A 127,224-nucleotide genomic window follows, 5' to 3' on the forward strand; every position below is an offset into this window, starting at 1 on the left:
CACAGGCTTATCAGCACCCATTTCCAAGGGCTGGGGCCTCAGACCTGGGGTATCTTGAGGATGTGGTGTCGCCAGGCCAGGGTCTCATCTGAGGCTCGCCTGGGGCAGGTTCTGTGTCCAGGCTTCGTGCCCTGTCAGAGGGAGGGCCTGGGTACTGAGGGGCCATCCCCTAGGCCTTCCTCAGATCCCTGCCTTGAGGACCTCTCTGAGGGGTGGCTTCCTCGGCGTCCCAAGGTGATGGAGTCAGTACACCGGAAGGAGGGGCCTGGAAGTCTGTGGAGCTGCCAACAGGGGTGGCGGGGCTGCTGCTCTGCTCTGCTGGGCAGGAGCAAGTCAGGGCAGCAGCCTGGGGTGCAGGGGTCACAGGAGGCCTGAGGGGCTGTCTGCCATGGCACCCAGCATCCTGCACCGGGATTCACCAACTGCCACATTTACAGCTGGCCCTTGAACGGCACGATTTGCCCTGCGTGGGTCCCTTACATGCAGATTTTCTCCTGTCTCTGCCACCCAGAGATGGTGAGGCCAAGCCCCCTTCCCTCCTCCTCCGCAGCCTCTCAGGGTGAATACCAGGAGGACGAAGGCCTTTAGGAGAGTGAACGACGTTTTCTCTTCCTTGGGATTTCCTCACTAAGGCGTCTAGACTCCAGCCTGCTGTGTTGTGTGAACACAGTACCTGACACGGATCGCATAGAATGCGTGCTCATCACCTGGCCATGTTACACAGTACCTGACACGCAGAACACGTGCTCATCACCTGGTCATGTTACACAGTACCTGACACGCAGAACACGTGCTCATCACCTGGTCATGTTACACAGTACCTGACACGCAGAACGCGTGCTCATCACCTGGTCATGTTACACAGTACCTGACACGCAGAACACGTGCTCATCACCTGGTCATGTTACACAGTACCTGACACGCAGAACACGTGCTCATCACCTGGCCATGTTACACAGTACCTGACACGCAGAAACGTGCTCATCACCTGGCCATGTTACACAGTACCTGACACGCAGAACGCGTGCTCATCACCTGGCCATGTTACACAGTACCTGACACGCAGAACGCGTGCTCATCACCTGGTCATGTTACACAGTACCTGACACGCAGAACACGTGCTCATCACCTGGTCACGTTACACAGTGCCTGACACGGATCACGCAGAATGTACGCTCATCACCTGGCCATGTTACACAGTACCTGACATGCAGAACGTGTGCTCATCACCTGGTCATGTTACACAGTACCTGACATGCAGAACGCATGCTCATCACCTGGTCATGTTACACAGTACCTGACATGCAGAACGCGTGCTCATCACCTGGTCATGTTACACAGTACCTGACGCGCAGAATGTACGCTCATCACCTGGCCATGTTACACAGTACCTGACACACAGAATGCGTGCTCATCACCTGGCCATGTTACACAGTACCTGACACGCAGAACACATGCTCATCACCTGGCCATGTTACACAGTACCTGACACACAGAACACGTGCTCATCACCTGGCCATGTTACACAGTACCTGACACTCAGAACGCATGCTCATCACCTGGCCATGTTACACAGTACCTGACACGCAGAACACATGCTCATCACCTGGCCATGTTACACAGTACCTGACGTGCAGAATGCGTGCTCATCACCTGGCCATGTTACACAGTACCTGACACACAGAATGCGTGCTCATCACCTGGCCATGTTACACAGTACCTGACAGGCAGAACGCGTGCTCGTCACCTGGTCATGTTACACAGTACCTGACACGCAGAACGCGTGCTCGTCACCTGGTCATGTTACACAGTACCTGACACTCAGAACGCGTGCTCATCACCTGGCCATGTTACACAGTACCTGACACGCAGAACACATGCTCATCACCTGGCCATGTTACACAGTACCTGACGTGCAGAACGCGTGCTCATCACCTGGCCATGTTACACAGTACCTGACACGCAGAACATGTGCTCATCACCTGGCCATGTTACACAGTACCTGACACAGATTGCGCAGAATGTACGCTCATCACCTGGCCATGTTACACAGTACCTAACACGCAGAATGTGCTCATCACCTGGCCATGTTACATAGTACCTGACACGCAGAACGCGTGCTCATCACCTGGCCATGTTACACAGTACCTGACACGCAGAACGCATGCTCATCACCTGGTCATGTTACACAGTACCTGACATGCAGAACGTGTGCTCATCACCTGGTCATGTTACACAGTACCTGACGTGCAGAACGTGTGCTCATCACCTGGTCATGTTACACAGTACCTGACGCGCAGAATGTACGCTCATCACCTGGCCATGTTACACAGTACCTGACACGCAGAACGGGTGCTCATCACCTGGCCATGTTACACAGTACCTGACACGCAGAACGCGTGCTCATCACCTGGCCATGTTACACAGTACCTGACACGCAGAACGCGTGCTCATCACCTGGCCATGTTACACAGTACCTGACGTGCAGAACGCGTGCTCATCACCTGGCCATGTTACACAGTACCTGACACGCAGAACACGTGCTCATCACCTGGTCACATTACACAGTAGCTGACACGGATTGCGCAGAATGTACGCTCATCACCTGGCCATGTTACACAGTCCCTAACACGCAGAATGGGTGCTCATCACCTGGCCATGTTACACAGTACCTGACACGCAGAACTTGTGCTCATCACCTGGCCATGTTACACAGTACCTGACATGCAGAATGCGTGCTCATCACCTGGCCATGTTACACAGTACCTGACGTGCAGAATGCGTGCTCATCACCTGGTCATGTTACACAGTACCTGACACGCAGAACGCATGCTCATCACCTGGTCATGTTACACAGTACCTGTCATGGATTGCATAGAATGCATGCTCATCACCTGACCATGTTACACAGTACCTGACACGCAGAACGTGTGCTCATCACCTTGTCATGTTACACAGTACCTGACACGCAGAACGCGTGCTCATCACCTGGCCATGTTACACAGTACCTGACACGCAGAACGCGTGCTTATCACCTAGTCACATTACACAGTACCTGACATGGATCGCGCAGAATGTATGCTCATCACCTGGCCATGTTACACAGTACCTGACACGCAGAACGTGTGCTCATCACCTGGTCATGTTACACAGTACCTGACACGCAGAACGCGTGCTCATCACCTGGTCACATTACACAGTACCTGACATGGATCGCGCAGAATGTATGCTCATCACCTGGCCATGTTACACAGTACCTGACATGGATCGTGCAGAATGCAGGCTCATCACCTGGCCATGTTACACAGTACCTGACGTGCAGAACGCGTGCTCATCACCTGGCCATGTTACACAGTACCTGACACGCAGAACATGTGCTCATCACCTGGTCATATTACACAGTACCTGACACAGATTGCGCAGAATGTACACCCATCACCTGGCCATGTTACACAGTACCTAACACGCAGAATGTGTGCTCATCACCTGGCCATGTTACACAGTACCTGACATGCAGAATGCGTGCTCATCACCTGGCCATGTTACACAGTACCTGACACGCAGAACGCATGCTCATCACCTGGTCATGTTACACAGTACCTGTCATGGATTGCATAGAATGCATGCTCATCACCTGACCATGTTACACAGTACCTGACACGCAGAACGCGTGCTCATCACCTGGCCATGTTACACAGTACCTGACACGCAGAACGCGTGCTCATCACCTAGTCACATTACACAGTACCTGACATGGATCGCGCAGAATGTATGCTCATCACCTGGCCATGTTACACAGTACCTGACACGCAGTACGTGTGCTCATCACCTGGTCATGTTACACAGTACCTGACACGCAGAACGCGTGCTCATCACCTAGTCACATTACACAGTACCTGACATGGATCGCGCAGAATGTATGCTCATCACCTGGCCATGTTACACAGTACCTGACATGGATCATGCAGAATGCAGGCTCATCACCTGGTCATGTTACACAGTACCTGACACACAGAACGCGTGCTCATCACCTGGTCACATTACACAGTACCTGACACGGATCGTGCAGAATGTGTGCTCATCACCTGGTCATGTTCTCCTCAAGACTTCTGGCCAGCAAGAGGCTGTTAGCAGTGCAATTTCAGGAAGCCAGAACTTACGTGGGGATTTTCTTTTTTTTTTTTTTTTTAAATGGAGTCTCGCTCTGTCACCCAGGCTGGAGTGCAATTGTGTGATCTCAGCTCACTGCAGCCTCCGCCTCCTGGGTTCAAGGGATTCTCCTGCCTCAGCTTCCAACATAGCTGGGATTACAGGTGTGTGCCACCACGCCTGGCTAATTTTTGTATTTTTAGTAGAGACGGGGTTTCACCGCGTTAGCCAGGACAGTCTCGATCTCCTGACCTCGTGATCCACCCGCCTTTACCTCCCAAAGTGCTGGGATTGCAGGCGTGAGCCACTGCGCCCAGCCATGTTGGGATTTTCAGCTGCATGAGGGCCGGCGCCCTGAAGCCCATGCTGTTCCCGGGTGAGCTGCAGTCGTTTGATTTTCTTTTCTTCTCTCTCTAAAAACAAGATGCGTGTCTTTTTGCTTTTCAGCTTCTTAGAGAAGAAGTTGGAGGTACTGTACCGTACCGGAATCCGCATTCTCCTTCACATGTGGCGGGTGGGCTATGCCCGCAGCGTCTGCACTGCCGGGGTGCCCCGTCCTCCCTCCTGGGGTGCTCCTTCCAGCCACTCTGGTTTTCCCTGTCCAGCCTCCGATCAAGGCCGGCTCGTCCTCTGGACTGTCTGCTTCCATCAGTGAAGCACTGCCCTTGAACGGTGATGCTCCTGGGCCCACGGGCACTCCCACCCCGGTCCAGCCCCAGCACTTCCCACTTTCTGATTCTGTATCCCTGGCTGCACTGATGAGATCCCAGCACTCAGGAAAGAAAACTCTCCCTCCGTTCGTTTGTTTTTAGTATTGCTAAAGTCGCACGAGTCCTTCCTCCTTTCAAATTCAGTTTCAATGCAACGCTTTGAGTCTCTGAGGACTTCCCTGCTTTCTGGATGTCAGGGGTTTGAGGCACAAGTGAGCTGTGGTCTGCTTTCTGTGTGCGCAGAATCGGTGTGGGTGCGCCAGGGAGACAGACCGAAAAATGACAGTGGAAGAAACAGAAATAATCCAGGGCACAGATGAGAGTTTTAAATAAACTCTAATAAGTATCATTAGGAAGACCTGGAGAAAAAACACCATCTAGGGCAGTGGCTCACACCTGTAATCACAGCACTTTGGGAGATGGAGACCAGAGGATCGCTTGAGTCCAGGAGTTCAAGACCAGCCTGGGCAACACAGCAAGACCCTGTCTCTGCAAAACAATTTAAAAATTACCGGTGGCGGGCGCTGCTAGTCCCAGCCACTTGAGAGGCTGAGGTTGCACTGAGCTGAGATCATGCCACTACTCTGTCTCAAAAAAGGGAAGAAGGAAGGAAGGAAGGAAGGAGGGAGAGAGAGAAGAAAGAAAGGAAGAGAAAGAAAGAGGGAGGGAGGGAAAGAGGGAACGAAAGGGAAAGAGAAAGAAAGACCAGGTGTGATGGCTCACGCCTGTAATCCCAGCACTTTTTAGGAGGCCAAGGCCAGAGAATCATGAAATCAGGAGTTCAAGACCAGCCTGGCCAACATAACAAAACCCTGTCTCTACTAAAAATACAATAACAACAAAAAATTAGCTGGGCATGGTGGCGTGCATCTGTAATCCCAGCTACTGGGGAGACTGAGGCAGGAGAACCGCTTGAACCCGGGAGTCGGAGGTTGCAGTGAGCCGAGATCGTGCCAATGTAGTCCAGCCTGGGTGATGCGCAAGACCCTGTCAAAAGGAAAGAAGGAAGGAAGGGGAAAAGAAAGAAAATCATCTATGAAAAAGGAACAATAAAACAAAAAATAAACAAAATTGTGACCAGCAAAGTAATCTTTTTTTTTTTTAATAAAAATTGGAAAGATAAAGCCTGAGAAATCTAGTGAGGAAAAAAATAGGTCAGCTTGTCCTTGGCTGTAGGAAAATCTACGGCGGGCACTTGACACCCTTTTGGCCGATGAGACATTGTGATAAATTCCTACAGTGAGAGGCTCTCCTCTCCAGCAAGCAGGCAACGCTTTGCTGAAAGGATGCCCATTTTGCTCAGCACATCTTTTCCCTTGCACCCATTTCCTGCCTAGGATGCAGGATGTGATGGTGGAGTCACCGCAGCTGTCTTGAGATCATGAGTAAGGAAGCGACCCATTAAGGATGACAGAGCGAAAACAGAAAATGCTCCAGTGACCTCATGGTGCCCTCACACAAACCCTAGTGGTTTGTTTTGAGATGGAGTCTCACTCTGTTGCCAGGCTGGAATGCTGTGGTGTGATCTCGGCTCACTGCAACCTCCGACTCCCTAGTTCAAGTGGTTCTCCTGCCTCAGCCTCCCGAGCTGGGATTACAGGCACGTACCACCATGCCCAGCTAATTTTTATACTTTTAGTAGAGACGGGGTTTCACCATGTTGGCCAGGATGGTCTCAATCTCCTGACCTCGTGATCCACCTGCCTTGACCTTCCAAAGTGCTGGGATTACTGGAGTGAGCCACCGTGCCTGGCCCGAACCCTAAAGACACTGGAAGAAACAGAAATAATCCAGGGCACAGATGAGAGTTTTAAAGAAACTCTAATAAGTATCATTAGGAAGACCTGGAGAAAAAATCTAGGGCAGTGGCTCACACCTGTAATCACAGCACCATGATTTGCAACCAAGATGTCCACACCTGGCCAGACTTGCTTTTAAAAAACTAGAATAAAGACATTTTCAGGCAGGCAGATTCCAGAAAGTTCTCCACCCTCACATCTTTTCCAGTCAACTCTTTGAGGACATGCTTCACAAAACAAGCGTGCAAACCAAGGAGAGGAATTCCGGAGGTCCCACGGAGCAGCTCCCCTGTGGGTGAGGAGGGAAGGAGGCGGGGAGAGCTGTGGCCTGACAGCCAGGCTGTGTGGGTCCCTGTGTTAAGATAAAAATAAAGACCTGGGGCCGGGCGCGGTGGCTCAAGCCTGTAATCCCAGCACTTTGGGAGGCCGAGGCGGGTGGATCACGAGGTCAAGAGATCGAGACCATCCTGGTCAACATGGTGAAACCCCGTCTCTACTAATACAAAAAATTAGCTGGGCACGGTGGCACGTGCCTGTAATCCCAGCTACTCAGGAGGCTGAGGCAGGAGAATTGCCTGAACCCAGGAGGCGGAGGTTGCGGTGAGCCGAGATCGCGCCATTGCACTCCAGCCTGGGTATCAAGAGCGAAACTCCGTCTCAAAAATAAAAAATAAAAAAAAATAAAATAAAAAATAAAGACCTGGACATGGAGACATCTGGAGAGGAGCCCGGGCTGAGAGTGGGTGGGCCAGAGCCCACGTACCCCCCACCAAGGCCTGAACCCTGGAGGAACCGAGCGGAGGCCACTCGGTGTCGCGGTCCCCAGCACAATGACACCTGGGGCTGGGGCTGCCTGCAGCAGGAGCCTCCAGTGTGGCCGAAAGCAAACTAACTCCAAGTCTTCACAGCTCCTATCCTGCCCGTTTCTTTTCATAGAAGGATTGTTTTTCGGTTTGTTTTTTTGTTTTTTCTGAGACCAGAGTCTCGCTCTGTCACCCAGGCTGGAGTGCAGTGGCACGATCTCAGCTCACCGCAACCTCTGTCTCCTGGGTTGAAGCAATTCTCTTGCCTCAGCCTCCAGAGTAGCTGGGATTACAGGCGCCTGCCACCACACCCAGCTAATTTTTGTATTTTTAGTGGAGTCACGGTTTCACCATGTTGGCCAGGTCAATCTTGAACTCCTGACCTCGTGATCCGCCTGCCTTGGCCTCCCAAAGTGTTGGGATTACAGGTGTGAGCCACCGCACCCGGCAGGAAGGATTGTTTAACACGTAGCTCACACGTTAAAGAAAGACCTCAGGGTCCCTCAGTAACCCTTCCAAACAGTCTCACTTTCCTGCCTTCCCTCCCTCCTTCCTCTTTCCTCCCTCCCTGCCCTCCTCCTCCCTCTCTCCTTCCTCCCTCCCCTCCTCCCTCTCCTCCGTGCCTCCCTCCTCCCTCTCTCCTTCCTCCCTCCCCTCCTCCCTCCCCTCCTCCCTCTCCTCCGTGCCTCCCTCCTCCCTCTCTCCTTCCTCCCTCCCCTCCTCCCTCTCCTCCATGCCTCCCTCCTCCCTCTCCTCCGTGCCTCCCTCCTCCCTCTCTCCCTCCCTCCTCTCCTCCCTCTCCCTTCCGTCTTCTTTCTTGATTTCTTTTTCCTTCCCTCTCTTCTTTTTGGTTTTTTCTCTTTCATATTTTCTTTTTCTCCTTCCCTCCGTCTTGTTTCTCTTCCTTATTTCTTTTCTTCCTTCCTCTTCTTTCTCCCCTCCCTCTTCTTCCTTTCTTTCTTCTTTTCCTCTCTCTCTCTTTCTCTTTCCTTCATTCCCATAATTTAAAGAACATATTTACAGTCAACAGCACGCATTTAAGGTAGCCCTTTAATTAGATGAACGGTAAATCTCTTGGCCTGCGTGTTAACCCCAGGAGCCTGCAGAATGGCCGGTGGGGAGGCCTGGATTACATTTCACAGGGTTAGCACTGTTTACTTCTCAGGGAAGGAAGCTGGGGTCGTGTTTTACTCTGACGGAGCACTTATATTCTGCTTGATTTTTACAAATACATGACACTAGTGAATACCATCTAGTTTTGGTTTTCTGAAAGTCATTCTAACGGCAGGAGAGTGTGTGGACAAGGGGACTGATGGTGACAGTGATGAAGGAGGAACTCAGCAGCCAGACTTGGCCTTGGAGGTCGTTGACCAGCCTGCATGTGGCCAGAGCAGCTTCTGGGGGGCTGTGCAGGTGAGGAGGAGCTAGTGGGGAGCAGAATGAGAGGGGTGTGCAGTCCAGGGGCCACACGCGCACATTCCACAGGCCACGGGAGGGCTGGGAGACCCGTGAGGGCGGCCCTCACACGTGTGCATGGAACACACACGCATGTGACCAGTGACGGACGCTCACCTTGGGGTGACGCTTCACACGTGACTGTATCCCGTTGGGTCTTTCCGCGACGCAGAGGTGTGCGAGCCCACAGCCTGTGTGACCTGGCCAGGACCAGCCCACGGCCGCGGTCTCTCATCAGGAGGAAGCTCTGAAGTCAGTGTCCTGTCCAGGGAAGGCTGCCGCCGTGGCTGCTGGAGCAGGGGGGCGGGAGAGGCGTGGCGGGCGGCGATGGTCCAAATGCTGCTCAGCTGGAGGCCGGAGCTTAGGAAACTCTGCAGCAGTTAGAGCCCAGCTTATTAAGTGTAGGGGCCCATGGCACGGTCGTAGGTCCTCTTATTTTATTTATTTAATTTTTTTAGAGACAGGGCCTCATTCTGTCGCCCAGGCTGGAGTCCCGTGATGCAATCACAGCTCCCTGCAGCCTCAAACTCCTGGGCTCAAGCGACCCTCCCACTTGAGCTGACCAAGTAGCCACAGTAGACTCTGTCACCCTTCGCGTAGTCACTCCTGCTTAGGAAAAGACTCCCTCCTGCCCTTGACAGGGCATCTGGCCAGCAAGGACCAGATGTGCCACTGCACCTGGCTGACTTTATTTTCTGTTTGATGGGGGTTCACTGTGTTGTCCAGGCTGCTCTCAAACTCCTGGGTTCAAGCAATCCTCCTGCCTCAGCCTCCCAAGATGCTGGGATTACAGGCATGAGCCTCTGTGCCCAGCCCTGGGGGATTTCCTAAGCACTCGGCCACACATGAAATCCCTGTCTACTCAGAGTGGCAGGGACCCCCACACACCAGCGCAGCCCTGATGTCCCTGTAACTCTGAGCCAATGGCCCCAAGGTGGCAGAACAGGTGACACATCTGGAAGGAGGCCGAGGGGCCTGCAGGGGCCACCCTGGGCGAGGCAGCTGTGGGCATCCAGTCTCTCCTCGAGGGGCTGGGATGGGCAGGCTTCTCTGGAGTCCAGGTGCCAGGGTCACTAGGATGCGCTGGCATGCGGGCATGGGGGCTGGCATGGTTTGCTCGGGCATGGGTGGGGCATGGGACAAGCTGCAAGGTGTGCAGAGCACCCTTCACAGAGTCACTCCCTCTTAGGAAGTGACTCCCTCCTGCCCTGGAGGGGACATCAGGCCAGCAGGGCCCAGACGCTCACCTAATCCACAGAGACTGCCCCCGCAACATCAGGTAAGGGCGTGGCCAGGCACACTGCCAAGGACTCTGTGGCCATAGAAACAGCAGGGCTTCCCCATCTCAAGGGGGCCACGTAACAGGCCCCATCCTGCTGTCACTCAGGGTCAGGTTCAGCCCCCACTGCCGAGGCTCCGCCCACATCAAGGTCTCTTCGTTGCAAGACGCTGGTGTCCGTTGGGGTCACACTCCTTGTCCAAGTGGCTCTCCTTGGACCAGGTCGCTGACCCCTCTTCCTGTCCACGTTCTCTTGCTCTTAGATGTCACTTGGTTGTGGCATGTTTAATCTGTACCGTTATGCGTGACTTCATGCTTTGATGTGTGGTGACAGTAACCCCTGCCCGGTGCGGTGGCTGGAGTCTGGGTGTTGGCCCTGACTACCCAGCTAGCGGGAAGGACTGAGGAGCACGTTTCCCTGGGAGCTTCTTGCAGCTTGCGGCTTTTGTAATTACAATAGTATCAGTACAATTCTCCACTGTGAAAAGACAAACACGTGGGCCTGGTGATGCCTCGTGGAGGAGGGGGGTGGGAGGAGGAGGAGGAAGGAGGAGGAGGGAGGTGGGCAGAGTGGGCAGAGGCCAGGAAGGCAGGGAGGTGCTGTGTGGAGCCAGTGTGAGGAACCGGAGTTGCCAGAAGGATCTTGGGGCTGAAGAATGGTGACAGGGCCAGGCCGCAGGGACAGGAAACCCAGCGAGCTGCTGAGCTGAGCCTCCTAGGAGAACCGTGCAGTGGGAGGCCTGGCAGCCCACACCCGGGCGGGACCTGCAGCTCCTGCACTGGGAGTTGGGGGCTCCCCTGCTTCCGTCTACCCGGCCTCGGTTCATGCGGGAGCTGGAGGTGTGGCTCATCAGCAGCTGGCAATAGAGACCGGGCCCCTCCAGCTTCCGTCCCCTGGGAGCCTCCGGGGCAGTGCTAGGTCGGGCTGTGTGCCCCCGTCCATGGCGTGGTGGGCTTCCCCAGGTGGGTCCCTGTGCAGCTCAGCCAGGGCAGGCAGGCAGTGCCCACCACGCTGGCCACAGGGCCCTTCCCCAGGGAAGTGAGCGTGGAGCTGCAAGGTGTCACTGTGGCTCCTTTGTGGGCAGCTGGAGACCGCCTGGCATTTGGCTCCTGTACTTCTGAGGCTCGGGTCTCCACCTCCCACGTGGCCTTGTGTCCCTCTAGGGCATTCAGCTTGTGCCTGGCCAGCTGGGAGCAGAGCTTTTCCCACGGGGCCCACCTGAAGGCCCAGAGAGGCCTGGAGCTCCTGGAATCACACAGCAAGTGGGAAGGAGCAACGAGCTGTCCCCCGACCTGGCCCGCAGCACACACCCGGGAGGGGTGCCGGCTCTGAGTGGCGGAAATAATCACCAAATGTCTGCGGCCAGTGCCCCTTGAAGCCTCCATGCACTGGGGACGCCTGGGGACAGGAGCGAGATACTGGCCAGGGGCCCTATGTATCCCTGTGGACTGTTTCGAAGCCTGGCAGGTACGGGGGGTGTGGGAGGGTTGGCCCACAGGCCACTGCTTTGCAGGAAGAGGAGAGGGCATTGTAACCGAGGCATCTACTGTGTGGAAGCCTCCTGGCCCCGTCTGCCCTCACCCTGCCCCTGTTCATCTCTCCTGGGCCCAGGCTTTAGCCGTGGGTCCCTGGAACCACAGGCCCTGAGGACCACCCACTTTTGGGCCGTATCCTCCGGCAGGGAACACGCTTCTCACTTTGTGAACTCTTAGTCACACTGCAAAGCCCATCTCAGAGGTGCACTCACTGGGGACCTGGATGCTGACAGGTCCCTGGACCCTCTGTTCTGGGCTTGACCCACAGCTGCCTGCCCCAGTTCCCTCCCTACCATAGGCCCTTCCAGGGGAGGGTGGGCTCAAGCCCCTGCAGCCTGACAGAGACCGTGAGTGACCACTCTGGAGAAACTGACCGAGCGGATGGATGGCAGCAGGGAAGCTGAGGCCCAGAGAGGGGAGGTACCAGCTGCGGCTGCTGGGAAGACAGAGCTCAGGGGTCACAGGGGGTCAGAGTCTGGCTCCAGCCTCCCGGCAGGCCCTTCCTCCTCACCTGAGGCTGAAGACAAACAGCCCTTTGTGCTTTCCCAGGGCCACCTGGCAGCCCAGGCCCTGCTCCCGGGGTCCTGCAGGGGTGGCAGCTCGAAGCTGGGCGCCTCTGCCCAGTGAGACTCCCAGTGGGGCCTGGTGCCGACCAGCCACCCCGGGCACGCTCGGCGAGAGGAATGCTGCCCTATCAGATCTGGCCCTCTGCTGGAATGCAAGAAACAGGGCCGGGCCTCCCGAGCCGAGAGTGCCCGGGGTCTTGAAGCCCCTGTCCTGGGTGGCTCTCCCGACAGGCTGAGGGACCTGCAGGGCCAGCCCTCGCCCAGAGCCCCTCCTGGGAAGGGCACCTGAGACCAGAGCGAGCAGCGGCCCAGGAGTCCAGGTCTGGGGTGCCGCCCCACTCACGGCCCCAGCACGAACCTGGACTTGAGGCGGCAGGTGCACGGGGAGAGGCAGGGGTCCCCTCAGCCTGCGCCAACTCACTGCCCCAGGCCTGACTTTTGCATGTCTGTAGTTATGTCTGATGGGCTCATTTTCATTCTCATTTTTGTAAAGATGGGGTCTCACTGTGTTGCCCAGGCTGGTCTCAACCTCCTGGCCTCGAGATCCTCTTGCCTCAGCCTCCCAAAGTGCTGGGATTACAGGCGTGAGCCACCGCGCCCAGCCTGCATGGTCCGATTTCATAATGAACCCACCCTGGATATCTGCTCACCCTGGATGACATCCGATCAGGGCCCTCATCCTCCACCGTCCCCAGGTGACGTCTGATCACCCTGCCTGTCTGCAGCAAGGACCCTGGGAGGTGGGTTTAGCCAGACACGCCCCTCACCCCTGATGTCTCCTCTCAGTCATTCCCACCCACGGACCCCACGCTGCTCCGCGGCTTCTCTGCCCCCGCTCTGCTGTCTCCCATCTCCCCAAGGCCCCAAGGCAGGACCCACACCACGTGCCACGCCCTGGAGCAGTCTTCCTCACCGATGTTAACACGCGGAATTTTTCCTCACAGAGGGTGTGGCAGCAAGAGCAGTGGATGACCCCGTGTCCCCATGCTGCTGATGGGTCGCCGGTGGCAACGGGAATGTTACTGCCCCGGCTGACAGTATGATGGGCGAGGGGAAGGGTGGACGACTCCGGCTGCCATGCTGACCCCGAGTCGCCAACCAGCCCAGGGTCTAGGGGCTCCATCCTGCATCAGTCTCGCCTCAGCCCCAGCCCCTGTGCCCCATCCCCCACCAGAAGCCCCCAAGGCCTCTCACCCTCTAAGCCTGGGGGTGGGCGTGTCACGGAGGCTGTGCGCGTGCGCTCTCCAGTCTGTCTGCCATGTGTCTGTGAGCAGGAGTGTGTGTCCCCACCTGGCCTGTGACAGAGAAAAGGGGTCTATGCGTGTGCTCACAGCTGTGGACTCTGAGACAGTGGCGGAGGCCCGTGCATGGTGTGGTGAGCACCAGTGTCCTGGGCACACGCCTGCAGGCATCATGCATCTGGGCTCGTGTATGGACGCTCAGCTTCACAGGCGTGTGCATGAACACGTGTGTCGTGGGCACCCTGCGTCTGAGTCTACATGAAGAGCATGGGCACGTTCAGCACCACAGGTCCCAGGCGTGTGCCTGCAAGCACCAGGCGTCTGGGCTGGTGTGTGGACACCCTTCGTGGTTGCTTGCATGTGGCATGGGCACGGGCATGGATGCATGCATCACGGACACCCTGTGTCTGAGTCTGTGGGAAGGGCGTGGATGCGTTCGTGGCCACTGTGGGTCCCGGTGAGTGCCTGCAGGCATCACACGTCCTGGAATCGTGTTCCCACACCTGTCCTGGCTGTGCGTTCGTGGCTTGAGAGCCGTGGATGCCCTGTGCCTGGGCTGTGCACAGAGCCAAGCATGGACATCTGTGCTCGGGCACCCACCTGTCCCATGCCAGCACCCAAAGGCTGCGGCCACTCCACCTCTCTGGCTCCCCTCTCCTTCAGAATCACTGGATGCAGTCGGAGAGAGCCACCCCCAGGCTGTGCTTCCACAGTTCAGAAGAATGTCCAAGATGCCACAACAGATAAGTTCGTTCCCTTCCTGTGGGTTTTTATTCTTGCTGCCTCCGACTCAGGCCGTGAAGGTCTGAGAACGCAGTGATGGGTGGGGTGAGCTGCTGGTGGACGAGGGGCGGCCGGGACAGAACAGCCGGTCTCCATGCTGGAAGAGGGTCTGCGGGGACAGACATCTGGGGGCTCCCTACCTGCCACAGCCCCCGAGTGCTGCCTTGAAGACCTTGGGAAACCCCTGTTGTACCCCAAATTCTCTGGGAGAAAGCCGAATGGAAGAAGGGAATGGTTGGAGGGCTTCCTGCAGGAGGCTGTGCTGGCCAAGCGGAGGATCCCACTGGGTTTGTGAATGTCACACTCAGAAAGGGTCATCTGCCAGTGGGGGACTCGGGGCTCAGCACCCCCAACTCCTGCATTTTCCTTCTCCTCCTCCGCAAGCACTCCTCTTCCCCTAGCCACGTGGGCTGGAGACCCAGCAGGGCCACTGCCAGAACCTGCCACTGGCTTGTGGGTGATGGACAGCTCTAGCTGCAGCCAGCCCCGACCTAGGGGTGAGGGCAGGTCAGTGCTGGCCTCTTCTGTCCTCCCAGCATGGTGAGCACATCAAGCATGCCAGGCCCTGGCACAACCCACAGTCCACGCTGGGGAGTCTCTGGCCTGACCGCGGCCTTCCTGTGGTGTCAAACCACAGCCTGGAGAGTGACTGGGGGTTCCCAGGCCCTGCTAGCCTGTGGCCTTCCTCTTCCCAGCCACTCCCTGTCTTGGACATCACTCCCTGTCTTGGACGTCACTCCCTGTCTTGGATGTCACTCCCTCACTCTCCTGGGCCCTAAGATAGAAGAGCTTGAGTCTCTGTGGGCCAGACACAGAGGCCCAAGACCTCTGATGGCCGTCAGGTGGAAGAGCCCCCAGCTGTCTGGCCCCTCTGCCCTCCCCACACCCCAAGGAGTGGGAGCTGCGGTGTCACCGGTTCAGCTCCCTCGAAAGTGCTCACGGGACACCACCGGGAGGCCAGCCTTGGGTGGCTGCAGGGACGAGGTGGCTGGAGGGGGAGTAGGGGGCCTGGGCTGGAGGTGGTCAGCAGGGGTGACGGGGACACAGGCTTTGAGAACCAGAAGCAATATTCAGTCCCTGGCCTGAGGGCGGGGGAGCCTTGGGGTTAGAAGTTGTTTTTTCTGATCCTAAATATACTGTGTGCTACTGCAGACTTCAGAGAAGCGGGAAGAACAGAACAGCCAGGCACTTCAGCCCCGCCCACGCCCCACCCGCCCCGGTCCTCCTGCCCCTCCCTACGAATTCCCGGAATTCCTTCCCCATCTCCTTTCTGGGCTGGGTGGGATCCAGGGCTTTCTGCTCCCAGCGCCTCCTACGGCTGCTCACTCTCCAGCACAGCGCCATCTCAGCCCCGCTCCACACCGGGCCACAAGGCCACCTGGCTTGCCTCTCGGGTGGGACTGTTGTCTGACTACACAATCAGAACTGGCAGCCTAGGGGTTCCTATGGGGCCACCCGACACCCAGGGGCTTCCTGACTACCCGGCACTCGCTCCTAGAGCAGGTGGGGGGTGGCGGGGGGAGGAAGAGATGAGACAGAGAGAGAGGGAGGGAGGGAGGGAGGGAGGGAGGGAGAGACCCAGAGAGACCTAGAGGGACAGAGACAGAAATAAAGAGGCAGAGACAGAGAGAGTACATGGTTGGGAGCCGGGCCCCCTTCTGCCCAGACCTGGAGCCCCCCATCTCCCTGCCTGCACCAAAAGGCCCGCCCAGCCCTGGGGGCCTCTCCTCCCTGGTGGGAGGTGGGAGGCTGGAGCCAATGGGGGTGTTGCTGTGGCCACTTCTGCAAGCCCAGCGTCCTCATGGTCCAAACGCAGCCTCTGCCTGGGCCCCAGGCTGCACCCTCAGGCCCTGCTGGCCCCACCTTTACAGGGGCTCCTGGCCCTTCCTACTTGAAGTCAGGAGGTGCTCGGTGGGTGTTTGTCAGGCAGCGAGGGCTGGCTGCTGCATTCTCACTGCAGCTCACTTGGGGGCACGCCCAGCCTCCCCACTGCTGCAGCCCGAGTCATCACGGATTCAAGGGCTGTGCTCCCCTCGAGCGACGCCCCCATTGACAACGGACCCTAGAGCAGGTGCAGGCTCTGGAAGGCTGTCCTGCAGCCTGTCTGTGGGACATTGCAGCCCTTGCTGGGCGGCCCTGCCACAGGACCCCCCAGGCCGATCCACCATGCTGTGTGTCCTGAGTCCTCTGGGGCTCCGTCCTAACCCCATCCTGGCATCCGCCTTCTCTTCTGACCCTGCACACGCCAACACAGGCTACCCCCAGGGCTGAGGCCAGACGCAGCCTCCCGACTCCCTGCCTGCCCTGGGCCGCTGCGGCTGCAGCCGCCGAAATGTGTGTTATTTCACCTGCTGGATCCCGGCATTCCAGGCCGGGCTGAGGAAGGTCATAAAAACGTTGCGGTCACCTATACATTATTTTTATGCTGCTGCTTAACACGGCGTCTTTGACACGTGTGCGGGAGCCCTGTCGTAAATCAGGTGTGGAGTCCCCCTTGCGTCCATGCAGGGGTGGCGGGGCCTCTAGCACATGTGCTCGGCCCCCACGGCCGCCCTCCAGGGAGCCAAGCCCCAGGGCCGGTCTGGGTGCAGCTGCAGCTGGCCTTGCCCGGCCTCCCACGGAGCCTTCCCTGGGGCAAGGGGGAAGCTGGGCTGGGGAGTCCCAGGCCAATCTCATGCCAACTTGGCAGGCACACGTATGTGGGTGTGTGTGTGCTCACTCATGTGCACGGGTGTGTGTGTGCTTACTCATGTGAATGGGGTGTGTGTGCACTCACTCATGTGCATGAGTGTGTGTGCGCTCACTCGTGCAGGTGTGTGTGTGCTCACTCATGTGCATGGGTGTGTGTGCTCACTCATGTGCAGGTGTGTGTGCTCACTCATGTGCACAGGTGTGTGTGTGCTCACTCATGTGCACGGGTGTGTGTGTGCTCACTCATGTGCATGGGTGTGTGTGTGCTCACTCATGTGCAGGTGTGCATGCTCATGTGCATGGGTATGTGTATGCTCACTCATGGCAGGTGTGTGTGCTCATGTGCATGGACGTGTGTGTGCTCACTCGTGCATGGGTGTGTGTGCACTCACTCATGTGCGGGTGTGTGTGCTCACTCATGTGCATGTGTGTGTGTGCTCACTCGTACAGGTGTGTGTTCACTCATGTGCACAGGTGTGTGTGCTCACTCATGTGCAGGTGTGTGTGCTCACTCATGTGCATGGGTGTGTGTGTGCTCACTCATGTGCACGTGTGTGTGTGTTCTCATGTGCATGGGTGTGTGTGCTCACTCGTGCATGGGTGTATGCTCACTCATGTGCACAGGGATGTGTGTGTGCTCACTCATGTGCAGGTGTGTGTGTGCTCACTCATGTGCATGGGGGTGTGTGTGCTCACTCGTGCATGGGGTGTGTGTGTGCTCACTCGTGCATGGGTGTGTGTTCTCACTCACGTGCAGGTGTGTGTGCTCACTCATGTGCATGGGTGTGTGTGGTCACTCATGGCAGGTGTGTGTGCTCATGTGCATGGATGTGTGTGTGCTCACTCATGCACGGGTGTGTGTGCACTCAATCATTGCAGGTGTGTGTGCTCACTCATTTGCACGGGTATGTGTGTGCTCACTCATGTGCAGGTGTGTGTGCTGACTAATGTGCACAGGTGTGTGTGTGTGCTCTCATGTGCATGGGTGTGTGTATGCTCACTCGTGCACAGGGGTGTGTGCTCACTCATGTGCAGGTGTGTGTGCTCATGTGCACGGGTGTGTGTGTGCTCACTCATGTGCAGGTGTGTGTGCTCATGTGCATAGGTGTGTGTGTGCTCACTCATGTGCATGGGTGTGTGCTCACTCATGTGCAGGTGTGTGTGCTCATGTGCATAGGTGTGTGTGTGCTCACTCATGTGCATGGGTGTGTGCTCACTCATGTGCACAGGGGTGTGTGTGCTCACTCATGCAGGTGTGTGTGTGCTCACTCATGTGCACAGGGGTGTGTGTGCTCACTCATGTGCACGGGTGTGTATCTGCTCACTCATGTGCAGGTGTGTGTGCTCACTCATGTGCACGGGTGTGTGTGTGCTCACTCATGTGCACGGGGGTGTGTGCACTCACTCATGTGCAGGTGTGTGTGCTCAATCATGTGCAAGAGTGTGTGTGCTCATGTGCAGGTGTTTGCTCACTCATGTGCACGGGTGTGTGTGTGCTCACTCATGTGCATGGGGGTGTGTGTGCTCACTCGTGCACAGGGTGTGTGTGCTCACTCATGTGCATGGGGGTGTGTGTGCTCACTCGTGCACGGGGTGTGTGTGTGCTCACTCTTGTGCAGGTGTGTGTGCTCACTCGTGCATGGGGGTGTGTGTGCTCACTCATGTGCAGGTGTGTGTGTGCTCACTCATGTGCACAGGGGTGTGTGTGCTCACTCATGTGCACGGGTGTGTGTGTGCTCACTCATGTGCGTGGGTGTGTGTGCTCACTCATGTGCACGGGGGTGTGTGCACTCACTCATGTGCAGGTGTGTGTGCGCTCACTCATGTGCAGGTGTGTGTGTGCTCACTCATGTGCAATGGGGTGTGTGCTCACTCATGTTCACAGGTGTGTGTGCGTGCTCACTCATGTGCAGGTGTGTGTGCGCTCACTCATGTGCATGGGGGTGTGTGTGCTCACTCATGTACACGGGTGTGTGCGCACGCTCACTCTCATGCATGGGTGTGTGTGCTCACTCATGTGCACGGGTGTGTGTGCATGCTCACTCATGTGCATGGGTGTGTGTGCTCACTCATGTGCACGGGTGTGTGTGTGCTCACTCATGTCCGGGTGTGTGCTCACTCATGTGCACGGGTGTATCTGTGTGTGCATATGCACATTGCTTGAGCACAAGCTGGCCCTTCCGTCTCCTCCTGCTCAGCCTATGCAGCTTCATCCGCTGCCCAGAAGTGCCAGGATGACTTTTCCCCACCTGCCCAACCTGGGCCTGGCTCCTCCACCCCCTGGATAGGCAGGAAGTTGTATGTCATCTCCCCTAAACTCCAGGAGCACCTCTGGCTGATCCTGGGGCTGAGGAAGCCATATAGAGTCAGTGCTTTCACCAGCTCTCTGAACCTCAGTTTCCCCACCTGCACATAGGGTGGTCCCTGGGCTTGGATGGCCACAGACAAGGGGGCTGAGGGGAGCATGGTCCCCTCCTTGGGCACTCTTATCTCTGTTCAGGGATAGACAGGTGGCTCCTGGACCTGCGGCCTCCCACGGAGGGCCCATCAGGACAGCCACCACCTCCGGCCCTCCTAACCTGCCCCCCACCTGCAGAGGGACTGTGCAGGTAGCCCCTGCATCCCATTTCTTTGTCCTGAAGCCCCCCATCTTCTCTCTGCCCTGGAGGCCTGGAGCCTCCCCCTGGCTGTGGTGTGAGTAGATGAGCAGTCCCTCTGGTGCCCCAGTGGGCACATGGAAGCCCCACCCTGGCCCTGGGTGCCGCAGTTGCACTCTCGGGCCGTGCCCTCCTGCAGCCATCCGTGTCTGCGTGTGCATGTGTGTGACCCTGTGCCTCAGCGGGCCCTGGAGCAGCCTCCCAGCAACAGAGCAAGTCACACCCATGGGTGCCCAGGAAATCACCTGCCAACAGACTTTAAGGGTGTGTATTCTGGGTGCAGAACCATGCGCTCCGAACCTGAGTGAACTGGTTCCTGTTCGATCATTGTTTGCTGCCTCTGTGGTCATCATGGGTCAGGATTGGGGCCTGACTTGGGTGGGGCCTCTGCGAGGCGAATGGGCTCCAGCCCCCTGGAGTTGGGGCCCACTGTTGGCGGGGGCCTCGGTTTCTCTGCGTGGGGGATCTCTCTACAGTGCTGCTTGAGTGTCCTCACAACATGGCCGGTCCTGGAACTATGTCTGAAGCTGCGACGCCTCTGTGATGCAGCCTCAGAGGCCACCCACGCCCCTTCTGCCTTGCTCTGTGGGTCCTTCAGGCCACCCCTGACCCAAGGCAAGTTAGAGTTTTCTAGAAAAAGCTTTGTTTCTGCCAAGTCCTGCCCATGATGACTGGGGGCTTTCCTGGCTGATGACCTCCAGACCCAGCATTCCGGACACAGGAACAGACACTGGGAGGCCAGGGGCCCAGGGCAGGGTTCTGGAATCGTCCTGCCTTTAAGACAGTCCCCTGGGTACCTCAAAGGGTGGGACTGGCCCTTTCCTCTCTGAGGCACTCCCTCCAGGGGGCCGTAAAATCTCGGGGTGGTTCCCGCCAACCAATCTCCAGCTTCCCAGACGCTGTCCTGCTGTCCCGAGTGAAGACTGTTGGAAGCCTTTGGCGTGGCTGGAGATCTTTCTTCCCACACCCCATCACCGAGGCCAGGGCTGTGGCGGCCAACATCCTCTCAGCCTTCATTCTGGTTCCACAGCTCCCTCCAGAAGGGCCAGGAGGGGTCAGAGGTCCTCCGCTGCACAGGACAAGGGGGTTGCCTAGGTAGCAGGGACAGTCTCTGGGGGTGGTTTTTCTACATCTGAGGGGAGTGGCTGGAGTGTGGGGGGCAGACCAGGAGGGATGGAGGGAGGCAGTGTCCTGGGGGGCTCTGTCCAGCAGGTGACTGGCCCTGAATAAGTGTCTGCAGTCCAGGCCCTCCCAGGCTCCTGGGTGCATGGGAAGGGCAGGGGATGGGGTGGGGAGAGGGCACAGGGCCGGTGGCTGAGTGAGAAGAGGAGGTCCTGTTGGTGCCGTCGAAGGATGGGGTTCCTCCAGGAGATACCAGCCAGTGGTTGGTGGCAACACCTGATAATGCTGGCCCGACCAGGTGTGGGGCTGAAGAGCCCTCCCAGAACGCTCCGCCCGCTGCAGCCCAGCTCTCTGGGCCATGGGTACCAGGATGTGGGCACCTAGGCCATGGATGCCTGGCTTGTGGACACCTGAGCCTTAGATACCTGGGCTGTGGGTACCTGGGGCTTGGATTCCTGGACTGTGGACACTTGGGCCGTGGGTGCCTGAGCCCTGGACACCTGACCTCTGGGCACCCGAAGCCTGGGATGGCCGAGTGGGTGTCTGGACTCGGTGGGGGTGGCAGGTCTCTGAGGCTGTGCAGGGGAGGCCGGGCTGGGCCTACCTACAGGGCTTTGTTGAAGTTGCCTGTATGGTGGGCAGGTGGGTGCTGAGATCAGTTCTGCAGGGAAAACGAACACCAGGGAACAGCGGGGTTGTCACTTAGAGCAAGTGTCTGGGTGCTGCGAGTGCCTGTCCCAGCCGCCCACATTCCCGCAGCGCTGGGTGCCCCTCTGGAGGGGAGGCCTGGGTGCCCACACATTACCCAGCACTGTGAGCCGAGCCGTGGGGACACCCGGTCACGGAGGCCAGACCCTTCTCCTACCCAACTGGAGCAGGATTCAACCTTGAGCTGCTGCGGGTTCAGGCCCCGCCCTTTGCCTGAGCATAGTCCAGGGGCAAGGGTTACAGCCGAGAACTGGCAGCCGTGGCCCTAGGTCTCAGGATGCTGGACCCCGCCCTGCTCCTTTGGAGCTGTGGAGGGAGGCCTGGGGGTGGCCACCCACCCCCTCCCAGCCTGGACCCCACCACCTTGGGGACCCGGGGCTTCTCTGTGTATCTGCAAAGTGTCGGGGGTCTCCAAGGCCCAGCATGAGCTCATCGGGCTTGACGCCCCCTCTCCATGAGCAGGGAGGCTGGTGCCCCGGTGAGGGGAGCTCGCGGAGGGTCCCCGCCACAGCACGCACACGTGTTTTACAAGGACATCAGAGGTGGCATCTGCCCTCCTCTCTGATGCATTTTATTAAAAAGGAAGAGGAGGGAAAAAGAAAAATAAATGACTGGCTCCCACGAGGACCACACACAGTGGCGCGGGGCAGCCCAGGGACAGAACCCTGACCCCGTGGTCACTGCGGTCGGGGTGGGGTGAGCACGGAGGGTGCTGCCGCCCCTTCCCGGGGCTCGACCTCGGGTCCCGCCCGCCCTCACCGCCATCTGGGTGCGCAAGGCCCTCTCCACGCCACAGCTGCCCTCCCCCTCCTGGACGCCCCCAGAGGGACCCCTGGAGGCCCCAGGCTCAGGGCAGGAGGGACAGGACGCGGCCACGTAGGTGGGGGCCGAAGGGGCCCACAGCCCGGTCCCCACCGTGTACGATGAGGATGGGTGGGGGTCCCCCCGCCTCCCAGGTGACCCACGCCGCTCCCCTCCCCTGGCAAGGCCGTGGTGGGCGGGCCAGAAGCCAGGGAGCCCCTCTGTGGGGTGGGGGGACTTGGAATCTGGGAGAGGGAGGACGGGGGCGGAAGAGCCCGCCCAGGGCCCTCCCCGCAGGCCTGGCTTCAGGCTCCTTCTCCCACTCGGGGGTGGGGTCCCATGCTGCAGGGCCGGCCGAGGGGTTGGGCCCCAGGAAGGCTGGCTGGCGGCAGCCCGGCCCGGGAGGGCGTCCCCAGCGCTGCTTCTGAGGGAGACAATCGCTGTGGGCTGTGTCGGAAAAAATGTTCTCATTGTGAACATAAACAGGCGGCCTGGTCTCCGCCAGATGTTCCTGGAGAATGTTTAGGATCCTGGCAGCTATGAAATTCCCATCAAGCTTTTATTAATCAGCAGGCATTTGTTGTCAACCCCGCCTGATCCCCCTGGATGTCCTGGAGGGGCCGGTGCAACCCACACCCCTGCAGCCAGCAGAGAGGCTCAGGGGTGGTGGGTGGGAGGCAGGGGCTGCGCAGGGCTGCAGCTGCCCGGTCCTGGACAGGGTGGCTGGAGATCCCAGGGTGACCCCCAGGCTGCTCGTGCACTGAGCCGCCTCTCTCCGCCCACCCTGCCACCGGCCGGCCCAGCTGTTTCCAGGGGTTCTGGACAGCTCTGCGGTGATCTCTTTTATGGGGTGGGAGACTCATAAAGAGGCAAGAGCCCCACTTAGGAGCTGAGAAGCTTGGCTGGCTCTGCCGCTCAGGAGGGGAGCACGGGAGGCCTGGGGAAGGTCGCGGGGAGGCCTGCGGGGAGCGGTCCTAGGGAGGGAACTCCTGGGAAGGGGTCAGCGGAGAGGCATCTGGTGGGGGAGGCTGGGCAGGGGAGAGGAGGCCTGGGCATCCCAGGAGATCCAGGCAGCCCCTGCCTCTGTGACTGAGCTGGTGACTGAGCTGAGAGCCATGGGGGTCTCTGCAGATTGCTTATGGTTGGGCCTGAGCTCTTTCTGCAGCCACAGAGCCTCCCATAGGCCCCTCGACCTCAGGCCTGCCGCAGGGCCGCAAGGGAGTCCCAGCCAGGCTGCTGGACAAGGGGGCTGCAGGGAGGGACCCCAGCTGGCCGGAGCTGGCCGGCTTACAGATCATGCCGTGTTTCCGCCACCAGCTCTGGACAGGCTGGGGCCAGGGTAGAGCCTGAAAAAAGGGACCCTCTTTCCCCAGCTCAGTACTCGGTCCACCTCCCCAGTGGCTGGGCACACGTGCACCTCCCCGGTCTGCTCTTCCTGTAAGCAGACCCCGGGGTCCGGTCCTGCCCCAACTATCCTAGTCTGTGACAGTCTGGGTTGGGTGGCCGCTGGCCACCCCCAGCAGGTACGTTCCCGCCTTGTTGCCTAGGCTGGGCTGCGTCCTCAGCTGGCCTCAGGCCACCAGGGCTGACTCACGGCCTCTGGTTGAATGAACAGCGAACAGGAACCATGTGGGATCTGCTGCTGGGTTGGGTCCTGGCCGCAGTGTCAAAGCATGGCTTGTTACCGGGAAGGTCTGTTTTGGTCGTTAAGACTGAGGAGAGGCCAGTAGACCCGCCTGCGAGTCTGGTGGGTGAGAGGCTGCCTGCGTGATTAGCTGGGCGTCGGCAAGGTGGGTCTGTCTCGCAGCCCCTGCAGGGGCACGAGGGGTGTCCCGGCCACAGGGGCGGTGAGGGCCCTGCTGCCCTCTGTTTACCCATTTCCCTGGGCAGGGTGTTGGAGGAACCCCACAAGAGCCGAGGCAAGGGCCTGAAGCCTCGGCCTGTTCTCATATAAATAAAGAATTAAAAAAGAATTAGAGAGATAGTTACATAGTGATTCCTCTATATAATCATGAAATAATCACAGAGCTATTCACATGTAATCATAAATATACATATATACAATCATGTAATCTTTATTCTCACTAATAAGTCTCAGGTCAGGAAGTATGGAACTGAAGCGGCATTGGAAAAGAGCTGACCCTAAGGCAAGGTGCTCTGAGCCCTCTGTCCCGCTGCATCAGGGCTGCTGGAGGGCGCCTCGGCTGTGCGGCAGCGCCAGCGCTGTGAGAACGTCCGCTGTTCAGCCAGTGAGGGAAGGAAATGTCAAGACGGCCGAGACGTCCCCTTCCTTGGGAGAGTGAGGAGAAAACTCCGCTTCTCCAAGCTCTTGCAGTGGGCCTGGCGGCTGTCAGGGAGGCCCGCAGACACCGGGGACTTCACCGTCTCTATGTGAGGCTGTGCCTCAGCGGCCACGCGCCATGGCTGCTTTCGAGTTCTGCTTCTGCACCTTGTTCCTCTCTTTCTTCTAAGATAAGAATTAGTAACAGTAACAGAAATTTTAACGTCCTTGATATTCTTGACAAATATGAAAAAAGTGCTGACGCCTTAGGTCTTCTCCTCGCCTCAGCTTCTTGAAAATCTTGAGCCCCTGTCTCCAAGACACGTGGCTTGTCTGACCCTGTCACTGACCACCGTTACCTCACCTACCTACCTGCCCCCTGCTTTGTACTCAATGAAAGTCAGAGCGTCCGGGCACTCGGGGCCACTGCTGGACTCCACGCTTTGGGTAGCAGTGGACCCTGGGCCCAAACTCCCTTTTCTCTATCTCTGTGTCCTGTATCTTTATTTTCAGTTTCTCATCTCCACACCTGTAGAAAGTGACTCACAGGACCCTGTAGGGCTGGACCCTATACTGGGGTTTTGCTCCAGCCTCCAAAGGTCACAGGGAGGCCATCCTGGGTGCCTAGCACTTATTAAGCACCAACAGTATGCAGAACCCTGGCAGAGGAAGGGCAGGGTCCTGGAGCGAGGGTTGGAGCCTCAGCCTGGCCTGCATCCAGACCTCCCCACCACAGGCGCTCACCTGCAGAGGGCGTCTCACTCTGAGACCTCGTGGGACAGCTGGCCTGCGGTTGGCACACATGCATGTATGTGAGTCTGCAGTGGGTGGTGCAGACACAGCTCTGGGCCTGCCTTGCTCACAGCAGCTGCATCCCCCACCCGCCCTCAGCTGCACCTGGGCCTCCCACCTTCCAGGGTGCAAGGAGCAGGCAGAGCCCCACAGGAGCCTGGTGGGGGAGCAGAGAGGGCGGGGTGAGGAGTGGGGCTGATGGAGGAGGAGGGGGCCTTTGGGGGTTCCCAGGAAGGTGTGGGGGGTTGAAGAGAGGGACCTTGGGGGGTTCCCAAGGAATAGACAGAGGGAGGAGAGGAGCTTTCCAACAGGGTTGGGGAGGGTCCCATGATCCCAGGGACAAGGTGAGGAGAGGGGCTTTCAGGGGGTTCTCCAGGGAGGGGGCAATGCTAGGCAAAGAGGTCGATCACTGGGCATGGGAGTTGGGGGGCACCAGGGCCAGTGGGCCTGTGACTCACGGATCCCCCTCTCCTCCAAATGTCCTACCTGAGGCAAAGACGCCTTGAACATCCTTGTGGGTGGGGGTCCTGCACCCCCTCCTCCGGGCTTCCTCATGTGGTGTGGGCGGGGACTCTGAGACCTCCTATCTGTGCACACAGGAGTGATGGCAGGCACGGAGGCCTGCATAGCACTCACTCAGGAATGCTAACGTACTCCTGATTCCACTCGTGGACCCAGATGGGCGGCCCAGCCCAGGGCACAGACCGGGGGTGGAGGGGCGGTGCAGCCTGCTCCCGGGGTGCCCGCATCCCCCTGCCTGCCCCGCCTTTCCACACAGGCAGGCAGGAACAGGACCAGGACCGAGTTTGGTCAAGGCTCGGCTCAGGGGAGGGGCCGAGACTGATGCCCTCGGTGATCACCCAGGGCTATGGGGGCTCCAGGCTGTGGTGGGTCGGTCTCCCACACCCTCCTGTCCATCGGGCTCCAGGCGGACCCTGTGCACACATCTTCCAAGCCCCCCGGGGACCTGCCAGGCTCTAGTCACTTGCCCAGGTGACAGGGGCCTGGAGACGTGGGTCTGTTGCCATGGGTTCCAAGTGCCATCCATGTGCGGATGAGTTCACAATGCAGCACACTACAGTCCCATCTCATGGAGGAAACAGCCCTTGGCGAGGCTAAAGCAGCTTCGTGACAGCCCGGTGAGGGACACTAGGGACTCAGACTCAGCGGCCCTGCCTCTGGCCACACTTCCTCTAGACAAGATTTGCTCCCAGGAGGAGGGAGGACGGACACGTGTGGCTGCCATGTGAGCCCAGCCAGCTGGCTGGCACAGCCCTGAGTGTCTACAGAGACCTGGGGATGCCAAGTGGACCCCCATGTGCATGGGCAAGTGAGGCTAGGAGGGGCCGAGCAGTTAGCTGAGGCTACCGTGCACGTGCAGGTGGGCAGAGGCCCCTGGAGGCTGAGCAGGACCGGGTGGACATTCTACATGATGGGGGTCCATCCGGGCCAGAGCTGGGGTGGGCACACAGGGCCTGTGCAGCCGGTACTCAGAGGACCACGAACAGAGTCAGTGCAGCTGCCCAGCCCTAAGAACCAGAAACAGTGGCTTGGGCGGCCGAGGAAACCCTGGCTTGGGCCGCTGGGAAAGGGGTGGTCTCGCTTCACCATCAGGAGCCAGAGAGCCCTCCAGAGACCCCAGTGACCGCCTCTAAAGCCGAGGCCTGGACACCCATGCTCCCCAGCCAGTCAGTGTGCTTCGACCTCTGACCTCCATGTCGCTGCACCTGGCGGGTGAGCCCCATGCCCCTGGCGTCACCTCTCTGCTCAGGGCAAGAACCCCCAGCCTCGCCTCACCCCTCCACTCGGGGTGAGAACCCCAGCCTGGCCCTGCAGGCTCACGTGGAGAAGCAGCAGGCTGCAGTGAGTGCTCAGTGGTGGCAGAGGAGGGCGTCTCTGCAGGAGGCAGGTGGGGTGACCCAGGTACTGCAGGCTGACCTGCTGCAGCCACCTGCCCAGGCCCCCATGGCCTTGTGTTTGCGGTTCACCTCTGCATGTTGGGGGAGGGGGAGGGAGACACACGGGAGATGTCGGCAGCATGCAGCATTCACGAAACTCCACTAGAGAAAGGAATCGGCAGCCTCCCCTCACTGATTGCCAGACCCTCAGGCTTCAGACAGCTGAGTGTCCCTGCCTTCTCCCCTCTTCTACGACCACTCTCATCGCCCCTGGCCCCCGGCCCCCGGCCCCATTCTCCCTGGGACGGGGCAACCAGGCCACGAGAGGATGGGCTGGTGGAGAGGCTTCTACCTGCGGTGCCAGTGCCCCTCTAGGTGCCAAGCCATGGCATGACTGTTTTTCGCAGTGTGCATGGTTTTATGATTTATGATTTTATACGATGTGGTTTTGCATGTTTTCTATATTGATTCACAGTGTACATTTTTTGGAGTTCTGGTGGTGGTTGTTACTATTGTAAATTTTGTCCTTTTTGTTAAAGTATATTTTCTAGGGCCGGGCGTGGTGGCTCACACCTGTAATCCAAGCACTTTGAAGGCCAAGGCGGGTGGATCACCTGAGGTCGAGAGTTCAAGACCAGCCTGACCAACATGGTGAAACCCCGTATTAAAAAAAAAAAAAAAAAAAGAAAGAAAAAGAAAACATAAAGTATGTTTTCTAATGCTTTGTTGCCTTATAAAACCTAAGTAACTTTTGTATATTGATCTTATATCCAACCACCTTGCTTAACATTTTTTAGCAACATTTTCCAAAAATAAGGGTTTTTGAAAATGATCTTTTACATACTTAATTTCTAATTGAATTGTTTTGTAGTCAGAGACCTTGTCTATATAGTATATGCTGTTGGAAGTGTGTTGAAAATGGTTTTTTGTTTTTTGAGACAAGTCTACTCTGTCACCCAGGCTGGAGTGCAGAGATGCAATCACGGTCACAGACCTTCCAGGCCCACGTGATCCTCCCACCGCAGCCTCCCGAGTAGCTGGAACTGTAGGTGTGCACTACCATGTCTGGCTGATTTTTTGTTATTTGTAGAGATGGGCTCTCCTTATGTTGTCCAGGCTGGTCTTGAACTCCTGGACTCAAGCAATCCTCCTGCCTCAGCCTCCCAAAATGCTGGAATTACAGGAATGAGCCACCACACCCATTGTTGTTGGGGCAGAATCCTGTTCATATTTATTAGGTCAGGTTTATGTAATAAGAGCCTTTTCTCAGAGAGCACTGACTCTCTTTGCAATGCATTCTCAAAGTCTATCAGGTCAGATATTCATATAACCGTATCAGTTTTCTTTTAGTTAATATTGGTCTGATGTATCTTTCCCCATATTTTTGCTTTAAATTTTTCTGCATTCTATTGCATTGATGTGTTTTTTGAAAATAGCATATAGCTGGGGGTTGTAGACTTAAAAAATACTTTGGCATGCTCTTTGAGATGGTGAGAATAGCTTCTTGCTTTTAGAGTGATTAGTGACATCTTTGGACCTGTTTCTGTCAGTTTACATTTTAGTTTCATTGCAACCAAATTTCCTGTTTGCTTGTTTCTACTTTCTTGGAGATTTTTGTTTTAACCCTTTTCTCATTTGCCCTGAGAACACTCGCTGCCAGCACTTACAACTGCAACGTTCGCCCAGAGATAATCTGCCATGAAATATCTCACTTTCATTATTATATTCACACCAATCTAGTTTGTTAACTTTGGAAACAAAAAACATCATTCTATTTAAAGCAATCTGTTTTTGGTAGAGGTATTTTCATTTACAAAATATAGTAATTCTTGATTGCTGAAAATGTCAAATCCTAGAAAATGTAGCATGCCTATGAGTGATGTCAACGTTTATACAGTTGGCTGAAGATTCATTTGATGAATCTGATTTTTCTGAAATGGACGAACCTGATAATTCAGATGATTCTGATGTTAGTTCTGTTTCAAAATAACTCCAAGAACGATTTTTATATTTTATTTTCACATTGAAAATCAGTGACATTTGCTTCAGCCTCAAAGAGTGTGTTTATTATAGAATTAAATGAGCGCTGGCTATGAGCCACACTTTTTTTTTCTAGATGGGAAAAGGGTTCATATTCTTTTCTCCTTATGTGTTTTAAATGTATATATGCTGATCTATTCCTTTATTCAGGTTTCTCCTTGAGCTATTACATACATATTCTCAGTTAGTGAAGATTTAAACAGTATTTGACCATTCCCAAGGCAATAAAAGAACTTTAGAACATTTTAGCTCCAACCATCCCTTCCCAACTGAATCTTTTTTTCTTTTTTGACAGTCAACAGTAGTTTATTGCACATTTAAAAATAACTAAAAGAGTATAATTGGAATGTTTGTAACACAAAGAAATGATACATGTTTGAGGTGACAGATACCTCATTTACCCTGATGTGATTATAATGCATTGTATGCTTGTATGAAAATATCTCATATACCCCATACGTAGCCAGCGTAATCTTACTGAGTATTTTCGCTCTGTCTTTAGCCTCCCAAATGCTGACTTATTATTTTATAGACAATGTTTGGATTTATCCACCTATTTGTCACCCTATTTGTTCACCATCCTTCTGGCACAGTGGACCCTCCTTGGATTATTTTCCTTCTCTTGAAGCATGTGCTTTAGAAACCCCTTGAGAACAGCCTTCTGATTTAAAATCCCCCTATTTCCATTTATTTTGGATTTTATTTTGTCATTGTCTTAGAGAAATAGATTTGCTCAATATACAGTTTTAGGTTGACAATTTATACAATGTATTTCCTCTCAGCACTTTGTGGTTGTCAGTCTAATAAATTGATTATCCATTATTGCATAACAAATTACATCAAAACTGACGGCTTCACACAACAACAGTGATTAATTTCTTTCTATGGTTTCTGTGGATCAGGAATTTGGGAGTGATTTGGCTGGCCTGTTCTGCCTCGTGCCGTATCACGAGGTTGCGGTCAGCTGTTGGCTGAGGCTGCAGCCTTCCAGAGGCTGCAGTGGAGGAGCTGTATCCGGCGTGGCTCACTCACGTGGCTGTTGGCTGAGGCTGCAGTGGAGGAGCTGTCTCCGGCGTGGCTCACTCATGTGGCTGTTGGCTGGAGGCTGCGGTTCCTCTCCGAGAGGATTTCATCATAGCCCTCTGCTTGAGTGTTCTTGTGGCTGACTTCCTCCAGGATTTGCAATTCGAGACACCAAGGTGGAAGCTCTGGTGCCTTTTATGATCTATCCTTAGAAGTCATACGTCATCACTTCCTACGCAGGACCGACCCCATGAATGTGTTGTTAGGGACCACACACAAGCACAGACGGCGGGAGGTGAGGGTTATTGGAGGCCGTTTGGAGGCTGGTGGCCGTGCTGCTATTGATCAGAAGCCTACAGGCCTTTTCTTCATAGGAAATTCTCCTTTCCCTCTGGGCTCTTGCAAGACATTCCCTTTGTTGATGATACTCTTCAGTTTTACCATAACATGTCTAGGTGTAGAATCATGTGTTTCCTTGATCTTTAGATGTATATTTTTCATCCGTTCCAGAAAAGTATCTCAGTACATAATTATTTTAATGTAGAATACATTATTCTCTTAATGTAAATTCCTAAATAAATTCTTACTATCTTCTTTTTTAGAGGTTTCAAACAGACACATATTAGATGCTGCCGTCGGGTCCCCTCACGTCTCTTACAAACAGACACATATTAGATGCTGCCGTCGGGTCCCCTCACGTCTCTTACAAACAGACACATGTTGGATGCTGCCGTCGGGTCCCCTCACGTCTCCTACAAACAGACACATGTTGGATGCTGCCGTCGGGTCCCCTCACGTCTCTTACAAACAGACACATGTTGGATGCTGCCGTCGGGTCCCCTCACGTCTCTTACAAACAGACACATATTGGATGCTGCCGTCGCGTCCCCTCACGTCTCTTACAAACAGACACATATTGGATGCTGCCGTCGGGTCCCCTCACGTCTCTTACAAACAGACACATATTGGATGCTGCCGTCGGGTCCCCTCACGTCTCTTACAAACAGACACATATTGGATGCTGCCGTCGGGTCCCCTCACGTCTCTTACAAACAGACACATACTGGATGCTGCCGTCGGGTCCCCTCACGTCTCTTACAAACAGACACATACTAGATGCTGCCGTCGGGTCCCCTCACGTCTCTTACAGACACATATTAGATGCTGCCATTGGGTCCCCTCACATCTCTTACAAACAGACACATATTAGATGCTGCCGTCGGGTCCCCTCACGTCTCTTAATCTCTTCCATGTTTCTCCTCTTCCCATCTTCTTTGGAGTTTCTCTCTTCCACGCCTTCTCTCTCTAACTGTGTGTAACCTCCTGAACCCATGCACTGTGGGGTTTTTTAAAATTTAAGTAACTATATTTTACATTTTTGAGATTACATTGTAAAAACCAACTCCATTAATTCTTGAAGGTTCACTTTTATATGCTGTCTTTGTAATTACATCCCTCATTTCCCATTTTAAACATCATTTTTATTTTGAGAAATAACATCCATGCAGAAAATTTCACAAAACAAGATTGTGCAGCTGAAACAGTGATAACAAAAGAAATACCTTTATGATGGGAATGCCCCTGGATCAGGACAGCATACACTCCCAGCACCCTAGAAGTATTCTGGCGCCCCTCCTGAGAACTCTCTCTTCCCTCCTGCTTGCCAGTTTCTCTGGGTGACCGCTCTCCTGAGCTTTATTAAATAGCTTCTTGAGTTTTCTTTATACTTTTATTCCTAAATACCAGTCTAGTCTTGCTTTTGTTTTGAACTCCACATAAATGGAATCATACGATATCATTCTATCGTGTCTAGCTTCTTTTGCTCAATATTAGAGTTATGAGATTCATGCACATTGTTGCTTTTTGCTTTGAATTGTGTGTTTTTACTGCTATACCACTATTTTTTTTTTCTTTTTCTATTTTAGAGACAGGATCTCACTCTGTCACCCACGCTGGAGTGTAGGGATCCGATCACAGCTCACTGCAGGCTTAATCTCCTGTGATTTTCCTACCGCAGCCTCCCAAGTAGCTGGGACTACAGATGCATACCACGACACCTGAGTAATTTTTAAATTTTTTGCAGTGATAAGATCTCGCTACATTGCCCGGGCTGGTCTCAAACTTCTGGCCTCAAGTGATCCTCCCACCTCAGTCTCCCAAAGTGTTGGGATTACAGGCATTAAAAAACAATGGCGCCCGGCTGCCTTAGTCCATTGCTGGATATTTGAGTATTTTCATTTTTGGGGACAGTTGTTAATAATGAGGCTATAAATATACTTTCTCCATATTTCTTGGTATATATATGTGCACATATGTCTTTTTTTGTATACACTTAAAGATGGAATTGCTAGCTCAGAGAATAGATTCATATTCACCTTGAGCAGATAATACCAAACCATCTTCCAAACCAGTTGAACCAATGGAAACTTTTACGAGCAGTGCATGAGATTTTCAGTCGCTTCCATTCTTGCCAATACTTGGTGTTGTCTGGGTTTCTTTTCCAATATTACATATTTTGGTGGGTATGTAGTTGTATCTTGTTATGGTTTTAATTTGCATTTCCCTGATGTGTGGATATTGGTCATCTGAATAGCCTCTTTCGTGGTGTTCATTTGAGTCTCTTATCCAAAGGGTGGTGACTTTTGGATGGGGTTTCTGTGTAGACGTCCTTTTTGCTGATGTTGATGCTATTCCTTTCTGTTTGTTAGTTTTCCTTCTAACGGGCCCCTCTGCTGCAGGCCTGCTGGAGTTTGCTGGGGGTCCACTGCAGACCCTGTTTGCCTGGGTATCACCAGCGGAGGCTGCAGAGCAGCAAAGATTGCTGCCTGTTCCTTCCTCTGGAAGCTTCATCCCATAGGGACACCTGCCAGGTGCCAGCTGGAGCTCCCCTGTATGAGGTGTCTGTCAACCCCTGCTGGGAAGTGTCTCCCAGTCAGGAGGCACAGAGGTCAGGGACCCACTTGAGGAGGCAGTCTGTCCCTTAGCAGAGCTTGAGTGCTGTGCTGGGAGATCCACTGCTGTCTTCAGAGCTGTCAGGCAGGAACATTTCAGTCTGCTGAAGCTGAGCCCACAGCTGCCCCTTCCCCCAGTTGCTCTGTCTCAGGGAGATGGGAGTTTTATCTATAAGCCCCTGACTGGGGCTGCTGCTCACCCTCCATGGGCTACACCTACTGTCTAACCAGTCCCAGCGAGATGAACTGGGTTCATCAGTTGGAAATGCAGAAATCACCTGCCTTCTGCGTTGATCTCACTGAGAGCTGCAGACCGAAGCTGTTTTTATTTGGCCATCTTGCCCAGGTCCCCTTGATTTTTTAATTTTAATTTTTTTGGTTTTTGTTTGTTTAGAGACATGGTCTTGCTTTATCACCCAGGCTGGAGCACAGTGGCACAATCATGGCTTACTTCAGCTGCAACCTCCTGGGCTCAAGCCATCTGCCCACCGCAGCCTTCTGAGTACCTGGGGCCACAGGTGCATGTTAACATGGCTGGCTAATTCATACATTCTTTTAAAGAAATCTTTGTCTATGACGAGGTTGTGAAAATACTTTATATTCTCTTCACAGTTGGACCTAAATGTACCGGAACTGACAAGTTGGGAGATAGAGGTCGAGTTTCATTATTCTTCCATATACATACTGAAAACACTTCTCTTTCTGCACCACCATGCAGAATCATTTTGGGTTTGCATTGTGTCCATATGAGGGTATGACTATTTCTCAACTCTCTATTCCATTGCATGGGCTTATTTGCTTATCCACACACCAGTGCCCTCTGTCTTAATGACCACAGCTTTGTTAATATTCCACAGAGGACGTCGCCCCACCTTGCTCTGCTTCTTCAGGTGTGTCTTGACTACCTTTTCCTATATAAGTTTTAGCATCAGGATCAATTTACACAATACAGTGAAGTTTTTTGTTGCAGTACCGTTTAATTTATAGACCGGTTTGAAGAGCGTTGGCACCTTACAACACTGAGTGTTCCGACTCATGACCATGCGCCTTATTCTGTTTGTGCTTCTATAAAATAACACCACACACTGGGCGATTCATGAAGAACAAAATGTACTCTCGCAGCTGTGAGGGCTGGGAAGTCCAAGATCAAGGCACCAGCATCTGGTGTGGGACATTCTACTATGTCCTCACATGGCAGAAGAGTGGAAAACAGCAAACCCACTCCCAAAAGCCCTTGTTATAGAGGCGTTAATCCATTTGAGGGCAAAGCCCCCACATCCTGAACACCTCCCCTTGGGGGCCACCTTCCAGCATTGCTGCAATGAGATTAAGTATCCAACACATGAATTTTGGAGGGGCACCTTGACACAGCTCTTTGTTCATTGAAGTATGCTTTAATTTTTCTCCATACTGTGTGCAGCTTTTTGGGGTAGACATCTCACACACATTTGCTAGATTCATTTCTAAGTAGATGATGAAACTGCCTGTTATCAATCATGAGTTTAAAAAGAATTATTGAAATGGTAAGCTGTCTTAGGTTGAGTTTACTGATTTTGTTAAAGCAGATTTATCGAGGGAGGATGTGTTCTCAGGAGAACAGCAGCAAAGTGGCAGGCAGAACAGAGAAAGCTAAGCAGGATGTGGTCTCGGCAGGACCCTGCAGGAAACCTCGTGCCCAAGAGCAGCTGGCAGAGTCGTGGCCACCTCCGGGCAAGGCAGCTGCCCTGTGTGCCTCCTGCCGGGTCATCCATGACCACGGTCTGGTCTGCAGCGGGCAGTGGTTTGGGGCCTCCCAGGCCAGGCGCTCTGCCTGGTTCAGGCTGACACTCCTGAGGACAGCTGTGGGGGGCTGGCAGCCAACACTCACCGCAGCTGGCACAGGGAGCACTGCTTGCTGGAGAGGATCCGGGCGGGAAACCAGCAGCATGTACCACATCCTTGCTTCCCTGAGCAAATGCACTCCATCTGGCCCGGCTTCCTCAGGGTTCTGATGGGTCCAGTTCCTGAGAAGATGTTCAAGTGGAGAGTCAGCAGGATAATAAAAGGCAGCCGCTGCTGCAGGTCATCCTGCGGCCATGAGATGCTCATTGCCCTCCTCCACCACCCACTCCATGGCCGCTTCCCTTTGCTGATGGAGATGGCCCAGTGCAGCAGCCCAGGTCCTCATCCCTGAGGAGTCTGTGACCCTTCACAGCCTATGGCACAGGGACAGCAAGGGACATCACCCGGGCACCTAAGTTCACCAGCGCCCCTTCCCCCGTGCGTGTTGCCAGTCCCGACTCCTCACGCCGCCACGACCATCAGCTCTGCTGTCATTGTGACTCCTTTCCCTGCCTGGAGTGACCAGGTGGAATTGGCTGCTGTAAGTCACCTGGGACCTTGCTCCATTTCCTGGTGGGCGTTTCCTCCCTGTGGGAACTGTCTTAGTCCATTTGTGTTGCTATAAAGAATACCCGAGGCAACAGAACGAACAGACAAAAATAAAAATAAAAATAAAAAATACCTGAGGCTTGATGGGGATAGCGTTGAATCTGTAAATTACTTTGGGCAATACATGACCACGGACTGTTTTTACATCTGTTTGCGTCCTCTCTTATTTCCTTGAGCAGTGGTTTGTAGTTCTCCTTGAAGAGGTCCTTCACATCCCTTGTAAGTTGTATTTTTAGGTATTTTATTCTCTTTGTAGCAATTGTGAATGGGAGTTCACTCATGACTTGGCTCTCTGTCTGTTATTGGTGTATAGGAATGATTTTTGCACATTTATTTTGTATCCTGCATCTTTGCTGAAGTTCCTTATCAGCTTTAGGAGATTTTGCACTGAGATGATGGGGTCTTCTAAATATACAATCATGTTGTCTGCAAATAGAGACAATTTGACTTCCTCTTTTCCTAATTGAATACGCTTTATTTCTTTTTCTTGCCTGAGTGCCCTGGCCAGAACTTCCTAGGGGAGGGATAGTGTTAGGAGAAAAACCTAATGTTGATGACTGGGTTATGGATGCAGCAAGCCACCATGGCACCCATGTAACTATGTAACAATCCTGCATGTTCTGCACATGTACCCCAGAACTTAAAGTATATATTAAAATAGAATACCTGAGGCTGAGTAATTTCTAAAGAAAAGAGGTTTATTTGACTCACGGTTCTGCTTCTGGTGAGGACCTCAGAAAGCTTCCACTGATGGAAGATGAGGCGAGCTGGTATATGCTGAGATCACAGGGTGAGAGAGGGAGAGAGAGATGTGCCCAGGCCCCTTTTAACAACGAGCTCCGTGAGGATGGCACCAAGTCATTCATGAGAGATGATCAAAACAGTTCCCACTAGGACTCACCTCCGACACTGGAGATCAAATTTCAGTGTGAAGTTTGGAGGTGACAAACATCCAAACTGTCAGGAACCAAGATCTCTAGACCCACAGACCTTGAGGTTGCAGGGATGGGAAGCTCACGTTCTCCAAGTGGTTGTTAGATCCATGCATCCTACCCTCTGGGAGAGCCCCATATAGTGGACATTGGTCAAAGGGCTGTACCACGTCCTGAGAGGTAGCACCCTATCCTCATAGGCTTTACCTTCAAGCTGGAGCCTCAGCTGCACCTTCAAGACGACGATCTTCCCATCACTTTATCAGCTGGAATGCTGCGCATCTAGAGGGTGGATGGATCCCACAGTCACATGCTGTGGAGTTAAAGCAGCTCCATCCTGCAGCATCTAGAGGGTGGATGGATCCCACAGTCACATGCTGTGCAGTTAAAGCAGCTCCATCTCGGTTGTCGGTCTGCCATGTTGACTTCCGATTAACCTCAGTTCTGGGAGGGTGTCTCAGATTTTCACTTTATCTATTGTTCTTTCTGTAAGAGCAGGTTCTTGCCATAAATCCTGCCCTTTGTCAAACAACCTTGATGTTATCAGGCTGCAGTGGTCCCACGCAGCTCTTCCAAATCATGTATACTCTTTTCCTGTTTATGTAAGCCCTGGGTCTGGGGGCAACGGTATGGGGATCCAGCATCTTGTCTCACCGCCACCCATGACACACACCTGGCTTCTGTTTGTAAGTCCCTATTAATGTTTCTTTTTGAAAGACTGGATTAGTCAGCCTCTTTCTTTTTCTATATTTATATCTGTATCTGCATCATCTATCTATCTATCTGTATTCTTTCCGTCTCTTTCTACTTGCCACGTCAGCTCTTTCTTTGGCCTCTCAACTTCTTCAGACTTTGGGGACAGGTTTGCACAGAAACATGGGCCCTCTGCCACTGCTTACTTGCTTTAAAAGTGATCCCCGGATGAGGCTCGGTGGGATCCCATGTGTGTCAATCAGACCTTCATGAGCTGTCAGAGGTCGGTGTTGGCTGAATCCCTGCAGGCCCGAGAGGCGGACCCATGCTTGGGATACATGTCAGTCCTGGTCAGAATAAAGTTTTGCCCAAGATGATCAACTCGCCCCAGGTTTGCTGGTTGGTTTCTTCAAAAGATGGTACCGCACAGGCCTTAGCTCTGGTCTGCCTTGCCGGCAACTGGGGATTCAGGGGCACAACATCAGTGAGGCCAACTCTGGGGAGAGGAAGGGAGCCCACCTTGGAGGCTCGTGCATGGCCTCCCTCTCTGCCCTCAGAGCTGCTCCACGATCTCATGGAGGCTCACGGGGTGGCTGGGGACAGAGGCTTGCTGGTGTCTCTGGGCCCATCATCCTGTCCTTTTGGTGGCTGGGGGCCTCTTCTGCAGTGGATCTTCTCAGCTGGGCTTTAGCATGCAATGAAACGTTCTCACACTTGTACCGACTCCTGTAAGTCTGCCGGATGTCTCCACGTTCTCACACTTGTACCGACTCCCGATGTCTCCACGTTCTCACACTTGTACCGACTCCCGTGAGTCCGCCGGATGTCTCGACGTTCTCACACTTGTACCGACTCCCGTAAGTCCACCAACTTTCTCACACTTGTACCGACTCCCGTAAGTCCGCCGGACGTCTTGACGTTCTCACACTTGTACCAACTCCCGTGAGTCCACTGGACGTCTCGACGTTCTCACACTTGTACCAACTCCCTTAAGTCTGCCGGATGTCTCCACATTCTCACACTTGTACCGACTCCCGATGTCTCGACGTTCTCACACTTGTACCGACTCCCGTGAGTCTGCCGGACGTCTCGACATTCTCACACTTGTACCGACTCCCTTAAGTCCACCAACGTTATCACACTTGTACCGACTCCCGTGAGTCCGCCGGACGTCTCGACATTCTCACACTTGTACCGACTCCCTTAAGTCCACCAACGTTATCACACTTGTACCGACTCCCGTAAGTCCGCCGGATGTTTCCATGTTCTCACACTTGTACCAACTCACAATGTCTGGACGTTCTCACACTTGTACCGACTCCCGTGAGTCCACCGGACGTCTCGACGTTCTCACACTTGTACCGACTCCCATAAGTCCACCGGACGTCTTGACGTTCTCACACTTGTACCGACTCCCGTAAGTCCGCCAGATGTCTCCACGTTCTCACACTTGTACCGACTCCCTTAAGTCTGCCGGATGTCTCCACGTTCTCACACTTGTACCGACTCCCGTGAGTCCACCGGACGTCTCAACGTTCTCACACTTGTACCGACTCCCTTAAGTCTGCCGGATGTCTCCACGTTCTCATACTTGTACCGACTCCCGATGTCTCGACGTTCTCACACTTGTACCGACTCCCGTGAGTCCACGGAGGTCTTGACGTTCTCACACTTGTACCGACTCCCGTGAGTCCACCGGACGTCTCGACGTTCTCACACTTGTACCGACTCCCGTAAGTCCACCAGAAGTCTCGACGTTCTCACACTTGTACCGACTCCCATGAGTCCACCGGATGTCTCGACGTTCTCACACTTGTACCGACTCCCTTAAGTCCGCTGGATGTCTCCACGTTCTCACACTTGTACCGACTCCCGATGTCTCGACGTTCTCACACTTGTACCGACTCCCGTGAGTCCGCCGGACGTCTCGACGTTCTCACACTTGTACCGACTCCCTTAAGTCCACCAATGTTATCACACTTGTACCGATTCCCATAAGTCCGCCGGACGTCTTGACGTTCTCACACTTGTACCGACTCCCGTGAGTCCGCCGGACATCTCGACGTTCTCACACTTGTACCGACTCCAGATGTCTCGACGTTCTCACACTTGTACCGACTCCCGTGAGTCCGCCGGACGTCGTGACGTTCTCACACTTGTACCGACTCCCTTAAGTCCACCAACGTTATCACACTCGTACCGACTCCCGTAAGTCCGCCAGATGTATCCACGTTCTCACACTTGTACCAACTCACGATGTCTGGACGTTCTCACACTTGTACCGACTCCCGTGAGTCCGCCGGACGTCTTGACGTTCTCACACTTGTACCGACTCCCGTGAGTCCACCGGACGTCTCGACGTTCTCACACTTGTACCAACTCCTGTAAGTCCACCAATGTTATCACACTTGTACCAACTCCCGATGTCTCCACGTTCTCACACTTGTACCGACTCCCGTGAGTCCACCGGACGTCTCAACGTTCTCACACTTGTACCGACTCCCTTAAGTCTGCCGGATGTCTCCACGTTCTCATACTTGTACCGACTCCCGATGTCTCGACGTTCTCACACTTGTACCGACTCCCGTGAGTCCACGGAGGTCTTGACGTTCTCACACTTGTACCGACTCCCGTGAGTCCACCGGACGTCTCGACGTTCTCACACTTGTACCGACTCCCGTAAGTCCACCAGAAGTCTCGACGTTCTCACACTTGTACCGACTCCCATGAGTCCACCGGATGTCTCGACGTTCTCACACTTGTACCGACTCCCTTAAGTCCGCTGGATGTCTCCACGTTCTCACACTTGTACCGACTCCCGATGTCTCGACGTTCTCACACTTGTACCGACTCCCGTGAGTCCGCCGGACGTCTCGACGTTCTCACACTTGTACCGACTCCCTTAAGTCCACCAATGTTATCACACTTGTACCGATTCCCATAAGTCCGCCGGACGTCTTGACGTTCTCACACTTGTACCGACTCCCGTGAGTCCGCCGGACATCTCGACGTTCTCACACTTGTACCGACTCCAGATGTCTCGACGTTCTCACACTTGTACCGACTCCCGTGAGTCCGCCGGACGTCGTGACGTTCTCACACTTGTACCGACTCCCTTAAGTCCACCAACGTTATCACACTCGTACCGACTCCCGTAAGTCCGCCAGATGTATCCACGTTCTCACACTTGTACCAACTCACGATGTCTGGACGTTCTCACACTTGTACCGACTCCCGTGAGTCCGCCGGACGTCTTGACGTTCTCACACTTGTACCGACTCCCGTGAGTCCACCGGACGTCTCGACGTTCTCACACTTGTACCGACTCCTGTAAGTCCACCAATGTTATCACACTTGTACCAACTCCCGATGTCTCGACGTTCTCACACTTGTACCGACTCCCGTGAGTCCGCCGGACGTCTCGACGTTCTCACACTTGTACCGACTCACTTAAGTCCACCAACGTTATCACACTTGTACCGACTCCCGTAAGTCCGCCGGATGTATCCACGTTCTCACACTTGTACCAACTCACGATGTCTCGACGTTCTCACACTTGTACCGACTCCCGTAAGTCCGCCGGATGTCTCCACGTTCTTACACTTGTACCGACTCCCGATGTCTCGACGTTCTCACACTTGTACCGACTCCCATGAGTCCACCGGACGTCTCGACGTTCTCACACTTGTACCAACTCCCGTAAGTCCGCCGATGTTCTCACACTTGTACCCACTCCCGTAAGTCCACCGGATGTCTCCACGTTCTCACACTTGTACCGACTCCCATGAGTCCGCCAGACGTCTTGACGTTCTCACACTTGTACCGACTCCTGTAAGTCCGCCCGACGTCTCCACGTTCTCATACTTGTACCTACTCCCGATGTCTCGACATTCTCACACTTGTACCGACTCCCGTGAGTCCGCCAGATGTCTCGACGTTCTCACACTTGTACCGACTCCCTTAAGTCCACCAACGTTCTCACACTTGTACCGACTCCTGTAAGTTCGCCAATGTTCTCACACTTGTACTGACTCCCATAAGTCCACCGGATGTCTCCACGTTCTCACACTTGTACCGACTCCATGTTCTCACACTTGTACCAACATTTTCTGTGAAAAGTGACATTGGAATGTTGATATGAATTGCACTGAATCTGCAGATTGCTATGGGTAATATGGACATTTTAACAATGTTAATTCTTTTACTCCATTAACATGGGATATCTTTAGATTTGTTTGTGTCTTCTTCAATTTCTTTCACAAGAGTTTTATAGTTTTTAGTATACAATTCTTATATAGTTTTTAGTATACAAGTCTTATAAAGAAGTATTTGATAAAATATGAATATAGATGTGTTTTGTTATTGTTGCTATTGTAAATGAAATTGTTTTCTTCTTTTTCAGAAAGCTTCTTATTAGTGTATAAAAATGCCACTAATTTTTATATATTTATTTTGTATCCTACAACTTTACGGAATTTATCAGTTCCAACAACTTTTTGGTGGGGTCATTAGGATTTTCTTTATATAATATCATGTCATCAACAGAGACAACTTCACTTTTCCCTTTCCAGTTAGGATAGCTTTTATTTTCTTCTCTTGTCTAATTGATCTGGGTAGGATTTCCAGAACTATGTTGAAAAAAGTAATGAGAGTGGGCATCCTTGTCTTGTCCCTGATTTTAGAGGAAAAGCTTTCAACTTTCACTACTGAATATAATGTTGGCTGTGCATTTGTCATATATGGCTTTTTTGTGTTCAGTTATATTGCATGTATACCTAGTCTGTTAACAATGTTTATCATAAAAGGTATTAAATGTTAGTCTGGGAGTGATGGCTTACACCTGTAATCCCAGCACTTTGGGAGGCTGAGGTGGGTGGGTCACCTGAGGTCAGGAGTTCAAGACCAGCCTAGCCAACATGGTGAAACCCTGTCTCTACTAAAACTACAAAAATTAGTCAGGTGTGGTAGCACATCCCTGTAATCCCAGCTACTTGGGAGGCTGAGGCAGGAGAACCGCTTCAGCTTGGGAGGTGGAGGATACAGTGAGCTGATAATGCACCACTGCACTCCAGCCTGGGAAACAGAGCAAGACTCCATCTCAAAAAAAAAAAAGTGTATTGGATTTTATGAAATGCTTTTTCTGCATCCATTGAAATAATCATATGGTTTTATGCTTCATTCGTTAATATGATGAATCACATTTATTGATTGGCACATATTGAACCATCCTTGCATTCCAGGGATAAATTCTACTTGATCATAGTGAATGATCTTTTTAATGTGCTGTTGAGTTTGGTTTGCTAGAATTTTGTTAAGGACTATTGTATCTATGTTCATCAGGGATATTTGTATTTGTATCTGGCCCTTTCTCAGGCCAGAGCCTCAGTCCACTCTGTACCAGAGGCCAAGAGGGGGTAGGGGAGGGGGTGGGGGAGCTCTTGTGAGAAGGAGGGGGTGGGGGGAAATCCTGAGAGAAGTAGGGGTTAGTGGAGGGAACTCCTGTGGGAAGGAGGGATTAGTAGGGAGAGCTCCTGAGAGAAGGAGGGGGTGGGGGGAGCTCCTCAGGGAAGGAGGGTGTGGGGGGAGCTCCTGTGGGAAGGAGGGGGTCGGGAGAGCTCCTGTGGGAAGGAGAGGGTGGCAAGAGCTCCTGTGGGAAGGAGAGGGTGGGGGGAGCTCCTGTGGGAAGGAGGGTGTGGGGGGAGCTCCTGTGGGAAGGAGGGTGTGGTGGGAGCTCCTGTGGGAAGGAGGGGGTCGGGGGAGCTCCTGTGGGAAGGAGGGGGTGGGGGGAGCTCCTGTGGGAAGGAGAGGGTCGGGGGAGCTCCTGTGGGAAGGAGGGGGTTGGGGGAAGCTCCTGTGGGAAGGAGGGGGTGGGGGGAGATCCTGTGGGAAGGAGGGGGTGGGGGGAGCTCCTGTGGGAAGGAGGGGGTGGGGGGAGCTCCTGTGGGAAGGAGGGGGTCGGGGGAGCTCCTGTGGGAAGGAGGGGGTGGGGGGAGCTCCTGTGGGAAGGAGGGGGTCGGGGGAGCTCCTGTGGGAAGGAGAGGGTGGGGGGAGCTCCTGTGGGAAGGAGGGGGTCGGGTGAGATCCTGTGGGAAGGAGGGGGTGGGGGGAGCTCCTGTGGGAAGGAGGGGGTCGGGGGAGCTCCTGTGGGAAGGAGGAGGTCGGGGGAGCTCCTGTGGGAAGGAGAGGGTCGGGGGAGCTCCTGTGGGAAGGAGGGGGTGGGGGGAGCTTCTAAGGGAAGAGGGGGCTGGGGGGGTCTCCTGTGGGAACAAGGGGTTGGGAACACCTCTGGAGGGAAGTGGGAGTTCTGGGGGTCGTGGGAGGACACCTGCCAGGGGCCTGGCGAGGCTGAGGTGCCTCTGCTGCCTGCTGGGCTGGCGAGGCAGCCTGGCCTGTGGAGGAGGGACCTGCCTGTGTGTTGCTGCCCCTCCCCACAGCTGGGTCTGTCCCAAGGTGTGTTCCTCAAACCCTCTTTGCCCCTGGTCGGAGAGCAGCAGTGTGAGGCCCAGTGTGGTGCAAGCTAGACCTGGAGGCTCCCGGCCTAGAGAAGCCCCTGGGGTCTGGAGCGCAGGTGTCCCAGCGCACTGCCTCCTTTGCAGCTGGGCCCTGCAGCCCCTGCCCCGATGCCTGACCTTCCCAGCCAGGGACCCTCCTGCCAGGCTCACACCAGTCCTCAGCCCTGAGCCAGCCACGGTGCCCCTCTCACTCTCTGGATCCCCGGTCCAGGGCCCAGCCTCTCCGTGAGTCTCAGCCAAACTGGAACTGATCTCTTGTCTCCTCCCCAGCACCCAGTGGGCCCACCCACCTCGGCTCCCCGACTGGAGGCCAGCCTGACTTCCAGCTCCTGCAGAGCCGTAGCCGCCCGCGGCATTGGTCCTGTGCCCAAGCTGGTGTGGAGGAATTTGGCCCAGTGGTGCAGACATGGCTAGATCCTCCCTCTGCGATGGCTGGGGTGCCAGGTGCTCCCAGGATGAAAGTCCCTGTGCCACGGCTGTGGTGTCCCAGGGACGGCCCTCTGCAGCTGGCCTGAGGCGCATCCTGCAGACCCACTGCCAAGAGGGGCGGGAGCAGCTCTGACGGCACTGGGTGCTGGGGAAGCTGGGGACCTGCGAGGGCCTTCGTGGCCGGACGGGGGGTGTGCGGCAGCTCCGCACCCCGGGCCTCAGTTTCTCCCACTGTAAGAGTTTCCTGGGGATTTCCTGGGAGCCAGGAGGGGGTGCGTGGCCCGCTCTCCCCGCAGGCACATCCCCCACCGCCCCAGCCAGCACAGCTGGTCCCGATTAGAGCAGGGCTCAGCTCCCCTCCTGAAGTGAGCCAGTCAGGCAGGGGCGGAAACCTGATCCCGGTCCCTCATCCCACATTCCAGCCCAGTAGCGCAGGCAGCACCACTCCTGCCTCCTCCTGGCCGCAGAGGGCTAGGGGGCTCCCGGGAAGTGCAGCTGGGATGTGGCTTCCAGCAGGACACCTATTTGGAGAGAGGTCTCCTCCCATGGCCTGGCTTCCCAGGCCTCCTCTGAAGGCATGAGGGCTGCCTGTCATCCCAGGGCCAAGCACTGGCCGATCCCAGCACAACAGGCTCCGAGCTCTGGGGCACGCGATAAGATCCACCTCCCACTCCCTAGCCCCGCAGGGAGGGTGGAAGCCCCCAGGACCCCGGGGCAGCTCAGCCCTGCCTTCAGCGGCCCCAGCTTTCCTCTCCGAGTCCCTCTTCCCTGCAGCTGGCTGGAGGCTGAGCTGCCCTGGCCCAGCGTGGGAAGAGCAGTGGGTGGCACACAGTCACTCTGCAGGAGGTCATGCTACTGTGACCAGGACCAGGACCCTTTGGGGGGGCTCAGACCCTGATTCCCAGCCTCCTGAAGAGGCTCCTGCTGATAGGGGATCTATCCCTGGGGGACTTCTGAGGCCCTGCACCCCCGTGAGCACAGGCCCCATGGGGCAGGGAGACAGTCCCTTGCAGGCGGATCACCCACATCAGGCTATGCCTCTGTCTCCAGCCAAGTGTCTGCCATGGGTTGGGGTGAGCTGTGCCTGCCAGAGATGCCACAGAGGCCTCTGATCCCCAAGAAGCTTGGCACAGCCCCGAGGTGGAGGGCTGCAGCCCCCAGACCCATGCTCTGGAGCACCCATGATGGGCCCAGACCCTGGCTGAGGAGCCTGTGGTCAACCCCTGGGGCCTGTGTGTCCCCGAGTTGCCCCCAGCTGGGGCAGCAACCCAGGAGCCCCTCTCCAGGGTAGGTTTCTGTGGCCCGAGGTTGGCTGGGCAGCTTGACAGCTCCAGGCTGGCCTGAATACAGCCAGCAGACACCCAGCCTCAGCTGCGGGGTCCATGTGGCTCTCCGCGTTCACAGGGAGAGGTCAAGGATGCAGCCCTGGGAGTCTCTGGAACCCCCTCAGGCCCTCAGCCCTCCCCTCCGCCAGACACTCACGCACAGCGCCTGAGTGGCAGCAGCTCCCTCCACCGGGCTGAAATCTCAGCCCTCCCTGTTCAGATGGCAAACCGTGGAGGGAGAGACACCAAAGAGCACGAGGGCACCCAGCGGGACAGACCTCTGGGCCCCGAGTTCCCCCTCTGTCCGGCCACAGGGAGGAGACTGAACATGGTGTGTGTGTGTTGGGGGGGGTCCACTGTGATCCCCAGGTCACATGTGGCCCCAAGAGGACAGCTCCTGATGGCCCAGACACTGAAGATTACAAGGCATGGAGATCTGGGGCCCTGGAGCCTGGACCGCAGGGCGGGCGCCACAGGACCATGGAGGCCTCTGCAGGGAGCCTGCTGCTGCCAGGGCCTGTCCTGGACTGCCCCCAAGTAAGACCCCAGGGTCCCTGCAGGGATTCTGTGTTTCGCTTGGGGAAGCAGCCTGACCTCTGCTAACCCCATATCTTTCTGAGATGTTCCGTGCTGCACGGTGCTCCGTGCACATGCTGTGTGTCTGTGTGGATCCCATGTGCCTGAGACGGCCTCTCAGCGTCTGCCTGCTGCCGTGCATCTGTGTCTACGTGTTTATGAATTTCAAACTTACTTTGGGCAATGAATCAAATGAAATCAGTATTTGGAATTATGCATGCATTGTTTACGTCAAGCAGAACACTTCTAAAGGCAGTAAGGATAACAAGACTGTTCTGATACACACAAAAAATGCAAAATCTGGCACTATGAATGGCCATGTGATCTCAGCTACAATGTATTGTGTTTTGTCCAATAAACTCAATGGCTTTTTAAAAAGCTTGACTTACAACAGCAAAGCACAATTTAATTAAACTGACTCAGAAGTCAAAAAAGGAAAACATTAGCTGCAAAGCTCAATCACAGCTGCTTGTGTTTTTAATTATCAATGACACAAGTTAGGAAGAACCTTTAAACCATCCCTGATACGTGAAGACATTTAGTTCAAACGTGGGTTAGGGATAGGGTCATGGTCAGGGTCGGGTGGGGTCAGGGTCAGGGTCAGGGTTAGGATCAGAATTATGGTCAGGACTAGAGTCAGTGTCACAGGGTTAGAATCAAGGTCATAAGGTCAGGGCTAGGGTACGGTCAGGGTCATGGTCAGGGTTAGCATTCGGTTATCAGTATGACAGCGTCAGGTTCTGGGTTAGGGTGAGAGCCTGGGTTAGCATTAGGGTCAAGTTCATGGTCAGTGTTAGTGTTAGGATCAGTTGAGGGCCAGCTTGGGTCAGGGTCAGGGTCTTAGTCACAGTGTCACAGTGAGGGTTGGTGATACAATGCGGGTTAAGGCCAGGGTCAGTGTTAGGGCCAGGGCTAGTGTCAGGGCTATTGGTAGGGTCACTGTTAGGTAGAGGATCAGGCTTAGTGTTAGGGTTACAGTTAGGATGAGTGTTATGGGGCTCCTAGGCACGGGGGCAGCTGATGAAGAGCACTGGGCTAAGGTTATCTGCACCTCCTGCAAATCCCACTGCAGCTGTGGGTATCTAGAACCCCACCCACCCAGCATGCCTTGGCAGAAGACCCTGCCTTGACTCACAGAAGGCCTCTGAGAACCAAAATCAGTGCCTGGATAACACCTGCTTCTCCCAGGAAGCATCAGCTGTCTAGATTCATGCTGTGAGGCACAGAAACACAGAACTACTCACCCTTGGCTTCAGCCTCAAGCATCTCAGAGGCCAGAGCCGTGCTCCACCGCCCCCAGCCCACCCAGTTTCACCGTCTGCCTTCTCTCCAAACAGTGAGCACTTTCTAATTTCTATTCAATGTCAAGCGTTGGTAAAGATGTTTTATCTCAAGCATAAGAACACATGCCTTAGCCAGGCACAGTGGCTCACGCCTGTAATCTCAGCACTCTCGGAGGCCAAGGCGGGTGGATCACCTGAGGTCAGGAGTTCGAGACCAGCCTGGCCAATATGGTGGAACCCTGTCTCTACTAAAAATACAAAAATTGGCCAGGCATCGTCGCACATGCCTGTAATCCCAGCTACTCGGGAGGCTAAGGCAGGAGAACTGCTAGAATCGCTTGAACCGGGGAGGTTCAAGATCGCACCATTGTATTCCAGTCTGGGTGACTCAAAAGAAAATAAGATAAAGAAAAAGAAAGCACATGCCTTGGCAGAAGGGACTGGCTGGTTAATTATGGTGGACCCTCATTGTTCCGTGATTCCGTATTCGTGGCTTTATTTTTCTCTGCCTCTGTTTGATTTTCTTAAAGTTTTTAAAAGGTGTTTGGTCTCTTTCAACAAAGACCCAGAAAGGCAAACGTTGAGTTAAGGACGGTTTCCTCCCGCAGGGACGGCTTCCTCGGGCAGGGACGGCTTCCTCAGGCAGGGATGGCTTCCTCGGGCAGGGATGGTTTTGCCCAGTTGGGCGACTCAGGGGTGGACCACTCGAGGTCCTGAGTGGGGTCAAGCTGTCCGTTTTGGCCTCTAAGAGGGCCCCTTGCTGCAGGGCTCCTGGAGCAGCAGAACTACACGGGGTCTGCTGGGCAGGTGGCCTCGGGCAGCCCGAGCTCCCTCAGTGGGTCTCTGCTTCCTGTCTGTCACAACATCAGGCTTAAACCAAGGGCGTCTGCCTCTCATCATCTGGGTTCCTACTCCACCTGGCTCTGTGCTCTGCGCAGGCATTGGCTGCTCAGGAAGGAGGTGAGCTGGGCGGTGAAAACAATGAGAGCCACAGTGGGGTTCAGTCCTGGCCAGAGCCTCCTCCGGCAGCCACCGGAAACACTTTGCACTTCGCAGGGATGTTCTGACCCACGACGCACAGCGGACCTGCACGGCGCTTCCACACAGGGCCTGTCCAGCAGCCAGCGGTGAGGCCACTGAGGGTCTCCTGCCCCAAGGAGGGTAGCCAGGGGAAGCAGGAGCCCAGCCTGTGAGAGCTACAACCACTGGGCAGCCAGCTCACATCACTGCCTCCCAGCACTTGGCTGTTCAAGGAGGCACCCAGGCCTGGCCAGTGCCATGCCCAGAGCCCATCCCAAAGTCCAGGCATGGGGTCTGAAGGGCAGCGGCCAGGAACTGACCAGCTGATGCCCACCTGGACAAGCAGGAGACAGCCTGGAGGGGCCAGGGCTCAGGGCTGTGGCTGCAGGAGCCAGCACCTGAGGTTCGGCAGCTGTGGGTCTGAAGCCCCCTTCTCTACTTCTCTGCATCTCCTGGGGCCTGAAGACGGGCATTGGGTGTCTGAGTCTTCACGATGAATTAGGGAGAGTGCCCAGGCCCCGATAAGAGCAGGAGGACAGAAGACTGGGCCTCAGACACGCAGTATCCCCAGAAGGCTGCAGCTGGGGCGTGTGGGCCTGCAGTCTCTGGAGGGGAGGGGAGTCTGAGCAGGGGCCACTCCCTGGCTCATCTGAGGAGCGCAGGGGAAGGTGGGCTGTCCTGAAGTCGCTGGGGTGGTGAGCTGTGAGCTGATTCTCTGTGGACCACATGGATCCCACACCCACCCGGGCTCCTCCAAGGTGAGGTTTTGGAAGCTCTGTCCCCGTCTGCTCAGGGCTGCCTGGTTCAGCACTGAAGCCCCACAACCTGGGAAATCCCTCCCGCCTTGGGAAGGCGCCTTGTGTGGGGAGGAATGCGATAGACTGGAAGAAATGTGAAAAGTCCAGAGTGGTCCCCAAATGGGGACTTGACAGCCACAGAGTTCTTAGGGTGCAGTGGATACGGCCCCGCCGCCACTCACACACACAAGGACGCCCGAGCACACACACACCGCGCAGTGCTCACACGCTGACGCACACACCCGAGCGCACACACCCGAGCACACACGACTCACCTTCCCTAGGCAGGGTCCCTCCAGCCCTCCGGGACGCCCCACCTGCCCGAAGCCACCTCTGCAGCGGCGGGAAGGAGGTCCGCTCTGGTGGCGCTCCCGGGCGGACTTCTGCAAGGTGCTGGGTCCCAGGTGACAGGAGGCCCCGGGGCAGGCTGCAGAGACGCGCCGCCCGGGGACTCCGCTGCGGGGGCGAAGGACGGGGGTCCTCGGGTCTTCCCTCCCCGACCCTGACACTCCAAGGCAACGCAGCATCCCTTCCGCGCCCTCGCGGGGCTCCAGCAGCCGGAGGGTCCGCACCTTCCCTCCTTCGCCGTCTCCGCCCGACGCCCCGCTCCCCTCCCCGGGCCCGACACCCAGGCCGCGCCCATCGCCCCGCCCAGATCCCAACGCGGGTGTCTGCAGACTCCAGTCCCAGGCCCGCCACTTCCCCCGGCCACGCCCCCCGCCCTCCGCGCCCACCCAAGGCCCGCCTCTGGGCCACGCCCATCTCCCCGCGCACCCCCCCGCCCAGGCCGCTGCCCCTCCGTCGCCCTCCGCGGTCCGCTCGCTCTGCCCTAGCTGGTCCCGGCGCCCGCGCCCGCGGCGCACACTCCGCCCGAGCGCGCTCGGGAACTGGCCGGGAGGCACCTCCCCAGCGCGCGTCTGGAAGCTCGTCCACGCCGCGCATCCCGCGGGGCTGTTGTCGCGACAGGCGCGACCTCTCCAGTCTCCAGTGTGAGCTTGCGGAGCCGTCCACCGGTTCCCTTGGCTGCGCGCTCGCCGGGACGGCCGCTGCAGGGAGCGTGTGCTTTCGGGGAAGCCCGGCTTTGCCGCGCACACGCGGGGCCTTGGGTCGGCGCCCGGGGGCCTCAGGATGGCGCTCCTGCTGGGCTCGCCCTGCCTGACCCGGCCTGGGCCTGCGGGCCCCCTCCCTTCTCTCCTGCACCCGAATTCCTTCCCAATCCAGGTGCAGAAAGGAAGGGAAGCAAAGGAGACCCGCATCGTGGGCGCCCGGCGGTGAAGACCCGCATCGTGGGCGCCCGACGGTGAAGACCCGCATGGTGGGCGCCCGGCGGTGAAGACCCGCATCGTGGGCTCCAGGCGGTGAAGACCCGCATCGTGGGCGCCCGACGGTGAAGCCTCCGCCTCCCAGAGACCCTGCGGAGGTCGGGCGCGCTGGCTCCTCTGTGCACGGGTGGCCTCAGCAGCGCCCACCTCCCCGCAGCTGCAGTGTCTTGCTCTCTCTACTGCATTTCAGAGGCACCGCGGCCCACAGGCTGTCCCTGCCCCACACTCCGGTTCCCTCAGACTAGCCTTGCCCAGCGCCCTCCTGAGACACATCACACACTCACCTCTGCCCTGGGCGCCTGCTGGGAGCCACAGTGGAGGCTCCTGGTTCTCCCCACCAGCGGCCTGGCCTCTCCCTGATACCACCGGGGACCACGTTCTCCCTGTCTGCAGGGAGGCCCGTGTCTGTTCCTTCCTCCCGGGACTCCGAGTCGCCTCCTTCCCAGGGGGTGAGTGTGGCACGATCTCAGGGCCGTGCTCTGGAGCCTCCCAGAGTGGTGGGTGCAAGAGGGTGGCCTTGGCCCCGAGCCTCCTGCCGTGAGGCATGCACAGCCGACCGGACTCCCCCAGAACCAGTGGGCCACGAACCCCGAGTGTGCAGGGGAAGCCGCTGAAGGCCCGGTCCCTGGTCCCATGGCCTCTCCTCCTGCCTTCTCCCTGGGACTGAGGTGCCCTCTCTACTGGACAGGACTCCTGACCTCACTGCTGCAAATCCTCCACCGATAGAAACCACTGAATGAAAACATATGGCGCAAATTCTAGCATCTCCACGGCCCAGGCTTGTATCAAGCTGGCCTTTTTCAAAGCAAGTTAACAGTGCAGAAGCCCTGCCTTTCCTGGGGCTTGCAGTGGCTGCAGCTGCCACGCCTCCGTGACCCATCCTGGCTTTCCGAGCTGGCTGCCACCCTGCAGCTATCATGCCCAGGCAGTCGCAGCAGCCAGAGGTGCCTTCAACAGGTGTCCCACCCTTCTCAGCAGCGGGGTCTCTGCACGGTGTGCTGCATGCCTTCCATCTCCCTCAAGGACACCAAGGGAGAGGAAGAGGATGTCTCCCAGGCTCACTAGTTCTGGGACTTCTGAACACGAGTGACCGTCAGGAGGAGCATCAGCACATCTCCGTCAGCCTGAGCTGAGGGAGGAGGGCAGTAGTGGCAGGTGGTGACATGTGCTGTGAGTGGGACAAGAAATTGCAGAGAGCCGGCAACGCCCACTCACTGGGGCCTGCGTGTGGGGTTGGGGTCAGGTTCCCAGTGGGTGGGACACTGTGTGTTCAGAACTGTGCCTGGGAAGGGTGGACATCCCCACATTATTGATTCAGAAACAGACATTCAGAGACGGGAAGTACCTTCCTGAGGCCCAGCACGGAAGGACGGGGCGGGTGGACCCCAAGACGCCTGAGACGCCAGCCCTGGTGCACGGGAAGCTTCTCAACTACTTGGTCAAACACGGATTAAGGGCTGGAAAGGGTTCTGCTGGTGTCATGAAGGCCCAGTGACATGGTGTGGCTGTGTCCCCACCCAAATCTCATCTTGAATTGTTGGGAGGGGCCTGGTGGGAAGTGACTGGATCACTGGGACAGTTTCCCGCATGCCGCTCTTGTGATAGTGAGTTCTCACGGGATCTGACTGTTTTATAAGCATCTGGAAATTCCCCTGCTTGCACGCCCTTCTTCCTGGTGTCCTGTGAAGAAGGTGCCTGCTTCTGCTTCATCGTCCTCCATGATTCTAAGTTTCCTGAGGCCTTTCCAGCCATTCGGAACTGTGAGTCAATTAAACCTCTTTTCTTTGTAAGTTACCTAGTCTCTTTTTGTTTTTTTAGATGGAATCTTGCTCTGTCACCAGGCTGGAGTTCAGTGGCACAATCTCGGCTCACTACAACCTCTGCCTCCCAGGTTCAAGCGATGCTCGTGCTTCAGCCTCCTGAATAGCTGGGATTACAGGCACCCACCACCACGCCTGGCTAATTTTTGTATTTTTAGTAGAGACAGGTTTCACCATGTTGGCCAGGCTGGTCTCAAACTCCTGACCTCAAGTGATCTGCCTGCCTCAGCCTCCCAAAGTGCTGGGATTACAGGCGTGAGCCACCACACCAGGTCTTGCTGCTGGTTTGAAGATGCAGGGGCTACAGGTCAAGGAAAGCAGGTGACCTCCAGGAGCTCAGAGCGGCCCGGACCTCAGTCCCATGGCCACGAGGAACTGAATTTTTCCAACAACCTGAATGAGCTTGGAAGAACCTCACATGAGCCCAGATGACGACACGGTCTAGCCAACACTTGGACTTCAAATGCCGGCCTTGGGACTGTGAGGGAATGCATGTCTCTTGCTTCAAGCCATGCAGTTTGTGGTTGTTTGTTATGGCAACCCTAGGGAAAAAGACAGATTTTGTTACCAGGAAGTGTGGTGCTGCTGTAACAAATACCAAAATATGCGGAATTGGCTTTGGAATTAAGAAACCAGTAGAGGCTTGACAACCTATGAGGCATGTGATAGAAAAAGCTTCGCCTGGCTTGAAGGTAGCGTTCGGTAGAAACACGGCAAGGCCTCTGTGAGTGGGGGCTCAGAGGGAAACGAGGACCATGCTGCTGGAGCCTGGAGGAAACATGTCACGGAGCGCAGGGAACTTGGCTGAACGTGTTCTGCTGCTACGCGGGAAGCACAGCTGGTAAGCGGTGAACCCGAGGAGGCTCCTGAGCCAAGTGTTGGAAGCGTGGGCCTGTTTTCTCCTTGAGGCTTGTAGTGAAATGCAAAAGGAAAGAAACACTGAGGATGGAACTGCAAATATAAAAAACAACAACCAGCTCTTAATGATTTGAGAATTCCTCAGCCTGTCCAGATAGCAAAAGATGCTAGAATGGCCAGGCGCCGTGGCTCAAGCCTGTAATCCCAGCACTTTGGGAAGCTGATGCAAGCAGATCACTTAAGGTTGGGAGTTTGAGACCAGCCTGACCAACATGGAGAAACCCTATCTCTCCTAAAAAAAAAAAAAAAAAAAAAAAAAATTAGCTGGACATGGTGGTGCATGCCTGTAATCCCAGCTACTCGGGAGGTTGAGGCAGGAGAATCACTTGAACCTGGGAGGCGGAGGTTACGGTGAGCCAAGATCTCGCCACTGCACTCCAGCCTGGGCAACAAGAGTGAAACTCCATCTCAAAAAAAGAAAAACAAAACAAAACAAAACAAAAAAAACGATGGTAGAACGAGGAGCACCATTGTTGGGAAAGTGTGATCTGGAGAGAAGCCCGGGCAGTAAGTGGACAGTGGTTCGCATTCTGCCCTCTCAGCAGAGGCCAGCAGTCAACATGGGGTTGGCCAGCAAAGCTCTGTGGAGGACCCTCTTGTCTCATGGCATTGATCCCTGTGACATGCACAGGAGACTCACAAGGATTTTGAGACTGTCAGGTCAGCAGAAACACTTCCAGCTTGGATGAAAGGTGCGGAACCAGGGCAGAGTGAAAAGGGCTGTTGGAATCCCAACACCCTACAGGCAGGAAACAGGCTGATGGACCTACTGGACTGCAGGCAGGTTCTACCCCTAAAGAAAAAGGATGACCCCACAGGTGGGACATTGGCTTAAAAGAGGGGAAAGCCTTGAATCACAGAAAATTATTATCAGGTCCTGAGACCTCGTGAAATTTGTTCTGCTGGATTTCAGTATTGCTGGGGAATGGTGATCCCATTTTATCTTTTCTTTTCTTTCTTTCTTTTTTTTTTTTTTTTGGAGACAGAGTTTCGCTCTTGTTGCCCAGGCTGGAGTGCAATGGCATGATCTCAGTTCACCGCAATCTCCAGCTCCTTTAAGCGATTCTCCTGCCTTAGCCTCCCAAGCAGCTCGGATTACAGGCATGCACCATCATGCCCAGCTAACTTATATATATATATATATATATATATATATATATATATATATATATATATATGTATTTAGTAGAAATGGGGTTTCTCCATTTTGGTCAGGCTGGTCTCAAACTCCCGACCTGAGGTGATCTGCCCGCCTCAGCCTCCCAAAGTGCTGAGATTACAGGCATAAGCCACCATGCCCGGTCTCTTTTCCTTTTATTGAGAATAGTCTTAGGCTGGGCCCACTGGCTTATGCCTGTAATCTCAGCACTTTGGGAGGCTGGGGCAGGAGGACTGCTTGAGGGCAGGTGATTGAGACTAGCCTAGCCAACACGGTTAAACCGTGTCTCTTCAAACACACACAAAAATTAGCCACGTGTGGTGGCACGTGCCTGTAATCCCAGCTGCTCAAGAGGCTGAAGTGACAGGATCACTGGAGCCCAGAAGTCAAGGCTGCAGTGAGCTGTGATTGCACCCACTGCACTCCGGCCTGCAAATAGAGTGAGACACTATCTCAAAAATGGTAATACTGATTTATAATAATAATAAGAAGAAGAAAGAGATCGGCCACAGTGGCTCATGCCTGTAATCCCAGCACTTTGGGAGGCTGAGGCAGGCAGATGGCCTGAGGTAGGGAGATGGCCTGAGGTAGGGAGTTCGAGACCAGCCTGGCTAACATGGTGAAATCCCATCTCTACTAAAAATACAAAAATTAGCTGGGCATGGTGGCACATGCCTGTAATCTCAGCTACTTGGGAGGCTGAGGCAGGCAAATTGCTTGAACCCAGGAGGCAGAGGTTGCAATGAGTCGAGATGGTGCCACTGTACTCCAGCCTGGGTGAGAGTGAGACTCCATCTCAAAAAAGGAATAGTGTTAGGTTCACAGAATAGTTGAGGGGAAGATACAGAGAGCTCTCATATACCGCAGCTTACACACTCAGCCTCCCGTAATGTAAACATCTCCCACCACAGTGTCAAGCCCAGCTTGACACAGCGTCACCCAAAGCTTACATAAAAGGTCACTCCTGATGTACATTCTCAGGGTTTTGACAAGTGCACGATGGCATGCACCCACCAAGAGCATCAAGCAGAGCACTGTAACTGCCCTTTCACCTCTGCACTCCGCCTGCTGATCCCTCCCTCCTGTGCCTGGCGACCACTGATCTTTTCCCGGTCTCCATAGTTGAGCCTGTTCCAGTGTATCCCCCAGCTGGAATCATACAGCATGTAGCCTTCTCACACTGGCTACTTTCACTTAGTGATATTTCACGTTTCCTCCATTTCCTTTCATGACCCGATGGCTCATTTATTTTGAGCACCCAATAATACTCCATTGTCTGGATGGGCCACAGTTGATCCATTCACCTGCTGAAGCCTATCTCGGCTGCTTCCACATTTGGACAATTATGAATAAAGCTGCCATAAACATTCATGTACAGGTTTCTGTGTGAACATGTTTTTAATTTATGTGGTAAATACCAGGGAGCATGATTGCCGGATCATTTGGTAAGAGCATGTTTAATTTTGTAAGAAACCGCCTAACTGTCTTCCAAAGCGGCTGTACCATTTTGCATTTCCACCCGCAATGGATGAGAGTTCCTGTGGCTCCACGCCCTCCCCAGCAGCTGGTGATGTCAGTGTCTGGGATTCTGGCCGTGCGAGCAGGTGCGTGGTGGCACCTCCCTGTTTTGATTTGCAGTTCCCTAATGGCATGTGATGCAGAACATCTCTTCGGATGGTTAGCTGCCATCTGTGTATCTTTTTGGTGAGGTGTTTGTTATGGTCTTTTACTCGTTTTCACTTGGGTTTTTAATTTTGATGAGTTTTAAGGGTTCCAAAAAAGTTTTTACATTATAGTATTGTTATTAGAGATGAGGTCTGGCTTGATTGCCCAGGCTGGTCTCAAACTTACGGCCTCAAAGGATCCTCCTCCGTCTCGGCCCCCTGAGTTGTTGGGAGCCATGCCTGGCTTCAAGCTTCTTTTTATATTTTGGATAAAGTCCTTTGTCGATGTCTTTTGTCTGTGGCCTGTCATTTCGTTCTCCTGACAGTGTCATTCACAGAGCATTAAGTTTTAAATTTGCACAAAGTCTAGCTTGTCAATTCATTCTTTCACAGATCATGGCTTTGGTATTACATCTACAAAGCCATCACCAAGGGAATGTAAATTAGACACAAATTAACCACTAGGGAGAGCAGTTTGGAGCTTCCTCAAAAACGTAAAGAAGAGAGAGAGCTACCATATTATCCAACAGTCCCACTGCTGGTATACAGCCCAAAAGGAAGTCAGTATGTGAAAGAGGCACCTGCACCCACGTTTGCTGCAGTCCTGTTCACAGCAGCCACAATGTGGAAGCAACCCAAGCGTCCATCAACAGACCAAGGGACAAAGATAACATACACACATACGCACGATGGAGGACCACACGGCCATCAGAGAATGGGCTGCTCTCATTCGCAGCAATACAGACGGACCTGGAGATCATGAAGTAAAATAAACCAAATACAGAAAGACAAACTTCACATCTTCTCACTTATTTGTGGGAGCTAAAAATTAAAACAATTGAACTCATGGAGATAGAGAGCAGAAGGATGGTCACCAGAGGCTGGAAGGGTAAGTGGGATCTTGGGGAGGAGGCAGGAATGGCTAATGGGCATGAAAATATAGTTAGAAAGAAGGACTATGCCCTTCGATTTGACAGTACAACAGGGTGACTACAGTCAATAAATCGTACATTAAAAATAACTAAAAGTATAACTGGATTGTTTTTAACGAAGGATAAATGCCTGAGGGGATGGAGACCCCATTTACCCCGATGTGATGATTACACGCTGCATGCCTGTCATCAAGATAGCTCACGTGCTCCATAAACACCTATTATGTACCCACAAATATTAATAATTTGTGGGTACATAATAGGTGGGAAAAAAATTATAAGCCATCATCTTACCAAAGGTAACCTGCATTTTCTCCAATGATATATTCCAGTTTGCATTTTATTAAGGGCCATCCCTTTTAGTAAATTTCTTTTTTTGAGACAGAGTCTCACTCTATTGCCAGGCTGGAGCGCAGTCGCGTGATCTTGGCTCACTGCAACCTCCGCCTCCCAAGTTAAAGCGATTGTCCTGCCTCAGCCTCCCGAGTAGCTGAGATCACAAACACCACTACACCCAGCTAATTTCATATTTTTAGTAGAGAGGGGGTTTCACCATGTTGGCCAGGCTGGTCTTGAACTCCTGACCTCAGGTGATTCGCCCGCCTCGGCCTCCCGAAGTGCTGGGATGACAGGCGTGAGCCACCCGCCCAGCTCCTTTAGTTTCTGTTTAGGGTGTGGGGCATGTGCTGGATTTCTTTTGCACATGCGGATGTCTAGCTGTCCCAGCACCATTGTTGAAAAGTCTTTTCTGCATTGTGCTGCCTTTGAATCTTCTTAGAAGATGAGCTGACTGTATTTGTATGGGCCTATTTCTGGGTCCTCTAATCTACTTTATTGATTTATTTGTCTCTCCTTTTACCAGTAACACACTGGCTTGGTAACTGCAGCTTTCCAGTGAGTCTTCTGGTCAGGTAGTGCCAGTCCTCCAGCTCTGCTCCTCTCCTTTAGTATTGAATTGACTATTCTGGGTCTTTTGTCTCTCCGTATCAACTTTAGGATCATTTGTTAATATCCACAAAATAACTGGCAGGGACTTTGACTGAAATTGCATTGAATCTGTAGATCAAGGTGGAAGAACAAGTTGAAAATACTGACTCTTCCTCTCCATGAACATGGAATTTTTCTCCATTTATTTGGTTCTTTTGTTCCTTTCATCAGGGTTTTGTAGTTTTTCTCATATATATATACATAAAGTACACATTTTTTTAGACCTGTATCTAAGTATTATAAAAGTATTTTGTTTTTAATTTCAAATGTACTCATCCCTTGTTGGTATGTAGGAAAGTGACTGACTTTTGTATATTTTGAAATTTTGAACAGTTGTTTATTATTCTAGGGGCGTTTCTTTGATCCCCTTTTTATACTTTCTACCTGGAAAATGTCATTTGTGAACCAAGACAGTTTGTTTCCTTCTTTCAGTATCATTAAACTTTCACTTCCTTTTCCTGCCCTGTTCCAACCGTTGGAGCTTCAAGCGTGGAAAGGAGGTGGTGACAGCGGACGTGTGGGCCTCGGTCACGATCTCAGTGGGAAAGTTTCTACATTATCCCTCCTGTACAGCACGTTAGCTTTGAGGTCCAGTGGACAAGGAGCGGTCAAGTGACACAAAAGGCCTCACCTGATATTGCAAGAACTTGCTGACAGTGAGAGGTTAGAAAACATAGAAGACCCCACCCATGCTATGGGGTCCCGAGAGAGCGAGGGGTGGGGAACAGGGAAGACCACACCCATACTGGGAGCTCCTGAGGACAGCGAGAAGTCTGGGACAGGGGAGACCCCACCCACACTGTGAGGTCCTGAGAAGAGGGCGCAGCCTCCTCCAGGCTTGATGGGGGTCTGTGTGGGGGCTGCAGGCATGGTGAGCCCTTGCTGCTGGCTCCCAGCACTGAGAGGAGGGAGGGGCCCTGGTGTCCAAGTGCCTTGGGGCGGGCTTGGGGGCCAACACTGGCCTCCTTGCGGTGCCCAGATAGGCTGCAAGCACTCACTCACCGTGGTCTTAGTGTAAGGACCCCAGGGGAGACAGTGCAAGGTCCCCTTCTGCAGGCTGCTAAGTATAAATCCATAGGAAAAGGAGAGTAGAAAACAATTTCCAAATCAAGCAAAAAAGAGCATCAGAGCTCCCCGGACCGTGGCTTTCTAGAGAGGCTGCTTCCCAGTTTTCCTGCCAGGCACCTGCACTGGCTCTGGTGTCCACCATGGCCCCTAGTCCCGCTGGAGCCCCAGAGCAGGAGCTCCTATGGAACTGGGGTCTGGGCAGTCACCCTCAGTGAGTGACACTGAGACCAGGCCATCCTGGACTAGCGTGGGCCCTGGGCCTGTGGCAGGCACCCCCTAAGAGAAAGGGGAGGGGGATCTGAGATGCACAGATGGGGAGCGGCCACGAGAGGACGGAGCGGAGACTGGAGTGTGTGGCCATGTGCCTGAGGCGCCTGAGCCACCAGGAGCTGGAGTGTCCGTCCTAGAGCCTTTGGAGGGAGCTCAGATGTGGGGCTTCCGGCTGCAGAGCTGTGAGGCCCCCACACATGAGGCTCACTGAGCAGCCCCGGGAAGGCTGCACCACTGGGCACTGGGTGTACCAGCGTGGACGCCCTGCTGGCTGGGGCCATGGTGCGGTCCTGGGCCTCGCCTCCCATGTGCCCGCACCCTTCCTTGGAGCCCTGCATGGGGCATCTGGAAGCAGCATGGCAAAGGGGCACTGCCCGCAATGTGATGCGCAGTCCCGCCAGAGGCCATGCCCACCTCCCCCTGGGAGCGGCTGCTGACCAGACACAAGGCAGCAGGTGGAAACACCAACGCCCACCTTCAAAGACCACTCCAAAGCCAGCATTTCCCTTTATTTCTGGATGGAAATAGGGCCGAAAGGTGCAGTCATGCTATTTTCACTTCTGGCTAAAACCAAGATGATAAAAGAACAGTTGGGTGTTACAGGATGCCCTCAGGTGAGCTGGCTCTAACTTCACTCACAAAGTCATAGTACAGCTAGGAAGGCCGGTCTGTCCACGGAAGGGAGCTAAGATGAGAAGGGCAGCGCACTGGCCTCTTCCAGGCCTGTGCCCAGTGTCCCTGGGGCCCTGCCGTGTCTGCTCTCCTGCACCATCTGCAGAACGTGCAGCCAGGTCCTGCCCGCCAACAGGGAGAAGCACATAGGGGGCAGGCGTCACACCTGGGGAGGCCCCTGGTGCGGAGGCGGCCCCACGGCAGCAGCCCCATCCAGGGGAAGGCCACAGGCGCCTGCAGCCCTGGCACCGCCCCCCAGCCCGTCATCTCAGGGGGACGTGCAGGGCAAAACAGGACGCAGGGACGTCTGCCCCTAGGTCAGCCTCTTCATCCGCCTGTTGTGCTTGTCGATGGTCAAGGTTGCCCTGTCCACGGCCGCCGCGACGCCATCCAGGGCTTCGTCCTGTCTCTCCAGCTCGCTCTCAGCCTCCAGGGCCAGCCCCTTCATCCTCCTCAGGATCTGGGGAGAAGCACAAGATGACAGCACAGGCTGCTTCTCTGCAAACCCTGACAAAGACGTCTCCCAGTCTCCTCCCCGAGAGTCTCTGGGTGATCACCTGGGTGACGCCATCTGCAAGCCAATGAGAGGGAGCCCACAGCCCAGCACCAGGGTCAGGGCATGGCTCTGCTCCTGCCAGCACAGGCCTGGTGAGATGAGGTGCCCGCCCCACCTCCTGCCAGCTGCCTGCCCCCACCTCCCTCCTGGTGCTGCGGCCACACCCTGGCCTGCTGTCCCCACGCTGCAGACTGCTCTGTTTGGCTGGCCTTGTGGGAGTGTTGCATGTGGGTGTGGAATTCCAGCCCACAGCAGGGCAGCCAGGGACCCAGGCAGGTAGCGCGGATCTGAACCCCAGCTCTTGCCTGGCCACTGTGCTCATGACCTATCTGCATGCGGGTTCCTAACTGCAGACTGAAGTAGGAAAGCAGGATTAAAAAGAAACACAAACCCCTTCTCTTGTCTCTAGGTGTGGGATGTTTCATGCACAATGCAAGTAACTCTCCACAAGGTGGATGGCGGCCGGCACCATGGGGGTGTGGGAGACGGACCCCGGTCCAGCAGGTGCAGAAGCTGGAGTCACCCAGGGCCAGGCAGGTGTGGATGGGGAAAGCTGGACTGCCCCAGGAATGCTAGCACAGAGCTACGTCCGCTGGGCACAGCGGGGGTGACAGACTGAGGACCGAGCTGGTGCTGTGTCCGTGGCCCAGCCGGCCGTGTCCTGTGAGGAATCTAGGAAGGCGAACCACGCTGTGAAGCGCTGCTCTATGCGCTCAGCCTAGGTCTAGACACCCCATACGCCCACTTGACCACGGACAAGAAGACCCTGGAAAGGAAACGTGAGTGACCCACCACTTGCAATAAATGTCCATGTCCTCTTTCAGGGAAAGTTCTGGATCACTGCTTAGGTCAGGAGAGAACCCTCAGTGCTCTGTGTCCCCACGAGTTGGACGGCAGTGACCACCCAGGGTCCGGGGGGTGGTGATCCTGAGGGGGGCCCTATGATTCCTCCGGATGTCTCTAGGAACAGTGCACCTGAGCCCTGGGGGAGCAGCCTCCCCATGCTCCACCCAGCGACATGGCAGGAGGCTCAGCGTCCTGCGGGGTGGGGTGGCCGGCGGTGGGATGCATGCAGCTCAGGATTCAGGGTCACAAGCAACGCCCCCGCCCACGGTCTGGCCTTTGTCTGACCCATGAGAAACAGCATGGAGGCGGCCAGCACAGAGGCCCAGCCGGTCAGATCCAGCTCCCTCCACAGAATGGTGCGGCTCACATGAGATCACAAATGCAAACAAGCTGTGAAAACCAGAAAGGGCCCAGCCAGGGTAGCTGCTGCGCTGCAGAAGGAGCCCTTCCCCGGCCGGGTACCCAGCCCCTCTCTGCAGACGCCACAGGAGTGAGGAGCTGAGGTCACTCACGGGCACATGGCAGAGGTGAAATGAGCCACATGTCCCTTTCCAAACACGGCCTTCCTGCTGAGATCTTTGTCATGAGACAGACGGAGAAATGCCTGACTTGAGCTGCAGTCGCAGACAGCAGGGCTTCTGCACCCTCGGGAGCTGGCGGAAACTCATCTGTTGAGTCATGACTGAGATCGCTGGATGGGGCTCTGGAAAGTATACGGTGGGGTCAGTGGCTCCAGAGGACGGGCAGATGACCTCACACGGGAGGTCTTTTCCACCGCCCGGCCCATGATCTCACATGGCCCACACCCAAGCTGTGCTGTGAGAGGCAAGAAAGCTCAGCCCACCCCTTGCCAGCTCTGCTAACCCGCTGCCGTCTCACCTGCCCCTCCTCTCAGCGTGATCCTGAGGCACTGCTGGGACCGGCAGGTGTGGCCCCTGGAAGGGAGGGCCGGGCTGAGCGCTCACACTGTCCTAGCACCCACGTCCCGGGAGGAGGCCTCCCGGAAGCCAGGGATATGGGTCCACTAGGGCTCTGCTCTCAGTGCCTATGTTCCTCGTCAACCATGCTAAAATGTGACTTCAGCGTGTTTAGAATTTAAATGTCCTTCAGGGCCACAGGGCTCCTGCGAGCTGACGGCTAGGGAGATGGCCCAAGCCCTTGCCAGGACCCACAGCTCCAATGCCTCCCAGCAGCCCGTGTCAGCCTGGCCCTCTCCACGACCATGGCGTGGACTGCTATCAGGAGACACCACTATTTGTCTTTTCTGTTAGTAACTGTGCATGTAGGAAACCAGGAAACAAGAGAGAAGGAAGCAAACAAACTCCGCCCACAATCCAGACCACTATTAATTAGGCTGGTACCGTGAGCGGCACGAGCACACTGCCATCTGGCATTCTCCCTGTTGCTATGTCCATACACTTGCAAATAACTCACATTTGGGATTAAAGTACACACACAAGTTTGTTTTCTGTTTTTACCATCTCGTCGCTTTCCTGAATGAAAGCTGAGTTACTGGCTATGCAATGTCAGCTGACACTGTTCTAGGAACGTGGCACATTTTACCTCTAACTCTGTTTCACAGACAGGGCGGCCTGCCCCAGTCCTGAGAATACACTCACTGCACACAGGGAGATGCTGCGGGGCATGACCCAGGCCACATCCCACGTCACTGCCAGAAGTCCCACAGACCTTAAAGGTGGTGGCAGGGCCCTGGGACGTCCAAGGGAGCTGGGCCAGAACCTGCCCTGACTCTCACTCTGGAGCGTCTTCAGCAGGATGGCACTAAGGGCAGCCGAACAAGCCGCGTTAATCTGCTAACCCCGACCCAGATGTCCCAAGGCAAAAATGATACGGAAAATAAAATACTGTACTGAAGCCAAGAGACACAGAGTACCACTGGGCAGGCATCCGTGCCAATAATTATGAAACATACATACACCATACTCTTCTTTTATACACAGTCCTAGCAAGCTGCCATGAAGGTTATACCCACGGCAAGGCCCAGCAGAGACGAGCAGCAACTCAGGGATCAGGAGCCACATGGAGCCCAGGACCACAGTGCGACATGAAGCCTGTCACCTAGGGCCACCTCCGACAGACCCCACCAGCCCCGCACTGCTGTCACTACCTTCCCCACACGGCGCCTGTCCCCCAGGGCCACCTCCACACACACACCCCAACAGCCCGGCACTGCTGGCCACCACCTTCCCTGCAAGGCTGAGTGGCACATGCCCAAGATGCTGGCTGTGCCAGTGACCCTGGTGTGATGTGATCGCTCGCTACGTAACCCGTCAGTATGTACAATTATTCTCCACTTAAAAATATTGTTGGCCGAGCGCGGTGGCTCACGCTTGTAACCCCAGCACTTTGGGAGGCTGAGGCGGGCGGGCTGCCTGAGCTCAGGAGTTCGTGACCAGCCTAGGCAACACAGTGAAACCCCATCTCTACTAAAATACAAAAAATTAGCTGGGCGTGGTGGCGGGCACCTATAGTCCCAGCTACTTGGGAGGCTGAGGCAGGAGAATCGCTTAAACCCGGGAGGTGGAGGTTGTGGTGAGATCGCGCCACTGCACTCCAGCCTGGGCAACAGTGAGACTCCATCTCAAAAAAAAAAAAATTGTCTATGACATCTCCCCAAAATATAAAGAAGAAAATAAAATAACTTTTTTTTTTTAAAAAGACAACAAATTCATATCTTTTTCTAGTGTGTAAGAAAGCACTGGGAATAGCAGAAATTTCTACAGTTTGGGTCTTCGCCTAATAAGCACAGTAGTGATACGCACAGGTAATTAATTTGTGATAAGATCAGCTGGTCTGCCTGCAGAAGTGGAGTATTTGATTGTATACACAGACAAAATAAGGGCTGGCTCCTGCTGTACTTTTTGATTTGAAAATTTCTCACTACACTGAAGGCCTTAAAAGAGAACTCATTCCAAACAGCCTGTTGAGACCCTTGGTTTGCCTGCCAAAATTGCACTTGAAGCTAATTAATAGTGCAAAAACACAGGAGCGATCTGTGCAGCTGCTGGGTCTGCAGACAAAGAACATTCCTGAGCGAACCCCCAAACTGCGAGTGTCCTGGAGTGCAGGTCCAGATTCTTTCTCCTTTAAGAAGGGACTGAAGTAATTACATGGCATCGTGTGCATTCCACATCACGGGGATGGAAAGAATGGAGAACGTGAAGTCTGGCCAAACCCTAGAAACAGTTGTTCCTCTGTGGCCCGGGGTGACAAGCCATCTAGCCATTATGCAGGATGCTGTCAGCTCCGGGGCAGCCAGTGGTCTCGTGCAGGAACCCTCGTGGGCTCTGAGTCAGAGGCCGGGTACAAATCAGAGTTCCTGAGTCCCTGCTACATGAGTAAAGAAACCCAGGAACTGGCCTTCCTTCTGGCAAGTTCTACCTCCACAGAAACTACCTAATTAAAAGTGCTTTGGGCCGGGCGTGGTGGCTCACGCCTGTAATCCCAACACTTTGGGAGGCCGAGGTGGGTGGATCATGAGGTCAAGAGATCAAGCCCATCCTGGTCAACATGGTGAAACCCCACCTCTACTAAAATACAAAAATTAGCTGGGCGTGGTTGCACATGCCTGTAGTCCCAGCTACTTGGGAGGCTGAGGCAGGAGAATCGCTCGAACCCGGGAGGCGGAGGTTGCAATGAGCTGAGATCACACCACTGCACTCCAGCCTGAGGCCTGGCAAGAGCAAGACTCTGTCTCAAGAAGAAAAAGTGCTTTTAGTTTTGGGGGAAACAAACTTTTATAAACTTCAAAGAAAGAGCAGGGAGTGCATGAAGGACAATCCGGGCCCCCGTGGGGCAGGCCTGCAAGCCAGGCCTGAGAGAAGTGTTTCTGGGAGAAGCTTTGGCTCAGAGCTGCCATGGATGCCTGGCCAGACCCACCCCCGGACTCCGTGGTCCTCAGCAGGCATGGGACCCACAGAGGCCATTGGAGCCAGGAAGGGGAGCATCTCTAGGTGACTCAGATGAACAAGCTAAACAAAGAAACGCGGCTGAGCATGGCCAACACTGCCAGCTTATGGCCGTGGTCCCCCAGGATGGCACCAAAGCCACTCTCCTTCCACACGCCCGTGAGGAGGCGGCCCTGGGCACCGCAGGCCTGGCCAGCTCCCTCAGGCCCCGGGCAAAGGCTGTCATGGAAGAAAAGCTTCTCTTTGCTGCCCCACTAGGGAAGCATCTGTCTCCACGAAGCTCCCGCAGACTCGGCAAAGCATCACCGACACTGCTGGGCTGACAGCGACAGAGGCCAGAAGCCCGGCAGAGTGAAGACAGCGTGCTTAGCCTCACCATCTCCATCTTGTTTCTAGAGACAAAAAAAAATACGGAAAAATAGCCTAATGAAGTGGGGTGGGCCCACCTACCAGGCAGCTGTGCCCATGCGCGCACCGTCAGGGCAAGGCTGAGCGCCGGGGCCTCAAGGTGTCCGGGGCCTGTGCTTTCGCCGCCACCAGCGGCCCAGGAAGACGTGCTCCGGAGGCACGCGGGGCCTTGAGCCTCCAAACTCCGCGGGACACCAGCTCTCGGGTCCCATGGGACATGTCTGCTCTGGCTCGCCTCGCAGCGCCGGAGTGCGGCCCATCACTGTACCAAGGCAAGCACCAGGAGGGGTCCGCGTCACTGCACTGCCCCGCCGTGCCATTAAGCTGACTCACTGAGGAACTGTGAATGTTCCTGCAGTGAGAAATTAGCAACCATTTAAGAACAGAGCTGGGATAAATCAAGCTGTCTACAACTCAAAATAGTTCTACCAGTTGGGGCCATTAATATGCTGCAGAGAACGTAAAGGGGGAAAATTGGCTCTCACCGCAGTCAAGCCCTGGAGGCCATAAAGAACACTCTCCGCTGCGATCTGTCACACTCGGCACTCGCAGACCACCCCGCGGCCCACCGAGTCCCCTCCGCTGCATTCCTGGAGGCCACGGTGGTCTGTGCACTAGCAGGGGGCAGGCGCAGGCCCCTCCTCAGGACGCCCCCGCGGCGGTGGGTCGAGGCAGTGAGCACGGCGGCCAGCCTCAGCCTCGCTACTCAGAGGGGACTTTGAGTCGGCTGGGCCAGCTGCGCTCACTCCAGGCACGCACAGGAAACGCCGTGCAGAGCAAGGAGCCGGGCCTGGCCTGGCCTGCCCAAGAGCGCTCCCTGCTCCCAGACTATGGACAGAGATTCCCATGAAGAGAGCCGAGAGCTTGACGGGCGATGAGCCCTCACCAAAAGAAGCATTCAGTGCTGTGGACTGGGCACGTGGAAGAACCTCAGTGGTACCCTCAAAATAGTAAACAAACTGAAAATGCATTAAAACGTGGCTCTTCCAAGGGGACAGCCACTGCCCCACAAACCCACTTCCCAGCCTGAACCAACACAGCCAGGGCTGTGGCCAGTAAGTCTGCTCGCAACCTGCCAGGCGCCCACGCTCTGCCCCGCACGCCGCGACCCCAAGCCCCTTGCCTCTCACCTGCACCTTGAGGCGGGGTGCCACTGCGCACAGAGGGCACAGGAACTGGGTCCAACACTCAGGGCTGTGACACACAGCTCTGAAGCAGCCACGGTGCTGACCCTACCATCCGGGGCCACTCTGCGGCCACCTTCTCCCAGGGGTGACACCTGGCCCAGTGAACCTGACCCTGCATGGCTCTTTCATCCTTCAACAGCTGCACAAACCACTTCCCAGCCTGAACCAAGACTGCGTAATACCTGCTGACCACATTTAAAGGCTAGCAAACATGTCAAAACGAACAGAGCAGCTAAGCAGAGGATCCACACAGAAACAGGCAGCCTGCACAGCACTATAAACCCATGGCCGGGAGACCTGTGCAGAGTGCTCCCCCCACAACCACAGGGGCCCGTTCTCCTCCGCACCAGCTGCCTCCAAGGGACACAGGCCGGGGGACAGCCCTCAACAAGCGCAGAAACACAGACCCACAGCAGGTGCCTCCTCCGACCACAGCAGATGGAAGGTGGCAACATGGCAAACTGAAGCGTTCACAAATTAAACAACCAACAGGTGAAGGAAGGGAAATAAGCAAATTCTCAGAGATGAATGAAAACAAAAGCACGATACACTAAAATCGTCACGGCTGCCTAATGACGCGGATGCATCCCGAGGAACCGTGGCTCGGGGTCTCGTCACGGGGCAGTGCTAGAGCAAGGCACACACACCGAGGGCGCAGGGCCTGCGGTGTCCGGCTGCAAGCCTGCAGGGCACGCCGCAGCACCGAGGCGCGCAGTCACTGGAGCACCACAGCAGGCACCTGTGCATCTCGACGTGGGGAAGGTGCAGTGAACGTGCACCATAAGGACGGGAAACGCCACACGGCGTAGGACGCGTCCCGTGAGCAGGCTGGCAGGCCTGGACGCTGCCTGGGTGCATGGCGAGTGAGGGTGAAGGCCCAGGCGTGACTGAACAGGGCACATGGCATATGGCGCGTCCCGTGAGCAGGCTGGCAGGCCTGGACGCTGCCTGTGTGCATGGCGAGTGAGGGTGAAGGCCCAGGCGTGACTGAACAGGGCACATGGCATAGGGCGCGTCCCGTGAGCAGGCTGGCAGGCCTGGACGCTGCCTGTGTGCATGGTGAGTGAGCGTGAAGGCCCAGGCCTGACTAAACGCCATTGTGAACTTCATCAACACCACGCACTGAGGCTCCACTGCGTTTACGTTACAAAGTCTTCCTTCAGTAATAGCTGAGCCTCAGCTTCCTGTAACTTGCACAATACAAACTTTACAATTGTTTTTAACACTGTTCTGTAATGAAACGTAGCTTAAAACACAAATAATATACAGCTGTGCCAGGATAATTTTTCTTCATATCCTCATCCTATATGCTGTTTTCTCTTTTTAACTTACTTTACTTTTAAAACCTTTTTTTGGCCAGGGACAGTGGCTCATGCCTGTAATCTCAGCACTCTGGGAAGCTGAGGAGAGAAGGTCACTTGAGCCCAGGAGTTCAAGATCAGACTGGGCAACATAGAGAGACTCCATGTCTTAAAAAAAAAATTAGCTGGACGTGGTGACGCACACCTATAGTCCTGACTACTCGGGAGGCTGAGGTAGGAGGATCACTTGAGCCCGGGAGGCAGAGGTTGCAGTGAATCGAGATCATGCCACTGCACTCCAGCCTGGGAGACAAGAGTGAGATCCTGTCTCAAAATAAAAAATGCAAAAAACCTTACTACAAAGCTACAGTAATCAAAATAGTGACGTTAGACCACAGAACGGAATTAAGTGAGAAATCAGAAATAAACTCATCTATCTACGGCTGATGATTTTCACCAAGGGTGTCAGACCATTCAGTGGGGAAAGAATGGTTGGTTTACCAAATGGTGTTGGGAAAACTGGATCTGCACACACAGAATGGAGCTGGGTCCTCACCTCACTCCACACAGACACTAACTCAGAATGGGCTCACACCTAAAGAGGAAACCAAAACCACAGAACCCCTGACCTGGGGGACCATTGTGCACCCCAAGACTTGAGAGCAGGGCCTCAAACAGATGCTCACATGTGAACGCTTAAGCAGCATTCTCCACAGCAGCTCAAAGGAGGAAACGGCCGCACGTCCACCCGTGGCGGGGAGGGTCAGCCGGCGCACCGAAAACTGCATGCCGACGAAACGAGCAGGCACAAAAGGACACGTGCTGCGTGGCTCCCCTGCTGGAAGGAACCCAGTGTGGACGCTGGCAGACACAGACGCAGAGTGGTGGGCAGGGTCTGGGGCAGAAACGTGGGTTCTGTGCGGGATGCGGGGATGAATTTCATTAACCACTGAATAACACATTTAAAAGTTGTTAAAATGGCAAAATTTGTGTTTTATACATTTCACCGTAATTTTTTATTTTATTTATTTTTTTTGAGACGGAGTTTCACTCTTGTTACCCAGGCTGGAGTGCAATGGCACGATCTCGGCTCACCGCAACCTCCGCCTCCTGGGTTCAGGCAATTCTCCTGCCTCAGCCTCCTGAGTAGCTGGGATTACAGGTACGCGCCACCATGCCCAGCTAATTTTTGTATTTTTAGTAGAGACGGGGTTTCACCATGTTGACCAGGATGGTCTCGATCTCTTGACCTCGTGATCCACCTGCACTGGCCTCCCAAAGTGCTGGGATTACAGGCGTGAGCCACCGCACCCGGCCCTTCACCGTAATTTTTAAAAAGGGAATAAAGAGAAACTCCCCACTGCTATAACACATATCACCTTCCACAGCCAGGGCCTCCGTGACACCCAGGACTTGCCCGGCACACAGCCTTCATTACCGTGACACCGGGAGGACAGCAAAGGCTCGGGTGGGGCGAGTCCTCCAAGCTTCAAGTCCCACTCATCACTCGGTCTCTACTCGATCGCTCAGCCGGTGCAGCCTGGGAGTGGCCTTGGGAGGGCTGAGCAGGCACTGGCCTTCGACCCTCAGCATAGGTCCTGCACTCTCTCCCGCCAGGCCCCTTGCAATGGCAGTTTCCCAGGTACTCCCTGGGTAACTGAGAGCAGCTGATGTGAGCACTGAGCATCAGGACCCCTAGGGCAGTGCCTGGCACGGCCTCCCATCCCCATCACTCTGAAGCCATGGGCCCTGCTCAGCCCAGGGTCCTGGGTCCTCCACAGTCATGCCCAGTGCAATGGGAGCTTAGGGGTGTGGGCACTGGAGTGGCTCACCAGCAACAGCAGAGGGTGTGGGGGGTAGGGGTGGGCAGAGCGCACAGAGGCGGGCGAGCAGGTGCTCACCAGCACGAGCCCATTACCAAAGAGCACGCAGGCTAGAAGGGAAGGCGTGGTGTTTCCCTGTGATGCCGCCTCCACGCAGCCACCGCAGGTCTGAGTTATGGGGCGCCCTCAAGCCTTGTGCATGCATGGCTCCCATGCCTGGTCCGGGGCCCCTGGGAAGTGGCCTCCTGCTGTGTGGATGTCAGGGGCTGTAGGGAACCCTGTCCTCATTCCTAGGCTCTTCTGGATCAGCGTTTAGAAAGTGCATGTGACGTGGTGTCAGGAGCATGAGTGATAGGAACTCTCAGTGAAGGCACAGATCCCCAAACATTCGGCTTAGTTCACTGCCCATCTGACTGGTGTCAAGGCCATAAATAAAAACAGCATCACAAAACCTCGCAGCCCCCCAGAATCGATCTCCTGCCTGCGTCGTGATGAACGCCTGACGTGAACAGTCTGGAAAAGCAGGAAGGCACAAGACACTGAGAGCCTGACTGGAGAAGGAGCCTGGCCTCCCCGCCCCTCCTCACTCACAGGCAAGGCCCACTCCTGCCTGGCTGGTCTAGAGGGTGGGTGCCTAGTCCAGTGTCCCCCCCGAGCCCAGCCCCACCATCCCCTCTGCCTGTAACTCGCTCTCCGACTCCCAGGGCTGGGGTGGCTCCTTCTCCACACTCCCACAGGGGCCAGGCGGGAGAGCGACGCTTGTGTCAGGTGTGCTCAGGACAGATCACGGTGTCCACAGTGTTCCCCCTGGGACCATGGGGGCCAACGTCACATGGGGCTGTCGGCCCCTGACATGGTCGGTGAGCTCAAAGAAGGCAGGGTGGTCACGCACTGATCAAGACCCTTAGTCCAGGCAGGGAGACACTCTGTGAATATGATTATCTTATATTCATCAGGTCTGCAGGAAACCAGCGACATCCTTCCACCCCACGACTAGGAGAGGACACAGGTGACTTGAGGGAAGTTTACATTAGAGACGTCAGGGACAGGGAAGTGAGGGAAGGCAGACCAGAAAGCGGGTCCCCGAGGATGACACACTGTGTTCTCCGCTTCCTAAGAAAGAGAAACATAAAAGGAGAGAAAGGGACATCACCTTCTGAAGACGGTTTCATAGAAAGCAGGGAGCCCCAGAATGACTGTGGAATGTTTCAGCAAATCACCAGAGCAGTTCCACATGGGACACGATGCCAGGGGCGGGCAGAGGGTTTCTGCCAAAGACGCAAGGACAGAAACACCTGGGTCCCCCCAGGCCCAGAAGCCGCCAGCCCACGTCCCGTGAGCCCCACGTGAGCCCCACGAGAGCCTGGCTGCACCCTCAGACTCGCCCATCGCGGCCCCAGGCTCTGCTTCCTGGGAACCCTCTGACTTGCACAGAACGAGTCTTGTGGCTTTCCTCTTATGTGTGTTTGCATTTGCTGTTCATGGAGACGTCAGAGGCAGTCGCAGACCGGCCGCCCCATGTCACGAGACAGGAGGCTGAGGCATCACCCAAGCACCCACTGGGACCCGCGCCCACAGGGACCAGCCATGGCACGTCCGTTCCTAGCAGGAGCCATGGCAGAAGTGCAGCAGATTTCTTTCCCACCATTGGCCGCCAGCGAGGCTCCCACCCACTCTCCCACCAGACCCAGTGTCTGTCTACACTGAGTGTCCACCTGGTTCCTCCCTGGAGACAGAGGGACATGGACATAGCAACCCCAAGCAAGACAAGATAGATGACACGACGTGAGCTGGAGTGTCCCAGGGAACTGCCAGATGCCACCTCCACTTCTACCGTGTCCAGGCCCCACATCCATGGCGTGGCGCCCAGTGGATTCCAGAGCCGAAAAGGGGAGCAGACGACAGAAGCAAGCCAAGGGCTCTGCAAACTCACCTCCTACAGCCCCCGGCCCTCCCTCCGCCCTCCGCAGCCACGTGAGCAGCAGCCAGGGCCCCGCAGAGCAGACAGTGGGGCTCGCCGCACCACCCCCACCTGGGCCCCGTCTGGCCTTTGTGGTCACAGCCGCTCTCTCCCGAGCACCCCGTTGCAACCCATACCACCACTGGGACACGTTTCAGCCTGATGGCTTTAATAGCATCTGCAACAAAAACCACAGCTGGATGAAGGGATGAAGGGGGTTTCGTGCATTTCTGTTTTCCCCAGAAACGTAACTCACTCTGGCTTCTGCTTGAGCTTCAACTGTGCACTAGGAATTCTCTAAATAGGAAACACATGTATTGCCTCAAAAAGACGGTCCCTGTTGTAACCAGGCCCCTCTTGCAAGGAAGGGGGCCCGCATCTGACGAACGTGCTGCGCTTGCCCCCCGGGCCCGCCAGGCCTTCCTGGGCCCTCCCCAGCCGTCCTCAGGTCACTGCTTCCTCCCGTTCCGCCCGCCGCTGGCCTTGACGCCAGAGTCCTGAGCGTAGAGGCTGCTCCTTCCGGTGTTGAGTCACTGGGCTTGCCGGATCCCTAATGACTCCCACGCAGTCCCAGGGGAGACACAGCCTGGACCGTCCTGGGGAGCCCCGATCACCCGCAGCTCCATGCAGTCACCTGAGCACCTCCCCATTACTCCCGGGTTTGAGGCGAAGAACATGCCGCACGTGGCAGGAGAGCCTCTCCAACTACATGGCCACCATCACAGTTAACAGATAAGCTTCTGACTTTCCATCCTAAAGCTTCGTTCCTACTTCAGTCTAAACACAACCGTGGAACACAGCGAGCATCTCGGCCGTGGACACCTTTGTGGGGTGTGGGAGTGGGGTGTGCTCACATTCTGCCAGTCCCAGCCATGCACCCTGAGGCGCTCTCAGGAGGATGGCCGGGGAAGAACCAGGTAAGCCTGTCTTTATAGTTTTGGGATTTCTCAAAAACCCTGAGCAAACGAGACCCGGGCCAAGAACGTTCCGGAGGCAATGAGTGTATCTGAAGGTGACTAGGAAGCTGCACAGTGAGCTGGCTACACCTATCAGGCAGCACTGTGTGTGCCATTACCAGACATGACTAAGTGAGGCTGGGAGGAAAAAGTGACAAGCTGTGTCCACTTGAATTACCCCAGAGCAAAGATGAACACCTTTTTCCCCAAACAAGCTGGCCTCAGGAGTTTATGCGTACACAGATACATAAAGTAAGAACTGGTTTTCAAAAACAGGCGTAAGAGACAGAGCGTCTTTATCCACCTCCTGGTGACCACGGGCAGAGCCACCCACAGAACACTCCCTCCAAAAACAGGGCCGGGCCTGACAGAGCCCCAGACCCACCTGCCGACTCAGAGGCTCAGGGACGGGGAGCCCACACCCTGCATGGACACGGAACTGCAAGATCCAAAGTGCACAGTCTCAGCCCAACAGACAGCTTCGCTTTTTCAAGGAATCAACCGCAAGGGAAGACGACAGAAGCTGCACCTGGAGACGAGCTGCGTGCACGCCACACACCCTGTGGGACACGCCCTTCAGCAAGGGCTCGGCAGGTTGGAGCACTGCCTGGAGACTGGATGGTGCTGAGGGACAACTTTCTGTTTCCTAGGGTGACAGTGGCAGTATGGCTCTTTCTGAATGGCTCTCATCCTTTACTAATACATACGGAGATATTTACAAATAGAGTGATATGATGACTGGGTACAGCTTGAAAAATTACTTGAGAAGGCAGAAGGAAAGCCAGCATAGTGGCCAGCAACCCCTGGACAAGACAGGGGTGTTTACACTGAACATTAAAATTCCAGCCTCCTAGGCACAAAGTGCTCAGCTTCCTTAAGGACCAGTGCTCAGCACATGAGAGCTGAGTGAGCCCTCACCCGACTGTGCATGTACACATGCAGTGCACACACAGAGTACACAACACACAGCAGGCATGTGCCAGCATGCACGCACAGTATACAGAGCACACGTGCATGCACAGCACACACAGACACAGAGAACACATGCATGTACAGGCATAGTACATGCATGCTCCACATACAACACCGACACACATGCCCATGCACTGCACACAAGGTACACAGACAGCACATCTACATGCACAGCACACACGTGCACACACAATACACATGTGTACTGACAGTACAAGTACATGCATAGCCTGTGTACACATAGAATACACAGCACACATAAATGCACGTGTCCAGTACATGCACGTGACGCACGGCAAGCACATGTGCACGCGCAGTAAACATAAACACCTGTGCACACACACGTGCACATGTACAGTGGGTGCAGGTGGCAGCCGGGGCAGCCGTGTGTACCCCTTCCAGGAGGCGTGTGGATCTGGGACGGACACTGCCTTTCCTCCCTCCCTGCAGCTGCTGAGTGGAGGCCAGCACCTCCTCCTGGGTGTGAGGCCAACACGGATGACCCAGAGCTTGTTTGTGGTCAGGAGGGCAAAGGGAGCAGCCTGTGGGAGGACTGGGACACAGCACCGGCTGGCATGGCACTGGGGACACCTTACCTGGGTTAGTTCCTGGGTATCTGCCTCGGACAGGGCTGGCGGGCTCATCTGCAGGTGCAGTGCCATGCCCTCCTGGTCTCCTGCGGGTGGCGCACGGTGCAGGGCGCGGCCCATCAGCCCAGATGCTGCAAGGAGAGCAGATGTTCAGCAGTGACATCTCTCAGAGGTGCGACAGCCCTCATGCGCTCTGGACGGCAGAACACGGCCTTTGAGGCGGTGTTCCTCCCGCCACTACACGCAGGACTGCTTCCTCTCCGGCCTCTGCGAGCCTTGCCTTGCCAGCCGGCCCTGAAGGATCGGGGTCTGCAACGCTGCAAACATGCGGGGGCCGCTCTCTACCTCTCAGAGTAAGAGGCCTACATCCCATGTGGTATTTTTTTTTGAGAAAGACTGAAGATCTGGAGTATAAAACACAAGAATCATTGAGCCCTGGTGAAATGCACGTCAGACGCATGACTGGGGAACTGCAGTGACATCTGAGCTGCTCTCCAGAAGGCTGCGGTTCCCGAGAGCACAGGAAGCGGCCCGCGGCCCGGGGCCAAGCACAGCCACCGTCTGAGCCACCGAGGTGGGAGGTGAGTCAGAGCTGCCCGTGGTCAGGCTCAGAGAGGACCTGGGTGTTTCCGCCCTGCGGTGAGCCTTGGGGCGCTCCAGGCCACCTGCCAGGGGCGGTCTCACCCCACGGAAGGTGGCCCAGTGTGCCTCCCGCAGAGGCCACCTGCCCTTTATTTACAGAGCAACCTCAACGGCAGCCTTGACACCCCAGGGCCCAGATAAGAGCGCAATTAAAGCCTCTTGTTTGCTCTTCTGCAGGACACGCAGCTCCCCCGCATCTGGTGCAGTCGTCATTTATGAGGGTGCCAGGAAGCAGGCAGGGAGAGTGCAGTTGCATTGCCAGCTCCCGATGGGGCAGGCAGGCAGCCTCAGCGTCCTCCCCAGGGTCCCACCTCAGCCAGCAGAGCCCACACCCCTGACTCCTGATGAATGCAGCAGCCTGGGGCAGTGGCTGAGCACGCCCTCAGAAAAGGAGAGGAAAGGGGGGACATCTGGAGGCGCACTCTTGCTGGGACTGAGGGCATACCCCCTCTAGCTTATCACCTCCTAAATGATTCTTACAAGCTCACCTTCCAACCCCACCCTCCACAGGGGAGATGCCACCTCCAACATGCCACCCCCACCAGCCTATCACCCCCCAAATGATCCTTACAAGCTCACCTCCCCTGATAGCGCTCAGCTAAGCAGAGAAGGACCGGCCTTGCCCAGGGCCACAGGGGACTCAGCACAGGGATGGCCCTAAAGAGGGAATGGCTCCAGGCCCAACGGATGGGTACAGGTGCAGTGGGGGAGTCGGTGAGACTCAGTGGGAAGCGAGGGGCTCTCTTCACAGATGGCACCTGTGGGACAGATGGCCCAGAAGGCTGTTTTCATAACCCACTCTTCAGAAACAGAATCTGGTTGCAACAAACCACAATGATTTCACAACCTGGGTTTGCAACACCCATGTTGTATGCGGGTGCTCTCTGGGGAGCTGCGGCCCACTGCTGCACATCTGTGAATTTGTGCATTCCCTGAGGGAGCCCACAGGCCCTCACAGGAAGCTGCTCTGAGGAGCCCCTCTCTGAAATGCTGAGCCACAGAGCACAGGCCAAAGGATTTGTGCCCCTGGTGACCTGAGATCACAAGGTGGCCCCCGTCCACCTCGCAGCACCGGCACGGCCTTGGCCATGGGAATGGAGGAGCACCAACTGCCCAGCCTGCACTCTGCCAGCGCCCCTTTCTCCGAGAGCCCCCACGCTCCCCCTGCCCCGGCCCAGGCTCTCATGGTCTGCTCTGTAGTTGGCTGCATGATGGGCTACACACTTGCTCTGTGCTGTGCCCTCTGACCTGCTGGGTGTCGGGCCAGACCGTGTGCTTTCCTCAGCATCTTCTCGAGCTGCAGTTCCCTGGCTACAACATGGGCTTTAAAATATATATTTAGAGAGAGATCCAAGATGGCTGATCACTAGCAGCTCAGGCTCGTAGCTCCCAGTGAAAGTGCTGAGAACGAGAGGATACCACACTTTCAGATGAATATTTGTTGCTCACGGACCAGGAGATTCCCAGTGGAGGAGCCCCACGGGTCGCCAGGGTGACTCTTGTGGCCGGCACGGCGGTTTTGCTGGCGCCTGAGCGCGGCAGTTCTTGGTGCAGAGTCCGGAGATTCCCGGGCAGAAAAGCACCATCAATCTTAACACCGCTGTTTTGGCTGGTGCAGTGGACTGCTCAGATTTCGGCGCTGGGAATCAACAAGTTGGACGTCTGCTCAGAGACCTAGTTAGAAAGTTGGTAATTACAAAGACAACAGACGGATAAATATATAATGAAGGGAAGAAACCAGCCTAAAAAGGCAGAGAATACTCAAAATCAGAATGCCTCTCCCTCTACAGGGGATCACAATTCCTCATCAGTAACAGAACAAGGCTTAATGGAGAACGAGTGTGTTCCAATAACAGAAGCAGGTTTCAAAACGTGGGTGATGAGAAACTTCTGTGAATTAAAAGAACTTGTTCTAACCCAATGCAAAGAAACTAAGAACCTTGAAAAAAGGTTTGACGAAATGTTAACAAGAATGGACAATTTAGAGAGGAATATAACTGAATTGATAGAGCTGAAAAATACAACACGAGAACTTCGAGAAGTACGCACAAGTTTAAACAGTCGAATTGATCAAGCAGAAGAAAGGATATCAGAAGTCGAGGACCAGCTCTGTGAAATGAAGAGAAGACAAGATTGGAGAAAAAAGGATAAAAAGGAATGAGCAAAGTCTCCAGGAAATATGGGACTATGTGAAAAGACCTAATCTACGTTTGATAGGTGTACCTGAATGTGACGAAGAGAATGAATCCAAGTTGGAAAATACTCTTCAGGATATCATTCAGGAAAATTTTCCCAACCTAGCAAGGCAAGGTAATATTCAACTCCAGGTAATACAGAGAACACCACAAAGATATTCTTCAAGAAGACCAACCCCAAGACACATAATCGCCAGATTTATTAGGGTTGAAATGAAGGAGAAAATACTAAGGGCAGCCAGAGAGAAAGGTCAGGTTACCCATAAAGGGAAACCTATCAGACTTACAGCAGATCTCTCAGCAGAAACCCTACAAGCCAGAAAAGAGTGGGGACCAATATTTAACATCCTTAAAGAAAAGAACTTTCAACCCAGAATTTCATATCCAGCCAAAATAAGCGAAGGAAAAATTAAATCTTTTGCGAACAAACAAGTACTTAGAGACTTCACCACCACCAGGCCTGCTTTACAAGAGTTTCTGAAAGAAGCACTATACATATAAAGGAACAACCAATATCAGCCTTTCCAAAAATATATCAAAAAGCAAAGAGCATTAACACAATGAAAAATTTACACTAACTAATGGGCAAAACAGCCAGCTAGCATCAAATGCCAGTATTAAACTTATATATATTTTAATTGGATAAAAAGCTAAAACCCATAGGTATGCTGCACCCAGACCCATCTCACATGCAACGATACACAAAGACTCAAAACAAAGAGAAGGAGGAAGATTTACCAACCAAACAGAGAGTAAAAATAAACAAATAAACAAAAAGCAGGAGATGCAATTCTCGCCTCTGATAAAGTAGACTTTAAAGCAACAAAGAGCAAAAGAGGCAAAGAAGGACATTACACAATGGCAAAAAGATCAATCTAACAAGAAGAGCTAACAATTCTATAGGTCAATGAGACAGAAAATTAACAAGGACATCCAGGACTTGAACTTAGACCCAGAACAAGTAAACTTAATAAACATTTATAGAACTCTCCACTTCAAATACACAAAACACACATTACCACCTCACACCTATTCCAAAAGTGACTACATAATTGGAAGTAAATCACTCCTCAGTAATCGCATAGCATTTCATAGATTTAAATGAAATATTGGTTGGCTGCTTGTTTGTTATTTTCTTCCCTTATTCCTTCCTGTCTACATCATTAAGTATAATTATTGGTATAAAAGAGATTTTCAATACCCATTACTAAACTGCATTCTAGCCTGGGCAAGAAAGCAATACTCCCATTCTCTCTCTCTCTTTCTCTTCCTTTTTCTTCCTCTTCTTCATTCTTTTTTTTCTTTCTTTCTTTAAAAAAAAAAGGCATCTATAAAAAATTAACACTAATATATTTAATAGTGAAAACACTGGATGCGTTCCCCCTAAGATTAGGAAAAAGACAAGGAAATTCTCTCTTGTTCCTTCTTTTCAACACTGTACTGTAGGTTCTAGCCAGAGCAATTAGGCAAGAAAAACAGGCATTCAAATTTGAAAGAAGTAAACCTATCTTTATTTATATCTAACATGATCTTATATACAGAAAACCCTAAAAAATCTACTAAAAAAATTACTACCACAATAAATGAGTTCAGCAAGGTTGCAGGTTCTAAAATTAATACATAGCAATCTATTGTATTGATCTCATAAAACTATGGAGTAGAATAGTGGTTACTAGAATGGAGGATGGAGATGTAGGGTGTGGGAAGAGTAGCCAAGGGTTGGTTAATGAATACAAAATTACAGCTGGGTAGGAGGAATAAGTTCTAGCAAAAAAATAAAATAAAATAAAAAATAAAATATATATTTATTTATCTTGTAGAGACAGCATGTCACCCAGGCTGATCTTAAACTCCTGGCTCAGGTGATCCTCTGGCCTCAGCCTCCCGAGTAGCTGAGAGCACAGGCAAGCCACACGAGAGCCCTTGTATTTTTTATAGAGACAGGGGTCTTGCTATATTACCCTAGCTGGTCTTGACCTCCTGCACCCAACTGATCCTCTCACACTGGCCTCCCAAAGTGCTGGGCTGCAGGCATGAGCCACTATGCCCAGCCCACACAGGCTCTTACGGGCACAGCCCTTGGGCCTCCCCACCTAGGACATGGCTTTCACTTCAGCACCTGAAGCAGCATGACAGAGAGAGACACTCAGGCCGTTCTGGAATTTGAACAAATAGGATTTTGCTTGAACACTCGGAAAGCTGGACAGAGTGCTTAAGCCTCAGGCCGTGGATGTTTCTGCTGGGCGCAGTGGCTGGGGTCCTGGTGAGGCTGCAACCCACCGTCTCCAGAGCCACAGCCCTCGTGGAGCTGCTGAGTCATACTTTTTGACATTTCTTCCAGGAAAGCTTAATTTGGTTCTGTAAGGATGGTTTCTATCTCGGGGTCATGAGCGACTGCAATTAAACCAAAGCCTTGCAGGTGGTTCACAGCAAGAGGGGTGGGGTGACTCGACTGTCATGAGTTGGAGGCGTCTGAGGCACCCAGGCGAGGCCTTGTTGGCCTGGGGGTGCAGGACGCCAGCCAGGAAGAGCCCAGGGGACACTTTAGGCTGCAGAATGCCCGGGTCAGCTGGGAAGAGGGTGCCCTGAGGCCAGAGGGCCCTGTGTAAGACACATCTATCCATCTTCACTGCAGTGCCGAGGAGAGGCTGCCTGCATCCGCCGGGGATCGGGGACCTGGGCCAGCCTGGCCTGTCCGTCCCCAGCACACCCCTTCCCTCAGCTCTGGCCTCCCAACACTCACCCATCACCCAGGAAAGGCCTCCGCTGGGCCTGCATAGGTGAGGACAGTACAGGAGCTGGACGGAGGAGATAGCAGCTTGCATGCTCCATCTCCCACCCAACCAACCCGTGCACACAGGTGGGGGCGTCTGACAGGCTCCAGGCCAGGTGGCGCAGTGCCCCCCGGCTCCCCAGTCAGCCCGCCCTGGGCCCACGGTGCTGCAGCAGGCTCCTGCGTGCTTCAGCTCCAGTGGGAACTCCCCTACCTCAAAAGACGCCTGGCACTAACGACCTGCAGAGACGACCTCAGCCACCCGACGCTCGCATCCTTGACTAACTACCCACTCCACGTGCCTGCCTCCTGCCCCGCCCTGCTGCTGGTGCTGCCATGTGGACAGACACGCAGCCAGGGGAAGCAGGGGGACAGGCACAGCTGTCATCAGGGAGCTGGAAGCCCAGGCAGGCCTTAGCCCCAAGATAGGCAGTGAGCGACAAAGAAAAACTCAGTGAACAGCCAGCCTTCAAATATGCTGTGCACAGCAGGGTGGAGGCTCACGCCTGAAATGCCGGCACTCTGGGAGGCTGAGGCTAGAGGATCACTTGAGCCCAGGACTTCCAGACCAGCCTAGGCAACACAGCAAGACCCCATCTCTGGGAAAAAAAAAAATTAGCCGGGCATGATGGTACATGCCTATAGTCCCAGCTACCCAAGAGGCCGAGGCAGGAGGATGTCTTGGGCCCAAGAGGTTGAAGTTACAGTGAGCTATGATCACGCCACTGCACTCCAGCCTGAGTGACAGAGCGAGGATCCGTCTCTAAAAGAAAAAAATAAGTAAAAAGAAAAAGAAAATGCTGTGCATGTCCCTTGGTAGGATGTGTGGGAAGGAAACCTCACCCTGTGGCCTTCCTCCCAAACCACAGCCCAGGCTGACTGCAAGAAAACCTGAGGCGGAGGCCGCCGTGCAAGCCCTGGCTCGGCCTCTCGACGGCTGTCAGAACCCGCAGGGCCCAGGGACACGTGAGGATGGTGATCATGAGGATGGTGGGTGCTCCTCCAGCACGAGGCGGGATCGGGCAAGGACGAGCGTCTGGAATAAAATAAAACGTATGCCGGTCACACAGCCCTGCAGAGGTCTCTGGAAAGGCTCCCCGCCCCGGGTGTCCCTCCCTGACAGGCACCCGTCCAGCGTCGCAAGGCTGCCACCCTGTGGCCACACACACACCAGCGCTCGCCCCAGAGGCAGGGATTTCCGAGACAGCCGTCATGGTTTCCAGCTGAGAGCAGTAAACACGGGGAAGCTGGCAGAGTCCCCGTGCCTACACACGGACAACAACAGCAGCAGGCGGCAGGCAGAGCGAGGCCTCACAGCTGCGGGTGCCCCACACACTACTGAGCTCCCAGCAAACAGGGTGCTGCCTTCTTGCTAACACGGCACCAGGCAGGGCACCGCACGCTCTGACCCCTGCATGGAGCCTCTCCACGAACACCCTCTGGAGGCGCAGCTGCCCAGTACCTACCTGGACAGGACAGGCTGCCCGTGGGGGCGACAGTGAGCAACAATCCCTCGCAGGAGGCACAGTCCATCTCACACGCGCGGCAGTCCCCTGGGGCTCCCTGTGTGCTGCGTGTGCCACGTGGCAAGATGGCCGCCCAGGTACTCGAAATAGCACGGGCTGGGTGCAGCCCTACAAGTGAACACATGGTGCTCACTGTGGCGACAGCCCACGCTTGGGTGACCTAAAGTAAGGGGGCCCTCCTAGACAAGCAGGGAGGGTGACACTATCAGTCCTGAATTCTAAATGCACACTGAGGCCCCCAGAAAAGGCCATGATACCCCTCTGACCTCAAACAGCACAGGTTGCAGGAACCGACTTACAAATGCCAGGCCGTGGAACACAGGAGTGCCGGCCACCATGGTGCAGCCGGCCTGGTGATGTGGCAGGGCCACTGAACACACCCAGCGCTTCTCTACTGGGACCCTGGAGAGCAGTCCTGAATGCCACAGAATGTTCCAAACTTCCTGCCTGAAGCCACACATACCCGGGGCCCCCTCTTCAGTCCCCAGCAGCAGGACAGTCCCCACCTCCACAGCATGTCACACACCTCCTCCCTGGGCCACATGCAGTAGTGCAGCTGTGCCATTCACCCTGCATGTGGGTGGAGACCCTCTTCCTATGCTTCTGTAGCCTGTCTCCCACTAGGACACTCAGGTCTGGGCCTGCACTTCAGTGACAGCAGCTCACAGTGACCTCTGATCTACTCATCTTGATCAATGGATCGTTACGTTTCACACCGTGTACTGTGCTCCATAGGGGTCAATGCCTCTCTTTGCAACCCCTGACTTTCAGGCACATACAGGAAGGTGGTAGGTTCTCTGTGATTCAACCACATGCTGCTTAACTAAGGTGTGCACCTTTTGTTTTTAAGGTGTGTATTCAGCCCTGGGGCTCATGGGACTCCATCTATTATTATGTGTATTTCTTTCTGAAACTTGAAGCCAGCGACCGGGTGTGGTGGCTCACGCCTGTAATCCCAACACTTTGGGAGGCCGAGGCGGGTGGATCACGAGGTCAAGAGATCGAGACTATCCTGGGCAACATGGTGAAACCCCCGTCTCTACTAAAAATACAAAAATTAGCTGGGTGTGGTGGTGCACGCCTGTAGTCCCAGCTACTCGGGAGGCTGAGGCAGGAGAATTGCTTGAACCTGGGAGGCAGAGGTTGCAGTGAGCCGAGGTTGCACCATTGCACTCCAGCCTGGCGCCTGGCGACGGAGCAAGACTCTGTCTCAAAAAAAAAAAGGAAAAAAAAGAAACTTGAAGCCATCTAGAATAGGAAGCAAAATATTTTCATGTTAGGGAAACAGGTTACAGGAACTGAAATCTTTGTCTTAAGAGAAAAATTAGAGAAACCAAAAGAGCAGCAAATCCCTCTTACAACAGACATCTGGCAATCGAAATCCCTAAGAGCACAGCTTTACATGCTGTACATGTAGACACGCGTTACAGCGTGGATGCGCACGTCACATACATGACAACACACATGCACTGGTACACGTGTGCCTATGTATACATGCATGCGTATTAGCCATAATGCTAATATTAGAAAATGGAGTCTTTTATGACCTTGGGATTTCTTAATTGGGGCTCCAAGACAAACGGCGGGGAAAATCAGTGGATTTCGCCATGGCAAGATAAAAGACTTCTGTAAGGGAGGAAGAGGATCCAGAGGAAGTGGCTGCAGCCTCTAAAGCCTGACCACCTAGGATCGTAGGAAAGTCTTGCCATCCACGAGGGAAGAAGGCACACAAGAAAAGAAGGAAACAGAACAGGCTATCCACAGAGCAAAACCTGCAGGGCCAAAACAAATACAGGCATCAGGGGCTCCACCTCCCAACCAGGGAAAGGGTGAAGGTGAGAATTAACACCAAGGTGCCACCAGCCTCCCATCAGAAGGGCAGGACAACGGCGGCTGAGCCTCAGTCCTGTGCTAGGGAGGAGGTGGGCCGAACATGGCGGACATGCCAAGACCCAGGGTGTCTGCCCCTCAGCCCGGCCCCAGGGACAGGCCAGCTGAGCACTCACAATCCACAGTGGAGTCTGTGGGAAGGCACCGTGGCCATGCCACACACACCTGAGAATACCACAAACACATGGAAGCACGCTGCACAGTTCTCACACACAAATCCCTAATAGCATGTCTGGGTGCCAGGCTGGGAAAACCTAGATTAAATGCCCAGGGAAACAGGAGTGGGCAAAGTAGGGGTGACGGGAACAGCCCCACCAGGGCAGGTAGAGATGGTGCCAGTCACAAGGTGCTGGTTCCCACATCAAAATGAGGGGAGGTGAGAGAGACAACAGCAGGAGCTTCCTTTTGCTCCGACACACCCATTCTGAAAGCCCTTTCCGTGCCGTAGCAGATTCTGCATCGCCGTAACTGAGCACCTGAGACTCGGTAATTTACAAAGAACGGCGCTTTAGTGAGCTGACAGTTCTGTGGGCTGGGAAGTCCGAGAGCGTGCCCTGGCTTCTGGTGAGGGCTCTCCTGCTGTGGCAGAGTCACTCAAGTGGGAAGCGGACACAGGCAAAGAGAACCGGAGGGACATTCTGCCTCCCAACACTCCACTCTCGGGAACTAATGCATTTCCAGAACTCATCCAGGCTTCCTGGAGGGAGCACTCACTCACTGCCACGAGAATAGCACCAAGCCACGTAGAGGGCAGAGCCCTCGTGACCAGTCACCTCGCAGCCCTGCCACACTGGGGACCAAACTTCCACAGGAGCTTTGGTGAGGACAAACCGCATCCAAAGCACGGCACCGGCCTGCTTCGGAATCCACGCACCTATCGAGTGCACAGGTTAACGCTCAGTGATTTCAGATTCACAGATGTCAAGTACAAGGAAAATGGTCTGGAATTGTTTTTAAGTATAAACAAACGAGCTGTCTCTAGCGAGCTGGAGGCCGGCAGCTGCTCTAGGTGACGCATCTGTTAGGCATTTCCCACGGGCGTGCTGAGTCTGGCTGTAATTTTAGAAGTCTGTGCACACACTCACTGCCTTGTCGGTCACTAACCTGCATGCCAGACCGAGCGGCTCTTCTCTGCGGGGGAAGAGGTTCTCCGGCTTCTGAGCACCAAGGCGTCTTCTAACAGCTCCAGCTTCTTGCTGAACTGCACTTCTAAAATGGGGAGAGCCTCTGGCATCTTGGCGGATATCAAACGATAGGCCACGTCTGGCTTTCCAATAAACCGCTGGCGGATGCTGATTTCGTAAGGTGAGTGGACCTTGATGTCGTCCACATCTTCTCTTTCAAATCTGTGCATGAGCAAAGAACCGGAATCATGGATTTCCAACCCAGACACAAGGACAGTGAGCCTCCCCGGCTTAACGTGAGACTCTGTTCTGTGGGAAATAATGGCAGGAATTTGGATCAGCATCCCTTCTTTCCCAAAGGGTTCACTACTTGGTTTCACGGAGACGCCTTCCCTGGGCTTTGTTTCTGATGGTGTCTTCCAAAGCTTGGAGCTAAAGGGCCACCAAGCAGGAGATTCCAGTTCTGTCAACAATCTGAAAAAGCAAACAAAACATGGAAAACCGGGTCAGTTCATTTTTAAGGAGTAATACATTTTTTTTTAAACAGTTTTAACCTTCGTAAAGCATGTTACCATTTTATAGCACCTTTCCACAAGCACTCCATGAAGCAGGAGGCACAGGGACTGTTGTCTCCAGTGTGAGAAGAGAATGCTGGGGACCAGGGCGGAGAGAACATTCGTCCACAGATTCCAAGCCAACCAGCAGAAAGACAGCAAAAATGCACACCTTCTGCCTAGAATATCACTCTGCCCACACCATGCTACCTTGATCCGGTCTTGATTCAAAATAAAACCTGTACTTACTGTCTAGGGGACTATCTAACAGACCTTTCTGCAGTGATGGAATGTTCTATGCCTGCGCCGTCCATATCGTAGGAGGCGCACGTGACAACTGCAGCCCTGCCTAGCAGGCCCCTTCCCTGCCTCGGCCAGACCCAGTGTTAGAGTGCTTCCCACCACCCACACTCTCAACACCCGCTCTCGTCCGCGTGCTCCAGATTCCTGCCGGTGCCGAATGGAAGGCCGTGCACCTCCTCCCCAGGGGTACACTCTGCACCCTGTCTTCCAGGCTCTGTTGGGATTGGAGTCCAGTTGAGCATCTACAGGTCAGGACAGGAGCTGAGGAGAACCCGGCTCATCTTGCAGGATCAATCTCCCTAGACTGGGAGGAAAGGCTGCCTCTACTGGCCAGGGAGGTTCTGCGGCCTTCAGAGACTCTACGTCCCCAGCTTCCGCAGGCTGCTGCCACGCATCTGTATTGGGTTCTCAGGGTCCTGTTCCTTCTCAGTGTCACGGCAGATGTCACGCAGTTAGAATTCAGCCACCTGCAGCAGGAGACTCCAGATGCTGTTTTCAGAAAGCTCTGTCCTGCAGCTACAAGAGCTAAGCGCTTCCTTTGGGGCAGATCCAGAAACATCCAGGCCGTTCCTGCAGCACCCTGAGCTCATTCGTTTCTTTCCCACGCTGCCCAGTGGGGCAACTGTGTCAGTCATGGTGCTCCAGAGAACAAAACTGGTGGGCGTGTTGGGGAGAAGAAGGGAAAGGCTTATTTGAAGGAATGGCTCCCGTGGTTGTGACGCTGTGCCTAAGCTAACTGCTGTGGGCCAGCCTATTAGAATTATTGGCAAGATTACATGGGGAAAATCACAGCTACTTTCACCAACTTCCGGCTGAATGTGGCATTTCCCTCCACTGTGACTGTAGACAGCTTCAGCGTTAAGTGAAACCTCGACTCTCACCAACAGAAATCTCATCACGTTAGTTACTGCACATCTCAACATTATCACATCAAGCCCGGCTTTAACACAACTGCAGTTCCTGGACCTGCCATCGGCTTCATCATCCCATACATCAGTAGGAAGACCTCACATGACCTCAGCAAGGGTTTACAGTACACATCCCGCATGTATTACAGGCCATTCTTAGCCAAGATAATGCACGATGATCCAAGTTAAAACAAAAGGTACAGTCAGTTTGCTGCCGGGCATTTGGCACTTCATGAAGGTAGACCAGTGAGCACTCTGTGGCCTCCCTGCCCTGACTTCTAAGTGACTATCAGATTTCTGGTGCAGTAGGCAGATGTGGCGCCCTGCGTGGCTGCACCCTAGATAGACTGTTTTCAAGAGCAGCACGTGTGCGTTTTATTTTACAGTGATGACTCCTGGCCCTAGAGTGAAGGTCTGGGGGTGAACGCGGAGACTTCTGGTTCCAAAAGCATGGCATAGACACAGGCTGGCTACACTCCTCCCACCAAAAACCAGAAACAAAGGCACAGCACCAGCAATATCCCAGAACTAAAATGTGAGAATGTACTGGCCCCTGAGGCCACAGAGAAAGGAACGATTCCGAGCAGAGACTATGGGAATTGAACTTCCACAACAGAGACACCCCTCACCCAGAGAAAGCTCCCCAGCTCACAGTCTTGAACCTGGAAAAAGTGAGACTGAGGTGAACAACTGTTTCCCTGACTTCTTGGGCTCCCTGGCAGGTCTGTTCCTGCCTCAATCCATGGGAAGCACTGCCAAGGGAGAAACATCCTGAGCACAACCAGCAACAGTGGGGCACGGCAGGAACGGGACACCCAGCCCAGGGTGCTGTGCGCGGTAACTCGGACTAAGGAGACACCTACAGCAGCTGTTGGGCAGCACCACGCCGTGGGAGGGGCAATCCCCAGGACCCCGGGCATGAGTCCCTCACCAGCCTCTCCACATGGTTGGGACATCACCTCCAGGACCTGTCCCATTTCAGACGGGCAGCACACTGACTGTTTGCTGGAAATACATGTGGGAAATAAACCTGGGCAGAGCCACCACCATCAGGGCCCTGCTGAGGATGGTCGGAGGCTTCTGGCAGGACGGGCAGGAGCTGATCTAACCGGCAGGGGCCGGGACCAGGGCCAGAAATAGTCTGTGTATCAAAGTGGCATCTGGTTATACACAGGGGATTTTCTTAAAGGTCACTAGTTTGCAAATTAGATCTTAAAGGAAACTGATATTGAAAAAGAAAGAAGAAAAATCATACTCATACCTAGGAATCTCAAAACTGAAAGGGGACTGAAGGTCCTCTAGGCCGGTGTCCATTTAGTACCAACGTGAGTCACGTGACACATTCCAGAAGAGATGAGAGACGCACTGCTCATGTGATAACTTCCTAGGCTTTCCACAACTGTATGTAGTCAGAAGTGTTGCTTTTATCAAGCCAAATTTTCTTTCCTATCACTTTACAACTGCTGATAATAAAGCAAAACTCTGAAATACTTTAAGAGATTTATTCTGAGCCAAATGTGAGGACCACGAACAGTGACACAGCCTCAGGAGTCCTGAGAACATGTGCCCAAGGTAGTTGGGTTACAGCTTGGGTCTCTACGTTTTAATGGGATATAAGACATCAATCAATATATTGGTTCGGTCTGGAACCACGGGACAACTCAAAGCAGGGGCTTACAGGTCACAGGTAGATTCAAAGATTTTCTGATTGGCAATTAGTTACAAGATGGTTTTCTGCTGGAGTTGGGCCACTCGGTGGCCCTGGTTCTCCTCCAATCGCCCCAGCCAAACTCCACGTTGCTCTGCCCGGCTGTTAGCCTGCAGGCGTGCCAATGCCTGTCGGTGCGTTCCTGTTACCCTCGATTAAGAGTTATCATCTAAAAACCTGGAATCCCAGGTCTCAAAAAAAAGAAAGAAAGCTAGCTGGGCGTGGTAGTGCATGCCTGTGGTCCAGCTACGTGGGAGGCTGAGCCAGGAGCTGGAGGCTGGAGTGAGCTGTGGCCGTGCCACTGCACTCCAGCCCAAGTGACAGAGTGAGACCCTGTCTCAAAAAGTAAACTAAAAACCTGGAATCAACAGAAAGGAGTGTCCAGGCTAGAGACAAAGGGAGGCCAAGGCCGTTACAGAGATTGGGTCTCACAGGTGGCACTCAGAGATGACAGATGGCAAGTGTTTCCTCTCCAGACCTTCAGGAGGAGGGCATAACGAGGCATGTCTGACCCCTTCCTTCTCTCCATGGTCTGAACTAGTTTTTCAGTATTACTCTGGAATCCCCTTGGTCAAGAGGGGATCCATTTGGTCAGCTGGGGTGCTTAGGATTTTACTTCTGGTTTACACAACTAAAGCATCTAGTTTAGCTTTGCAGAGAAAATGGTCTCATGTGACCACCGTCAGTTACTTTAGGCAGTCTTGATCAGCTTTCCACTTGAGGCAAAACACTTCTGATTCCCTCCGCAGGTCCTGGTTTTAGACCTCTCACTTTCCCGTCACCCCCTCATTTCCTCAGTGTTCCCCTCGAAGGCCTGCAGTGCTCCTGTGCCTCCTGAAGGAGGAGGGCCGGCCACCAGCTCTCATCGCAGTGCTGTTGTGCGAGGTGACCTGCCAAGCACACAATGGCATGGGTGCACATACTTTAAACATCTCCATCTCCAGCCACTGTGGAAAACAGCACGGAGGCTCCTCAAAAAATTAACCAGGAACCATTTTGGAAGTGCTGGGAAGGGAAGGGTGTGGTCCCTTTAAATGACAGGGAAGGGGTGAGGGCAGGGGCAGAAATGCTGGGGAGAGGAGGGCATGGTCCCTGGCTAGGGCTCCACCCCCACAGACGGAAGGTGAGGACAGGCATTTTTGTTTTCCTGCCCAAATGCATTTCCCAAGACCACCGTGGCCTGCCACACCCCATCCTGTGCCTGTAAACACCCTGAGACCCTAGCAGGCATACACAGGTGGCCAGACGTTGAGAGGAGCCCACCAGCAGAGGGACACACAGGCAGCTGGGTGCCGAGAGGAACGCACAGACAGGCACCAGCACGCCTGGAGGCCACCAACCAGCAGAATGACACGGAGTTTGGCTGGGGCAGTTGGAGGAGAGCCCAGGCCACTGAGTGGCCCGACTCCAGGGGGAAACCCTTCGCACTCCCCCATCTGCTGAGAGCTATTTCCACTCAATAAAACCTTGCACTCATTCTCCAAGCCCGCGTGCGATCTGATTCCTCCGGTACACAAGGCAAGAATCCCAGGGTACAGCCCTCTGTCCTTGCAACAGGGTAGAGGATCTAATTGAGCTGGTTAACACAAGCCACCTACAGATGGCTGAACTAAAAGACCGCATGGTAGCACACGCCCACCAGGGCTTCCGGAGCTGGAAACAGCCAGCCCTAGACGCTGTGGTGGGATTGGAGCCCCACAGCCTGCCCGTCTGCATGCTCCCCTAAAGGTCTGAGCAGAGGGCACTGAAGAAGCCAGCCACTCCCCTGTCGAATGCCCCATGATGGGGACAAGGCAACCTTTCCTGTCTCAGAACCACCATGAGTCCACAATCCTGTTTGTGGGTTACACCTGTTCCATGGTGGGCAGGCCTACATAAACCTGCCCCTGACGTGAGGAAGCTGAGAGGCTGCAGAAAGAGGCTGACAGACCCCGCTTCTCAGAAGGAGGCATCTAAGAGTGACTTGTGGACAGAAGGCAGGTCTGTGTCTCAGGCAGCGGTGAGATGAGGCAGCGGATCCCACACCATGGTCCCCAGACCCAGGGCTTCTGTACTACAGGGGACATATGTGTAGGACAGACCCCGCAGGAAAAGAATGCCCCGTGAACCTAAGAACAGGGTGTGTGGTAAGTACCTGCTCTCATACCAGGAATGACAGGTGAGGTGGAGATCTCAGAGCATTCCCAGAACTAGAGTTCATCAGATGTTAACAAGGCCGGTTAGCATCCATGATGGACTTGCTTCAGTCTCCACAATCTCAAAGGAAACAAATCAGTGTCTCAAAGCGACTCTTCACTCCCACGTTCACTGCAGCGTGCGTCACTATAGCCAAGGCACAGAAACCACGTAAATGTCCATCCACGGGCCAAAGCATAGAGAAAGTGGAACAGTACTGACTCCAAGTAAGAGAAAAGCTTGTTTACTTGAGTGTAATTATTGCTTCACTTGAAGATTAGATTATTAGATTAGATTATCATTCATTTTTAATGAATAATCTGTAGGTCATTAACCTGTAGATTATTCATTAAAAATGCCTTGGGAAAACAGGACCTTCAACAGAAATATAAGGAAATACACCAACCAACAACTCTGGGAACCAACAACTCGCTCTGGGACTCCACAGCTCTGGGAACGGGTGACCGGCCTGGTAAGAACAGACTGATGGCGCCTGCAGAAGGCCACAAAGCACTGACCAAGAAAGCAGGATTATATCTGCCCACCTGAGACGCTGCAAGTTTCACAAGGATGCTTTGATCATTTCCCCTCATTTCTCTTCAAAAGCCCTGATCTGGGGTCACAACTCGGGGAGGTGGTCTTTGGAAGTGAGTCTGCCACCCCGAGGTCGCTGCCTTCCTTAATAAAGCTAACTTTCCTTTCACAAAGCTCATCTCTTGAGTTTTGGCTTTCAAGCAATGAGTGGCCGAGACCTGGGTTTGGGCACAAAAATACAGTGTCTATACGCCATGGAATTTTATTCAGCCATAAAAAAGAAGGAAATCCTGCCATTTCACCAAGATGGATGGACCTGGAGCACGTTACGCTGAGTGGAAGACGTCAGACACAGGGACAAACCGTGCATGACACGTGGGACCTAAAGGAGCCAAACCCGCAGAAGCAGAGACAAGGCCAGGTGCGGGGCGGGTGGGGAAGCGGGGAGAGGGCGGCCAAGGCCACCAGCCTCGGTTACGGGATGAACGAGCTCTGGGCAGCAATGACACAGTGGGTGCAGCTCTCTGTACTAAGAGTACACTTGAAATCTGCCAAGAACACATATCTTAGGTGTTCTCAACATTCTCAAGGAGAAAAAGAAAACCAAACAAAATGACAGGTATGTGAGGCGAGAGACGTGTTCACGGACACGACTGCTGGGTACAAACGGCATCGCCGACCCACACGCCTCAAACACACGCAGCTGCTGTCAGCAGTACCTCAGTACAGCTGGAAAAAATAATTATACCTAAAAACAAAGTCTACATTGTTTTTCTGACCTGCTTTTCAAAATCCTGAGTCAGATTTGTCTTTTTCTTGTGTCTGTTCTGTTTCTTGCGGGTCCTGGAGGCTGGGAGCCCTGCCTGTGGGCCTGGGGAAGGCACCAAAGCTGCCCACGCTTGGAGGGAGCGGTGTCGGCAAAGTCCAGGTGGTCTCGGACACTGTGACCTGCAGTCCCGCCAGGCTGACAACTTCAGTCCTCCTGCCTGGTGGGAAAGGGCTCTGAGCACCATCACTAGGAAGGAACCGGCACGAATGCAGGCAGGCGCAGGGCCTCACTTTGCTCTCTGCACACAAGGATGGGGCGCAGAGGACCAGCTGACAGCACGCCTGGCCAGCGGTGGGGCCTGCGGTGGCCAGGACAGGTGGTGGGATGAGTGGTGGGCTGGCGTGGTGGTGGGCTGGCGTGGTGGTGGGCTGCTCCTGGGAGGCAGCTGCTGAGCAGGAGAGAGACGTGGCAGCACAGGACCAGGCAGGTGAACGTGGGAGGGCCTGTCCCACCAGAGTGGGCAACACAGGGCGGGCTCTTCCTCACCGCAGGATCAGGGCCGCAGTGGTCAGGGAGCACTGAAGGGGCCCAGGTGCTGGGTCAGATGCCGGCACCCTGGGTGGAACTCTGTTTCTCTGGCTCAGCCTGTCTTTGGGTCACCTACTCCATTTCTAGAAGAAGGGACAGGCCCATCGCTGGGTGCCCGGCTCATTTCCCAGCAGGAGTCGACAGCAAACACAGGGGCTCTGAGTCCATGCGGTGGGTAATCACGTGCCTTGGCAGCCGCCTCCCATCTCTCTAGGCCGCCGCCTCCCATCTCTCTAGGCCATCTCCGCACACACAATACCAGTGCCAATGCCAGGCGGCAAGGCGGAAGCTCAGCTGGGCACAGACGAAGATGCTCCTTCTCCACAGTGCTTGTTTTGTCTGTGAGTGGAGCAGGATGACACTCCGGGAAGCAGGGAAAGCCACAATGTAACCCTCCCCTCCAGGACCACGTCGCCCTCACCCAGGGCTGGGGCCCAGTGCTCTGTGCTGTCCCCACGCCTCCCTCTGCAGACGCCCTCAGGGTCCAGCCCAAGGACACCTCTCGGCAGTGAGCCAGGGCAGGGGAAACCAGGACAGAGGCACCATGGGGAGGGCTCCAGAACCCCACAGGCTGGAGGGCAGAGGGCCAGTCCCAGCTCACCAGGGCATGTGCCTCCCGGAGGCCAGGATGGTCACATTAGTGTCCATGCAGTGGGGCCACGAGGCCCAGTCGTCAAGCACTACTCTGCACGTGTCTGTGATACTGTGTGTCAAGAGATTAAATCGAAATTGGCAGACTCCCAAAAAAGCAGCTGTGCCGGTAACGCGGGCAGGCCCCGTGCACCTACTGAAGGCCTTAAAAGAACATGGACTGACCCGAGCAACAGAGCCACGGCCTTGGGGCTGTGACTGCCCCTGGGGCTCCAGGTGCCCCCTGTAGACTCTGGGCAGGGCAGAACACACGCCTGGCAGCTACGCAGAGGAGCTGGGTCGTCAGGGGCTCTGTCATCTCTCAGCTCCATCCTTGTACCAGCCAATCTCTTTGACTGAAAGGATCTCCTCTTAGTCAAGGAGCAGATGCAACCTCAGTCCAATGAACCCTCATGCGACACCAATCCACCAACACGACTCCAGCATAGGGCTGAGGGACAGTGGCCAGGGCCCAGGGAGGGTTCAGGGACACAGAAGTTCTACCTGCCTGCTGCAGCCGTGGGTGCTGCGAGAAAGTTCTCACTGACCCTGAATAATCACAAAATGAGAAATAACACGCTTCAAAATGATTTTTCAAGGAATAACTGAAAGCATGTAAAAACCTGAGCTATGTGTACTGAAACACACACACAGACAACACATACAAACACACATGGACACATACACACACACACAGAAACACACAGACACACACAGACGCATACACACAGACAACACATACAAACACACATGGACACACACACACATACAGAAACACACAAACACACAGACACACACAGATGCAGATATACACACAGACAACACATACAAACACACATGGACACATACACACACATACAGAAACACACAGACAACACAGACGCAGATACACAGACAACACATACAAACACTCATGGACACATACACACACACAGAAACACACAGACAACACAGACACACACAGACAACACATACAAACACACATGGACATATACACACAAACAGAAACACACAGACAACACACAGACACACACAGACACAGATACACACACAAACAACACATACAAACACACATGGACACACAGACACACACAGACGCAGATATACACACAGACAACACATACAAACACACACAGACACATACACACACAAACAGAAACACACAGACAACACACAGACACACACAGACGCAGATACACACACACAGACAACACATACAAACACACATGGACACATATACACACAAACAGAAACACACAGACACACACAGACGCAGATACACACACACACGCACGCTCTCTATCTCAAGGACGTGCCCTTAAAAAAGGGGCAGAGAGCAACAGAGAAGGACTCAACACACACTTCCCCAAAGACAAACACAGCGGCAGCCTGACACTGAAAAGCAGGCAGACTTGGCAAACCCAGGAAGGTGAACGGTGTGCCAGCAGTGGGTGCTGAGAGACCACGCGATTAGGACGCCAGAGCCCTAGGGGGTGACGAGGAGGTGGTACCAGCACCCTCCCAGCAGCGGCAGGAAGAACCAGGAACACGCAGGCACAAGTCCACGTGGCATTGCACTGGAGACCCTCGGCTCCCAGATGGACCCACCCAAGCGGGCACCCCCCAGTCCTGGAAGAGGGACTGGAGGGAACCTGAGGGCAGAGTCAGTGAACCTTCTACCTGAGCCAGAACGCAGCCCCTCAAGACTCACACTTCAGACGGGGGACCCCAGGATGAGGAACCGAGGGTCCCAGTAAAGAGCCCAGGGCTGATACCTCAGTCCCCCCACACACCATCTCAGGAAAAATGACTACAAAAAAAAACAGGCAATAAACAAGCCCCTTGAAAAATCAGAAACCACAAGCAAAACACGGCTATTAATAATATCCAAACAGAGAAGATGCTCAGGCCGTGACGCAAGACCCGAAGGTTTTTCCAGGAAACCAGAGGAACCCATGAGTTCTAAGAAATTACAAGTACAAATGATAAATGGTAGGAAGATAAAGACCAGAAACATCCACTAGAATAGCAACACAAGAAGAAAGCCCAACAAGAAACGAACACCCAGACAGAAGACAGCAGGACTCAGAAAGCACAAAAGGGGGCTTGGGATAAGATAATCATTTTCAAACAAACTGAAGAAATTGTCCAGAAATATACTAGGATTTTCATACCAAGAAATGGAAGAACACAGCTCATTAACAAATGGCAGGCACTGACAGGAGGCACCTCACTCAGAGGCCATCACCAAGGCAGACCTCAGTCCCCTCTCTGTGACCTCAGAGGCCAGGCCTGTCCGCATCACCACAGAGGAGCCAGGAGCAGAGCAGTGCACAAGAAGGTCACAGCACAGTCTCTGCTTGCTGGGTGTGAACTCGATGGTGCAGTGGACAGCAGGGGCGCCCAGCACCCAGCGAGCCGGCACTCACTCGGATCTCACTGCGTGTTTCCAGCAGAGTACATGGTGCATTCACAGCCTCGCTCTCCGAGTGCTGGATCTCACTATGTGTACCCACTGAGCGTGTGCAGCAGTGCAGAGCCATGCTCTCAGGACGCTGGGTGTGCACAGATACTGTGCCGTGGCCCGGCGGTGCCTGGCGCAGTGAGCCTCCGCACAAGTGTGCCTTACTGTGTGTGTGTCGCCCACCTGTCTGCCACCTCCAGGTCTGACTCCATCTTGTCCAGGCTTCTCATGACGCCATCCAGCTGCTGGCCCTGGTGGTGCAGGACCCTTGCTGTGTCCTCCAGGCGTTTCTGGGATCCGGCCATGAGTCCCGTCAGCTCCTTGCCCCGGGTCCTGGGGGCAGACACGTCTGCCGCAGGCTGAGACAGCAGCAGCTCCCTCCAGAAATGCTCGATGATGCTGAAGACCACATTTCGACTTGGCCGCAGGGAGCTGAACCAGTGCTTGGCGTGGCCCTTCTCCAGGACAGTGATGGAGCTGAAGATAAAATGCGAAGCCTCCTTCTTGATCTCGACTATGCTGGAGAGGGGGAAGCTGACCAGAGTCTCTCCAGTGCTGTCAGTCACGAACCTCAGTGACAGCGACGTTAAGGACAGTTGGCCAGTAACCCATCGCCTCTCTGGCTCCAGGTAGTAGGTACATGGCCAGGTGTGGATGCAGACATCCCTGCTCATCTGTTCCCGGGTCTGTCTGAGCCAAGGTCCAGGCCTCTTCTGCCTCTGAAGGAGAACAGACAGTGATGCTGTGCTGTGATCCATGGACTGGAGACACAAGCAACCCTGCAAGGATGCCGCCTCCCCTGCGTCTCTGGGCTCACACAGGCTGCAGCACAAGGCTGACTCTACCCACCTGCGGCTTCAGGACGAAGCTCATGTGCACTCTTAGCTGGTAAAGGAGGAGCAGCCGGAGCAAGAGGGCTGGTTTGGAACCAGGACCCTGAGCCCCAGACTCATGCCCATCCCCCAAGCAGAGGGTTCACACCATCATCCCCCTCACCACTCTGTGCCCCTGCACCCAGCAAAGCCACCCTGCTTGGATCAGCGTCCACTGCTGGATGAGACCTGAGGAGGGCATCGCTGGAGACGTTGCCGGGGCCCTGGGCCTCGGACCTCAGTCCCGGGCCTCACTCTCAGACCGTTCCAAGGAGTGCTGTCTTTTGGCCGTGATGTTCCCTCTAGATGCACATTGCCCTTTGGAAACTGCCATTCATCAACTTCACCGCACAGAGAAACAATCCTGCAGACAAGCGTTTCCCCTTCTCACAACCCCAGCTAACCTCACAGCACTCTACAGAACTGACTGGTAACACATATGTGTATTAGCTGACTGTGTGTACACAGTTTTACACAGCTGCAGGTCCTACCGTGTTTTCATATCTACATTTATCAGTGCAGTCTGGAAAGTCATGGAAGACAGATTTGAATGAATCCTCATGGAATACGCAGCCCAACCCTCTCGCCGTACAGATAAGGTAAGGTTAAGAAAACATGAGGGCCTCGTGCGAGATCCAGGCACAAGTGCAGGACTCTGCCGGGCCAGAGCCAGGCCGGGGATGCCTCGCCAAGGTTCTGACAGCAGAGAGGGGACCACGGGGAGGGCAGCACTTGTCCCACTTCTCTCTCACAGAAGTTCACTGCAACATGGCTTCACTTACACAACCAGGACAGCCAGCCAGTGGAAGCCCTTCAGATACTGAAAAGTGTGGGCTTTCCACAGCACGGAAAGAGGCTGTGGGGGCCTCCACATTCTGGCACCATGTTCATGAGTCCCACCATGTGCCAAATGCCCTGCTGGGCACCAGCCATCCTGATCCAGTCCGTGGCTCCTGCAGCTCACCACGGTTGCACTCGCAGGAGCCAGGTCTTCCCTGTAATGGCTACACAAGACACCATGTCCCGCAACACAGGGCTGGTCGAGACACGTGGAAACGCCGCACCTGCACTTGAAGAGCTTGCCTCCCATGGGACCCTCATGCTTATGAGGACACGGCCATCAGAGAACACACCAGGTGTCGTCACACGCAGACCACAGGGAAGGAGGCAAGGCTGGACCGTGGGGGCTGCCTGGCTAGTCTCCCCAGTCCACAGCCTGCCCGTGTGGCCAAGGGAAGAGCCCCCACCCAGCTTCTCCCACACCGGCCCATGTCCACCCTCCCTCTGGGGCATGGCACTCAGCACATGGAGGATACCACGGCCAACCTAGCTACACCCCCAGCACCACAGCCAGGGCCCAGTGGGCCACACACAGGACCCGCCCTGTCCAGGGCCACCCCACTCCCCACCAAGGCCATGGCAAGGGCTCAGCACACTGCACATAGGACCCATGATGGATGCTCTTCTGCCACAACGACTTCAAGGCCACCAAGCAGGCCCCAGACTACAGGGACACAAAGGCATCTGCTTCTCAGAATTAGGAGGAGGATAGACTACATCACATCAGCCCTGGTTCTCAAAGTCAGGCCAGCCAGCAGCTACAGGAGGGGTCGCAGCCCTCCTTGCTCAGCCCTACGGTTGCTGTGCCTGTGCTCCCAGCTGAAGAGGCCGCCCAGACCTTAGCCACACCTGGCCTTCGAGGGGAGGGACCACACCTCACCACACTGCCTCCACAGACAGCCAGACACGGCGTGGACAGTGAAGGTGTGCTAGCCATCGCTAAGCAGGCAGGGCTGGGAGGTGTTCCAGGAGTGCGGAGTGAAATTATGCACAACCTCCCTGGAGAAGTCCTGTGACTGATGTTGCAGCGCAGTTTACAGCTCTGGAAAGATCGCCTCACCTTCTGGACCTGTTTACCCACCACTAAAATAACTAAAAGGCCTAAGGTCACCAGCTCTAAAATGTTCCGAATTCAAAAAGAAAGCTGGGCGTGCTGTGGTCCCAGCTACTCAGGAGGCTGAGGCAGGAGGATCACTGAGCCTGGGAGGTTGAGGCTGCAGTGAGCTGTGATTGAACCACTGCACTCCAGCCTGGGCAACAGAGTGAAATTCTGTCTCTTCAAAAAAAAAAGAAAGAAGGGGAGGCCGGGTGCGGTGGCTCACGCCTGTAATCCCAGCACTTTGGGACGCCGAGGTGGGCGGATCACGAGGTCAAGAGATCGAGACCATCCTGACCAACATGGTGAAACCCTGTCTCTACTAAAAATACAAAAATTAGCTGGGCGTGGTGGCGTGCACCTGTAGTCTCAGCTACTCGGGAGGCTGAGGCAGGAGAATTGCTTGAACCCGGGAGGCGGAGATTGCAGTGAGCCGAGACAGCACCACTGCATTCCAGCCTGTTGCCTGGCGACAGAACAAGACTCTGTCTCAAAAAAAAAAAAAAAGAAAGAAAGAAAGAATGGGGAAAGGACCGAGAAATTAGGACATGAAGAACCAAGGCTCTTCTCATTATCACATTTTAAACAATAAATATTAAAAAAGTATTCAAGTTGCCAACAACCCAGGAAGAAGCCAGAGGAGAAACTTGTGACCATACTTTTCCAGCTGCAGGTTTCCAGGGCTTCTTTCCCAGAAAACCTAAGTAAACAGAGATGAAGTGCGAGGACGGAAGCAAGGACACCCCACGGAACATCAGAAGCAGCCCAATCTCGGACACGGCCCCCACGAGGGACACGCCTGGCCCCAAACGGAGGCCACGGGGGAACGCAATCCCTCTTCACCTCCAAGGCCAGACCCTCGTCCAGGGGCCCTGATCCCACCCTCTCTCTCTCAGCCCTGAGATCTCCCTGGCCTTCCCACGCCAGGCACTGCACATTCTCCGTGAAGGACCATGCACGGTCTCCACCACAACTACACAGCTCTGCCGGGGCGGAGTGAAAGTGGCCACAAGACACCGACACCGGGTCCACTGTCCCACAGGACCTCACTTACAAGAACATTAGTTAGACCTGGCCACGGGCCGAGGCGCCCTGCTGAGAGTCCCTGCACTCTGGCTCCCTGGCCACGACCCTCTCCAGGTCTCCAGCCCCACTTCTATGAGCGCCTACGACCACTCCCCCTGGCATAGCCTCCTTGTGCACCTGACTGCACAGTGCGCAACCTGTCCTCCTTGAACCCTCTCTTCCTAGGTGACACAACACAGGCCAGAAACTCAACATCACCCCCTAGCCGCTGCCTCCAAACACCCACTCCAGCCAGACCCCCTCACACTTCAAACTCGAGCATCTTATCACCCGCTGATCTGCCCCCACCCCTAATGGACACCCCAACTTCACAGCCCCTCCACCAGTTCCCTTCCTGTCACCCGCTGGGCATCTGCCCCTGCCCCTAATGGGCACCCCAGTTTCGCACCCCCAGCATCAGTTCCTCTCTCAGTAAAGGTGCCACGGGCCCAGGAGTTCGACTCCTCTCTTCCTCCTCCCCGCAAACACACCATCAGCATGTTCTGACAACTGTGTCCCTGCCCTCCACCCCAAGGCCACACCACTGTCTTGGCACAGGCATTGTCTGGGCCAACCAGCACAAACAACGCCCTTGGGGAAGAAGTTGCAGTCACAGGGACTCACTCATCACACACTGCGATCTGTACAATGGGTCTCTTTCAGTCTTTCCAGCATACATGTGCCCCTGAGTGAGACTCAATCTCCGGGAAACAACCTAGTTTTATTTATTCTCCGCAGTTCCACCACCCAAGGCAGTCCTTCCTCCCTCCACACCTGGACAACCTCTCAGGCAACCTCCTGACCTCATCCTGTCCCCACCACCCACTCTCCTCCAGCAGCCAATGAGACACTCATTGAACGGAATTAGAAAATGTCACTCCTCAGCCTAATGGGCTCTGCAGGACTTGCGACCTCCCCGCCCTGGTCGCCCTCTGCCCTCTGCTCCCAGCAGGGAGTTACACTGGCAGCTCCACTCCTCAGGTCTCTGTTCAGAGGGCTTCCTTGCCCTCCTAATGCACTGTCACCAACCATGGCCCAAGCAAAACTCCAGAGAGCTGGTGCTTTCACAACTGTCCCACTACAGAAGGCACCTTCTGTCATGGGAGGGCCACAAGGCCTACACACCATGGGCACCCAATGAATCTGTGCTGAGTGGACCATGACCACGCCACATGGAAGCAGGGCCGTGCCCATGCCCTCCTGTACCACCTAGTTCTGCGACCAGTGCTGAGTCCTGGAGCCCTCACGGGGTCCCTGCCTGCTGCAATCTGCAATCTGTCTCCTCCAGTGCAGGTGTGGGCCTGGGGACCCGCGCTGACCCTGAGAACACACAGCTGAATCCCCAGGGAGGTCGTGGCCAGGGGCCCACGGGTGTCTGCAGCCAACCCACACAAGTGACGCTTTTGAGGAGGAAGTCTGCAGCACACAGGGCGATCTGTACAATGGGTCTCTTTCAGCATTTCCATCACTCAAGGGTCCCCTGAGTGAGGCTCAGTATCCAGTAAACAACTTATTTTTAGTTAATTTCCACAGTCACAGAACAAACATCTTGCACACCTTCCACTACCTTGCAACCCAGAAGCTCAGTGAGGACAGTGGTGGCTTGTGTGTGCCCACGGAGGCGGCAGGGTGCGGCCAATCTTTCCAGGCTCCCCTCCCCTGCTTCCCAGACCCTCTTTCCACTCCCTCAGAGGTTCCCAGCTCTAGCCACAAGGTGCAGACACGCCCACCGGGGCTGTCTGCATGCAACACAGTGACAGAGGAGCACATGTTCCACACAGTGCAAACTGCATGTCTTCAAAGTGCTGACTTAAAACCCCATCCTGGCCGACCGCAGTGCCTCACACCTGTAATCTCAGCACTCTGGGAGGCTGAGGTGGGAAGATCACTTCAGTCCAGAAGGCAGAGGTTGCAGTGAGCCAAGATTGCACTACTGCATTCCAGCCTGAGCGACAGAGCAAGACCCTGTCTCAAAAACAAAAAACCACCCTGATGGAGTGCTGTGTGGGGCTTAAGAATGTGCATTTCTTGCCATTCCCAAGCAATGCCAAGGCTGATCTAGGGGGCCTCTGGGTGACACAAGCCTGTGTTCCAGTCCCATCAGAGCAGATGATGCTCCAGGCCTCCTGTGTACACGGTGGTGACACTGATCCCAGGGGGCACCTGCAGACCAGGGAACTAAAGCACAGAGATCCATCTCAAGAACGAGACCTCCATCTCCCACCAAGTCCTAGGGGCTCAGTGATCCGGGGGAGCCGCGGACCTGCTGGCCCAAATGCCCCTTTCTTAGGAAACTGAGGCTCAACCAAGGGGCTTCAGGAACTCCTCCCAGGCAATGCCCACCTGAATTTCAGTTTCCCCATGAGGCAAACTTGGAACCATATTCTAAGATCTCGGGACAATGATAAACACTCTGCTCCCCACATCTTTCCCACTGACCTCCCGTGATCTGCATGTGCCACAACCAAAATCAAATGACTACTAGCAATTACGGAACGATACACGGCAAGGTCAATTAACTGTCAATATCGAGGTCAGTGTGTGGCAAGATGTTACAGCACATTGTTAAATTTTAAAAAATACTAACACCACAACCAAAATCAAATGACTACTAGCAATTACGGAACGATACACGGCAAGGTCAATTAACTGTCAATATCGAGGTCAGTGTGTGGCAAGATGTTACAGCACATTGTTAAATTTTAAAAAATACTAACACCAGCAAAAGTTCACATAGTATATTATACATGATGGAGAAAGAGACTGTGTGTGTGTGTGTGTGCGCGCACGCGCGCACGTGTGCGTGAACGTTTAGACAAGGACTGGGGGAGAGAAGAGCAAAGAGAGAGAATGAATGAATGAATGAATGAATGCACACATGAAGGAACGTAGAAAAGCCAGCTCTACACCAGGAAATAAAAAACGGTCATCTTGGCCAGGCACAGTGGATCACACCTATAATCCCAGCACTTTGGGAGGCCGAGGTGGGCGGATCATGAGGTCAGGAGTTTGAGACCCTCCTGACCAACATGGTGAAACCCCATCTCTACTAAAAATACAAAAATTAGCCAGACAAGGTGGCATGCGCCTGTAATCCTAGCTACTCAGGAGGCTGAGGCAAGAGAATCACTTGAACCCAGAAGGCGGAGGTTGCAGTGAGCCGAGATCACGCCATTGCACTCCAGCCTGGGCAACAGAGTGAGACTCCCATCTAAAAAAAAATCAAACAAAAACGGTCACCTCTGGATGGAACTGGAGATGATTCTTTCTCAATTGTAACTTCTCCAGACATTCTCATTTTCTAGTGTAAAAAAAACAAAGAATTCCATACTGTGACCAAACAAGTCACAGTGGGGCTTACCAGAAAGGGACCACAGCATACACTGAATCACACAACCCTCAAAGCAACTCCCCACCTCCTGTCCCTGCCCCCATGGCCCCCAATCCCACCTCCACTGGACTCAGACTCCCAAAACTCACTTTCCTCCTAGTCCTCCCCTCTTCTGATCCTCCCTGTTCTCCTGGGTAAACCTCACACCCCTTGGAAAGAGTCCCCAGCAAGGATCAGAGCCCCAGCACTCCCAGAACCTCCCTTATCCCCGTTCACAAGGGTAAATAAAACATTGCCATCGCTTCATAAAGGGAAGGCAGGTGTCCCCTTCTTCCTTAGGATGCCTCCGTTTGGTCTGGCATGAGACAGGCCAGTGTCCAGATTTCACAAAACACAGTCCCGGCCTGCCAGCCCCTAGACTGTCATCAGACCACCAAACCCAAATCAAAGGCCTCTCACTGAATGCAAACCAGCAAAAGCTGCCTCTCGATTCTCTGGGAGACACGAGCAGCTCTAACTGTTCCTCCTTCTGCCTCGCTGTCAAGGCGCCTGGGAAACTGCCCAGACTCTGCACACTGTCGCAGAGCGCCTATGTGCACACAGCCTGCCAGGCTTCGGGGGCAATAAATCTGCTCTCTTCCCTCTGCGTCCATGTGAGTAGGTTTGAGCTGTCAAGTCTTTTATTTCTCCAGCACACCAAGACATACATCACATACAGTCCCCCGTGGCCCCCCACTTTCATGTCCTGGCCAAAAATCATGGAGTACCCTGACCCCTCTGTGCCCCAGCCACAGGTTTTTCCCACCAGGCTTCACCCCAATCCAGGGCCCTGAACGTTTCCAGGCCTGGAAGAAGCTATCTACAAAGAAAATGATCTTGCCCCTGAGCCAAATTTCTGAAACCTTCCTATCAACTCCATAACCCACCCCTTGCCAGACACATACCTAGGGAGGACATCTCTCTTCCCTACTGCCCATCTCAAGGACTGCTGCAGCCAACTCTGTATCAAAGTTCCACTAACAAAGGCTCTAGGCAGGGCCTTGCGCAGTGGCTCACACCTGTAAGCCCAGCACCTAGGGAGGTCAAAGCAGGAGGATCACTTGAGCCCAAAAGTTCAAGACCAGCCTGGGCAACACAGAGACCTGTGTCTGTGTTGTTTTTGTACACCCTGTCTCTACAAAAAAAAGAAAAAGAAAAAAAAAAAAAAGAAAAGAAAACTAAGCTGGGCGTGGTGGCTCCTATCTGTAGTCCCAACTACTTGGGAGGCTGAAGCAGGAGAACTGATCAAGCCCAGGAGGTGGAGGCTGCAGTGAGCTTCGATGGTGCCACTGCACACCATCTTCAGAACGAAAAACAAAACAAAACAAAAAGCTGCTCCAGGCTCCCCATGCATTTAGCACTTCTTTCTTTGGAATTCCAACTCATCCCACCTGAGGACAGTGCGGGGAACTCCCTTGCTGCCACTTTTGGGGTGACTCCAGTTGCAAGTTCGGCAAAACACTCCTCATGTCACCACTCTGATGTCCTCCGACTTCAGACCTGTTCATGTGTACACGAGCCCCAAATCCCCAACCACACTCCCACCACACCTTCATTTCACACCCTCCCTCATTCCCCACCATCTTCTCCAGACACCCGTCGTCCCCTGCGGCCCCTTGCCATGCTCTCCAGGTCCCCTGTGGGCCCCATTCTCCCATCTAGGTCACCCCGACCCCTTCAGCTCCCCACCTACATTTTCCTCCAGGTCCCTGTCATCCTCTCTAGATCCCACCGTACCATCCAGGTACCATTGATCCCTCCAGGCCCCCTCCAGATCCCCACCACCCCCTCCAGGTCCCCACCATCCCCTTCAGGCCCCCACCATCCTTTCCAGGTCCCCACTGTCCTCATCCCTCCAGGACCCCACCATCCCCTCCAGGTCCCACTGTCCCCAACCCCTCCAGGTCCCATCGTCCCCTCCAGGTCCCCACTGTCCCCATCCTCTCCAAGTGCCACCATCTTCTCCAGGTCCCATCGTCCCCTCCAGGACCCTACCATCTCCGCCAGGTCCCAGCATCCTAGGGCCCCCCCAGATCTCCCTCTGGGTCCCAGCGTTCTCTCCGGGTCCCCTCATCCCTAGGCGCCCCCACACCGCCGCACCCCCGCGCCCAGAACCGCCTGTGTCCCCGCCCCTCTCCCAGCGCAGCCCGCATACCCACCCCCCGCCAGGGATGTGGGAAGGAGGGCTCGGGCTGTGTCAGCCACAGCGCACGGACGGAGCCGAGGGCGGACACCAGTGCTTGGGCTGGGCCCCCAACAGGCCAGCGCCGTCGCTCACCTGAGGGACGCCAGACTCGCCCCAGTGCAGATCCGAGGCGCCGCCACCGCTCCGCGCCTGCGCAGGGAAGACGACGGCAAGCCGCGCGCAGGCGCAGGGCGGGCGTGCAGGTCGGGCGCCCCAGGCGCGGGTCGGGCGGAAACGCAGCGCCCTGCGGCTTCTGGTTCCGAGGCTGGTCCTTACCCTTTCCGCTCCGGCGGAAGTGAGGGGGGGGTCCTTCGACCCCGGCCCGGCGGGATGGACCGCGAGACGCGCGCGCTAGCTGACCGCCACTTCCGAGGCCTGGGGGGCGGTGTCCCCGGCGTCGGCCGGGCCCCGGGCCGGGTGGCCTTTGTCTCGGATCCGGGCGCCTTCTCCTACGCCGACTTCGTGCGGGGCTTCCTGCTGCCCAACCTGCCCTGCGTGTTCTCCAGCGCCTTCACGCAGGGCTGGGGCAGCCGGCGGCGCTGGGTGACGCCCGCGGGGAGGCCGGACTTCGACCACCTGCTGCGGACCTACGGTGGGGCGGCGGACGCAGACCCCGGGCAGGGAGGGAGGCCGGCGGGACCCAGGCTCGGGAGGTCCCCGCCCAGAGACGGGCACCAGGGAGGGTGAGGGGCCGAGCGCGTGGCCCTGGAGAGATCCTCTGCACACGGTTTGGAGTGGGGACGCGGCCCAGGCAGAGACGGGCACCAGGGAGGGTGAGGGGCCGAGCGCGTGGCCCTGGAGAGATGCTCTGCACACGGTTTGGAGTGGGGACGCGGCCCAGGGAGATGGCATGGACCGTGCCTGACTTCCATTTCAGGAGACGTGGTTGTACCAGTGGCAAACTGTGGGGTCCAGGAATACAACTCGAACCCCAAAGAGCACATGCCCCTCAGAGACTACATCACCTACTGGAAAGAGTACATCCGGGGGGGCTACTCCTCTCCTAGGGGCTGTCTCTACCTCAAAGACTGGCACCTCTGCAGGTAATGGGGCTTGGGATGCACCGAGGCGCTGCCTTCCCTAGCGCGGGAACCCAGAGGCCTTTCTGATGATGGTGGCCCCGGCGGCACAAAGAGGGTCTATTTTCCCCGTTTAAAAGAAACTGGGTTGTCTTCGGCATGGGTGCAAGTGTGGTTCTTTGGAGGTCAATATATTTTTTTTTTTTTTCCTTTTTTTAGATGGATCCCCTCAGCCTCCCTAGTAGCAGAGATTACAGGCATGCACCTCCACGGCCAGCTAATTTTTTTTTTGTTTTGTAAGAGACTGAGTTTCCCCATGTTGCCCTGTCTGGACTTGAACTCCTGGGATCAAGTGATGCATGCACCTCAGCCTTGCAAAACACTGATTATAGGCGTGAGCAGTCCTTTTCCATAAGCAGAACCATTGTCGTCAGACTCTCCGCCACTCCACCAGCAGCAGCAGCTGGCTCAGAGAAGGTGCTGGGGCCCCTGGGGGCTGCAGGCATCTGGCAGCTGCACTGGTGCTGAGTGGTCTCAGGTGCCCACTCGTGCTGCCCGGGTCTTGTGTCTCACGCGCCGTTGGTGGTGCATTCGCACCCTCCTCACAGGGACTTCCCAGCGGCGGTGGAGGACGTATTCACCCTGCCGGAGTACTTCTCGTCTGACTGGCTGAATGAGTTCTGGGACGCGCTGGACGTGGACGACTACCGCTTTGTGTACGCAGGGCCTGCAGGCAGCTGGTGAGACCACAGAGGTGGGGGTGGCGGGCTGGGAGGCTCAGGGTGGCACAGGCCTCACAGTGGGTGCCTCAAGACCCAAGGGGCCACCCCTCCTCTGGTTGGAGGCCTGTAGGGTGCCAAGCAAAGCCCGTGCCAGCCCCTGAGGCACGAACCAGGCGCTCTTGCTGCTGCAGGTCCCCATTCCACGCTGACATCTTCCGCTCCTTCAGCTGGTCCGTCAACATCTGTGGGAGGAAGAGGTGGCTCCTCTTCCCCCCAGGGCAGGAAGAGACTCTGCGGGACCGCCACGGCAGCCTGCCCTACGACGTCACCTCCCCGGCACTCTGCGACACGCACCTGTACCCGCAGGGCCGGCTTGCTTGCCCACCCCTGGAGGTCACGCAGGAGGCAGGCGAAATGCTGTTTGTGCCCAGTGGCTGGCACCACCAGGTGCACAACCTGGTAAGGCGGTGAGGCGCCCCGAGGCCTGGATCCAGGATGTGCTGCTCTGCTGCTCCTGTCGGGGACCTTCCGGCAGGAAGACGGCAGCACCTCCTCCCCACTGTCCCAGCCAGAGCGGGGCTGGGATGCGGTGGTTCACGGGTGAGGCTGGTCCCTTCACAAGGTGGCATCGCTGAGGCCCAGCTTCTGTTTCACCCCCTGCTGGTCCCTGGATCTACTTGCTCTGGGTTCGCTGTGGCCTGAGGTGGTCCCAGTCCGATACCCACTTCCCTGTTGAGCAAGCCCGACTGGGAGACAGGAGGGCCCTTTTGGCTGCAGAGGGCTGGACCCCACAGTGGGTTCCTGGCTCGGGAGGTGTGGACTGGTTGGGGGGCACCTGCCATGGGTTCAGGCCTGCCTGCACCGTGCCCCTTCCAGGATGACACCATCTCCATCAACCACAACTGGGTCAATGGCTTCAACCTGGCCAACATGTGGCGCTTCCTGCAGCAGGAGCTGCGCGCCGTGCAGGAGGAGGTCAGCGAATGGAGGGACTCCATGCCGGACTGGCACCACCACTGCCAGGTGGGGCGGCTGCATGTGGAGGCCACTGGGGCCAGGTCCTCGTGAGGCCTGCAGGCTCGGGGTGGGTGTGGCTGTCAGGCCGAGCTGTGGGTAGGTGCAGGCTGTGAGAGTGTGGAGTAGCCTGGGCTGAGCCCCGGGGAGGCTTTTGGGCTGTGCAGCTCAGACCCCCTTGTTCCTCGCCCGGCTTCTCAGTGCCTCTGTCTTACTGGTCCCCTCTTCATCCTTGGGGAATGGGCGCATGTCAGGTCCTTTGCAGCCTGAACTGCGTCCTCAGCTCACTGGCCTCTTCCTTCTGCCCAGGTCATCATGAGGTCCTGCTCAGGCATCAACTTTGCAGAGTTTTACCACTTCCTCAAGGTCGTTGCTGAGAAGAGGCTTCTGGTCCTGGGGGAGGCGGCCGCCAAGGATGGTACTGGGTTGGGCTTCGAACAGGCAGCCTTTGACGCTGGGCGCATCACAGACGTGCTGGCCTCCTTGGTTGCGCACCCCGACTTCCAAAGAGTGGACACCAGCATGTTTTCACCACGGCCCGAGGAGCTGCTGCAGCAGCTGAGGAAGGTTGTTGCTGCCACCTCTGCTCCATAGCACCTGGCGAGAGGACAGAAGGATGGGCAGAGGAGAGGACGAGAGCCAGCCTCCTGCTCCAGGGCCCTTCCAGAAATAAAGAGCGCCCTCCCTATGACCTGGGGCCTACCCCTGTCGAGCCTCGTGGCCTGGCTATTCATGGCCACTGCCCAGGCGGCTGTTTTCGGGTGAGGCCCAATGAGGTCAGAAGAAGGGATGTGGCCCTTCTGACCCGCAGCAGGCCTGCTGGGAGCTCGGGGGGTGGCGCCATGACCTCCTTCTCTTGGGGGCCCTGCCTTAGGCTGGGACGCCTAAGCTGACAGGAGTCCATGTCTGATTTGCCTTCTCTGGAGACTCCTCTCTGTAGACCAGCCCCATCTCCTCATCTCAGGCCTAGGTGGCCGCCCCTGGCTCTGCCCTGTGGGCTCAGGGAGGGGTCAGAGCAGTGCTGGGCAAGCTCACCAGGGCCTCCAGGCATGGCTGGGGCTGGCCCATCCTCCAGGTGATGGGCTGCAGAGCCAGTGGCCTGTGCCTTCTATGGGTCCCCAGAGGGGATGGCCGGCTGGGCTGGCCTCTAAGCAGGGCTGGCAAAGAGCCTTGTCCTCGGCCGCCTCCCTGCCTTCAGGATAGCCTTTGCAGGGCCTGTGGTTAGCTGGAGAGGCCATGGATGTTGGGGTGGAATCCCATCTGCTGCTGAATCCGCACTTGGGCCTAGAGGGGCTGTGCCTGCTGTGTACTCACAGCTGGGTCTTCCCAAGGATGCTGTTCTTAGGAGCGGTGGGTCTCTGGCCCCTCTGCACACTGGGCATGATGGAGGTGTGGGTGGGCTTGTCCAGGCCAATCAAGTGTTCTGTCTGCTCAGTGGTGAACAGCAGAGGCCTGTGGTGGGGAATGGACTCTCGTGGGGTCCTCCTGCAAGGATGCCCCCAGGCCTCGGCCCTCTAGCAGGTCCACAGTGTGTGGAGACTGGCACTTTGCCAGCCCTGCCCTTGACCCAGAGGCCAGCACGTTTTCAGATGGCTCCTGGTCAGCTGCCCTACCCCAGCAGGGGAGGAGGCATCTGAATCCACAGGGGTGGCACGTGCCATGGCTTGTGCATTGCCTGCCTGTGGCGTCCACTGGGACTGCTGGCACTTAGCTAGGATGGAAGCCCCCAGGAAGGGCAGGGGGTTTTGTCTGCTCTGTTCAGTGAATCATGCAAAGCGTCTGCAAAGGCACCTTTACACGGTAGGTGCTTCATATGTGTGTATCGAATGACCTCCAGCCAACAATTTTCCAGGGACTTGTATGCTGGGACCCCTGGTCTGCATGGGGATGCCCTGAGATGTCATCCAGCCTCCTACAGATGGAGCTGGCGCTGCCCAGACCACGCATGGCAAAGGTGCCTTGTAGGGGAGGAGGGGGGAGCTAGCAAACATGCAAGGCTGCAGCCTCGCCAGGGCCAGACCCAGCCTGAGTGTGGGGCGTGGCTCACCTGTTTAGCCCCTCTGCTAGCCTCTGAACTTGGGCCTCTTGGCACCCCACCACTCAGACACAGGCTGAGGCCAAAGGTGTGGGTTTGTGCCCTGGGCACTGCTAGTAGGCTGCCGAGGTGCGTCTGCTGGAGCTGGGGCTCCCCTTTGAGCAGCAGTTTCAGCACCTGCAGGGGAGGGGCACCACCCAGTTGTGAGCACCAGTTTTCCTTCAGCTTCTCATGATGAGGGCAGCACTGTGGACCCCCAGGCGGCCAGGGCCCAGACCAAGCCCCCAGACCCTTGGTGACAGCCCCAGCAGGAAGAGCTCTCGGTGTTGAAACAGGATGTGAGGGGGAATTGTCCCGCATGTGTGTCTTCCAGTCTGTTAGCTGAGTGAGGGTAGTGCGTTCTCCTTGAGATCATGTATTCAGACCATAGTCACACCATGGTAGAGACAAGGGGTGCCAGCTGGCGGCTCAAGGTAGCACAGGCCACAGTCCATTACTGTCCAGGCTGTGTGGTCCTGCGCTCCTGACCTGGGTGTGAGGACCCTCGTGCTTCTGCAGTCAGAAGGCAGTGCACAGACATTCCTGAGGGCCCTGCTAGCCTCAGTCACTTTTTCTTGGTTAAAGCAAACATCGAGAATCTCGGGCTGGGCTGTCAGAGAAGCAGCAAAGAAGCAAATGCCAGCAGCTCTGGGGGAGACAGAGCCCTCCACAGGGCAACGTGTGAACTGCAGCCACCCACGGTGACTCTAGCCTACCTGACTCCAGGTTGGGAGAAAAAATGCTGACATCAGCGCCAGGTGGGTTGTGGGGCAGCCACTGTTCAGAGTGTGGCTAGGCAGCAGTTTGAGGTGTCAGGCAGGATGCCTCTTCCCCAAGTATGCCGCCCTGGGAGCCTGTGGGGTCAGGGAGGTGTGATGTCAGGACACCTTTGCAAAGGGAATCGCACTTCTGCAAGAGGCAGGACAGGCTGGGCTGCATTGCCCTGAGAACCAGCCTCCTTCCTGAGTGCGAGGTGAGGAGCTGCAGAGGTGCAGAGATTTGCCCCTGCCCTTTGTGTGTCATCCCTGCCAAGTGTTGAGGAAGGACAGGCAGGCCACAGCTACCTGACACTCCTGTGGAAAGAGGTCAGAGAAACTGCAGACGCTCAAGACCTAAGGCTACATGGGAGCCGCACAAAGGTAGACATACTTGCAAGTGTGGGGACAATGGCCGTGCACCCCACCATGCCTGGGTGAGGGCGTGCAGTTACCCAGATCCCTTGGGGAGTGGGACGTGTGGGCCCCCACGGGAAGACTGGAAAAGTCAGGCTGTGCTGTGTCTGCAGACTGTGCCAGGAGGACACAGGGCCAGGGAGTATGACGGGGCCTGTGGGCACCCCCAGCACGTGCCTGCCCTGCCCTGGCATTGCAATTGTGATTGGCTGGAAATCATGGAGGTGGAGACAGGAGCCCCAGGTCACATCATTGCCAGCTGTGGCCTCCAGAGAAGGTGCCTGCCCCAGGGCACAAGGTCCTCCTTGTGCTTGTGCCGCTGACCCAGCAGAAGGAGCAGCTCCTTGCCAGCTACCCTGGAGCCCACATTCCAGGTCTGTGACATCCCTGATGGCCACATCCAAGGCCATGTCCTTCCCTTTGTTCATGCATGCTCCAAGTGTCAGCCTCAGCCCTGTCCACCACTGTGTGGTTGGTTGTGGCAGGTAATGGTGCTAGTGTCCCAAGAATTCCAACCACCAGCTGCATCCTCGGGCAGAGAGAAGGTAGGCCCTGTTTTCCAAGTCAGTGACTCCTTTCACTGGCCCAGAAGACTGTTTCCGAGCCCTGGCTTCACAGGCTTCGCTCCCACCCGTCCAGGGAAGGGGATGGGGGATGCGGGTGGGGAAAGACATCATCCTCAGAATTGCAGGGCTGATCCAGGATATGATGGCTTGGTCCAGCTGGTCAGTCATGTGGTCAATGCCAGTGGCTGCAACTTCAGGCCACTGGAGGAGTATGGACAGTCCCTTTCCCTAAGCCCTCAGCCTGAGCTTGGCCAAGATAGGGACCAAGGTGTCCAGTGTCTTAAGCCCTCAGCCTGAGCTTGGCCAAGATAGGGACCAAGGTGTCCAGTGTCCTGTGGCCTGCCCCCAAACTCAGCAGCCCTGGAGGCAGGAACTCTAGGGACCTGGGCCTCTCACCCATCTGGGAGCTGACCCTGGAAGTCCCTTCCACAGGCCCCAGCTGCCCTCCCACTGCAGGCTCTGACATACAGGAAAAAAGCTGGAGCTAGGCTCCTACCCTCTTCCTTTGGGAGAGCCAGACCCTATCCTGAAGCTAGAGGAAAATCCACAGGCAGAATCCTGCAGAAATGCACCCTAAATACACCCTGCCTGGGGCCGCATACCCCAAACAGACCCCACCTGGACCCCACACCCAAATAGCCCCGTCTGGGCACCCATACCCGATCTGGCTGGTGGATCCTGGCCCTCCTTCCTCTGCAAGCCTGCCGCCCCCCTCCCCAGGTGAGGGAGGAGCCTGAGTGACCAACCCCACAGACCCACTCAGGGATGCTTGCCTGCTCCCATTGGAGGCCGTTGGCTCAGCAGCAGGGTCTGCCCACTCCCGAGCCCATTGCCCTCACCTCTGCCCCAGGTCAAGAATTGGGGTCTTGGGTATCACCCTCAAATCTGGCCAGCTTCCCACCACAGCAATGGAGAATCAGACACCCCATGTCAGGGATGTGGGCCAGATCCTCACTGCCCTTGCCTCTGAGACCCCATGAGGGCAGGAACTGGAGTCTCGCCCTCATGACCTTGGTGGGGGGCAGTGCCAGTGGGACATCCCCTGTGGGGCACTAGGTGGTGGGGAGGTGGGATGAGGGGGGAGGGCTGGGCCAGAGGTGGGGCCGGGATGGGAGGGGCAGGCAGGGCTGGTGGCAGGGGCCGGCATGACCCTGGGGCTTCCCTAGCTCCAGGTCCCTTCTGAGTACAGTGGGCCCCACTGCTTCCTGGTAGCCAGCACCATCCCTGCAGCCCCAGCCAGGAAACCCAGTAACAAAACCCCTATGCCTGTGTGTTCCGGGCAGTGGGGATCCCAGGGTCCAGGGAAGAAAGTGGGGTTCTGCAGGTTCCAGGAGCAATAAGGGGAGCCTGGGAAAAACCCCTAGCCCGAAGGTGCCCTGTTGACTCACCGACTCACCCCAGCCTGTGGCTTCAGCGGGGACAGCTCTGTGCCTGGGCCCAGGCCACAGACTTTACCACCTCTAGTCCTTGGCATACCAGCCCCGCAGGCTGCTGTCAGTTCAGAAGGAACTCCAGGCAGTTCGAATATGTGGAAGCAATCAATGCACTTCAAACTTAAGAAATCAAAAGGGACATTACAAAATGCACTAAATGGCCAGGCATGGTGGCTCATGCCTGTAATCCCTGCACTTTGAGAGGCTGAGGCAGGTGGATCACCTGAGGTCAGGAGTCCCAGACCAGCCTGATCAACATGATGAAACCCCATCTCTACTAAAAATACAAAAATTAGCCAGGTATGGTAGCACAGGCCTATAATCCCAGCTACTTGGGAGGCTGCGGCAGGAGAATCGCTTGAACCCGTGAAAGGTGTGGCAAAGTTCTTCCTCAGATGAAGCTTATTCTATCTCCCTGCTCTCGAGCACCAAGGACCCTGGCTCCATTTCTTTCCTAGCAAACATGCCCAGGCGTGTCTTAACCTGTAACACATACCTCTCCTTATTTGGGTAGGTCAGTTCTTTTCTAAGTAACATCCTCTTTTCTTTGCTTTTTCCTGCCCCTTACCTATTTAGGAAAGTTTTAAGATACTAGCCAGTCGGGTCTAGCTTAGGTTGTGAGGTCCAGCTCCAGCCAACAGATCCAGGACACAGCAATAGGGATCCAGCTGCATAAGGGATAAATTTTTTCCTTTGTTCATTGCACTCTTGTGGCAAGACTATTGGTGAGTAGTGCTCTTTCTGCAGAAAGTAAAATTGTCTTGCTGAGAAAATATATGGTCTGAGTGCTAACTCTTCTTGGCGACACCAGAGAATAAGCATTTACTTCCAACAAATCTGGTGGCCTGTACAGGGAGCCATTCCCCTCCAAGAGGGCCCTTGGTTCTCTCTCGTGAGGCAGTGCACCCACTGCCTCTTGCAGTGGCCTCAGGGGTAGGGAGCCAGGACCCACCTGGTGTGAGGAATAAACCTTGGATTCTCAGCAATGCAGGGAAAAACAAGGCTTGCAAAACCGTGACGATCAGGCAACTCTATGCACAGACCACGGTAGGAAGTGTCACAGGAGGGTGAAAAGGTACTTCCTTGGTGGTCGGGATATTCTGGAGGTTGAAAGTGCACATGATTGGTGATAAGTCCCACTGCCAGACAGAGTGAGTGGGTCCTATCTGTGGTTCCGTGGCTACCTCATACAGCTTAGGGCAGATTCTGCTGTGGGGTTTATACCAACATGCTAATGCTAAGAGGGACCTAAGTTCCCAGGAGGGAAGCAACTATGTAGGACAAAGCAGGCAGAAAGTGTGAGAAGCCTCCAGGAGGGGGTTCAGATCCTCTCCCAGAGAGAAGAAAGGCAAGAAATCTCAAGCACATGGGGTTGAGTCTTGAACAAGACAGAAAAGGGTTAAACAAGAAATCTCTAGGTTGAGATTGAGTTTAACTGGTACCCAGTATGGGGAATGTTTCCAGGAAGGCAGGAATGGGGATAAGTTCAGACAATCAAATTACACCGAACAGTCCCTTAGGACTTACGTTAAAATATTGGGAAGACAGTGAGAGGACTAGGAAAAAGAAGCAGCAGCAGGTGACAAAATATTGCTGCTTCATCTGGGCAAGGGAGCCAATCCTTAAACCCACAGTTTTCTGGCCACAGTTTGGATAGGATGAAGATTGCATTTGGTGACTCCTGATGATGTATGTCACCAACAAAAGTCCTGTTTTACAAGAAGAAATAGACTACACCCTCTGTTGGCAGCAAGAGCCTGTCCTTCTGTATCCCTTAAAAATGATAGAGAAGGAAACAGAGGGAAAGAAGGAAAGAAGGAATCAGAAACTGCCACGTTTGACAAGAACAAAGTCTGCCTCTAATACTAGTTAGTGGGACTCTTTAAGCCATCTTCCCCATTCCCCAATCCTGATCTGCCTCCTTCTCCTCCTCTGGCAATTGCTGCTGCTCTGGATCCTGTTCTGGACCTGGTTCCAGACCCTTCTGTCCAGGTTATTTCTCCCCCACATAACCCAGACTCTTGGAAGCTGTCACCTCAAAGACCTGCACATTGCTAGCTTGAGCATCCTTCTTTGAGCAAAGGGCTTCAGTGGAAAGATATCCAGAGTATCCGTTTTTCTTCTGCATCTAAGGACTCTACCCCAAAGCTCTTCCCTTTGAGGTAAGTACCACAAAGAGTGGTGGAGTGGGGGGCTATTGGCTTTGTGAATGCCCCCCTTGCCAGATCTGAAGTCTAAAGTTTAAAGAAGGAACTCGAGCCACTTTTAGATGATCCCTGTGGAGTGCAAGACAAAGTGATCAGTTTCTAGGCCCCTAGTTATATTCATGGGCTCCATTAATGTCCATTCTGAGTGTCCTCTTCTCAGGGGAGGGAAGGAGTGTGATCCTTAGAGCTGCTATGGCGGTCTGGGAGTGTGAGCATCCTCCAGGCCAAAACGTCCCAGCTGTGGATTTTAAATTCCCAGCTTAGATTCACAGTGGGATAATAAAAACGCAGCCCACCGAGATAATATGGGGGATTTAAGAGAAATAATAATTAAAGGGATTTGGGAGTCCACACTCCGACCTCAGAATCTTTCTAAGGCTTTTAATATACAGCAAGAAAAAAATGAGGGGCCCATGAAGTTTTTAGACAGATTGAGGGAACAGATGAGGAAACATGCAGATTTAGACCCAGAAGAACCTCTGGGACAAAGCATGTAAAAGCTACATTTTGTCACTAACAGCTGGCCAGACATTGCAAGAAAGTTGCAAAAATTAGAAAACTGGAAAAATCGATCTATGGAGGAGCTCATAGGAGAGGCCCAAAAAGTGTATGTAAGGAGAGATGAAGAGAAGCAAAGACAGAAAGTGAGAATCTTTTGGCAGAGCTCACCAAGGCAAATGATACCAGGGGCTAAATTTAGGTAATTGTCTGGAGTAGATGAGAGAGGGAGGGCAAGGAATTCAGGAATGCAGAAAGAAAGATGGTAAGGTCCGTACGTTAGAGAAGAGAATCAAAGCAAATGTTTTGTCTTTGTAAAGACAAAGACAAAAGGGCCATGAGCTGGGGAGAGAAGGGACGCAGGGTAGATGCTACAAATGTGTAAAACCAGGCCATTTCAAGAGTGTCCTGAATTAAAGAAAGAGGAGGAAATCCTTCTGCTCATGCCTACCTTTGAAGAAGAATAGGGGCGTCAGGGGTTCTGTCTTTTTTATTTTGAGTCCCACCAAGAGCCCTTGATAAATTTAGAGGTGGCACCCGTACGTGAATCAATTACCTTTTTAATTGACTCAGGAGCTGCTCGCTCGTCTGTTTGCTTTCCCCCAGCTGATTTAACTTGTTTCCCAGAACAATTGCTAAACTCTGGGGTAAAAGGGAGAGATTTAAAGCAAAAGTTTTGGAAAGTACAGAGGTGAAATAAGAAAATCATTCAACTTACATCAAATTTTTGTTAATTCCCAAAGCAGGAACTAATCTGCTAGGGAGAGATGTGATGTTAAACCTCGGTGTTGTTTTGCAGGTTGGCCCGACAGGTTTTCTAACCTCTCCAAATCTGCTAACTACAGTAGATGAAAAGTTCATGTATCCTGATGTCTGGGCAAAGGAAGGAAAATGGGGAAAGCTATGAATTTCCTGAATACGCATTAAATATAAGACTCCAGGGGAAATAGAAGGAAGCAGTACCCTATCTCTTTGCAAGGAAGAAGGGGGTTAAAACCTGTAATAGAAAGTCTTGTTAAACATGGGCTTCTTGAACCCTGCGTGTCACTATATAACACTCCAATTTTGCCCATCAAGAAGTCGGACAGGTCATACTGACTAGTCCAGGACCTTAGAGCTATTAATCAGGTAGTCCAGATCACTCATCCTGTTGTGCCTAACCCTTACACTATTAGTAAAATTCCCTAGAATCACCAGTGGTTTACAGTAATAGACTTAAAAGCTGCTTTCTGGGCATGTCCCCCAGTTGTGGATAGCTGAGCTATATTTTCTTTCAAATGGGAAGATCCCCATTCAGGATGAAAGTAGCAAATAGATGGACAGTGTTATAAGTAAAATTTTGATGCTGCAAAAGAAATAGCACTCAAAGATATGTCCTCTGAGCAAGGTAGTTTACTTCTCTAAGGGTGTGGGGTGCATGGGACGGAGCAGTGATGGCCACCGCAGGCTTGGACAAGGGGGGAAGGGGTGCTTATGCCTGACGGGGGTCCTCCCTACTGCTGTGTTCTCCCCTATTGGCTAGGTTCAGACTGCACAAGCTAGACTAATCCCGATTGGCTATTTTAAAAGGAGCAGGGGTCCAAGCTGGTGTGGTAGGGTGGGTGTCTATAGGTGTGTCAGAGTAGGCAGCCAAGGGTGATCAGGTGACCAGGATAACTCAGGATGGAGCCGGGGGGGGGAGGGGAGGGAAAGCAGATGTGAACCACTGATTAGAACCGGTGGAGAAGGTTGTTTACTAGAATTACAAGGAAGGTAAACTTTAAAATGGAGAATTACAGAATAAGAGAGCTGAACATACATACTGATTCTCTGAAGAGAAACTTGGGGTTCACTATAACAACAGTTTTACCACAAGGATTTACAGACTCACCTAACCTATTTAGCCAAATTTTAGAGCGAATTATGGAGAAAGTTGCTGTTCTGAAGCAGCTGCATTTACTTCAATATGTGGGAAGTAGAAAAGTTCCTTTTTAAAGTTTCCTTTCTTGTTAAATCATAAGTGTGCTAATAACTCTTTGTTAAGCCCTATCCTATGTAGCTGTTAAACATATACTTACAGGCACATAGTATATTCTATGTCCTTGTACTTTAACCAAGATTATCTGTGCTGGACGTGCTCACAGGCATGTCCCACCTCTCCATTGCGTTTACCTGTTTCAAGAAGTTTTGTTAGCCAATTGTGTCTTAGTTTAGATTGTGAGGTCTGGCTCCAGCCAACGGAGATCAGACACAGCAGTAAGGACCACCTCAAATGCGTAAGGGATAAATGTGTCTGTTTTCCTTTGTTCATTGTACTCTTGTGGCAAGATGGCTAGCAAGAGTACCCTTCCTGCAGTCCAGGAAGTAAAAATTGCATTGCTAAAAAATCCTTTGTCTCAGTGCTATTTTTTCTTTGCAGCACTGAGCATCTGTTTCCAACATCTATTTCCAACAAATATATGGATGATATCCTTATACCTGGTGAAGATGTATTAAAGGTTGCTGAGTTTTCCAGATATATTCTTAATTATTTGCAATCTGAAGGGTTACGAGTCTCAAAAGAAAAACTTCAATATGTAGAACCTGGAGTTAAATACTTAGGTCACTTAATTAGTGCAGGCAAGAGACGAATATGGTCTGAATGGGTTGAAGGAATTGTGTCTTCACCTTTGCCTCAAACTAAGCAAGAACTCAGAAAATTTCTAGGTTAGTTGGGTATTGTCGCTTATGGATTGACTCCTATGCATTAAGAAGCAAACTTCTGTATGAAAAGCTAACTAACCAGCGACAGGATCCACTTACATGGTCCTCTGAGGAAGCTGATCAAGTGGAGGAGTTAAAGGAAAGAGTTATAACTGTTCCTGTCCTAGCGTTATCCGCCCTGGAGAAACCATTTCATCTTTTTGTTAATGTAAATAATGGAGTCACTTTAGGAGTGCTTACTCAGGAACATGGAGGCCACTGGCAGCCAGTGGCTTTCCTGTCAAAGATGTTAGACCCCGTCGCCTGCAGATGGCCACAATGCATTCGATCTGTGGCAGCCACAGCACTACTACTCGAGGAAAGTAGAAAGCTAAGTTTTGGAGGATACCTGACAGTGAGTACACCTCATCAAGTTAGAGTCATCTTAAATTAAAAAGCTGGAAGATGGCTGACTGGTTCCAGGATCTTAAAATTTGAAGCTATCTTATTAGAAAAGGATGACCCACAGATAATTTGCTTAATCCAGCCAGCTTCTTCACAGGGAACCCACTGTTAAAAAAAAAAGGAACACGTGTTTAGATTTAATTGCCTTTCACATAAAAGTTAGACCAGATTTAGTAGAAACTCCCTTCAAGACAGGGCAACATTTATTTATAGATGGCTCTTCCAGGGTGATTGAAGGGCAGTGATGGTAGGGGCGCCAAGAAAGCGCTGTGCAAGACTTCTTGCCTAATTCAGAGCCATCTCACACTTGTCGATGAAAAGTGTCAATCTCTAAAATATTTGAAGAGATTTATTCTGGCCAAATATGAGTGACCATGGCCCATGACACAGCCCTCAGGAGGTCCTGAGAACATGAGCCCAAGGTGGTTGGAGCAGAGCTTGGTTTTATACATTTGCAGAGATATGAGACATCAATCAAATACATTTAAGATATACATTAGTTTGGTCCAGAAAGGCAGGAGAACTTGAAGTGGGGGCTTCCAAGTTCTAGGTACATTTAACAGTTTTCTGATTGGCAATTGGTTGAAAAGGTTATTAACAATAGAAAGGAATGTCTGGGTTATGATAAGAGGTTGTGGAAACCAAAGGTTTGTTGTGCAGATGAAGCCTCCAGGTAGCAGGCTTCAGAGACAAGAGATGCTAAACGTTTCCTATCAGACTTAAGGTCTGTGTCAATGGAATGCTGGAGGGTATAATGAGGCATGTCTGACCCCCCACTTCCCGTCATTGCCAGAACCAGTCTTTCAGGATAACGTTGGAATGCCCTGACAGAATTCCATTCAGATGGCTGGGGGAGAGCTGGGGGCTTAAAGTTTTGTTTACACACTCAAACCAAGTAAGTAAAGATTTGATAGCTGGGTGGGTGGAACTGTGGAGTTTCTGGGCAACTAATTATCAGACGCTGGAGTGTAAACTGGCATAAGGATTATGGAGTGCACCCTCCCTATGAACCTGCTATTTTATTGTAGTCTATACACTAGAGCAGTGTTTCCATCTGTGTAATACGACCCATTGAAGATTCACAAATTAATTTACTGGGCAAGAACAAACATCTTTTAATAGGTTCGAACAGTGTTAACATTAATTTTCTGTCAACAAATTTAAAGTACAAGAGACACGATTCTCATTCTTTGGGATGCAACTGCAAAAAACAGATGTGGGTTCCAAAACCACTGAACCTTTCGCCAACAAAAAAACACTAATAGTGGATATCACAGACCGGTGCGCCCACATGGCGCTTCCCCATCCGCCCCACAGCGTCCCAGGCTGCGAGTCCTGGGTTTGATAAAGAAGCGGAATCCAGGGCGCTGCCCCGTGGGAAAGTGCAATCCCGACCTTCAGGCCTCCGGGGCGCTGCGGAACTAACTCCCCAAAGTGAACACGCTTCCTCTCTCGAATCGCAGCAGAGGCCGCAGAGGCGCGTGGGAAATGTAGTTTCCCTCCGATGACGCCACCAGCACAGGACGATGGGAAGGCAGTTCCTGGTCTCCTTCTGCGCATGCCCCGCCCCGTCCCGCCCGCCCCGCCATCTTGGCCGGTAAATTTGAACCCTACGTTCTCTGGGCGGCCCGCAGCTCTAGGGTCGGGTTGGCCGTCCTGGAAAGTGGTTACGAGGGCGAAGGTGAGACCGCGGCCTTGGGGTCCTGGGGAGCAAGACGGGGCTCCCTTGGTGCGAGGGTGGGGGGCTTGGGCGACTGAGGCTGCGCCGTCCCCCTGCCGCTGCGTCTGAGGCGGCGCTCAGAAGGGCAGGCCTTTGAGCTCAGAAGCGGTTCGGGAAGCGCGCGGCCAGGGTGGGCCCGAGATGGTAGGGGCGTTGGGGGCTGGGAGTTGGCGCGCTCCCGCGACTAGAAAGGTATCTTCCAATATGAGACTGCACCGAAAATCTGCTGCCGAGTGTAGCCACCTTCGTGGATGATTTTGGTCAGATCTGGGTAACTTGCTGCAGCGCTTCCGTCGGCATTTGCTGCTTCACTTTGCTCTTTTATGTTATGGAGACAGCTTCTTTCCTTAAACCGCATGAACCAACTTCTGCGTGCTTCCGCCTTTCCTTCTGCAATTTCCTCGTCTCTGTCAGTCTTTATAGAACTGAAGAGACTTGTAGCCGCTTTAAGACTGTTTCACTTTCCTGTCTTTCATTTGTTCACCGCCACACTCAGCTAATTTTTGTATTTTTAAGAGAGACGGGATTTCACCATGATGGCCAGGATGGTCTCGATCTCTTGACCTCATGATCTGTCTGCCTCGGCCTCCCAAAGTTCTGGAATTACAGGCGTGAGCCACTGCGCCTGGCCGAGGGTACCCTCTTATGCGGGCACCCCTGTAACCTCTTGTGAAGTCATAAGACTAATACCTTAATCCAGTAGAATTGATGGTCTTAAAAGAAAAGGAAGAGAGATCTGCCTGTCTGATATGTAGGGACACATCAAAAAGGCTGTCATCTGTAAACCAGGAGGAGATACCTCATTAGGAAATGATTTGACTGGCACCTTGATCTTGGATGTTTCAGTCTCCAGAAATGTGAGAAACAAAATTTCTGTTGTTTAAGTCACCCAGTCTGTGGAATGTGTTATGACAGACACAGCTAATACAGGAAGGAAGGACCAGGTTTTGGGTGAACAGAAATATAACCTACCACGCACTGTCTATTCTTGTTCAGTTTTCCACATAAGTGTTTTTCTGGCTTATCTATATCTAAGAATGTGTTGTTTTCATAGGATGACATTAAAGTACTACACTGACTTAGGAAGAATTGGCATGTTTATGATGTAGACTCTTCCTGTTCATAAACATAGTGTATCTTTTTATTTGCTTAATTCTCTTTTGTATCCCTCACTTTTCCCCCTCCCACCATATAGCTCTATGCTAATTTTGTTAAATGTACTGCTACGTGCATTGTCTTATTGTAATATGAATATTATTACATGTATGAAGACTTTATAGTCTGGTTATATATTGAGCTTTCTTATTTGGAATAGTTTTAGAAGATTCTCTTGGGTTTTCTAGGTTTAAATTATATGCAAATCATAGTCTTTCTCATTTTTGTTTTTCTTCATTTGAACAGTGCCTCTTGTACAGTGCTAAATATTTCTAGAGATGGAGCATAGGTGTCTTCCAGTGTTGCCTCATTAAGTGTGATGCTGCTCTTTGGGCTCAGATATGTCTATTTTAACGTTTAAAGAATGCCTTTATCGAGACCATCCTGGTCAAAATGGTGAAACCCCGTCTCTACTAAAAATACAAAAAATTAGCTGGGCATGGTGGCGCGTGCCTGTAATCCTAGCTACTCAGGAGGCTGAGGCAACCCAGGAGGCAGAGGTTGCAGTGAGCTGAGATCGCGCCATTGTACTCCAGCCTGGGTAACAAGAGTGAAACTCCGTCTCAAAAAAAAAAAAAAGAATGCCTTTTATTACAAATGGGATGATTTATTTATTTTTTTTATTATACTTTAAGTTCTGGGATACTTGCGCAGGTCGTGCAGGAATGTTACATAGGTATACACCTGCCAGTACACCTGCCATTGTGGTTTGCTGCAGCCATCCCCTCCATCACCTACATTAGGTATTTCTCCTAATGTTATCCCTCTCCAATCCCCCCACCCCCCCAACAGGCCCCAGTGTGTGATGTTCCCCTTCCTGTGTCCGTGTGTTCTCATTGTTCAACACCCACTTAAGAGTGAGAACATGCGGTGTATGGTTTTCTGTTCTTGTGTCAGTTTGCTCAGAATGATGGTTTCCAGCTTCATCCATGTCCCCACAAAGGACATGAACTCATTCACTTTTGTGGCTGCATAGTATTCCATGGTGTATATGTGCCACATTTTCTTTATCCAGTCTATCATTGATGGGCATTTGGGTTGGTTCCAAGTCTTTGCTGTTGTAAACAGTGCTGCAGTGAACATACGTGTGCAGTGTCTTAATAATAGAATGATTTCTAAACCTTTGGGCATATACCCAGTAATGGGATTGCTAGGTCAAATGGTATATCTATTTCTATATCCTTGAGGAATCACCACACTGTCTTCCACAGTGGTTGAACTAATTTACACTCCCACCAACAGTGTAAAAGGGTTTCTATATTTCTCCACATCCTCTCCAGCATCTGTTGTCTCCAATTTTTTAATAATCGCCATTCTATCTAGCGTGAGGTGGTATCTCAGTGTGGTTTTGATTGGCATTTCTCTAATGACCAGTGATGATGAGCATTTTTTTATATGTTAGTTGGCAGCATAAATGTCTTCTTTTGAAAAGCGTCTGTTCATATCCTTTGGCCACTTTTTGATGTTTTTTTTTTTTTTTTCTTGTAAATTTGTTTTAGTTCTTTGTGGATTCCAGATATTAGCCCTTTTTCAGATAAGTAGATTGCAAAAATTTTTTCCCATTCTGTTGGTTGCCGGTTCACTCTAATAGTAGTTTCTTGTGCTGTGCAGAAGCTCTTAGGTTTAATTAGATCCCATTTGTCTATTTTGGCTTTTGTTGCCATTGCTTTTGGTGTTTTAGTCATGAAGTCCTTGCCTATGCCTGTGTCCTGAATGGTAGTGCCTAGGTTTTCTTCTAGGGTTTTTATGGTGTTACATCTTATGTTTAAATCTTTAATCCATCTAGAGCTAATTTTTGTATAAGGTGTAAGGAAGGGATACAGTTTCAACTTTCTACACATGGCTGGCCAGTTTTTCCAACACCATTTATTAAAACAGGGACTCCTTTCCCATTGCTTTTTTTCATCAGGTTTTTCAAAGATCAGATAGTTGTAGATGTTTGGTGTTACTTCCAAGGCCTCTGTTCTGTTCCATTGGTCTATATCTCTGTTTTGGTACCAGTACCGTGCTGTTTTGAGTACTGTATCCTTGTAGTATAGTCTGAGGCCAGGTGGCGTGATGCCTCCAGCGTTCTTTTTGCTTAGGATTGTCTTGGCTATGTGGGCACTTTTTTTCGTTCCATATGAAGTTTAAGGTGGTTTTTTCTAACTCTGTAAAGACGGTCAATGGTAGCTTGATGGGGATAGCATTGAATCTATAAATTACGTTGGGCAGTATGGCCATTTTCACAATATCGAGTCTTTGTAACCATGAGCATCGAATGTTTTTCCCTCTGTTTGTGTCCTCTCTTACTTCCTTGAGCAGTGGTTTGTAGTTCTCCTTGAAGAGGGCCTTCACATCCCTTGTAAGCTGTATTCCTAGGTATTTTATTCTCTTTGTAGCAGTTGTGAATGAGACTTCATTCATGATTTGGCTCTCTGTCTGTTATTGGTGTATAGGAATGCTTGTGATTTTTCCACATTGATTTTTGTATCCTGAGACATCATTGAAGTTGCTTATCATCTGAAGGAGATTTTGGGCTGAGACAATGCTAAATATACAATCATGTTGTCTGCAAATAGAGACAGTTTGACTTCTTCTTTTCCTAATTGAATACTCTTTATTTCTTTTTCTTGCCTGATTGCTCTGGCTAGAACTTCCAATACTGTATTGAATAGGAGTGATGAGAGAAGGCACCCTTGTCTAGGTGTCAGTTTTCAAAGGGAATGCTTCCAGTTTTTGCCCATTCAGTATGATATTGGCTATAGGTTTGCCATAAATAGCTTTTATTATTTTGAGATACATTCCATTGATAACCTAGTTTACTGAGTTTTTTTTTCTTCTTCTTCTTTTTAAGGCAGAGTCTTGCTCTGTCACCCAGGCTAGGGTGCAGTGGCGTGATCTTGGCTCACTGCAGCCTCTCCCTCCCAGGTTCATGTGATTCTCCTGCCCCAGCCTCCCAAGTAGATGGGATTATAGGCGCCTGCCACCATGCCCATCTAATTTTTGTATTTTTAGTAGAAATGGGGTTTCACCATCTTGGCCAGGCTGGTCTTGAACTGACCTCGTGATCCACCTGCCTCGGCCTCCCAAAGTGCTGCGATTACAGGCGTGAGCCACTACGCCCGGCCGTTTATTGAGAATTTTTAGCATGAAGTGCTGTTGAATTTTGTCGAAAGCCTTCTCTGCATCTACTGAGATAATCGTGGCTTTTGTCTTTGGTTCTGTTTATGTGATTGATACGTTTATAGATTTGTGTATGTTGAACCAGCCTTGCATCCCTGTGATGAAGCCAACTTGATCGCGATGGATATGCTTTTTGATGTCCTGTTGCATTTGGTTTGCTAGTATTCTATTGAAGATTTTCGCATCAATGTTCATCATGGATATTGGCCTGAAATTTTCAATTTTTGGTTGTGTCTCTGCCACGTTTTGGTATCAGGGTGATGTTGGTCTCATAAAATGAGTTAGGGAGGATTCCCTCTTTTTGTATTGTTTGGAATAGTTTCAGAAGGAATGGTATCAGCTCCTCTTTGTATGTCTGGTAGAATTTGGCTGTGAATCTGTCTGGTCCTGGAGTTTTTTTTGGTTGGTAGGCTGTTAATTGCTGCCTCAACTTCAGACTTTGTTATTGGTCTATTCAGAGATTCAGGTTCTTCCTGGTTTAGTCTTGGGACAGCATAAGCGTCCAGGAATTTATCCATTTCTTCTAGATTTCCTGGTTTCTATTCATAGAGGTGTTTGTAATAATCTCTGATGGAAGTTTGTATTTCTGTGGAATCAGTGGTGATATCCCCTTTATCATTTTTTATTGCATCTGTTTGATTCTTCTCTCTCTTCTTTTTTATTAGTCTGGCTAGTGGTCTGTCTATTTTGTTGATCTTTTAAAAAAAAAAAAAAACAGCTCCTGGATTCATTAATTTTTTTGAAGGGTTTTTTGTGTCTCAGTCTCCTTCAGTTCTGCTCTGATGTTATTTCTTGTCCTCTGTTAGCTTTTGAGTTTGTTTGATCTTGATCCTTTAGTTCTTTTAGTTGTGATGATAGGGTGTTGATTTTAGATCTTTCCTCGCTTCTCATGTGGGCACCTAGTGCTATAAACTTCCCTTTGGACACTGCTTTAAATGTGTCCCAGAGATTATGGTACTTTTTGTCTTGTTCTCATTGGTTTTGAAGAACATCTTTACTTCCGCCTTCATTTCATTATATATCCAGTAGTCATTCCGGAACAGGTTCAGTTTCCATGTAGTTGTGCAGTTTTGAGTGAGTTTCTTAATGCTGAGTTCTGTTTTGATCGCACTGTGGTCTGATAGACTGTTTGTTATGATTTCCATTCTTTTGCATTTTCTGAGGAGTGATTTACTTCCAATTATGTGGCCAATTTTAGAGTAAGTGCAATGTGATACTGAGAAGAATGTATATTCTGTGGATTTGTGGTGGAGAGTTTTGTAGATGTCTATTAAGTCTGCTTGGCCCACATCTGAGTTTAAGTCCTTGATATTCTTGTTGATTTTCTCTCTTGTTGATCTAATATTGACAGTGGGGTGTTAAAGTCTCCCACTATTATTTTGTGGGAGTCTAAGTCTCTTTTTAGGTCGTTAAGAACTTGCTTTATGTATCTGGGTATTCCTGAATTGGATGCATATATGTTTAGGATAGTTAGCTCTTCTTGTTGCATTGATCCCTTTACCATTATGTAATGCCTTTCTTTGTCTCTTTTAATCTTTGTTTAAAGTCTGTTTTATCAGAGACTAGGATTGCAACCCCTGCTTTTTTTTGTTCTCCATTTGCTTGGTAGATCTTCTTCCATTCCTTTATTTTGAGACTATGTGTGTCTTTGCACATGAGATGGGTCTCCTGAATACAGCACACTAATGGGTCTTGATTTTTTATCCAGTTTGCCAGTCTGTGTCTTCTGACTGGGCGTTTAGGCTGTTTACATTTAACATTAATATTGTTATGTGTGAATTTGATCCTGCCACTTTGTTACTGGCTGGTTGTTTTGCCCATTAGTTGATGCAGTTTCTTCATTGTGTTGTTGGTTTTTACCATTTGGTACATTTTTGCAGTGGCTGGTACTGGTTGTTCTTTTCTGTGTTTAGTGCTTCCTTCAGGAGCTCTTGTAAGGCAGGTTTCGTGGCAATGAAATGTCTCAGCATTTGCTTTTTCATAAAGGATTTTATTTCTCCTTTACTTATTAAGCTTAGTTTGGCTGGATATGAAATACTGGGTTGAAAGTTCTTTTCTTTAAGGATGTTGAATATTGCCCCCACTCCCTTCTGGCGTGTAGAGTTTCTGCTGAGAGATCTGCTGTGAGTCTGATGGGCTTCCCTTTGTGGGTGACCCGACCTTTCTCTCTGAATGCCCTTAGCATTTTTTTTTTTTTTCTCATTTCAATTCAACCCTGGTGAATCTGATGATTATGTGCCTTGGGGTTGCTCTTCTTTAGGAGTATCTTTGTGGTGTTCATTGTATTTCCTGGATTTGAATGTTGGCCTGCCTTGCTAGGTTGGGGAAGTTCTCCTGGATAACATTCTGAAGAGTGTTTCCCAGCTTTGATTAATTTTCTCCGTCACCTTCAGATACACCGATCAAGCGTAGATTAGGTCTTTTCACATAATCTCATATTTCTTGGAGGTTTTGTTTATTTCTTTTCACTCTTTTTTTCTCTAATGTTGCCTTCTTGTTTTATTTCCTTGAGTTGATCTT

At 53.7% G+C, this 127,224-nt stretch overlaps 2 protein-coding genes across 4 annotated transcripts; one reads left to right on the plus strand and one right to left on the minus strand.

Annotated features, from left to right (window-relative positions):
* Positions 1-59,898: 59,898 nt before the first annotated feature.
* Positions 59,899-104,975, minus strand: SNAP47 (synaptosome associated protein 47). 3 transcript variants are annotated; one of them, XM_064383695.1, is made up of 6 exons: positions 104,927-104,975; positions 95,589-96,124; positions 84,753-85,246; positions 81,076-81,268; positions 74,629-74,753; positions 70,845-71,257 (listed from the first exon to the last, which is right to left on the minus strand). In XM_064383695.1, exons 2-6 carry the CDS (start codon positions 96,077-96,079, stop codon positions 71,184-71,186), a joined length of 1,377 nt encoding a protein of 458 aa, XP_064239765.1. In that variant the 5' UTR covers positions 96,080-96,124; positions 104,927-104,975; the 3' UTR covers positions 70,845-71,183. The 3 variants fall into 3 exon arrangements, with proteins under 3 accessions (XP_021522615.2, XP_064239765.1, XP_021522617.2); XM_021666940.2 differs by lacking the exons at positions 70,845-71,257; positions 81,076-81,268 and adding an exon at positions 59,899-60,554; XM_021666942.2 differs by lacking the exon at positions 81,076-81,268 and having other exon boundaries at positions 70,851-71,257.
* Positions 104,976-105,148: 173 nt separating this feature from the next.
* On the plus strand, positions 105,149-108,280 carry JMJD4 (jumonji domain containing 4). The gene is made up of 6 exons (XM_012472644.3): positions 105,149-105,425; positions 105,711-105,876; positions 106,461-106,592; positions 106,766-107,033; positions 107,451-107,597; positions 107,898-108,280. Exons 1-6 carry the CDS (start codon positions 105,164-105,166, stop codon positions 108,180-108,182), a joined length of 1,260 nt encoding a protein of 419 aa, XP_012328067.3. The 5' UTR covers positions 105,149-105,163; the 3' UTR covers positions 108,183-108,280.
* Positions 108,281-127,224: the final 18,944 nt, after the last annotated feature.

The sequence above is a fragment of the Aotus nancymaae genome, unplaced genomic scaffold, assembly GCF_030222135.1.
Source record: "Aotus nancymaae isolate 86718 unplaced genomic scaffold, 86718_ANA_hifiasm-v0.15.2.pri h1tg000032l_0, whole genome shotgun sequence".
NCBI classification, from domain to species: Eukaryota; Metazoa; Chordata; class Mammalia; order Primates; family Aotidae; genus Aotus; species Aotus nancymaae.

Bases quoted from the DNA above. Each gene is read 5' to 3' on its own strand.
- SNAP47 (XM_064383695.1), bottom strand. From the start codon at position 96,079: ATGAGCAGGGATGTCTGCATCCACACCTGGCCATGTACCTACTACCTG. The intron at 81,269-84,752 runs GTTAGTGACCGA...ATTTTATTCCAG, and splicing joins CCGCTCGGTCTGGCATGCAG to ACGCTCGTCCTTGCCCGATC. The intron at 71,258-74,628 runs GTAAGGTGTCCC...TCTCTTTCTTAG, and splicing joins ATACCCAGGAACTAACCCAG to GAAGCGGAGAACACAGTGTG.
- JMJD4 (XM_012472644.3), top strand. From the start codon at position 105,164: ATGGACCGCGAGACGCGCGCGCTAGCTGACCGCCACTTCCGAGGCCTG. The intron at 105,877-106,460 runs GTAATGGGGCTT...CCCTCCTCACAG, and splicing joins AAAGACTGGCACCTCTGCAG to GGACTTCCCAGCGGCGGTGG. The intron at 107,598-107,897 runs GTGGGGCGGCTG...CCTTCTGCCCAG, and splicing joins ACTGGCACCACCACTGCCAG to GTCATCATGAGGTCCTGCTC.